Genomic DNA, 106,845 nt, shown 5'->3' with positions numbered 1-106,845 from the left:
ATCTTAGATCGTGTGCTATAGCTAAAGTCTTGTACATACCACGTATCATCTTTTAATCATTATAAGGTACAGCCAGACCAGCTAATAAGTGAACATGAGCTCTTCATATAGACAAATTAGACTTTTAGCGATTGTCAATTTGTAGCCTGACCAGGCAACAACCTGCAGGTGTACTTTAAACCAACCTGCAGGTGTACTTTAAACCAACCTGCAGATGTACTTTAAACCAACCTGCAGATGTACTTTAAACCAACCTGCAGATGTACTTTAAACCAACCTGCAGATGTACTTTAAACCAACCTGCAGATGTACTTTAAACCAACCTGCAGATGTACTTTAAACCAACCTGCAGGTGTACTTTAAACCAACCTGCAGATGTACTTTAAACCAACCTGCAGGTGTACTTTAAACCAACCTGCAGATGTACTTTAAACCAACCTGCAGATGTACTTTAAACCAACCTGCAGGTGTACTTTAAACCAACCTGCAGGTGTACTTTAAACCAACCTGCATATGTACTTTAAACCAACCTGCAGGTGTACTTTAAACCAACCTGCAGGTGTACTTTAAACCAACCTGCAGATGTACTTTAAACCAACCTGCAGATGTACTTTAAACCAACCTGCAGATGTACTTTAAACCAACCTGCAGGTGTACTTTAAACCAACCTGCAGATGTACTTTAAACCAACCTGCATATGTACTTTAAACCAACCTGCAGATGTACTTTAAACCAACCTGCATATGTACTTTAAACCAACCTGCAGATGTACTTTAAACCAACCTGCAGGTGTACTTTAAACCAACCTGCAGGTGTACTTTAAACCAACCTGCAGGTGTACTTTAAACCAACCTGCAGATGTACTTTAAACCAACCTGCAGATGTACTTTAAACCAACCTGCAGATGTACTTTAAACCAACCTGCAGGTGTACTTTAAACCAACCTGCAGGTGTACTTTAAACCAACCTGCAGGTGTACTTTAAACCAACCTGCAGATGTACTTTAAACCAACCTGCAGATGTACTTTAAACCAACCTGCAGATGTACTTTAAACCAACCTGCAGGTGTACTTTAAACCAACCTGCATATGTACTTTAAACCAACCTGCAGGTGTACTTTAAACCAACCTGCAGATGTACTTTAAACCAACCTGCAGATGTACTTTAAACCAACCTGCAGATGTACTTTAAACCAACCTGCAGGTGTACTTTAAACCAACCTGCAGATGTACTTTAAACCAACCTGCAGGTGTACTTTAAACCAACCTGCAGGTGTACTTCAAACCAACCTGCAGGTGTACTTTAAACCAACCTGCAGATGTACTTTAAACCAACCTGCAGATGTACTTTAAACCAACCTGCAGATGTACTTTAAACCAACCTGCAGATGTACTTTAAACCAACCTGCAGATGTACTTTAAACCAACCTGCAGATGTACTTTAAACCAACCTGCAGATGTGCTTTAAACCAACCTGCAGATGTACTTTAAACCAACCTGCAGATGTACTTTAAACCAACCTGCATATGTACTTTAAACCAACCTGCAGATGTACTTTAAACCAACCTGCAGATGTACTGTAAACCAACCTGCAGATGTGCTTTAAACCAACCTGCAGATGTACTTTAAACCAACCTGCATATGTACTTTAAACCAACCTGCAGATGTACTTTAAACCAACCTGCAGATGTACTTTAAACCAACCTGCAGATGTACTTTAAACCAACCTGCAGATGTACTTTAAACCAACCTGCAGATGTGCTTTAAACCAACCTGCAGGTGTACTTTAAACCAACCTGCAGGTGTACTTTAAACCAACCTGCAGGTGTACTTTAAACCAACCTGCAGGTGTACTTTAAACCAACCTGCAGGTGTACTTTAAACCAACCTGCAGGTGTACTTTAAACCAACCTGCAGGTGTACTTTAAACCAACCTGCAGGTGTACTTTAAACCAACCTGCAGATGTACTTTAAACCAACCTGCAGGTGTACTTTAAACCAACCTGCAGGTGTACTTTAAACCAACCTGCAGATATACTTTAAACCAACCTGCAGATGTACTTTAAACCAACCTGCAGATGTACTTTAAACCAACCTGCAGATATACTTTAAACCAACCTGCAGATGTACTTTAAACCAACCTGCAGATGTATTTTAAACCAACCTGCAGATGTATTTTAAACCAACCTGCAGGTGTACTTTAAACCAACCTGCAGGTGTACTTTAAACCAACCTGCAGGTGTACTTTAAACCAACCTGCAGGTGTACTTTAAACCAACCTGCAGGTGTACTTTAAACCAACCTGCAGGTGTACTTTAAACCAACCTGCAGATGTACTTTAAACCAACCTGCAGGTGTACTTTAAACCAACCTGCAGGTGTACTTTAAACCAACCTGCAGATATACTTTAAACCAACCTGCAGATGTACTTTAAACCAACCTGCAGATGTACTTTAAACCAACCTGCAGATATACTTTAAACCAACCTGCAGATGTACTTTAAACCAACCTGCAGATGTATTTTAAACCAACCTGCAGATGTATTTTAAACCAACCTGCAGATGTACTTTAAATCAACCTGCAGATGTACTTTAAACCAACCTGCAGGTGTACTTTAAACCAACCTGCAGATATACTTTAAACCAACCTGCAGGTGTACTTTAAACCAACCTGCAGGTGTACTTCAAACCAACCTGCAGGTGTACTTTAAACCAGCCTGTAGATGTACTTTAAACCAACCTGCAGATGTACTTTAAACCAACCTGCAGATGTACTTTAAACCAACCTGCAGATGTACTGTAAACCAACCTGCAGATGTGCTTTAAACCAACCTGCAGATGTACTTTAAACCAACCTGCATATGTACTTTAAACCAACCTGCAGATGTACTTTAAACCAACCTGCAGATGTACTGTAAACCAACCTGCAGATGTACTTTAAACCAACCTGCAGGTGTACTTTAAACCAACCTGCAGGTGTACTTTAAACCAACCTGCAGGTGTACTTTAAACCAACCTGCAGGTGTACTTTAAACCAACCTGCAGATGTACTTTAAACCAACCTGCAGGTGTACTTTAAACCAACCTTCAGATGTACTTTAAACCAACCTGCAGGTGTACTTTAAACCAGCCTGTAGATGTACTTTAAACCAACCTGCAGATGTACTTTAAACCAACCTGCAGATGTACTTTAAACCAACCTGCAGATGTACTTTAAACCAACCTGCAGGTGTACTTTAAACCAACCTGCAGGTGTACTTTAAACCAGCCTGTAGATGTACTTTAAACCAACCTGCATATGTACTTTAAACCAACCTGCAGGTGTACTTTAAACCAACCTGCAGGTGTACTTTAAACCAACCTGCAGATATACTTTAAACCAACCTGCAGGTGTACTTTAAACCAACCTGCAGGTGTACTTCAAACCAACCTGCAGGTGTACTTTAAACCAGCCTGTAGATGTACTTTAAACCAACCTGCAGATGTACTTTAAACCAACCTGCAGATGTACTTTAAACCAACCTGCAGATGTACTTTAAACCAACCTGCATATGTACTTTAAACCAACCTGCAGGTGTACTTTAAACCAACCTGCAGGTGTACTTTAAACCAACCTGCAGATATACTTTAAACCAACCTGCAGGTGTACTTTAAACCAACCTGCAGGTGTACTTCAAACCAACCTGCAGGTGTACTTTACACCAACCTGCAGATGTACTTTAAACCAACCTGCAGATGTACTTTAAACCAACCTGCAGGTGTACTTTAAACCAACCTGCAGATGTACTTTAAACCAACCTGCAGGTGTACTTTAAACCAACCTGCAGGTGTACTTTAAACCAACCTGCAGATGTACTTTAAACCAACCTGCAGATGTACTTTAAACCAACCTGCAGATGTACTTTAAACCAACCTGCAGGTGTACTTTAAACCAGCCTGTAGATGTACTTTAAACCAACCTGCAGATGTACTTTAAACCAACCTGCAGATGTACTTTAAACCAACCTGCAGATGTACTTTAAACCAACCTGCAGGTGTACTTTAAACCAACCTGCAGATGTACTTTAAACCAACCTGCAGATATACTTTAAACCAACCTGCAGATGTACTTTAAACCAACCTGCAGATGTACTTTAAACCAACCTGCAGATGTACTTTAAACCAACCTGCAGATGTACTTTAAACCAACCTGCAGATGTACTTTAAACCAACCTGCAGATGTACTTTAAACCAACCTGCAGATGTACTTTAAACCAACCTGCAGATATACTTTAAACCAACCTGCAGATGTACTTTAAACCAACCTGCAGATGTACTTTAAACCAACCTGCAGATGTACTTTAAACCAACCTGCAGGTGTACTTTAAACCAACCTGCAGGTGTACTTTAAACCAACCTGCAGATGTACTTTAAACCAACCTGCAGATATACTTTAAACCAACCTGCAGATGTACTTTAAACCAACCTGCAGATGTACTTTAAACCAACCTGCAGATATACTTTAAACCAACCTGCAGATGTACTTTAAACCAACCTGCAGATGTACTTTAAACCAACCTGCAGATGTACTTTAAACCAACCTGCAGATGTACTTTAAACCAACCTGCAGATGTACTTTAAACCAACCTGCAGATGTACTTTAAACCAACCTGCAGATATACTTTAAACCAACCTGCAGATGTACTTTAAACCAACCTGCAGATGTACTTTAAACCAACCTGCAGATGTACTTTAAACCAACCTGCAGATGTACTTTAAACCAACCTGCAGATGTACTTTAAACCAACCTGCAGATATACTTTAAACCAACCTGCAGATGTACTTTAAACCAACCTGCAGATGTACTTTAAACCAACCTGCAGATGTACTTTAAACCAACCTGCAGATGTACTTTAAACCAACCTGCAGATGTACTTTAAACCAACCTGCAGATGTACTTTAAACCAACCTGCAGATGTACTTTAAACCAACCTGCAGATGTACTTTAAACCAACCTGCAGATGTACTTTAAACCAACCTGCAGATGTACTTTAAACCAACCTGCAGATGTACTTTAAACCAACCTGCAGATGTACTTTAAACCAACCTGCAGATGTACTTTAAACCAACCTGCAGATGTACTTTAAACCAACCTGCAGATGTACTTTAAACCAACCTGCAGATATACTTTAAACCAACCTGCAGATGTACTTTAAACCAACCTGCAGATGTACTTTAAACCAACCTGCAGATGTACTTTAAACCAACCTGCAGATGTACTTTAAACCAACCTGCAGATATACTTTAAACCAACCTGCAGATGTACTTTAAACCAACCTGCAGGTTTACTTTAAACCAACCTGCAGATGTACTTTAAACCAACCTGCATATGTACTTTAAATAATAAAGTTTTACATTAGGCCCCTTCCCACCTTCCAAAAGTTTTTTCTTGATTTCAAAAAACTCGTTAAATCCCATAGAGACTGTTTAAGTATTTTGAAGAGGGCTCAGAATGATCACTGGAGATGTATGAGATATGTGCCCTTCGATCTGATGCTGTAACTTAACCTCTGCTATGTAGCTCTAGCATGCATACATATTGTCATACGTACATCCCTAGTCTTTCCTATGTATCTTTAGCTAGCCTATACATCGCCTTAGATACAAGATAGTCTTTACTATGTATATCTAGCAGGTATATACATTGTCACAGATATAAGATAGCCCTTGTTATGTATATCTAGTAGGTATATACATTGTCACAGATATAAGATAGCCCTTGTTATGTATATCTAGTAGGTATATACATTGTCACAGATATAATATAGCCCTTATTATGTATATCTAGTAGGTATATACATTGTCACAGATATAATATAGCCCTTATTATGTATATCTAGTAGGTATATACATTGTCACAGATATAAGATAGTCCTTGTTATGTATATCTAGTAGGTATATACATTGTCACAGATATAATATAGCCCTTATTATGTATATCTAGTAGGTATATACATTGTCACAGATATAAGATAGTCCTTGTTATGTATATCTAGTAGGTATATACATTGTCACAGATATAATATAGCCCTTATTATGTATATCTAGTAGGTATATACATTGTCACAGATATAATATAGCCCTTGTTATGTATATCTAGCAGGTATATACATTGTCACAGATATAATATAGCCCTTATTATGTATATCTAGTAGGCATATACATTGTCACAGATATAATATAGCCCTTATTATGTATATCTAGTAGGCATATACATTGTCACAGATATAAGATAGTCCTTATTATGTATATCTAGTAGGTATATACATTGTCACAGATATAAGATAGTCCTTATTATGTATATCTAGTAGGTATATACATTGTCACATATATAAGATAGTCCTTGTTATGTATATCTAGTAGGTATATACATTGTCACAGATATAATATAGCCCTTATTATGTATATCTAGTAGGTATATACATTGTCACAGATATAAGATAGTCCTTATTATGTATATCTAGTAGGTATATACATTGTCACAGATATAAGATAGTCCTTGTTATGTATATCTAGCAGGTATGTCTATGTATATGTATCTCTATGGTTTTCAAACACTCATCACTCTATTGTAGTTGGTGAAACTGCAGAAGGAGGATGAAATTATAGAAGAGTTAGAAAGCCTCAGTTTCGGCTGATAATATCATGTTTCCTAGCTCATAATCTTCACCTTGCCTTGAATCGTCCGTCTGCTCACCGAGCGTGGAGCACTTCATTAGGAGTAACATTTGCGCAACATTATGGCGGAGGTGTAGACACCTCTAAGTCTAACATTCATAATCGATTTGTGACTCTGTGACATACACAGGAATATTTATGTATCTTAGTCGCGCATCCTTCAAGTATTGTAGTCATAGTTCCTACAAGCTTCATCAGCTGGTCTCCCCTGTGAGCTTGACCTTTGTTTTTCATGAATTTTCGGAACAAAGGCTCTCTCGATGTATAAACTCAGATGGGTGATATCTGCACGCTTGTACCTGCTGCAAGCACTCTGCACCCTTAAGGGTATGGTATGCAATAAAAAAGGTGATTTTTATAATTTTGTCTGTTTACATTAAGGTGCCTGTTTAGATCGAAGAGAAGTTTATGCCTTGATTTCAACCAACTGGATAAGCAAGTCATGCTGTCCCAGAACCATTTAACCCAGTTGTACAAGTTGCACAAGCTGTTTGATTCATGGTGTACTTTCTGTGATACTGAGGTATTGGCTGTTTATTGGATGGAGATGTACTGTAGAGAGGTTGGTTTTTCGGGGTAATGGTTCATCGTCACCGCAATTGCTCGAATCTTGTCTGTCTTGACAACTTCCTTTTACCGCAGAGGATGTCCATCTTAATATTCTGGTAATGCTGCCATAACTGTGGTTATACTGGTGTGCTTCATTTAATTCCTTAGCAGGCTGCTTTTCAGGACTGTCTTTTCAACTTTGAACAAATAGAGAGGAGAGTTGGCGAAATGTATGAAGATATCATTCGAAGGCATCTGACTAAATCACACCGAAGTCAGAAATTCAGACTAACAGATTACTCTCCCCTTTCTTCATATTTGTAGCACAGCTAGAGCCATGCTTATTCTGTTAGCTACCATTAATTAGATTCTAAAATCGTTCATTCTAGAAAAAAAAATGACTTGGAAGAATGAAAACTTGTTAGTAAAGGGAATTTGTTTAAATTCAGCGAAATTGCCCCAACCTTCACAGAAATTAGCCAACAAGCGTAGACAGTGTCTTGTATAGAAGCGATAATGTTTGTATTATAAGTCAAAATTGTAGTAACGATAATAATAATATTATATGCGTATAACCGTAGTGATGCAGTAATAATATGATTCGTAGTTGATAATCCAGTGTAAGCTCGTGATCAAAATCTAAAGTTACTCAAGAAAAAGCGCTTTTTTCTTATATCCGGTCTTGAGCTCTTCAGTCTGGGTGGATAAAATGTAGATTAAATACGAGAGGATATCATGCGTTAAATACGAGAGTAATGCGTAAAGAAATTGCCATCGCTAGATTAAAACAATTATAAAAGGTACTTACGGCTATACTATTACAATAAAAATAAAATAATAACATATTAATTGATAGTCTAGGTCAAACAGTACGGAACAGTATATGACAGTCTAGGTCGAACGGTCTTCATCTATATAATTTCACTTCATTAGTAAAGAAGTCTTTCATTTTCCTTGTTCAGCAGATATAACAGAGTTATGCTACCATGTTATCTCTTCAGCGTCTGATCACAAATCCTGTTAGTCATAAAACGTCATAAAATTTCATTACTTCGTCTTGAACGTTCTGTAATCACAGCGTCATGTGACTGGTTTATGGGACTCATTCTGATTGCTTGTGGTCTTTTTCACAGTACTCAATATTAAACTCAGAAATTGCTTGCTACGCCATATGCATCAGAATGTCGTAAAGATTACACAAGAGCAATGATATCTGGTTATCCATATTAACAAGTCTAGACATGTTGAGCGGAAGATTATGTAAGATGTTGGATGCTCCAAAATATTGCCAACACTATCGTTGAATGATGGCTGAAAAACGATGGATTGGATGAGATATCTGACAAAGGAAAAACTAACCTTTACTAAATGCAAAGATCACACCATGGAATGGCTCCTTCAAAAACTGTCACCTGTCAATACCATTTCAAATGGATTTTTGGATGGTTCAGGGGAAGATAATGCCCTTTTGTCATTGTGCAAAATTAGTATAAAGATGGATGGAGCATCGTACTACCAAGCGCATGCTTGCCCTCTGGCACTGTCCATGAAATGTTATATGGTACAACAATTCTCCTAATGCCGATGGTGTTGTGCCACTTAGGAGATTGTTTAATTACAATCCTCGGAAATGACTAGAATATCTGCTAAACTGGACATTAGTTTAAACCCTTACAAGGTGGGCGACCAGGTATATGTAAAACCAGGTAACACCAAGTGCATATCAGTGTGAAAAACTGGCAAGGTAACTTCCTTGGTCTCCAGCACAGCAGTTAAAGTGGATGACATGACTCGCCATATAAGAGACAAGGTTTTTGGAAGAGTTGATAAACAGCCAGCTACTGCAGACTGAGTTAGACATAGCTAATACTAACACATACGAATCAACTGAGGGTTTAGTGAACGTTGAAACTCTACCTGTAACTAAAGACAGTCACGACAACTATTCAACCGCAGCTAACAATGCCACTAGACCAGGTAGGGCTAGGAAACCCCAGATTTTTATGTAGCTGGTTTTAATTGATCTTTGTGATCAGGGGGAGTTGTAGTCTATGTATATATAGTAACCTATGTGTGAATGTATTATTTTACAAGCCTATATCATTTACTCTTGTGTACTGCATGTAATACTATTACTCATTTCTGTGTACAAGTGGATTGTGGACAAGTGTGGATTGCTGTCTTTGTGTTTACTACCTAGCGGTTAGGTCATTCATTACGTCATCTGTTACGTCATTCATTATGTCATACCTATTATTGTGTCTTTCGAATACAAGCGGTCTTGGTATAAAATTAGCTGGTGGACTATACGAGGATAAAAGTACTTATTACAGCTCTGTACTGCCACCGTACCTCTACAGACTACACTGAGTCTATACTCTGTAGGTAGAATGAACGGTGAACTATAAGATGGTCAGCACAATCCTGTGACCTTGACCTACAAAACAGTTATGTCAGAAGGTAAGCTCTGCCATAACAAGAGAAGCGCTCACCAGCAAAATATGACTACTAGAGAATATAATTAGGGTATGGCACCACCTTGTAGCCATAGGAAAATTGTAACATTTGGTAAGCAAACAAAGACTGGCATTTTAAAATTTGTTCGCAATTCAATTGACCTGGCGACCCTCAAATGACATGTTTCAAGGCCACAAAATATTTCTAAGAGTTCTTCAAATCATATCGCAGAACTATCACAAAATTGAAAATTAGAAATCTTCATAGACATGGAGACAGAACTTGAGTTCCTAATCAATATTAATAGCATAGACATTGAAAGCTTTCTCTATAGATTTTTCACTAAAGTATTCTGCATCTAATGCCATGCAGTTTCTGGCAAGTCCAAAGAAGCAAATCATGGCTACCAGCAATTCTCTCAAAATAAGAGGTGGTGTTGTATTTTTTTAGAGCGCTGTAGCCGATTATAAAACTGAATGCGGTAGCACAACTCCTCACAGGTCGCCTCTCGGTCATATTGACTTAGTTCATAGGTGAAAAGAATACGCTGCTCTATTTAACCGACATATGAAAAAGTGCTAATATGTGCCTTTGCAGAGGTAACAATGTGTTTCTTTGTTGCTGCTTAATTTAAGTGGTATTAACTTGTTAACAAAGTTTTGGAAATAGGCAGCTGAAAGAAACTGTTTCATACAGAAACCAGCTCCCTTTAATCTATTGTTTAGCATTGTTTGCTCTGTTATTGAAGAATTCTCCATAGTATGTATGTAGGTGTAGAACATAGCCACAAGCACATTAGTGAGAGAAATGCAGTAGCGTTTCGTACCGCTGTCCAATTGCTCGGATTATGAGGCTAGATTTACAAGTGTATGCAAGAGATTAAGAAGTTGACATAACGATTTCATATTGTGAGCTGCCATTGAGTATTGCTGCGGTGAACAAAGTCACGTTATCTTCGTGTTTACAATCTGAATGGATAAGGAATGTCCGATGCTTGATATGCCAATAATAAACATTTAATTGAAGCCATTAGATGGACTACAAGACGATCTGCTGTTGGTCTTATTTCATGGTGAACTCCTGGATCTATTAACACAGATTGGGTATGTAGCCTTCAGTAGTTAGCCTTATGTCTATATAAAACAGTTTTTGTGACAAATGTTAGCCTTAGTTTAAGTTTTGACTCTGCTCATACTCAAAGCTTATGCGGAACTCTTGTTTTGACAAATCCTAAATGCAGGTTCCGCTGCCTGTACGTTTCACTAGCAACAAATGATTTGAGCTCTAGCAGTACATTGTGAATCTATGTTTAAGGCTTGAAAACCTGGAAGTAAGTTCTTGTCGAGCAACTGTGCCCTCGCAGTAAGTCATCACCAGGTTTTGACTTACATCACATTACTTGAGGTAGGCTGGTTTACTACTAGCGAGCTTTTCAAGGTAATTGTTTATTTACCTAACTTATGGCTAGTATTTGCATAGCAGTAAGCTATACCGTATGTGCCTGTAACATTTAAAGTATGCTACACATAAGCCATACCGGAACGCACAGTTGGCCCAAGTGGAAGTTTGTGAGTGGTTCATGTTGTCCATGAAGCCTGGTTGATGTTGCATTTAATAACTTCGTAGAGTTTCCTCTGAGTATGTAAGCTGTGTTTTCAACTTGAATAACCCATGGTTTTAGTAAAGGCCTAGCTGGACATCATCTGCTGTTACCAAATGGTCATTGTTAACATTTTAACGTCTAACAGAACATTGGTCTCTGTTTCTTGACACGGAGCTACTGTATGTCATTATGTATATACCCATCTACAAGCTGTGTACTTATGAGCACCTAGCGAGTGTTGTCATACAGCTGCTAGGATCCTCAAGGATTTGGATTTTGTAACATACTTCGGGACGCTGCAATGCAAGAGCGTGTGTAGAACAGTATAGATTATACTGTAGTAGTCTAACAAGGCAAAGATAGCTTGAATATCTAACGTAGTGTCATTTTGTTTACATGGCTCTAAATACCTTGTGCACAGTCGGATTCCTTCAATCAGATCTATTCTATGAAATGAGACACTTTCTGTGCAGTTTATGTTATTTCACATGACTGATTGAATGAACAGCATATAAAGCAATGTTAACCAGGTACATGACAGCAGCAAAGGGTCTATGACTACCTTTTACAAGTCAACCATAATGTATATGACCTGAGGGAAAAAAATTTCTTTGTGAATATGGCTGTACCGCACTTTGTTTGTCTATAAGCAATGTTGGTAGTCACTCCTTCCACTGGAGGATTCTTGTTACAAAATATACTTAGTCAAACAAGTTCATGATGCATTAACATGCATTAATAAACATACCAGTAATCATAGGTAGAGATCATATTATAGCTCAGATGATATACATACCAGTAATCATAAATAGAGTATCATGCTATAGCTCAGATGATATACATACCAGTAATCATAGGTAGAGTATCATGCTATAGCTCAGATGATATACATACCAGTAATCATGGGTAGAGTATCATGTTATAGCTCAGATGATATACATACTAGTAATCATGGGTAGAGTATCATGTTACAGCTCAGATGATATACATACCAGTAATCATAGGTAGAGTATCATGCTATAGCTCAGATGATATACATACTAGTAATCATGGGTAGAGTATCATGTTATAGTTTATATGATATACATACTAGTAATCAAGGGTAGAGTATCATGTTATAGCTCAGATGATATACATACTAGTAATCATGGGTAGAGTATCATGTTATAGCTCAGATGATATACATACTAGTAATCATGGGTAGAGTATCATACTATAGCTCAGATAATATACATACCAGTAATCATAGGTAGAGTATCATATTATAGCTTAGATGATATACATACTAGTAATCATAGGTAGAGTATCATGTTATACATGTAGCTTAGATGATATACATACTAGTAATCATAGGGAGAGTATCATGTTATACATGTAGCTTAGATGATATACATACTAGTAATCATAGGTAGAGTATCATATTATAGCTCAGATGATATACATACTAGTAATCATGGGTAGAGTATCATGTTATAACTTAACTTCAATTATCTGTATACTGTACAAGTAAATAATTATACTTAAAAAGGTTCATGCAGTACTTAGAGTTGTACACATAGTAGTTGTCATAGGTACCCGAAAACTATATTTTTGCAAATTTGAATATCTTACACATTCTATTAAGTGAAATTAAAGTTATAGTACATATTGTCGCTATTGTTGCTGTAGGTAAGGAGCCACTCTCAGTTCCTATTATGGATTCCAGCACAAATGCTGATAAAGATTATTTAGTTAGTTTAGACATTCTCCGCGGTAAGTTAGACGACATACAGTCGGAGGTGGCAGACTGCGAGAGGAAGTACCCAGCATATGCCTCTGAGGAAGGTTGGCTTGAGGCAGAGTACAAATTCAATTCCTGCCTCGAGGTTTGTATCTGTTTGAGTGTGTACCAATAATGCCCAAGGTAATTTCACATAAGGGGAGACAATTACAATTTCTGTAGGATGGCTTTACAGGAATATTTTAATATCAAATTAAAACCATCTATCAAATCTATTTAATGAAGTTAAGAATATAATAAATAACTAATATAAGTTAACAAATAGCTAATATAAGTTAACAATTTAACAAATACTTAATAGAAGTTAACAAATTTGCCAATAGTTAATTGAAGGAAACAAATAAACAGATTTTTTAAACTCATTTCATAAACTAGACTCAGAAAACTATCATTGGAAATGCTAAAGATGCCTGAACGGGGTCCAAGTAAAAAGTCTATCCAAGTTGTTGTCCTGTTTCTGATTGAATGTTGAGGCAACATTTCTCCAACAAATGTGTATTTTACGGAAAATGTTATAATGTTACCATTAATTATTGTATGTGATAGTAATGTTATAGTTATCAGAAATCTTAGAATCATATGTTATATAGATTGTGTGCTATAGCTAGAATAATGTACATACCATTTATCTTAGATTGTGTGCTATAGTTAGAATCATGTACATACCATTTATCTTAGATTGTGTGCTATAGCTAGAGTCATGTACATACCATTTATCTTAGATTGTGTGCTATAGTTAGAGTCATGTACATACCATTTATCTTAGATTGTGTGCTATAGATAGAGTCATGTACATACCATTTATCTTAGATTGTATGCTATAGCTAGAGCCATGTACATACCATTTATCTTAGATTGTGTCCTATAGCTAGAGTCATGTACATACCATTTATCTTAGATTGTATGCTATAGCTAGAGTCATGTACATACCATTTATCTTAGATCGTGTGCTATAGCTAAAGTCTTGTACATACCACGTATCATCTTTTAATCATTATAAGGTACAGCCAGACCAGCTAATAAGTGAACATGAGCTCTTCATATAGACAAATTAGACTTTTAGCGATTGTCAATTTGTAGCCTGACCAGGCAAATGCTCCGGGTGATATGGGCCTTTTTAACTTTTTGGTAAAGCTAAAACTTTTATCAACGTAAGATCAAGGATCAGGATCAAGGATCAGGGCTATAAAGCTACATTAGACTCTTTTATATTAAACATGGTATTTTTTATTGTTACAAGCTTTTTGATTTTAAATTTTATTTCTAGTTTCTTGGAAGCAAAAACCTCAAGATTTTGCAGCTTAATAGTGAGGCAGGCATGCTAGCCATGATTAACGACTTGAGAGCTACTGGTGCTGACGCTGCTCTTATCAACTTCGCTACAGAGTACTGGGAGAACTTCGACTCTGTCATGGATCTAGTCACACAAGTGAAGGACAAATACAACTTTCAGGTTTTCAAACTTTTGTTTCTGAATAATGTACCTCATATAAAAATATGGTTGTCCTGTCTTCATCAGAGTAAAATATGATGAAGTTATGACTCGACCTGCGAACAACAGGTCAGGGTTTGATTCCCAATAACGGCCACCGGTGATGGCAAGAAGGGCACTCAACCTTAAATTGCTCTCTGCAACTGGGTATGTCTCCAGTCGTTCGGGTTCCCTTTGCAACTAGACTTACCCGTCTGCAGTCAAGATCACAGAGCCATTGTCTGTACTACACTACTCTTAATAACACGCACAGCCTCTGGTTGCAGTAAGATAAGCAGATGTCATACTCCATCTTCGAGAGATCGCTCACACAAATTCAAAAGATTAGCTATAAAACTTTTTGAAGCTCAGTGATTTTTGTAATGTTTGAAAATACAAAATAATTCTTTTATTGTTGTGGACGTTAGGTAGCTTTTTAATCTGGTTACATCAACTTGTTTCCATCAACTGATGTACTTTCCTTCAGAAATCAATATTACCAACTAAACTTTTCTTGGTAACTAACATGCTGGTAGCGCTTTATATTGCGCATGAACGACTTGAGGTACACTTATCCTAGCCAGATCAGACTTAAAGTACAACCTAGAAAGACTTAAACAAGTTTACTTGATTGTAATTTACAGGTTCTTAACAAGCTGCTGCTAATGTTTAACAACCAGATGCTCTGCCCTACGAAAACCAACATGCCACTGACAGTCGAATACTGTAACCAAGTTATGCAAACAATGACAACCATAGACAGGCTCTACAGCAGGCTTAGGACTCTCTGCCAGTCATACAGAACCAAAGTAGACAAGTGAGTTGAAACCATGAACTCTTGAATACTATCTTGTAAGTTGAGAACTTCATGTTCAAAGGTATCTAAATGTATGGTTATTGGTGCTATTGATGAATAAATATTTACTGTTTGATTCATCTGATATTTAAAAGTTTAACGATTCTGGCATCTTGGCGTTTTGAAGGCTATTACAATCCCACATTCTGGGGTCTTTGAAAACTGTGTGAAATCCACATTGCATGGTCTCTGACGGCTGTGTTGGTCTCACACCGTGTGGTCTTTGAATGCCTAGTATGTGTTACATCGCCCGTTTTTATTCAAATCTTCCTATTGCTCATGCGCTGGCTCTTTCAAATTTATAGATAAAAGTTGACTCATTTTAGAGATCTCTTTGAGAAACTGTCACAAGAAACTTTGCTGATAGTAAGACTTCCACGAGACATCGTTGTCAAGTTGAAGATACTTATATCCCTTTCCAATGATCTCCTCAACAGGTTAGTTTTTTGGTCAATAGCAATACTTGGGATAGCAAAGAGTTGGCTACTCTTTCATGCAAAGCATCAGCATGTGTGTAAGTATGCTACAAGAACATCTTGAAAAAGTGTGGGCTTAGCGCTGCTGTTATCATGCTCCCTCAAAATGTGCTGTCTGTTTAATAAGAGGGCAACTCCAGTGTAATGCTGCTATAAATGTTTTAATTTAAAATAAAACTTCAGTTCTTTTTCAGCTAACTATTTGTGGTCATTACAGATGTGTTCAGGTGTGGCTTGCTGATTCGCTAGTATAATATGCAATGCCAATACTTAGAAATTACTATCTTCTAATATCTGATAATTTTAATTCTTCTGAAAGACTGTGAATGCACACACAGCTGATCAGTGAAAATAATAAAATATTTCGTCATATTTCAATTTGCTCCTTAGTCATTTACTAATATAGGAGGCTTTCTTATTCGAATTAAATCTCCATGAGTCATTTTAGAGAAACAAAGTTTGTGACAGCGATGACGGCAGCCCTGTTAGAATGCAGGAGGGTTAAACTAGAGCATGAGAAAAGACTAGCTGAGAAACGAGATGAACAGCTGGATAAGATCAACTCTGTTTACTTGGCCACTTTACTGCTCGACAAGAATAAGGTACAGGAATAAGGTATTTCTCTGGCAGTTTACTCCTCTCCTTAAAATAATTTACTTTTGAGCGAAGAGCTTAAACTCTGTTAATTGTCTTCTCTCATCTAATATCTCTTGCTTCAGTTGGCTGTGAATAACAGCCATAGAAGGCAGTACAATCCACCATATAAAGCATTTGATTTAAAGTCTAGTAATTGACACGTTTACTGCCACCTTTTAAACTATTCCATAATTTAGTGTCAAAATGTTCACCAGCTTTTATCGTATGTAAAGTAAGATATTGTTTATATTGCTAGGAATATGTTAGAACCTGCATGATAAAAAGTGGGATTAGCTGTCCATGCAGAATAAAAAGTTTACAAAGATGCCTTGATAACTTGGAGTTATCCCTCTTTGCTCTTTTCAACGATACATGTTTTATTTAGTCATAGCGGTCTTTCTTATTGTTGTCATCATTCTTATTACTGCAAGTTTTTTCTTCTTATTTTTCATTATTGTTATCATTCTTGTTATTGATATGGTTTAATGCTCAAAAAGATGGCGGTGTCCATTTATGGGAGTTCATAAAATATATTTAGCTAATTTAGCAGTGGTCACTCTAGCAGCGCTGTTAATTTGGGATAAAAATTAGATCAAAACGCTATATAAATGTTCAACCTCAGAAGGAAAATACACACAGAATGTTTATTTACAGCCTGTACATGCATACACACTTGTTTACTTCTCTCACCGCCATTTATATTTTTTTATATTTTATTTTATATTTTTTTATTGAAACATTACACTTTGCACATCTTTTTATTATTTATTGCATTATTATTTAATTATTGCGCTTAAATTATCGCTAGATTACAGAATATTATAGTAATCTATGTTTTAGCGTGGCTTATTATTTTATTTTTTGTTCCCACGTTATAATACGTATTATAATATTCATTACGAAAAGAAATAAATAAAATCGTCGTGTTATGCGGATGTAGGAGCAAGTACAGCAATTAGACAGAGAGTTGGATGAGCTACAAGCGCACCTGAGCAACAAAGAGAATGCTCTGCACTCTACCAAGGTGGAGATGCAGCGTGATCAGAATGCTATAGAGTTCCTCAATCACACCATTTCACAGACGAAGCGGAACCAGAGGTTAATGGCTAAACGACAGCACTTGCTCAAAACGCAACAGTCTCTCGAAAAGGTACTCGCTAGAGTGTCTGATTTACGAGAGACTAATAAAAGTGCATGACTTGAATAGCTATATTATGTGAAATGAAGTATGTGGTTCAGGTGATAAATGCTGTTGCTGTTACAAATGCTGTTACAAACATCACGCTGGTACCAAGGCTACAAACGTCATGCTGGTACTAAGCAAACCTCTGTAGCCTGACGTCTATGCCAAACGCTTTTAGCCACCATGACCTAAAAATTCACTTATTGTTCAAAAATTGCTGCGTAAAACATAGGCTCTCCTTTTTTATGACATTTGAGTGTGAAGTCTTTGTTTATGCTTTTTGTTAAAACTTTGCTATGGATAAAGAACTGACTCATAGCCTGTGGTCCCTCTTTTTATCATGAACATGTTAGCTAATCCATCGCAATTTCTCATTGCAGATGTTGCAAGTTTGAGCGACTTTTAAAAAGTTGTCAAAGCATAGATAAAGAGAATTGTTTGAGATGTGTTCTAAATATTATCACAGTAAATGTCATAATATGTCTATGGTGTATTTTTCAGCATATTGTATCTCTCATAGACATCAACTTCCCATCTAGGTTTACATTTTTATAGTCACATGGCACGCATTCATGCGTGCCATGAATGTGTTGATTGATTATTATTTTTGTTATGATCATCATTTGTTATTTTAGTTATTGTTCTTATTACCACTATCATTCTTATTATCGTTATCATTCTTATTATGGTTAGCATTCTTATAGCCATTATTGTTCTTATTTGTATTTCATCATCATTTGTTATTATCGTATTTTTTCTGATGTCATGATTTTTCTTGTTATCGTTATTTTTCTTGTTATCATTATCGCTATCGTTTTTCATATCTACCTCTTTCCATATTCTGAGAATGTTTATTATTCTCCATAGAAACTTGAGCAAATCAGTGGAGAACTGAAGACAGTCAATGAGGTCTTACAACAGAAAACGTTAGAGAAGGATGAGATGAATGTGACGCTCAAGCAGAATACCCTGAGCTATACTACTGTCACTGAAGACCTTAATGCCTTCAGTGATACTCTCGATGAGATTGAAAAGGAGACCAAATGGGCTCACACCCATTTGATAGACATAGAAATAATTCATTGCATTAAGACGTCTCCAGAGAACATTGAAGAGATAAGAGACAGGCCACAGAGTGTTAAAATAGCCAGGTCATTACGTGACAAGATAACCCGAAAACGACTAAAAAATCCATAGTTTACCAAGTGAATATATCCACATCAGTTTTAGCAGCCCCATGACACTAACTCGTTATTATTTATATATTTTATTTTTTTACTTTTGGCCCAAATTTGTAAATTCTCAGTATTTGTACCAAGTCTAAGATAATGCTTTCAGGCTGATTTATCAACCATGATTTTTATGGTGCCATCATCATCATTATTATCATCATTATTGCAGAACTTGCCCATGAGATATGCATGTTTTCTGGCATGCATACACAGGTGCTCTGTACCCGACAGGTTTGCCCAGGTGCCCTTTAGTAATTTATTTGGCTTTTCTAAAAGACTTTTTATTGTGCTACAAAATAGTTAAGAAAATGACTCCTGTATTAAACTTTGACCTTCATTTAAGGATTAGTCTTTAGATACACTTTTGTTGTTGTCTGCAGTTAGTGCTCTCTCTTTCTCTCACGGCCAGTTACTTGGAAGAAGCTGTCTCACGGCGTCAACTTTATTGCTGACTTCTCTACATTTATCTGTGTTTATTTCTTTTGACTTCAAGGTAGTGATTAGTGTTGCAGGTTCGTATGCATATATTTGTCTGTGAGGCTTGACTGACTAACAATAATTGATTGAGTACCAAGATACAAGAATTTATCATGCAGAAATAGACGTTGTACAAACATTATTATCTGCCGCAAATGGTCCATTGTAAGCAGGTATATAAACATTGCAGCAATGTGGATGCAATAATAGCCCACAAAAATGACACTAATAAAAACACATTCAAAGCTATACAATAGGGATAATGGGATTCCAATAAGGCATAATACAGGTGTCTGCAAAAACCCTTATATTATTACAAAACCTGTGACACCTCCTTTCCCATAAATTCAAGCAGTGAAGCAATGGTTATAATATGCGTGATTACTAATACACATATAGCAAGCTATTTAGAGGTTCATACGACAAGCAGGCAGCCCATTTTAATACAAAATATAGTCTTTAAATTTTCCAGGTTTCCGTAGAGTACGACCTGACCTAGATTGTGGCACTGTCACCACCCCAGAAGGCTCCAAAGTGCAGGGGGCTGCTGGCAAAGCATGAGTTTGAATGTTAACATTCTGATTTGGCGCAGAACTAGGAGTTGTGTGTGCATGTACCTTAGTTCCAGCTGCTGGCACAGCACTGGGCAGCGACTTGCTAAATATTTTAGTTGGATGTTCAACACTACCTAACCTGATATCCTTCCTGTTCCTACGAAATATCTGTCCACCCTCTACCTCAATTGCGTATGATCTCTCACCTACCACCTTTACAACTACCCCTGGGATCCATTTGCCTTGAGCAGTTTTGAAGTAAACCTGCTGGCCTAGTTTGATGGTTGTTTTGCTTGGTCCACTGTGCCTATCATGGTGGTATTTTGACTGACACTGCCGAGCTGCCAACTTTTTGCGCACATCAACCAAGTCATAGCCTATAACCTTGTAACTATCAACAGATTCTGGCATTCTTTCGCGCAGCTTACGGCCTTGCAACAACACAGCTGGAGAGGGCAACTCCTCACTGATAGGAGTATTTCTAAGTGCAGTTAAGCCTGGATACCAACTCTTGCCCTCAGCCTGACATTTAGTCATCATAGCTTTCACTGTGCCTACTACTCTCTCCACTTGCCCATTTCCTGAAGGATGGAGAGGTGAACTGGATTTGTGCTCAATGCTATTTCCCTTGCAGAATTCTGAAAATGCCCTAGAACTGAACTGTGGCCCATTGTCTGAAACAATTTGTGCAGGTGTGCCAAAATCACTAAATATTTGTTGCAGTGCCAAGATAACAGTTTTGCTTGACATGTTTCTAGCTAATTGCTTTATTATTGGCCACTTACTCAGATAGTCAACAGCTAGCAGATAGTCTGCTCCATTCAAGTGGAATATGTCAATACCTATTGCCTCGAATGGATAGTCTGGCACTGAGAATGGTATCAAAGGCTCTTTTCTCTCATTCCTCTCAGCCTGGCGACATGGTTCGCATGACATGCATTTCTCTTCTATCCTACGTCTCAAACCAGGCCAAAACACTGATTGTGAAGCCCGCTGCACTGTTTTTGTTGTACCCTGGTGAGCTGTGTGCAATGACTCCACAACCTCGTCGCGCAATGCAACAGGTATGATCAACCTTGAACCATAGAAAACCACACCATCAAGAGTAGACAAGTTGTGTCTCAAGTTCCAGTAAGGCATTGCCATTGCAGCGCAACTTTTCTTGCATGTAGGCCATCCATTTTCTACGTAGCGCTTAACCACTGCTAATTCCTTGTCACTACTTGTAGCGCGTTGATACTTGCTCATCACATCAGCTGATCTAATTACTACTTCACAAACAGACAATAATGGATCAACCTGTAGGTCATCATGGAGGTCAGTGCCCTCGCGGCAAGCTCTAGACAGAGTATCTGCCAACACCATTTCTGCCCCTGGCTTGTACTTTAACTCGACAGTAAGCGGATACGATAACAACTGTAGGCGCATAGCAGCAAGTCTGGGAGACAAGCCATTGATATCTTTCTTCAGCAATCCAATGAGTGGAAGATGGTCAGTCTCTACCACTACTTTTTCACGTCCCCAACAATAATATTTGAACCTGCTGCAAGCAAAAACAATAGCCAAAAGCTCTTTTTCAATTTGGCTGTAACGCTGCTGACAATCAGTCAAAGACTTAGCTGCAAACTCTATTGGCCTCCCGTCCTGCATTAGAACGGCACCTAGGCTATGAGAAGAACTGTCTGCTGACAACACTATGGGCTTAGACTCATCATAAAATGCCAGTGTTGGTGCTGCACTTATGAGCTCTTTGATTTGGTTGAATGATTTCAATTGTGGGGATTCCCAAATGAATTGTGCATGTTTCTTGCTGATCTCTCTCAAGGGGTGTGTGTGTGTTCGGACAAGTTTGGAATGAATTTTGACAAGTAGCCAACAAATCCCAAAAACCTTTGCACTGCTTTCTTATCTTCTGGCACAGTCATGTTTTTTACTGCTTCGACTTTTGACTTACATGCTCGCACCCCCTCAGCAGTTAGATTGTGGCCCAAATATTGAATAGACTGTTTCAACAAGACACATTTTTCTGCATTCAATGTAATGCCTAGCCGCATACATCTCTCTAGCACTTTCCTAAGCCTTACGTTGTGCTCATCTACTGTTGCAGCATGTACAAGAATGTCATCAATGTAAATTTCCACCCCTTCAAGACCCGACAATGCATCTGCCATGCGCTGATGGAATAACTCAGGTGCATTGCTTACACCCATGGGTAGCCTTACATATCTATACTTGCCAAATGGAGTGACAAAGCTAGTCAATTTTGAGGAATCATGATCTAGTTGTATCTGATGGAACCCCTGCTTAGCGTCTAAAGTGCTAAAGTACTTGGACCCTGAGATCCTGGCAAATATTTCCGTGTTGGTGGGAATTGAACATTGAGTTCTAATTAACTGGCTATTCAAATACTGTGGGTCTAAGCATATTCTGATGTTACCATTCGGTTTATTCACTATTACCAATGGTGTCAGCCACTGTGAGGGCTCGTGATCACGAACTATGACACCAGAATTCTCAAGTTTTGTTAGCTCTGTTTTTAATTTCTGTCGCATGTGGTGAGGCACTTGTCGAGGGGGCACTGCTTTTGGTTCTGCCGTTTGTTTCAACTCTAATTTTGCTGGTTTCTCAAAACATCCCAAACCTTCAAAAACTGCAGGAAACTCTGATACCATGTCAGAAATAGCAATGGCATCAGGCTTGGAAGCTTGCGCAATTTTTGCTATGCTAGGTATTAGTCCAAGTGCTCTGACAGCAGGTAACCCTAGCAGAGTTGTGTCCCTAGTCTCAGTGATATAGAATGTTGTTTCTGTGCTTAAACCATTTTCAGGAATTTCAACACTCAACTCAGCCTTGCCAACAACTGGTATAGCCCGCCCCGAGAAACCCACTAATGTAGCTCCAGTTCTAACAACCCGTGTCAAGCCTAACTCTAAAAACATTTGTTTGGGCATCACACTAACTTGGGCACCTGTGTCAACCTGAACATCAATAGGCTTGCCATGAACCTTCACATTAATTAGCCACTTATTGTCTGACTGATTAGTACTTACTGGTCTAGCATGGTTAGTAGGACTATCTACAGCATGCACGTAGAAAGTTTCACTTACGTCTCCGTCGCACAGGCTTTCTTTGGAAGCTACCGAAAGTTCGTTTACACGTTTCTTGTGAGATGATGCGATGGAGCCCTGCTGTTTAGATTTGCATACCTTGGCAAAATGTCCCCGGCGTTTACAGTTCATGCATTCTTTGCCATATGCAGGGCATCTTCCTCGGTCGTGAGATGATCCGCAGTATTTACATCCATGAATATATTGAGGATTGTTACTGTGTCTGTTTATAGTCGTCGAGTTTCTTCCTGATGTCGTTGGGTGAGATTGCGTTTTGGCATGTGAATGATGTGATGTTCTTTTGTGAAAGCGAACGTGGGTAGTTAGTACAGTAGCTTTGTCGCCATCTATTTCCGCTTTTTGGTTCTCCAGAATTATTTCCTTAGTGCGAAGTTGTTGCTTGATTTCCTCGAGTGTAACGTCGGGATTGATCTGTAAATCTCGGGCTAGTGCTTTGTCTCTCATTCCGGCAAGTAAGCGAGTGCGCAGCATGTCATTTCTCTGGTCGTCATTCCAGCTGCACTTAGAGGCTAGCTCATGTAAGTTTCTAATAAACTGTTCGTTGGTTTCTCCGGCAAGTTGAAGACGTGACCCAAAGAGAACAGCGTAGTGCAAGTGGTTGCTTCTAGGATTGAAGTAATTATCGAACCCTTCTAAAGTTCTGAGGTATAATGTTTCTTCTGCATTTTCGGCTTCAATTCCTGCTGCTTCGTCTGCTTCTCTAGGTGGTCTAATCTGGATTTGATCTGCTATAGCTTCAGCCTCTTCTCCCATGGCAAATATCAGCGTGTCAACTTGTCTCTGTGCTGATCTCTCGCATAGCCCTGAAGCGCTTCTGTATCTTTCGAAACGCTTCCTCCAGTCCGGCCAAGCCTTTTGAGAGCTGCTGAAATCTAGCTCCGCTGGTGGTTTCAATGAACTCATTTTGTTTGTGAAGTTTCTGTGAAGTCTATTTTCTTTGTTAAATCCTGCCTACGACGCCATGTTGCAGGTTCGTATGCATATATTTGTCTGTGAGGCTTGACTGACTAACAATAATTGATTGAGTACCAAGATACAAGAATTTATCATGCAGAAATAGACGTTGTACAAACATTATTATCTGCCGCAAATGGTCCATTGTAAGCAGGTATATAAACATTGCAGCAATGTGGATGCAATAATAGCCCACAAAAATGACACTAATAAAAACACATTCAAAGCTATACAATAGGGATAATGGGATTCCAATAAGGCATAATACAGGTGTCTGCAAAAACCCTTATATTATTACAAAACCTGTGACAATTAGTATACATACCATAAGTTGGAACCAATATTGGAAACTTTACAATTGGCTAATCTCAGCCATCCTTATTGTGTACTAATCCACTCTCAAAACGATGACTACCGTAATTATTTGACTCGCTACATGTCAGTTAGACTAGTCTGTCAAACACCCAATGAAAATGCAAACATAGCATCAATAAGAGTGCAAACATAAACATGACTGCGATTGTTAGCCCTAATCTTTGAACCATTAATGCCTTCCCAGTTTGAACTTTTCATGGCACAAATCTTGGACTAATCTTTTGACACTTTAAACAGTTTCCCTAATTAGATTTATCTTTTGACACTTTGAACAGGCTCCCTATTCTGCGTACTATATTTAGATAGTCAAATTCAGCTTGTTCAGAGCAGCACTTTATGGTCAGCTGCTGACTCAAGTGCCATATGACAACATCAATCAAGTTACTTGTAAATAGAATACTTTTTGTATAATATGCAGTTTTTTGGATACTTTGAAGCTTCTTTGAAAATAACTGAATCAGCTGCTTCAACAATTTCTCATGTCTCCTAAGAGACTAAGATTATATGAATATTTATGTAGATACTAATATCTACATAAAGACTTAGATCTGCATCTTATCTAAAATCTGAATGAATGTAGAATATTAAAATTGTTTACCAACAACTGCATTATTTTGATTATAAAAGCAATGAAAATGTTGACATTTGTAACAAACACAATAATACTTGAATCAAATCTCCTTCACTATAGTGAAAGCCATGTCCATCTGACTGAAACCACAATTAGAGGTTAGGAAAAAAGATTGCATCATACAGGATTTGACCCTGTGTTATATAATACATGCTACGCCATAAAGTCAACATTTAAACGTGTAAAAGAAGATATAAATAGCCACAACTGATAGCAAGGAAAGCCCTAAATGTTTTCCTACATCTGCATTAATCTTACAAATTTAATGTGGAATAATATAATTAAATTTGTGATTACATCATAGAGTAATTAGCTTAAATACAAATCAACCTTATATTGATGAAGTTAAAGTTGTCCCTCTATTAAAAGTTAATGAAACAACCATGAGTACACAACTTCGAATTGTTGAGAGTTGATTTAATCTAAATATAGAAAAGTTAATAAAATTAGCTATAAGATGGCAGCAAAACAACGTAGATACTAGTAAAAACTGGCACTTGTTTGGCAGCTAAGAATAAAAAACCAATACAAGCTCACAAACAACTTGAAGCGAATCAATTAGCAATAATAAGAAGAGAGAAAAGAACAATGTAAAACAATATTCTGGACAGTCAGGCAGGTAAGTAGAAACAGTAATACGGAGATCAACTGCATGATAAGAAGTGACTCGACACATCTGCAGTTCAGTACTTAAAATCCACTCATAAAATCCAACATGATTACCATATAAAATGCTCTGACTAAATCATTCAATTCGTTACCAGCCCGACTGCCACTCAGGCCTCTTTTTGATACCCATAATTCCTGGGCGTCTAGTTGTAGCACTAACGGGACGAGTCATAGCACTGGCAGGGTGTGTCGTAGCACTGGTAGGGCGTGTCGTAGCACTGGCAGGGCGTGTCGTAGCACTAACAGGGCGTGTTGCGGCACTGGTTGGTCTGGAAGATCTCGACATGCTTCCGTAGGCACTGGATGGTCTGTTATAATTTGCACTAGTAGGTCTCTGTTTTCGAGAGCCTATAAATGTTTTGGGAAAGTAACTTTCATGCTTACTTAATATGTTGACAAAATGACAGCATTACCTTGTTTTTAGCCTATGGTGATATTTTTTAGCAGAAAAAGCGCAAGCTAAAACAGTCATTCCCTTAAAATTGTTGGTATGTTTTAATATAACTTTGGATCACAAGCTATTAAGCATGTAAAAAAACAGGCGATAATTTAACCTTGGTTGAGCACGTGCCTCACGCACCTGACTTGTACATTCCTCCTATGTATTTACCAAGCATATAGAATAACAAGCATTAAAAAATGCTTGACAGACATAAAAATCATTTTAAGTTGTATCATAAGCAAGCATGAATTGAAAAAGTTGACAATGCCTTTCCAATCTATGCCAGAAAGGATTATGCGTGAAACATTGAAAGTACCACAACTACTGTCTGTTGCTGCTATGAGAATAAAATAGTTCCTACCAGCCCCTTGATAACTCCTACTCTTTGAGTCGCGCTCGAGTCTCATGTCAGGGCAATGGTAGGCCACCTGCCTCTCGTAGTCTCCGAGGCACTTGTTACGACTGATCTCCGCTGATGGTTTAATTTGGTTCAGTCGATGTAACAGAGCCTGCAACACAAGTATATTACTTCCATAGAGTTACTTGTACATATGAGATTGTTTCTATAAAGCTAGATGCACATTATTGTTTCCATACGACTACTTATATGAGATCATTTCCATAAAGTTACTTCTATATGATTGTTTCAATAGATCTACTTGCCAACAATTGTTTCTATAAAGTTGCTTGAATGTTACTGTATCCATAGAGATACTTGTATAAATTGCTTTTATAGAGCTACTTCTAAATAATTGTATCCATATAACTACTTGGGTCAAATTTAGACTCTTGTCTTGAAACTGCTACATTTATTTGCTCTTTCATAGAACTACCCTCATAGAACTACCTATTAGGTCTGACAGGAATCTGGTCATAAAGCTAGTACGCTGTCACAAGCAACCCTATGGAACTATTAATCAGTGTGTCTCGTGAAGCTGTTGTCAGCCATGCGTATTTTCATCAACTCATAGCATAATCATTACTCAGCAACATTTAATAGCCACTCAATCGTCTCTACAGAAAGCATCATACAGTTACTCCTATATGAACCTCACAAATCTAGTTTGTTTAATCATTGATTGTAGAGTACTCATTTACATAGCTCTATTGATTGTAGAGCTCTCTATTTACATAGCTCTATTGATTGTAGAGCTCTCTGTTTACATAGCTCTATTTTGGCAATAAACTTCAACTTTAAAATTATTAACAAAAGCCACTAAACAAACAGAATTGAAAAGGTTAAAATTTGATTGACAGAAATTTAAGCTGTAAGGAGACATGTGCAAGCAAACAGTGCCCAGACCCAGTTGAATAGACAGTTACAGGAGGAATGAGCCAATGTTATTACTTCAGTACAAATTTTGTTGGAGTTGTGACCCCTGGAATGGGTAAAATAATATTTACTATAATAAGAGCCGCGTAGGTAATAGCATGTTACCCTCTGTTTTACAGACCGGCGCACTAACCACTACACTCCTAGACAGCCTTACTACTCCATGAGATATTTATGCATATACTGATTACTCATGACGATCTCTCACGGTACACGGGACTGCCAGGGGTACTGAATAAAAGCAATGATTGCTCAAATAAAGCCAAGTATACTGTGGATATAATAGAATACTGCTGCCTATTAACCAGGTTATAATTCATCGTCAGCTTTAGTCTCTCCGCGCAATCTGCTGACAGACTCATTCGCTGACTGTCTTTTTACATAAACAAAAATATGGTAAACCTTTATTATTATTATCATCATCATTATTCTATCAGTACATGAAGTTTACTACCCCGACTCCTCCGCAATACCATTAGATTACTAACTTTCAAAACACATTTGTTCAACTCACTTAATAATGGCTGTCTTTTTTGTTTGTAATTTAAAACATCATTTTGTTGGTGATTACTAACATAAATGCAAAGTTAGAAATATATATGAGAGATCTGTGGTGTTTTAGGTTTAATACTGACAAGACCTATAGAGAGTGGCAAGTCAACAATACAACTGATTTTACTAAGGATGTGTCACTTGCTACAGAATGACAACGCATGACACTTGCTACAGAATGCCAACGCATGACACTTGTTACAGAATGCCAACACATGATAGGTAACACCCGGAATGAACATAAGGAACACGACTATTATGTCTCGGCTCACCAAGTTCTCTCTCTCAATCCTCTGCTGTTCTCTGCTTCTGTTCACCGTAGAGTTTGTGACTCTGCGTGGTGGACTCACCCTTCTCCTACTCTTAGGCTTCGCTCCTGTCTGCATGCTTTCGGCGGAATTAACAGGGCCCGTTCTCTGTTGACTTACACCAGATCTTTGAGCAAGAATGCTCTAAAACAATTGCTATTAAATTACACTAGAAACAAAGAGTGATCGGCACACACTAATAGCATGATAGCTAGCATATAAGAGCAAAGCTTTGGGCAATCAGCGTGTCTGTGTAATCAGTCACGAGTCCAGCAGCAAATCTTCTTTACTATAATAAGAGACGGGCCGATCCGTCTGCAGCGGTTAGAGGTGGGGATAAAAAATTGCTTCATATGGGATTTGAACCCACGACAATCAGTTTGGTAGACTGACATTCCAACACCTTTGCCAATATTTCTGCAGAATTTATATCTGTGTTTTATTGGCACACGTGACAAACTCTCAGAGCACACTAGATTGCTAAGGGTGCCATGAGAGATGAAATATGATTAGGTACAGCTATATACTGTACTATACCATCGCCGATCTGTCTGCAGCGGTTAGAGGTTGGGATAAAAAATTGTTTCATATGGGATTTGAACCCGCGACAATCAGTTTGGTAGACTGACATTCCAACACCTTTGCCAATATTTCTGCAGAATTTATATCTGTGTTTTATTGGCACACGTGACAAACTCTCAGAGCACACTAGATTGCTAAGGGTGCCATGAGAGATGAAATATGATTAGGCACAGCTATATACTGTACAGGGTCGCTACAATGGCAGTCGTGACACCATATTTATTAAATTGATAAATTAAGACAAACTGAACAACATGAACCCTTTTGCTTCAACTTCATATAATAGTTCTGACTTTGGGTTAAACTGAAGTAATCCTTATAGCTTTAGATCGCCATAACAACTGATAACAAAACTGTTCACTTTTTAATCACAAGTTACATAGACTCACTGGCGATATATCTGTAAATGTATGAAGCTTATAGCTTCTCTCTACGGATTGTATTTACTTCTAGTAAACTCTCAGATACTTTTTCAAGTAATTATCGAAATGTTTCACCAGCGTGCATGAGTCATACCTCAGAGCCGCATGCGCTTTGGGACTGAGCTCTCTAATCAATTTACTCCCATCTCAAGGTGCTATTTTCAATGTAAAATCACTAAGTACAAATTAATCTTTTCCCATACTATGAAAACACCATCTACACAGGATATTACGATAGAAAAACGTGTTTTTAATTGTTGTAATTCAATACTAACAATATTTAGTAATAACCTATTTAGTTGTTATAATCTGCAATAAAATGCAACATCACTATGCACATTACTTTATGGAGTTTTTACCTTCGAGACAAACGCTGTGGATAACGGCTGTCTGAGAGAGACTTGAGAGCAACCCGTTCAGTATACTGAACCTTTGTGACCCTACGTAATAGAAACTTCAAATTTAACTTGAATAAATTTATCTTACTAAATACATACTTGAAACAAGGTTTTAATGTTTTACTAAAGTTACTTTAATTTTATAGTCGTATTTATTTAGTATCTGTTTACGGTTAAGCCGTTTTTGCCTCACATTCACTATAACTTTTAGCCAACTTTTTTCAAATTGATTCGAGGAGACAGATCGAGCGATGATGTTCTCGAAAGCGACCTCTCACCTTCTTGACCATATGATGTAGTGGCCATCGAAAAATGGCTTGATCTCAAAGATTACTTGTATCTCAAGGAAGAAATTTGCTAGAAAGTCAGCTCGCACCTCGAGTATCTCGTATGTTGTGGTATGAGTACTTCGAAAATGAAAACTAACGGATTGAAGAGGACGCAAATAGAAGCAAAACCATGAGAAAAAGAAATACTGTATTCTACCTTCGAGTAGCAAACACCAATTTCACTCAATTTCGAAAATAGACAAGGAAATCTTTACTCGTCCAGCGACTGATTGGGATGACAGTAATTCCTTCTCTCATCTGGACGGACGAAAACCATAGAAATATTGAGCATAGATCTTTCCTATGCTCACTGACTTACATTTAGGAGACGCTGATTCTCCATGTCTATTAGCCTTGACCTGTCAGTTGTGAAAGTGTAGTTGGCCTTCTGACTACTGGCTCGGTGACTCGGTTGCTCGGGAACCTTTATCCTAACATTTTTTCTCTGAGTCGACTCGGATGCATTCTGATCAGCTTCAAGAAGAGCTGACAGCAATACCTCTAAGCTCATTCTGTCGCTGTCCGCTGACTTAGATGCCTTCATCCGAGACGGTGAGGTTATACCTTCATCAAGAAACAAACAGAATGAACAAATAATGTTTCTTATTATCAGTCATGTAGCCGAAGTCCTTACATTGCTACTGTACCTGCTCATAAAACAGTTAGTACTAACAGAGATGCATGGGTTGTGGAATAACCGCGGGAACAAAGGCTCCACCTCAGGTCATATTTTTAAGGTTTCTTTTATTATGTCAGTTATCACTCCACTGACCGCTGTACCTTTTACTACACCCAGAAAACCGCACTAAGGCTTTGCCCACATGTTTGTTCCCTGAATCTATGAGTTGAGTTGTCAGACAAACAGATCTCTGTTCTCATAAAACTGTCGTGTAAATTTGGTAGATAAGCTCATAGGGAATACGCCAAAATTGGCAAAATGTGAAAATAAAAATGCTTCCTTTTTTGCCAAAACCCATTTGATAACTGATAAACTGCATGTGACAGCAAATAGAATGCTTCTTAAGTGATATAGAAAGCATTGGCTTTGAAATTTCTCCGCATTGCACAACAAATGATATGTGGTACTTTAAATAGAAGAAAGACGGCATAAAATCTAAAACCTCCACTATAAGACTACCTACGGCTCAGTTTTAAAGCTGCCAATTACATGCAGCTGCTGCGTGTTCTCATGACAGACTCTGCCACACAACCTAACCTATTCTTGCCACACATAGAAATAACACTTGAGGACATATAAGGAAACTTGTTTCTCAGTCAAGAGTCTTGTTTGCTCAGCTCAAAGGGTCTTGATGATATAAAGCCACTGAGTGCAAATTGTCTCACTCTTCAAGAAACACTCAAGTCAGTTGTTAAGCAAGCGCGTGAAAAGCCTTTCATAATAACAAAGCATAACATGGCAAACGCTATGTTGTCTTATATTATAACACGTGCATGCTTAAACATTAAAACCCTCAGCGCACATCTACTTTTAAACAGCAAATTGCGGTTGAGTTTGCCATTAGCAACTTGTAATTATCAATAAACAACTAGCAACAAACAACTAGCAATAAACAACTAGCAATAAACAACTAAAAATAAATGATTACTAACAGGATACTAGCACGAATGATTTATTAAATAAACTTTCAGCAATGTGATAGAATTAGTAATATGAACGGAGGGCCTCAGCCAGAATTTGTTATCTTCAAGTCATTAGGTAACAACAATGGAGTTGGTTGGAAAGTCTATAGCTACAAGTATAACATACTTTGTGATTTCCTATCGGGTAGCTCTGAATCAGATAGTGATGACACGGTGATACTACTATCAGAGCTGCGTGATCGACGATGTCGTTTCTTGGAGTCACCAGAATGTCGGCCTCTTGATGGTGTCTGCAAAAATTCACTTTCCGAGCTGCTGCTCCGTCGCTTACTTAACCTCCCATGAGGTCTATGGCTTTCTCTGTCACTCGGCTCCGAGCCTACAGTTAAGTATAAACCAGTGGATATTAAACAACATCCCCAAAGTTTAATCACTTAATCACAATGCATTTGGGGAGGACCTAAAGTTCTGCTTTTATGTTTCCTAAGTTTCTCTTAAATTCTGACTATTTAGACTCAGTCTAAAGATATTCACAATGAAAGAGTACTAATGGTAGCTATGTTAAGGCTATCAATGCTTCTCATTAGAAACAGTCAGTCAAGTCTTTCTCAGATTATTGTTAAATATTTATAGCTTTTGAAAAATGCTAATAAAACCTTTTAGTCAAGGAGTGTTTAGTTGTTGATACTCTAGCAGGCTTTAATTTTGCATCCTGAAGTGCAAAATATTTTACCAGAAGAACTACTAATAATTAAAGAAAAAAGCGCAGTGCGCTTTTTTTTACTGTCATCAACAAAGATGGTTGTAAAAAAAGCGTGAAAGATATGGACGAGTTCAAAAGTTTGTTGCAATAATGATCGCTATATGAGCTCAGATGTGCTATGCTCATGCTAAAAAGCGACAGTTGTTCCTACCTGTTGACCACTCAGAAGAATTTCTTCGTGAACTGTTGGTTGAAGAACTACTTCTCGGAGAATCTAGGTCTCCAAGACCTAATCTCAAATTTGGGTCACCTTTAATTTGCGGTTTTAAACGAACATGTTGCAGCTCTTCTTCATCAGAAGAACTAAAATGGACACTACTAGTTTCCTTGCTTCCATTTTTAGACTGAGTCTTTTTCTTTGCCAGTCTATCCTTTGTGCGCGACTTATTCAATGAATCTTCTTTTTCTACCAATTGTTTGCTACTAAACTTAGAATAACTTTCACCAGTAGAGGGTAATGGAGGTTTATTTTTGATGTGTTTACTTTCAACATTTTTAAAATGCCTAGTATCAACACTTGGGGATTTTCCGTGTACATTAACGCTAATATGTACAGTCTCATGCTCTTCATCTGTAGAAGAAGAGTCAGAATACCTTTGGCGCCTTCTTTTTGATTTCGATAAGCCTGATGACTGTGTTGATTTTTTTGATGATGCTTGTGAGGTCCTACTATTGTAGCTGTTGCTGGATGAGAAAGATTTTTTTGAAGTGCTAGGATGCTGTGTGTCATTAACGTATAACTCTGAGTTGCTACTACTCTCACTGCTTTCAACCATTCCGTGCTTGTGATGATTGGGAGCAACGACATTTATTCTGTCTACAAAATACTATGAACGCTTTAAAAGGAATGAAACATATAAACAAAAGAGTCAATCAGAAAATAGAACTATTAAATTGCTATTTAAAATAATTTTTCTGAAACACTAAAAGTTACATAAGCTCGTGGTTTGATCTAAAAGTATCGCAATAAATATAATTAATAAAATTATCCTCTGCACCAATTTAATTCGTGGCCTACTTGCTGCTGATAAAGCCAAAACAACCAACTGGTATGCTAAACAAAAAGAAATTGTGTATAGTTTATAAAAACAGAAAAAATACGTTTAAACTTGAAATAAACACCGCAAATGACAAACCTTCATTTACAGATATCCAAGAAATTAGGCATCATTCATTGAGAACACCGATCAAAGTTTTATATAATGACCATAAAAACTAAATACATGTATATTTAATTTTTTTTGCAAATAATGCGTTTGATGCATAAAATACTGTTTACAAATAAATCTTTCATGACGTAAAAATAACGTTTTTGTGTACTACTACAGTGGTTTCAATTAGTTGGGTTTTCAGATGAAGCTGTGGCAGATTTGTTACTCATCATATTATACAGCTCATTTCAAGTGCATGCTTACTTACATTATTAGTCAACCCCGCGTCGTTAACCCATATATGGTCATTATTACCATATATAGTCATTATGCCCTTATATGGGCGAGCTGCAACCTATATAAAGGAAGGCAGCCCGCAGTGGGGGCAGTTGTTTTGTAGTCTAGTCAATACAATTATACACACACACACACACACTCTCTCTTCATTTCTCGCTTGAGCGGTCAGCAAGAATTAATGCAGGATAGTTGACCAGTATAGGCATCATCGGTCAGCTGGTTGACTACGGGGGTCAGCAGCTAAAGGTGCCCTGAGTGGGTCGACCTAATTAGTAGCAGAGAGGTCGACCTAAGCTAATCAGACGACGGACCTTAGGGTTGACGTGGTCTTCTATAATCACATACAGTTATAGGCACGGCAAGCTAATGTAAGCCGACCTGTCGGGTCGCCATTAGGTACACTGGTAGACCAAGACAAAAACCAGTACACTGGTGGCAGCGGTGGGATCGTCTGACCATGCCTGGAAGGCGGTCAACTAGGAGAGAGGCAGCTGAGGCTGACCTCCATCAAGCTGATCAGTATGGGCGGATGGCTGACGCCATAACTGAGGCTTTACGGCAATCTCGACCAGAGAGGGACTTCAAGCCCCCTAAGTTTGATGGCAGTGATGATGTTGAACTGTTCATCAGTCAGTTTCAGGAAGTAGCTGAAGCTAATCAATGGTCTGCAGGGTCAGCACGTCTGCACCTCAGAGAGGTGCTGAAGGATGGTGCTAAAAGCTGTGGCAGGGGAGAAACTACAGATGCCATCTTTGCAGCCTTGAGAACTAAATTTGGTCTGACAGTTAGAGAGGCCAGGAGTCGATTAAACCTCAAGAAGGAAGTCAAGGTTAGCTTGCAAGATCATGCTGCGGAAGTAGAAAGACTAGCCAATATAGCTTATGCTGATCTGCCTGAGCACCATCGTGCAAATATGGCATTAGATGCTTTCTCCATGACATTGGGCAACACCTATCTACAGAGGCATCTGTTAGCGGTGGGAGCACAGACTTTGGGAGAGGCAGTGCAGGCTGGAAATGACTTTCTGCAAATTCAGCCATTTAATCCTCGGTTGACCCAAAGGTCAACCATCATGGCTATAGAAGGGGAGGAAGAGGATGACCCCAAGGCAGCCCAGGTCGACCTCCCACAAGCTACAAAATCGGCTACGTTGGAAGATGTCCTTGTAGCCCTAAAGGAGCTGACCACCTTGACGACAAAACTGGCGGTCAATGGTAGCCGACCCAGAAGCCAAGGTCGGACTACTCCAGAGCCGCAGCAAATCAGAAGGGCGACCAGCTGTTGGGAATGTGGAATAGTCGGACATGTCAGACGACAGTGTCCTCAGATGGCAGCTACCCAGCCAGCAAGAAACCAGCAGCAGGGAAACGAACATCGTCCACAGCAGTAGGGGGACATACTGACTGTGGACCTTCAAACCAGAAAAAGCCACCTTGGCAAACCCCACGTCGGACAGGTCGACCTCAGACCCCCCATGGGTCGACCTCAGTCCTACTAGAAAACTCCTTTGACTCACTAACTGAGCAGCAAACAGAGGAAATCCAAACCCCAAACCCAGTGGTTACAGAAAAGCTCCAGACAAGGAGACGGCGTAAGAGGTGGCAGCACACCGGTCGGACGACTCAGCAGGTCGGTCCTGAGAGAGTGGCTGCGGACACCCTTTGGAAACCGTATAGTAGTAGCTATTTCTTACCTGGGAAGATTATGGGCCGACCTGCTCATTTCCTGATAGACAGTGGATGCACCTCCAACCTACTCAGCCGTCATGTCTTTGACCGGCTTCCCGCTGGGATGAAGGCTCAGTTGGTAGAGAGAACAGACTATGGCACGATGGCTGACGGGTCTCGCCTAAACTTTTATGGCATGTTGACCGTACCCATCCGAGTCAGAAGTGTACAAGTGACTGTATCACTTCTTGTATGCCCCCTAAAAGAAGATGCCATCATCGGGATGCCATTCTTGACAGACCAATGCTGTGAGATGAATTTCCAAGAATCCACATTGGTAGTGAATGGTCAGAAGCTGATCTGCACAGATCGGGACGGACGACCCTTGGTGAGCAAGGTGCAGGTTGTCCGTACCATGACACTTCAACCTCGGTCGGAGATGGTGGTTACATGCCGCCTCACGACCCACACCTACCAACCCTTAGGAATGGTGGAGGGATCAGGAGATCGGTACATGGTGGCTGCCAGCCTCCACCTACCTGATGAGAAGGGAAGAGTGGCCCTGCGTTGTTTGAACCCGACAGATTCCCCTGTACAGGTAGCGTCGGGAACTGTGATTGGCAGCTACACAGGAGTCGATGAAACTGAAATCGGCCAGCCCTGGACAGAAGGGGGGCCAAAGGGAGCGAAACCAAGCCAGGATACCCGGCCTGACCCAAAGGTGGCTCCTCACGTGAAAGAGCTGTATAGCCAAGCTATAGTGCACTGTAGGAGTGACTACGACAGACAACAGGTAGTTAGGCTCCTTGACCAGTATGCCGATGTTTTCAGTAAAGGGGATGGAGATGTGGGTCGGACTACCCTGGTCCAACATGAGATACCCACGATAACGGATGCTCAACCCATTCGGCAGACCCCATACAGGGTTGGCCCTGAGAAGGAAGCGGAAATAGATCGGCAGGTCTCTGAGCTGGCCAAACAGGGAATGATAGAGCAGGCATATGGAGCTTGGAGCTCTCCTGTGGTCCTGGTCAGGAAAAAGGATGGAACCTGGAGACTGTGCATTGACTATCGGAAGTTGAATGCGGTCACTAAACAGGACGCATATCCACTTCCTCGAATCGATGACAGTCTGGATGCTCTGTCAGGCAGCAAGTTGTTCAGCACTCTCGATTTGATGAGCGGCTATTGGCAGGTACCCCTGTCGCCGGGAGCGCAGGAGAAATCAGCCTTCATCACGAGAAGTGGGCTTTGGAGATGGAAAGTGCTGCCTTTCGGGCTGACGTCAGCCCCTGCCACGTTCCAGAGGCTTATGGAGCGAGTGCTGCAAGGGCTCCACTGGAAGACGCTCTTGCTGTATCTGGACGACATCATAGTCATGTCAGCCGACCTCCAGAGTCACCTGTCTAGGCTGTCAGAAGTACTAGACAGGCTTCGACAAGCCGGCTTGAAACTAAAACCATCTAAATGTACCCTCATGCAGACAAAAGTAAAGTACCTCGGACATGTGGTGAGTTCGACGGGGGTAGCCACGGATCCGGAAAAAGTGGAAGCGATCCACAGGTGGTCAGAGCCAACCGATGTGACTCAGCTGAGGGCTTTTCTCGGCACTACCGGTTACTACCACCGATACGTGCCCAACTACGCTTCGGTTGCCAAGCCCTTGACACTACTCACGGCAGAAGGGTCCACCTGGAAGTGGGGTCAACCTGAACAAGAAGCTTTCAGTCACCTCAAGTGGCTCTTGACGCATGCCCCTGTACTAGGCTACCCAGATCCGACCTTAGAGTACACCCTTGACACAGATGCCAGCAACGTCGGAACTGGGGCGGTATTGTCCCAGGTCCAACAAGGACAGGAGCGAGTTATCGCCTATCACAGCAAGACGCTCTCCCCTGCGGAGAGGAACTACTGTGTCACGAGGCGAGAACTCCTGGCGGTGGTGTTAGCCGTGAAACATTTCCGGCCCTATTTGTACGGTCGAGAGTTTGTCATCAGGACCGACCATGCTTCCCTAGTCTGGCTGCATCGGAGGAAGGAACCTTCCTGTCAGATAGCCAGGTGGTTGGAAAGCTTGTCGGAACACAGATACAAAATTGTGCACCGAAAGGGAGAGAAGCATGGAAATGCTGATGGCCTGAGTAGGCAACAGTGTGAAGACTGCAAGCAATGTGCCTCAATAGATAGACGAGATGGTGGGCCTCCCCGCTCGGAGATCTGTAAGGAATTACAGGAGGGGACGATTCCATCAAGTCGAGTTCCCACGGGAAATCTGGATGAGATTGAGTGGCCACTTCTGCCCGAACAACCCCAGAGATGGAGGAACCAAGCAGTGGGCATCCCGGCAGATGTGGAGATCGACCAGGTCGGACCCAACAGCGGACCTCGGAGGGACAAGGAGGCCGGCTCCAGGCCAATCCAAGAGGGCGACCCTAGTGTAAACAAGAAGGTCGACCAAGGCTTAGGTCAGCCCCTCCCTATTATAGAAAAACGGCCCTCCGCACAGACGAAAGCTGGCGAAATTGTCGCGCTACAAAAGAGAGCAGAGACGGCAATCGGGAAAATTTACCAGGCAGTGCTGACTGGTAGACCCATAGATGCCCAAGTTTTACAACTAGGCGACCCAGAGTTGAAGAGGCTAGCCAACATGTTTTCACAGCTGCGGATCGATCCCGACGGGGTCTTGACAGCGACAATCCCAGGAAATGGTAGAAGCAAAGCAGTCACCGTCTGCCCTTTGCCTGTGCGGCAAAACCTAATCTGGGAGACACATAGACAGGCCCACAGTGGCATAGATCGGACACTAAAAAGGGTCCAGTTGAACTGGTATTGGCCAGGAATGACCAGTGACGTACGTCGGACGGTAATGTCCTGTGAAGTATGCCAACAGGCCAAACATGGCACTGGTGCAACAACCTCCAATAGACAGAGGCTCTACGCTGGTCGACCGTGGCAGAGATTGGCTGTAGACCTGGTCGGCCCCCTACCCTTAACCACCCGAGGAAACATCTGGGCTCTTGTGATGACCGACCACTTCACTAGGTGGTCGGACGCTATCGCAATCCCAGATGCCACCGCGCCTACCGTGGCCAGTACGCTGGAGGAAAGGGTTTTCAGTTATTTCGGATTGCCAGAAATAATCCATACTGATCAGGGGGCCCAGTTCGAATCCGACCTATTCCAGGAGCTGTGTCGACTTTGGGGAGTCGAGAAGTCAAGGACGACTCCATACCGGCCTGAAGGTAACGGTATAGTCGAACGAAATAACAGGATACTCGGAGACTCCCTGCGAGCCCTCCTTACTGGAAGAGGACAGGAAGAGTGGGATCTCGTGTTACCACATTTAATGAGAACACTGAGGGGGATTCCCCATTCAGCCACCAAAGAAACTCCAAATTACATGATGCTCGGTCGGGAGTTGCGCCTCCCTGACCAACTCCAACATGGGAGTTCGGTGGAATCTTTTCAGAGTACGAATGAGTACGCTATTGAAATCCAAGATCGGCTCTTACGAGCCCATGAGATTCTCAGGCACAGGCAGTTAGAAATCGTGGCTGAAGACACCACTGAACCACCACTGTTCAAGGCTGGCGACCTGGTCTGGATGACCCGCAGACGTCGACGGAAGGGGGAGAACTCGAAGTTGTCGGCCAAGAGAGTTGGGCCTTACCGGGTAATCCAAAGCTTTCCAAATCACACGTACACAATCGAACGCCGGGGACAGCGTTCTGTACAGTCTGAACACCGGTTGAGAGCTTACAAACCCTGCAGCAATTATCATGGAAAAGCCCCAGTCTTGCTTGAGCCTAGTAGAAGGCCTAACATGCGTGGAGTAAGGAAAAACAATGGAAAAACTCAGACAGAGCCTGTCTTAGAAGCTGAAAATGCAGAAAAGGCAAATAGGAAGGACAACCCTGAAGGTGGCGATGGGACAACTCCTAAGGAAGCTTTTGACAACCCAGAGAGCCAGCCTTCCAGTGGACAATGCCGAGATACAGAAAACTGCACTCCAGCAAGTGCGGAGGCAGGAGAGTCAGCTGTCCACCGACAGCCAGACAATGTTAGCAGGCCTCAGAGGAGTAGGAATCTGCCTCCGCACCTGCGGGAGTATGAGTTGAACAGTATCCAATTAAACAATTCGGGAGCGATTACTTCATCGGCAGCGGCTAGTTTAAAATGTGCTGCCATGCCCCAATCATTCAGTCAACGCCAGCCTCAGATTTCCGTTCGGACTGTGAGTGTACGTCCAGAGAAGTTGGAAATCTCGATGCCAAGGAAGTCAATGTCAGCCGCTGACCGGTTGAGGTTAGAGGCTCAGCAATTGCGTAGGACGGCCGCATATTTAGAAAAGCTGGCCGACCAGCAAGAGGCCAGACCGTAGCTACGACGGTAACAAGTAGTTGGAACTCATTTCCTTCGCTATTTTATCACCATTACTATCCTTTTTTTATTACTATTTTATATATATGTATATATAGACGGATAGCCGTCTATAGGGGCGGCGTATGTGGCAGATTTGTTACTCATCATATTATACAGCTCATTTCAAGTGCATGCTTACTTACATTATTAGTCAACCCCGCGTCGTTAACCCATATATGGTCATTATTACCATATATAGTCATTATGCCCTTATATGGGCGAGCTGCAACCTATATAAAGGAAGGCAGCCCGCAGTGGGGGCAGTTGTTTTGTAGTCTAGTCAATACAATTATACACACACACACACACACTCTCTCTTCATTTCTCGCTTGAGCGGTCAGCAAGAATTAATGCAGGATAGTTGACCAGTATAGGCATCATCGGTCAGCTGGTTGACTACGGGGGTCAGCAGCTAAAGGTGCCCTGAGTGGGTCGACCTAATTAGTAGCAGAGAGGTCGACCTAAGCTAATCAGACGACGGACCTTAGGGTTGACGTGGTCTTCTATAATCACATACAGTTATAGGCACGGCAAGCTAATGTAAGCCGACCTGTCGGGTCGCCATTAGGTACACTGGTAGACCAAGACAAAAACCAGTACAAAGCTCCCAGTTTTTTGCCGTGATTCAGAACACAGTTTTTGCATCACTACTTTCATTAATTTAATAAGCAACAATACCTTGTTCCATTGGATCATCAAAAAAGTCAAAATCAATGTTGTCAGTCATGTTTATCAAGTAATATATAAATATGCCTTACTGCAACAACACTTAAAGAAAAAACGCTACCAATGGCAGTTCGTGTTTACAGTAACTACCGACGTCACATCCTTTATAAAACAGCCATGCTATTGGCTCAAACATAAAAATTTCTATTGGCGCGTTCAACCAATTAGTCTTACTTCAATTAACTATCTCTGATACCGTATCGTAAATCATCACACCATGTCGGATTAAGATAGGGACCAACAAGTAAAGTAGTCCGAAAGACATTTCGCACAAAACCGCTCCGACAAAATTTAGATTCATGCACGTGGGACTGAGATTAAATCGAACCGGTTTCTAAAATCTTCTGCTACAACAGTACAATTTGAGTAGCCTTAGCTCGTACAAAAATGGCTTTTTACACGATTTTTAATAAATAGAATAACCTTTTTGTTCGTCTGCAGTTGTTAACAACTTTACACCGTAGATTCAATTAAAGAATAACTAAAAAGCTTTCGTTGAAACAGAAAATTTGCCTAACGAAGCCTGTCTGCTGAAATTTTCTCAATAACCTCTGCAACATCTATAAACAGCCTGTGATTGTCTCTATTACTCTTACTCTTCTTCTTTAGTACGTACATGTACTAGAGCTTGTGGCATGTACGCGTCAAAGTTCTAAGTTCTTAGCTAGCACTGTTTACAATGTTGTTGCTATATTGCCACTAGTTTGTTGTATGAAGCTTGGATTTTAATTCACGTACTGTTGGTAAAAACTATTATAAAAGATTGAAGTCTTAGCCTATACTGTAGGTCGGTCACCTCTAGATGTAGCTCTATCTAGTATCGAAAGTGCCTTCAGTTCTACTGTTCTTCAATTCATCATATGAGCTGAAAAAAAGTGAATGATTTTCGTCTTTTGCTAGAAGTCTATGCAGAAGGTTGTGTCTAGTGTTGTAGCGACTTGATGCTAGAGTTTCTAGATTTACCGCTTCACAAACGTTAATCATGTTTGCTCTTCTACTTACATTAGAAATGAATCACACAGCTGTATTTTGCACCATTTCTATGTTGTAAACTTAAAACTATTGGTGTGGGTCCCACACTGCTGCACTATACTCTAAATGCGGTCTACACAGACTTGTGTAGGCCAGTAGTTTAGCCTGCTTCGGAGCATTGTACAAAGAGCATTGTACATTGTACAAACTTGATCATACCAAGTTGGCGCTTTGCCTTTGATTTTATATTGCTGATGTGAATTGTAAATTTTAAGTTGGATTGTAAGATAACACCAAGGTATTTGGTCTCCTGCACAAGTGTGGTATGCGATAATGTGTAAATCGCTTGAGGTGATGTATGCTTTGGATTGAAGACAAGGACAAAACATTTGTCTATATTGATATACATTGTACATGCACTAGGTTAAAGCCCTGGACTCTAAAACAATGCCAGGACTCTAAGCCCAGGACTCAAGTCTCTTTTCTTGAACGACCTGTTTGTCAATGTGATTATTTACCATTTGATAGATGAGAGTATCATGTGCAAGACAGACTGATGCCACAGTTAACACGAGTAGGTAAATCATTAATTTTGAAAAATATAGTGCTACAGCATGGGTAGTATAATTGCCCTTCTCTGTGTTCCTAGAAAGTTCATGAAAGGTACCACATAGTTCTGTTTGACAAGATAATTGTTTTCTGAATCTATGTTGGTGATTATACAGTATTCCATCGAGAACATCATTGAGCTCATGTAGAATTATATGTTCTACGAGCTTACATGGGATTCTTGTCAGAGAGAATGGTCGGAATTTGTTGGGTTGGTCTGATGCACCTCTTCTGTGCAGCGGTCTAACACGGGCTAACTTCTATTCAGTTAGTAGTTTTGAAGAAGAGACTGACTGCTTATATATGATTGTAAGGCACTCACCAGTTAATATGGTATCAACCATTAGGTCCTCTTTACGGATCTCGTCAACTCCTGATGACTCGCCATCTTTTAGCTCTTTAATAAGTTTAGCAGCTCCCTCAAAGGAAATTTCAAAATTCTCTGGGCATCTGTTATCATCAACATTTTCATTGGAGTTTAATTAGTGTACTGCACAGAATTGTGCACTGAAAAAGTTAGTCAACAAGTTGGCACATTTTTTGGGGTCTTCACTATGGACTCCATTGCTACGGACTAGTCTCATAAGGTGGTTTAGTTGTGCTCTGCATTCATTTGAGATGTTAATAGAAAGGCTTGCTGTTGCTTCTTTTACGAGGTTCGTATATTTAAATAGTCTTGCTCTATTTGATGCAATTGTATTCTGTGTTTTTGCCTCTCTTCCTTGTATCTAGTTAAGTAGAAGGGGTTATATCGTGTTTCAAGTATATCAGCGCTTTAAGATTATAGAACATATCTCAAGTGTAGCATTCATTGGTATCGCTGCTTCTCTTCTCCAAAATCTTTCAACTTAGATAGATCAATGAAGTGGTAGATCTGCAACGCTGGTAACCCTTTATTCAAGACTGACGCATTTAGTATATATATATATACAGTCAAACATGGATAACTCGCCCGCGGATAACTCGAACACATGGCTAATTCGAACGGTTTCTTTGGTCCGTTCCCACGTAATGATAAATTGCTATAGATAACTCGAACTCAACACTGTTAACTCGAACTGTTTTTTGCCCAACAGCTACCGAAACGGTTGTTATCGCTTTAGAAAATCACTTTATTCCAATCCATAGAGGTAAACCTCAACTTTTCGTAATTCATAAGCGTCGTTATTACCATCGTCGGCAAAATATTTTTGTCAATGACTTTTCTAAAGGTTTGGTAAAATTTGATTTATACCAAACATCCGCTTAGCGATCGCCCTTCGGTAGCAAAGTAAAGTGAGGTAATCTTTGCATAAACTTCAAGAAAAATCGGCAAAATTGATCGTGGGTAAAACGCTCAAAAGAAAAAGATGTCTTTTCTTTTGAGCATTTCAACAACGATCAAGTTTTGCCAATGTCAATCTAAAAAACTTCCTGGCAATAACATCACCTCAAACAACAAACCAATCTCAAGTGATAGAAAAATCTCTATACTTTTTCATAAAAACGTTTTAAACTTTACATTAGAAGCATTTAATTTGAAACAAGCCATTTGTGCTTTTGATTTATATTATAGTTTGTATCTGTACATGTATCTACTAATAAATAAGTAAATATATGGACTTGTGACAGTGCTCTGATAACTTGAACGCTCTGATAATTCGAACACTTTTGCTCGGTCCCGTGAAGTTTGAGTTATCCATGTTTGACTGTATATATATATATCTATTAAAAGTTTTGGTTCTTTTAAAGTATCCAGGCCGTACTGAAATTAGATATCTGTCTGAAATGATTTCTGCAAACTCCAGATGCTATCACCAAAGCTTTCTACCGAGGACTATACATCAGAAGAGCTAAACATGATCTGCGGTCATGCTGAACCTTCAGGCCAAATATAATATAGTACACTGTTAAACATATGAGGCACTCTTACTACACCAACAGTGATAAAAAGTGTTCAACCACATCAATTGATCAAAGATCAATAAAATCAGAATCTAATTGCTTATAGATGCTGTTTTTGTATTAAGCTACTGCATGCAGAGCTTAATACAAGAACTTCTGACATCAGCTATACTTAGCAAGATTGTGACGGACAAAGTTTAGTTCAATTTGGATTTGTTTCCACTATCATCTGTATAGCACACTTGTAGCATACTGCTGAGCTAAACTTTTGTCCATTGGTAAAAGTTAGTGCTAACAGAATTATTACCCCATGCGATCTAATCGGATAGGATTGTACACTGGTTGAGTAGCATTTGTCAACTGAGTAATAATTGCAGAATTGTATCTTTTACAGGATTTCTCACACCTTTTAACCTGGAGAAATGACTGTATTACTGTAAATTGAAAATTACTGTATTGAGGCAAGATGGGTAAGTAGAATTAGCTTGAAATAACAATGTTGAGAGTTTTAGTCCATTATATATCTTTGTGTCGTATTTTCGCTTCCTACTCTGGGTTAGTATAAAATCTACCTGGTTAATGCGTTATTTTAAACAACCAAGGGTAAGTGTGTTTCTAGGTGCATTTGTAGTAGCCTGTGTTGTTTTAAGCTTCTTACATAATGTACAAACCAGTCACTGATTCTCTGTCACCGCTATTGAATGATGTAGAAGGCTGTGTAAACTCTCTAATATAGCAGAGCATTAAAAATAATACGAATAGTTTACTTATTTTAAAAGTCTTTAATTGTACAGGATGCTTGAGTGCAGATTGTAGTGAAAGTCAATAACAAAATCAGATAGCCAATAACAAAATCAGATAGCCAATAACAAAATCAGATAGCCAATAACAAAATCAGATAGCCAATAACAAAATCAGATTATTCTTATTCTTGCTACTCAAGCTGACAACTGGTTGCAGACATTTTTTTATCGGCGCTTTACTAGTAGGTCTACTTTGAATTTTTTTGTATATGCTAAGTTTTTGCAGCACTGGTTCAAAACAGAGCCACAAAGCAGACTAGCTATCAATAGCTAATCGAAGGACAATCAGTTTTTTCAAACCTACCATAATAGTCTTTTTATGCAATGGTAAAGAGTTTTAGTCTGTAGTATAACTCTTAATATTAATATTATATAATATTACATTTTGAATATTTGTAAAGTCTATTACTACTCAATTTTTATTTAGTTTATACTAAGCTTACTACTTCAATATCAAAATAAACATATAGGTAAAATGTACCAGTTTTAGCTACACTAGAAGAATAAAATGTTATGATTTTGCAGTTTTTATTCTATTCACTCATATGAATAGTTTTGTAGGCAGCAATAAAAATGTACAGTCAGCAATGTTTGGAAGTACCATTTTAAGACTCCTGTAAAGCATTGTTTACCTGGTGAGCAATGCAATGCTTACCTGGTAAACAGTAACTCAGATTTTATTTTATGGATTTAGATTTTATTTTTTTGATTTTGATTTTATTTTTATAATTAGTTCACCAGTATAGGCTAGCTAGCCAACCTATTGCAGAGTCTTTCTCAACTTAAATTGTTGCAACATTGAAAAACTGAAGCCTGCGTTTCTTTTCTTAGTCCTTTCTCTTTGTATTCTGTATTCTGTAATCTCATATCAATTGTTATTTATTCGTATCCTACTTTTGCATGTGATCGCCATAAAGATTGAGCTTTCTTCTGCCTTTAGTCTATCTGTATAACGCATGACTTTTAGCGGATCATAAATAAATGTTATGGGTTGCTCTGGTGCTCAATTCCCTGGTCTGATTGGATGCCAATGAAATTTGTATTTTAGAGGATGATACAGCAGGTGCATGCAGTTCTAAGGCTAACCTTGCATCAACAAGCAGACTTCGCTTCACAGCCTCAACACCTTTGCTATGTTCTAACCCAGATCTCTTCAACTCTAAAAAGTTGATAGATGACAATTCTTTGCATAAATATTTATCACCAAGGTTAGTGTGGAACTGTAAGCATGTTGGATGCAACTTTATCATATAAATTAGCTGTTTGTTTGTGTTTATCCATGTAACAATAAAATATTCTCTAGCGATGACTTGCACTCGCAGAGTGTAGCTTATGCTCCTGATCCTAACATTCCCCATCTGCCACTTGACGATATGGACAACCAGTCGCTTGTTGTGTTGAACCGGCTGATGATGTCTTGCAAGTCTCCGCTCTTATTGAAGGTAGATATTAGCACAATCGCATGCAATATATGTTACTACTTTAACCCTTTACCTGCTACATTATTCGTTACACCAAGTGCTTCAGCACTACATTTATCTCACTCAACAACGCTGCATTTTGCTTTGGCTTCCGCTCTGTAGGTACTTGGTCTATTTAGCCCAAATTAACAATATATCATTAGAATTATTTTAATTATAGAGTATGACCAATAGCACCTGTCTTGGTTGACCTTATAGCAAACCAGATGATGTCGAATACAAAAAGGCTTGTTTTTTGAAATAAAAATACTGTTGTTTGAGCTCTAGTTCATATTGCATATTTAATAGCCATTTTATTTTGCTTTTAGAAGTGTTACGATAACGTAAAAACAGCTTGGAAAAGCTAAAATAAATTAATGTGTAAATATATAAAGCAATATGATACGCAAATTTTATGCAACATTGATGACCACTGATAAAATTCATATGCCCTAAGTTTGTGCTTCGGCTGAGATGGTATGTAAAGCCTGGTTTCCATATGACAGCGCAATGATCGCGCGCGGCCCAGTGATCGTGCGCAATGCATTTCTTGGGCCGCGAGGCAGTGTTTCCATATCGCGCGTAAGCTCCATGCTTGCTTTGGACAGGATGGATATTTTCCTTACTTTTTCGTAGGAGAGACATATTTCTTCGGAAAAACAGACCTCCGTTGCGAAATTACGCTGTCATATAAAAATCAGGCTTACTCTTTCGTACGGGAGACCGATTTCTTCGGAAAAAAGCCCTTCGCTGGAATTGTGGAATAGGTTGAAAAGGTCTAGCGGTGTATTGTGGGACACATAATTGCACGCACCCATCGCAAGGATCCATTCTGTTGGATACTTGCGATCATCGTATGCACGTCGCGCGACCGTCGTGCGTTGACGTTTTCATATCACAACTGGCCTACGCACGACGTCGTGCGCCTTGTTGCGCGCCTTGCGCTGTCATATGGAAACCAGGCTTAATTCTCATGTTTCCGACATTTAATACTAGAAGTTACCGAACATTGCTTTATTGAGTAACAAACTGAACTATATTTGGAATTGGGTGTCATGTTTGATTCAGTAAGATTAAAAGCTTCATATGTTCTAGCAGCAAGTGGAGTCAGATAATTCAGAGCAGATAAGCAGCTTGGAAGGTAAATTGTTCCCTTTGTTATACATGTAGTTACCAGATGAACTTGGCATGGTAAATGCTACTTGTTTGTAAACAATTTGCTCATTTATGTGTTTATTTGTCGTCCGTATGTCCAGTTTTTGCATAAAATTTTAGGAGCAAAAAACTGCTTCGCACTGGGATTGAACTCGGAAACCCCGGTTCTGATATAGGCGTGCTATCTACTACTCCACGTGGCCTACTTGCCATACAATAATAATAATGTGGGCTGTACATACATATTACTCCAATCTTTAATCGCTATTGGTTAATATACGCACGCTTCACCTAGCACGCTGAACTACTAGAAGGAAACTATGGTCCCGACTTCTTCAAAATGCTATAAATATATGTATACTAGCTGTGCTACCCGGCATTGTCCGGGTATTGAAAATCAGCTTATAAACAATGAGAGGTAATGAGAGTTGTCTGCCACTTGCTATTAGCCTGGCAAATTGCCAATGGATAATCTGGATAAACTTACTAATAAGAGCTACCCTTATAACGTTAAGCCATCGCTTTGCGTCGAAGGCAATAGCCTATTTGCGCCAATATAGTTGGCATTAGTAAAGTATCCGACTGGCGAAGGGGAGGTACCGAGATCAAATCTGCTGCTTTACGGATTCTTTATTTCAATATTTTAATAGCTATAGCTGGAACGACATACATATGACCAACTTTGGGAAATACATATGTATAATCTATATATTGCGTAAACCTAATTAAATGTATAGCACACACATGAATAAACAAACACCTTAATTTAAAAGAGAAAATGGTAAATGTATATTTTGACTAAAAATAGTTTTTCTGTTCAAAAACTTTTTATTACTTGTGTAATCCTGGGTATTCGGCTAGTCTTGTATATTGCTATTTTTCACTTATAAATTGAATTGTTGAAATGCATGTATTTGAAGTGATGGATCTTATCAGAATATGTTTTATACTCATATCTTCAATGCCCTGGCTCACAACGATGCACCAAAATCATCTGATGTGTTAGTGTTTAGTTGACTAGACTTTTTCACTGTACCCATTAACTTTGCATGTGGGTAGTTTAATTATTATCAACAAGTGGAAGCAGCAAGCTTCCACTCAAAACTAGTGGGTGTCCAGCTGTAACTTCAAGTGACCTAAATGTTGCACATTGTGCAAATAATTAATTTTTTTTCTTCAATTATGACAGAAAATGAAAGCAAATCTACTCACTATTATTTAAACTGCAGAGTAACTTTTTTCTTGTTTTCGATCCGACTTTACTTTTCACTTATCCTGTGCTCTTATCAGGGATGCACAGTCAGACTGTTGCTTACAAACATGAGAAGATTTTTACTTTAAAATTTTTTTCAATTTTTTCACGGGAAAGACGAGTGATGATGCTCCCGTAAGCAGCCTCTCGCATATTCGGCCACCCAAAGGCTGCAACGAGAACTGTCTTGTATGCTCATATCTCAAATTTCTTTCTTACATTTTTACCCATACATGTCGAGGTGTGACTGTAATGATGAACAAATCTTGTTCACAGATTATTTTCCCATCAATTTAATTTTTAAATTAAATTGATATTATAAATATAAATAATAAATGAAATATAGATTTAGGTTTTGCTTTGGTTTGACATTTGACTATGCTTGCATTTCTAAATACTTGCATCCTACTTTAGCGTACAAGGAACCTTGCACACCAGCTCAGGTTGTTCCAAAATTGAGTGAAAGTGAATCTTCATCTCCTACTGCTACCCCTAGCACCAGTCAAGGTTTGTGAATCTTAACGTTCATCGATTTTAACAGGCTGCTTTCTAGGTTGCATTTTCTATGTACAATAAAACTAGGTGCATAAATGCTAAAATATCAACAGTTTTTAACGCGTTGTTACCTAGATAGAAATATAAATACATGTATATCTATAGTTTGGTGCGACTGTTGGAGAAATGAGACCATAGAGTGTGGAACGGTTAGACCACAGTCTAGAGGTTGGATTATTGATTACAAACAAACCTCAAATTGTGATCTTTTATGTGTAAAATAAAATTTGAACAAATATCTAAATGCTATAGATGATTTGCAACACGACATCTAAAGTTTCTCAAAACACACGTATCGGTAAATCAGTAAATATGTACAATGTTCTCTTTTACGTAGCTTGGCTCAACATTGTTGGAATGATGTTTAGCATTGCCTCATTCTTCTGTTTTTAATTATAAAATTGTGGATTTCTCGCAAACTAGTGCAAGCGATAATAGTGGTAAAAAAATGAAGGCAATTCCTTTTGAAATAAATTAAATACAAGGTTATAAAAATTTCAAGCACACATGTTTAGATCAATTCTGTAACTATTCTACAAAACTGCCTAGTAGTAATTTGAGTTGGAAGCTAAAAGTGACTCGAAAGGAAGCAGGCATAAAACTGAAGGTGGACATGTTAACAAATTATAGAATATAGAAAATATCAAACATTTCAGCAAAAAATATAAATGATGTCTATATGAGTTTATGTATTCTACGTTAGACTTGCTCTATATATCACCACCTCTAACTAGGCACTCCCTGTCTTCCGAATTATCTTGGCTGAAGTTTAATTAGGATGCCTTTAATATAAAGGTACCCTTTAATATAAAGGTACCCTTTAATATAAAGGTTCCCTTTAATATAAAGGTACTCTTTAATATAAAGGTAACGTGTCAAAAAAACTTTGTTATTCATTATTATTTACTTTGTTTAGATTTTTTACATATCGTTTGCTACGCAACATTGTAAAATTCGTTTGTTTTGATGCTATATGTTTGTATAATGCAGCTGTTTTAAAGCTATATGCAATTCCCCGAACTATAGAGTAATTAGATTATGGCCATTAGAGTAGTCAGACTGTATAGTCTAAAGCAGTGGTACATAACTTCTTTGGATATAATAAATGCTGCAAGTGTCATATGTCCACTGGTCAAACTTTTCATTGTTGAAAATATATATAATCGATAGGTAAATGAAATAAAATGTACTACCTTTGCCAAGCCCTTTAGACTGCCTAAAGCCTGGTTCCCATATCCATTGCGAGACTCCGGCGGTAACTTGCGCAGCGAAAAGCTTGCGACGCTAGGCTCCGCGGCATATGTTCACATAAAAGCTGCATCGCTAAACATAATCGCGTAATCAAATAAAATGTTCGCTCGCCATGCCATTTCTATAATGGTGACCTTCACCCATACAGTGCATTTCGGGAAGATTTTTCCTGCGGCCTTTTGCGAAATTTGAACAGCGCTAAACTGTTGCGTTGCCGCCGGCAACTACCGGTGGTCCTCGGCGGTACCCGGCGCTTAGGTTCACATTTTATTGCTAATGGCCTGCGGTGCTGTCACCAGTGCTTTGCGACGTATATGGAACCAGGCTTTACCAAACTTCTTGGAGTTAGATCAGACATGGGTTAAGTACTACTGGTCTAAAATAATGTCACCATGAAATTTAAAATTGGAATCTCGTTTTACTTCAGGTGAAGAATCAATACTATCTGGAATTCATACAATCGTGGATACAACCCAAGGAAACAATTATCTCAGCTCTATGACCAGTTACACTGATCGAACTGATTATACCAGAGAGACTGATATGCATAACAATTCAAAGCTGGGTGAAAGTACTAATAGCTACAGTAGAGCGACTCCGTTTACTGACTCAATATGTGACGCAGAAAGTTATACGGAGGGGACAACTGGCATTACAACTCTGCACACAGACAACACCAGTGTGCAGAGTGCTCCATCAACTACACAATGTGAAACACAGGAAGAAGGTAGTTTTATATGTTGTTAGACATAAATATTTTGTTAGACAGCTTGCTGAACCTAAGCAAAAGATAAAATTTGTTTACATCAAATCGAAAACTTAGGATGATATTTACCTCCCCTATCGATAATAATAGATATTGCTTATTATCCTCAGCAAATGCCAACTCGAATCTTTGAACACTTGCTATGAATTCCATACTGACGAAAAGTCAATTTTGCTGTCCATCAGTAATCATTAGTTGATGTGCTATCTTTTAGATATCCAAAGGTTATTAGTTGTTCATGTTTAAAGAATACTAGTTGCTTGCTTTGAGTAGTATTTTGTCGCGAATCACATCTGGGAGGTCTACAGATTTACTGTAAAGCTGTGGCTAGACAAGCTGGAGATCTTAAGATATTAATATTTGGTACGAGGTGTTGCATCAATGCTCAACTTGCTATTCAGATGTTCTCTAAGATGGCTTATAATATTGTGCTAGCATGCTTGCACCATATTGTTCTATGATCAGTAAATAGTTTTGATTTTTAGTAGCGAAAAGGTTTGTTTAATAGTAGCTTTAAGGAAACATGGTAAGATGCTAACCAGATGTGAGCAATGCGAGAGTGATCCAAGCAAACACTCTAGCATGTGCTAGGCAAGACCAATACAATTTATAATATGCTGAACAAGTACACCTATACATGCCCACATCGTTGTGAAATGTCGACCTCTTGTGGTCACAGCTTTAATTTCGAGACAGTATGTATGCTGTACGCGCTGTATATTTAATGTTTTTGCAGAGTATGACACGGCACAAGACAGCGACAATTGTTCAGCCTCTGATTACTATTCTTCTGAGGAGAGCTTTGGTGATGAATCGGAAAAGGCACTTTCTCATCAATCAGGTTTGTGCTTTGCTAGGTTTTTAACATTTTTATGTGTTTGTTGGTTAACGAACATTGAATAAAACACCTGTTGCATTTTTTCAAGTGCTGCTGAACATTTGTGATTTATATGCTTTGTATTTGGCATTTGTCTTTTTGTGGCTCATAGATTCAAGGCCTGAGTCATTGCTTACTGGAACCCCGCTAAAAAGTGAGTCAACGGTGTATGATAGGACTCAGCAAAGTCATCAGTCAAGAATGTACAGTAGAGCAAAGCTAAGTTATGAGTCAATAGATTATGCTGGAACACAATTGAGTCCTCAGTCAACCGTATACAATGGAACACAGGTTAGTCCTCAGTCAACAGAATACAATGGAACACAATTGAGTCCCCAGTCCACCGTATACAGTGGAAATCAGTTGAGTATGCAGTCAGCAGTTTACAATGGAACTCTGGGTAGTCTTCGGTCAACAGACTACAATGAAACACAGCTGAGTTCTCAGTCATCAGAATACAATGGAACGCAGATGAGTCCTCAGTCAACAGTATACAATGGAACACAGTTGAGTCATCCGTCAACAGTATCCAACGGAACACAGTTGAGTCATCAGTCGACAGTATACGATGGAACACAGTTGAGTCATCAATCAACAGTATACAATGGAACACAACTGAGTCCTCAGTCAACAGTATACAATGGAACACAACTGAGTCCTCAGTCAATAGTATACAGTAGAACAAAATTGAGTCATCAGTCAACAGTATACAATGGTACACAACGGAGTCCTCAGTCAACAGACTACAATGTTGAGCAACCAAGTCCTGCATCGACGGAATATAATGAACTGCAAAAAGATGTTGAATGTGCAGCAGACAATGGCACACAATTAAATACACAGTTGACAGCTTGCAGCGAGATGCATTTGGAAGAAAAAACTAAGTCACGTGAAGATATTGTGCTATCCCGTTCTCCAGAATATATCGCTGACTTACCTCCAACAAAACATAGACTTGATAGTCAAAGGATGATGAGTCAGAATTCCGCAATAGTTGGCAGGACAAAAGGTGACACGAGAGAGCAAGTGTCTACAGCTTTACCAAAAAGACAGATGATGAGTTGCAGAAGCCCTTTTTTGTTGTCTGCATTCGAGACTGTTAATGAGCCAAAACATGTTGACACGAAGATATGGTATGTACGATAGCATCAGTTACATGTATGTATTGCTCCTTTTGAGATAACCTCACTTTACGTGCTTGTTTCATTTCTTGTTTTTATGGGAGTTTATGGTGGTTTAGCAAAATGAAATTCCACCACCAGCACCATTTTGATGCCTTGTGATTTTTCGAAGGAACTGTGCTTATGGTTAGTCTCTATGCTTTATTGGCGCATATGTTGATCACTCATGACGCACTAGACAGCCGGGATACTAGTGTGTGTGTGTTAGTTCGCCATCTGTCACACTCTCAGTAATTAGATAGGAATAAATTTTGGTATCACAGATTCAAAGACTATATAGTTTCACCCAAATTTTATTAATTTTCGAATAGAAAATACAAAAGAAATATACAAGATAATATAATAAAGTTATAATAAATAATAAAAAAATTGTTTAGCGAATTTTTAGCAAATAAACAACACATTGTCAGTGTATATTCTCACTTATTTACCCTCAACACAATGAATGAATGAAGAAGGCCATGAAAAGAGGCAGCCAAAAATGACAAAGAAGGAGATGGAAACAGCTCCAAACAGATGAAAGACAAGTCCAATGTATCATAGACCGGGAACAAGAATGAGGACTCAAATGAGCGAAGAGAATGGAGTTGCACATAATGATTGTGGTAGAGAACTAAGGCAGGCAAAAACAAATCAGATGAATGAAGCAAAAGAGAACTTCATGACATCCAAGCTAGAGAATGAGCTCGAGCAAGAAGAGAGGCCATGAATGAAGAAGAAAGACAATCACAACAAAGCATCAGCAGATTACAGATGAGAGTTAGAAAAAAGGTCATGACCAAAGAAGAGCGAGTAGGCAATTTGATGCTATTGCTCTCAATTCAAACATCTATAGGTTAGGGACAGGATGGTCTGTATTCAACTTATCCTATTATGCAATTTACAAGTGTAAAAATGAGGAAAAGTAAAGGTAGCATGGAAAAAGTAAACAGCGAAAAAGTAAGCATGGGGAAAATTAAAACTAGAGAAGAGCAAACATTGTGGTGAAGTAAACATAGCGACAATTAAAAATGGGAGAAAAGTCAATCTGAGTTTTTCTCAGCTTTGTTAAAGGTCAACTGACGATTAATATGAGCTGTCAATTACTTGCGTGGGAAGGTGGTAACTAAACAAAGAATACACGATTGTGACATTTTCGTGGGCCTACTAAAATAGACAAAGCGAAAACCTCGGGGAGTGTGAGGAGGGGAGTCAAAAAGGAGTAGTAGTTGTATTGTTACCTCAATTTTGTTTTGCTCAGAATAAATTTTTTAAGTATAAAGATTTATTTACATGTACATCGTCACGAACTGAAAAACTGATCATACAGAAAACAAAGAATTTAAATAACGGTGATAAACAATAGAGGTGAAAAAGTAATGAGCGAATATAGTATACTATAACACTGAAGAGTCTTTACAAATTTTTGATTTAAAATAAAAAACACGCTGTTAGTATATATCCTTAATGATGTAATAATGTGTGTGTCACACTCTTCAGTGAACAGCAAAAGAGACAGAATTAGTTCAAAGCGGAATATTTGTATTCTTTCTAAGTGTTTGTCACGCTTTAGGAAATTAGGGTATTTGCTGCAAGTTTAATGAACTGTGTGAGAGTTGAAAATTGACCTGAAAATGATTTTACTCATAGTCAGAGAGAAGGAACTACCTTCCTTAAAACTTGTTTTATAATGCTATTGTTCATACTTTAAATCAAATATTGCAAATCAAACCTTATTGCTCTCAATTCAATTTAGAAACAAGATGGTTTGTCTTGAAAATATCATTTGATGCAATTTAGAAATGTAAAAACATGAGGTAACCTGAGCATGAGATAAAGTGAACACTAAGCAAGTAATATTGTGGAGAGAAAAACATTGGGAAAAGAAAAACTGGGAAAAAGTAACCATGTGGAAAAGTAAACATGACAGTGAAGTAAATATGGGCGAAAATTAAAAATGAGGAAAAGTCAGGATGAGTTTATCTCGGTTGTATTAATGGTCAACCGAAAACTAACAAGATCTGTCGATGGCCTGTGTCAAAGAGCTGTACTTAAACAAAGAACGCACAACCTTGAAATTTTCACATTATCTTGTTAGTTATTGTGTTTGGAATATTCTTACCGAGGTAAAGTATCAGATAAAAAAATGAATCATCCGAGTTTGACTCTTCTAACAAGGATAGCAAAGTTTTCCCCATTAAAATACCTAAGCCACTTTTCGACTAAATTCTCTCTGTCAAAATTGGCAACATGCCATTTTTTTAAATTTCAAAAGCCAAATTTAACTATACATGTACTTTATTAGTGAAAGGAAAATTCTTGAAACGCAAATTCATACAAAATGCTTCATTTTTCGTATTTGAAATGCTTCGTTTGCAAGAAAGCCTGTTTGTCAATCCAAGAGGTAGGCCATAAACATTAGTCTCCAGAGTCTTAAGGAGAAACATATAAATCTAATGGTGCGGTGGGCATTCTTAGACCAACAATGTCAAGTTCTCATTTCCATTGCTACTGCACAGATGGGTGTAGCATAAAAATACTTTATTGCCTCTACCCTTCTGTTATAAAAGATTTCGGTTGAAGTGGTTCAACAATGAAATTATGTGACAGTCAACATATAGCTGTGGTTAAAATATTCTAGATTGAAATATACCACATGCTATTTTATCTCTTGTGAGGTCTAACTAGATTTGATGAGATGGAAAGATAACATCAGGAAGCAACCTATTAGCTTTTTTCACTTTTCTCTTTTAGCTTGGAAAAAGGTCGTCAAAGATTCAGCACTACTGAGGTGCTTATGATAGGACAAGATATCTACAATGTTCTTGATAATATTGCCAATATAACTCCTATTACTGAGCAAAAAGTTGAAGAGATGTCCTCAGAAGTTGCACTGACATCTAGTAGTGCTCATTTATCTGGACATCTTGGCAGAGCAGAGCCAGGTACATGTACGAAATTGAGATATAATTAATTGATCTAACAGGATTTTTGCTTTTAAAAATAAGGAATTCATTCAGTTCTTGTAGTGTCACTAACAAGTATCACAATTTCATTACGTGATATTCGCTGAAAAACTTTCGGTAAATAAGCTCGCCTTATAGTACCAACAATCAACTTTTTATTTTCATGATACGTTTAGTGTAGAAAATTTTTGAAATCCTTAGAACCAAAAGGACATGCCACCCCACTACTATTACCAAATGGGGTCACAATCTAGTGTTAAAATATGTATAATAAGTAGATTATGGTTAATCTATAATATATATAAATCTCAATGCTAGTCTGCCGTTCGTCTGTCCAGTTATAGAGAAAGTTTTTGCAATGAAAAATCAAAATCGCACTGGATTTGAACTGAAGACATTCAAATTGCAAGTCTACTAACAAACACGCATAACCACAAAGCTAAGCAGTTCTCATCACACCTATTGCTCTTCCCATATACTGTATATTCTTTTCGCGATTGCATACAATAATTTATTAATTAATACAGTGTGCCTTCAGGTTACGATGCTCCTGTTATAAGATTTTTTTGCCTTAATAAATGGAACACCATGGTTTTTGTCTTCGCGATAAAAGGACATTTTTTGATTTTGTTCAGCCATATTATATCAACAATAATTTCCCTTAAAATTCAAAATTTGTCAGTCGGTGTACCGATTATGATGAAATAACAAAAATGCCGATTTTCTATGCACCGAAATCCTTCTCCAATGCCTGAAAGAGATGCTACAATTATTGCAATTATTTTTACTATATACATGTAGTAGTTGTAGCATGACTAGGTGCCTCATCGAAAAAGTGCATTGAACCATGAATGTTATAAATTAAACTTGGTATCCTTTGGTAAAAGGTGTGTTCATAAAGTTCTGTGGCAGGTCCTGCCACAGAGAAAACATTGACCTTTGGAATCCATACAACGTCCTAGCAGTTGTGCCACATGTACAAACACATCAAGAATTCTCTGAAAATCTCTGCTCATTTATGTTAAATATAGCAATTGTTGTAAAATTTTATCCTTTTCAAATATAAATTCATATTTGCGAAAAAGAAATAAGTCAATGATATAGATTTCAGTGAGAGACCTCTGTCCTACCAACTTCGGCATAAAATTCATGAATAAACAGTGTTTTTTGTACAAGTGCAGCATTGACATAGCAAAACAAGACCTCCATCCTCATCTGATTTGTTTCTGAACTTATTATTTCTATTAATTCTGTAATTCCTTGTTATAACTGAGAGACCTCTCTTGATATGTTCTTTAGAAGAAAATGACCAGTCAGTGGGAAGCACTCATTCTACCGAGTATAAGCAGGAGATGCTCTGCTCTAAGGTTACTGAAGATTCTACCTGCTGTGTTGAAAACCAACACATAAATCAGTTAAACTCTCAGCATGTCCAACCTTTGCCTAATGATGAACCTGCATTGGCAACAGAACTACCACATGGTCAGCAGCTGGTTGTCCGGGCTGAAGAAAAAGATTCTTCAGCACAAAGTTTAATAGAGAGACATATTCTGACCTGCCAAAGCCCCTTTTTTCTACCCGATTTCAACTCACAGACAGAGCCAACTCTGACGAGGATGTGGTAGGAATTTTCTATTCACATTTGAATGTTTTGGTTTCATAGAGTTATTTTATGAGTTCATCTGGCGACATCTGCATATAATATAAAATCCCAACTGGTGCAGTTGCTCACCATTCCAAGTTGTTATGTCTCTCTATAGTTCTGGAATGCTAAGGACTGCACATTATCCACCTGTTGAGTGAGAATGTGTGTTACTAGCATGAGCTACTTATTTGCTATTTGCAAACATTTACACTATGTTTTTATTCAGCAGCTTCTTTCACACTCACGCTCTACGTTCTACATAATATTTATCTAACTCAGATAAAGACAAGATATGAGTGTTCATAAATTTCATCAACACAAGCTTACAAAGCTGTTAGCTATGAATCAATTAATAAATTTGAAAAATATTTTTTCCAGACCGCTGTTAAAAGTATTAAAGCTGTTTATATCTGTTCAGTTCTCTCTGTGACATTGGAGATATTCATCAACATTTTTGTTACTTAATAATTTTCTAACTATTGTAGTGTGTAGGCTTCCAACCTGAGTTATCTGTGCTTGAATAGTCGGAGTTGTGTTATCAGTGTCAGGTGCTATCAATTTATTTGCTATATTAATAGCGTGGATGACTCCCCAAAATTCTGCTCAAAGGAGATGGTGAAAGTAGATCATGATCTCTTCGAAATATTAGAGAATATTATTGATGCTGGCCAGCGTAATATGGATCAGAGCCATGTTGATCAAATCGATACGGAAAAGATAAATGAGCAAGTGGTTGCAGGTGGAATGGTTTCTACTACTACTAAGATTTCTCTTGAGCTAGATGGAAAAGGCTCGGGTATTTATTTACAAGCACTTGTCTATGCTATTTTCCAAAAGTGCTTAATTTCTTTAGCTGTTTAAATGATCTTAAAAACTATTATATTGCAAGTGTGTTCACCAAAAGCTGCTTAGAAAAAGTTTTCTGTTGTAATATGTGAAAAGCAGTTTTTTTTACAAATTCAATATGATCTTGAAAGCTACTAGGCCATTATAGTTGTAGTATTTGTGTTCTTGCTGAAAAGACAAGTTTATGCAGCCAGTTAACCCGATTCCTGTTTTTTGGGAACCAACACCAGACGATTCATTGCTAAATTTTACTATTGTTTTAGGTTTATTTTCATACATTAGAGTGACAATTTAAGATGGGCTAACTCCACAACTATCATAATACTTTGGTTGATAACAGATTTGTCGGTATATCGTTGCACATTTTTAATGGGCAGTTTGTATTCAGAATTATTTGTTTGAGTTTCTCTGGAAATTTTAATTGCAGATGGTTTCTGCAAACAGAGGATTAATGAAATGTCCTAAAAGCCTATTCTACCCCATGAAAAATGCACTTGCAATCAGTTACTAGGCTGTGTATTTTTTCACTGTCGATACACCTTACATGAAACTTGTTTAGTAGGTTTTGCGAATGATGCAGTCGGGTTGCTTAACAACAGTTTCTCATAGTCACTAGTTAGGTAAGTTTATTATACTGGTTGATGTATTGTTGTAGTGAAAACTTTTGTCTGATGGCTTTGAAGTTGTGAAATCCTTCTGGTTTTGATAATGTATAACTGTCTTAAAAGTAACATGTAAATAAGAATATCAGACATTAATAGGCGTTCAAACAGTATTAATCGAGGCTGTGTATGTGAGGTGAGATGCAAGCAACTCGTCCCAAGAACTAAATAAAACTCCTTCCATGTTGTTTAATTAATGCAAGCACCTCATCATTCAGATACACTTTATTTTCTATATGAAATCTGTGAAAAAAATGTAATAAACAATTACTTGTTTTAATAGTTCCTTGGTTTATTAGATAGATTATATTCAAATCACAAATTTTCCAATATTTGATTTAGAATTTCAGCAAATATTGTATGCTACACCCGAAGCATCCAGCATACAATGTTCAAAGCTTTTCAAGCATCAGAGTCTCGTGATTGCGAGTGATGAGTTGAATAAAAATTAACGAAAATATAACAATAATGAAAAATGCGTAAGCTGAATAAATTTAAACTCCACCTATTATGTTAGAGTTAAGTTACAAGATACATTTTTATCCTTGCTTCTATCTATAAATCTATGCATCGCCAAGCCCATTAGCATGTCTACAAGATTACATAACAACAAAATACTTCTCTTATTAATTATAATCATACTAATCTGACTTTTTATGCATATTTTCGTTTTTTGTAAAGTTTTATAGTGTACATTTATTCAATGCTATTTGTAACTTCCTTCTTGCAGTATTTATTAAGAAGCTATGGTAGGAATAGAGCTGTTGTACAAATTAAACTCTGACCTTGACATATAAAGTTAATCCATCCTAATACCTGCTTACAAGGGGAACTGCGCAAATCTACACTGCTGTGTGATGAGAAACTGACTCATTTTTTTGAAAATTATTAAGGGGTACTATTGAAAATTTGCTCAGATTTTACATTTTGGAGTTGAAAAATTTGTAAGTTTAGGTTACTGTAGGCTAAGTGTAACTCTACGGGATATTTACTCCAGAATACAATATTTTTTAACTTTGTATGTCGAGGTTTTATTATATGCCAACCAATTTGTATGTTGAAGCGATTGTATGTCAAGGTTTGACTGTGTATGCTGACAATTATGTTTGGATGTTAGTCATGCCATTTTCCACCCTATGCTACATGTATATAGTTCTTGAATATCAATACGGGAAGTAGTATTTGATATTATTACTCTTGCTACTTCAAATCTTACCTAAATGGTGTCATCAGAATGAAGATATTGTCTTACGATCATCACCTACATGAATCTTTAATTTAACCAACTCTCAAATGTAGACGAGTCATTAAAATCTCCATCCCTTGGAGAGGAATTGATGAGACAAGCAAGTCCCTATATTGAAGAATATATGCAGGCGCAAGAGAAAGAGCGGGGACTACCTGACTCCTCGCAACAACAGACAAACGAAAAGGTTGGTATTTTGCTGTTTCACTACTAATTCCAATATGAATGTTTACTTATTTTTGTGTATGCACTTTGATGTTTCTGGTCTGGCCTTATTATGGCAAGACCAACTTGTCAGCAAATTTTAGCTGTCTAGCTCAATAGATATTCATGCCAGGGTTGGCCTGTTGTCCCGAGTGCTAGCTATGTTAACTTTGCTCCTTGTGTTTCTGACAAGCACAAGGAATATTAATTGTTCTTTGCATTATTCGCTTTTGATTCTGTTTGCAACGTGCTGACTCTCAGACAAACAATAAATCTGTACGGTTGATTTTTTTAAGGCGCAATCAACATACCTTATAAAGTACAAAGATTTGTGGGGAAATTACCAAATTACAACTAATTTCATATGAAACCAAATCTTTCTAGGCCTATAGTAGATTTTAGAACCATCCAAAGTGGTCTACGGAACATTACAGCAGCTGTTAACAGTGTATTCTTCCTGTAAATACAGTCAAACATGGATAACTCGAAGTTCAAGGGACCGAGCAAAACTGTTCGAATTATCAGAGCGTTCAAGTTATCAGAGCACTGTCACAAGTCCATATATTTACTTATTTATTAGTAGATACATGTACATATACAAACTATAATATAAATCAAAAGCACAAATGGCTTGTTTCAAATTAAATGCTTCTAATGTAAAGTTTAAAACGTTTTTATGAAAAAGTATAGAGATTTTTCTATCACTTGAGATTGGTTTGCTGTTTGAGGTGATGTTATTACCAGGACGTTTTTCAGATTGACATTGGCAAAACTTGATCGTTGTTGAAATGCTCAAAAGAAAAGACATTTTTTTTCTTTTGGGGTTTTACCCATGATCAATTTTGCCGTTTTTTCTTGAAGTTTATGCAAAGATTATCTTACTTTACCTGGGATTTGTTAAGAGCAACACTCCGAGGCAGTTCAATTAGAAGTTTTACGAGGTTTTACGTACATTCTATATCACTCACGTTTTTTTAATAGATACTTATTGAATGTACACACGTATTCTGTGTTTAGGTCAAACGATGAATAGTTTTTTGTAGCTCAGACAACGTTAAAGTTTAATTACAACAATTTTTAAGACGTTTTAAACATTCAACATTCCGACGTTGATTCAACACGGAATCAACGTCGGAAAACTATTCATCACGGGCTAGCTGGGTTACGCCGCGCACTCAAGGATTTTTGCCACGCACATACAAAACAAAAACAATATGCGATTTTTGTTTTGTATGTGCGTGGCGAAAATCCTTACGCGCGTGACCCGGCTAGCCCGTGCTACTCATCGTATAGCAGTATAAATCAAATTTCACCAAACCTTTAGAAAAGTCGTTGACAAAAATATTTTGCCGATGGTGGTAATAACGACGCTTATGAATTACGAAAAGATGAAGTTTACCTCTATGGCTTTGAATAAAGTGATTTTCTAAAGCGATAACAACCGTTTCGGTAGCCGTTGGGCAAAAAAACAGTTCGAATTAACAGTGTTGAGTTCGAGTTATCTATAGCAATTTATCATTACGTGGGAACGGACCAAAGGAAATGTTCGAATTAACCATATGTTCGAGCTATCCGTGGACGAGTTATCCATGTTTGACTGTATCATGTAGGACTGTCTAAAGATTCTAGTGAGTCATATTAGCTAATTGCCTTATGTAGACACCAACTAAAAGTACAGGAGATGACAGTACGGCTGGTGAAGCGATCCTAGCGGATATACAGGATATGCATAGAATGCTTGATGTGGTAGAAGGTCAGTTTTCATACAAGATGTTCTTAATTGTAGATGCTCTTTGTGTAGTGTTCTTTCAACCAATCATTTTTATTGTTAAGCATTGTGAAGCACGTAAGACTTTTTTGTTAGGATGAAATTGTTATTTTTTGTGTGCTTGCTTGACATTAACATTTTACTATGTAGCACTAGTTACGACTTTACAAAATTCTATTTTTTGCTGACAACTGGCAAATAACAAGATAAAATATTATTACTGTCTGCATACATACTGCGGACTGTAACAACGCTCCTGGCATACATCCTGCGGACAGTAATAATACTTCTGGCATGCATCCTGGAGACGGTAAACATAGAGATAACTCTAAGAGCTTTCTTGTTAACTTTCTAAAGTAGCATTTTCCTTTTCCTAGGTCTGTTTGTACTTGTTTCTTAGTATCAAACAAAGGATGTAAAAATTAGAAAATATCTGTGCATGTTTGGATTTTTGTAGCTGAGGAGGCTGCTAATGTTTCGCGCTTGACGGACCAAGCACCTGCCGAGAATGCCACATCTTTCAGGGAGGATCAAAATAGTAAGATTATATGATTGTATAGAGTTGAGCTCAGTACCAATTAACTTGATGGGAAACTTTACTGTAGAACACTATACATGTATATACACTTTATGTTTCAAAGATTCATGTTTATCACCCTCTGAAGTGTGCTTTTCCTGTAAGATTTATTCCTCGTAGAATCGATGATCCCACTAATGATCTTTCAATCAATGAAAACGGTACTATTCAAAGATTCCAAGTTGCTGCGATCAACAAACATTTTGTGTTAACTTTGAGTTTTGTAATTTTTATTGTAGTTATTCATGTTAGTTTACAGTGATGAAAATGGAATTTGGCATGGAAATTTGAAAAAAAGCTGTAAAATTTCGTTACTATTTACAACATTGGAGCGTTGTTGTCATTATAAACTGTTAAGGATAAACAATTGGAATAGGCTAACAGTATAAACGCACTGCAAGTCTTTGCTTGCGCTTTTGCATAGAGAGAGTGCTCTAGCCATGACGATAAAATGCTCATTTAAAGACTTGAGGCGAGATGTGGGTGCGCACCGGCTGACTTATTTTATATGGTAGCCAATCATGCAATAACTGATCTGTCTCAGCATGCCTGCCTCGTAGAAAAATAAATAAACCATTATTTGGTTCATTTACTTGCGCTACGCTTTAAAAAAGGGCACTGAAAGTATTAAATACAAAATTAAATAGAAGATTACAGATATTACAAATCAGTATGAAGAATGAAATAAATTATTTGTTATTTATGTTTGATTTCATCATTTCTTGGTACTGCAGCAGAACAAAACATAGCCAACTTACCATTGTTTAACTTGAGTGTTTCAGCAAGCACTGTTCAGTTGTTAAATTTCTCAGAAGTATTTTTTCTACTCAGCATGGGTTAGATGGTACAAAACCGGTCATCCATTTTAATAAGCCTTTCAATTTTACGTTGATAGAGAATCACAGTTGACCACGTTTCTTCATCGACTAAATAAGTAGCGAGGTAGAAGGCAATGTTTGTTTGCTGAAAATGAAGCGAGTTTGACAGACTCGCTCATACTTATCGCTATTAGAAACGTGTAAAATGCTCTTGGCAGTCTGTTAGTTTGTGAGACTTTTTGATTTCAATACATCAGTTAGCTAGAATTTAAACAATTTGATTGCTTGTAGTTTTCATAGCAGCGTGGAAACTTGTCTGCAATTATTTTTCAAAGGAATAATAAGTCTTACAAAGGATATCTTCGAAGCATCATAATAAAGTGAATAAGCATAGCAACAAACAACTACAGCATGACAAAAGGGATTGGTGCTCTGTCTTTAACAGATTTGATCTAACAACTCCTATCCTATTGTAGATTTTCACTTTCGGTGACCAGTAGTATTCCCTCAGCAGTTTCTTGGTGCGAAAAAACCATTATTTGTTGGGGCAAAGATTCTCATTAACAGATACTTGATTCTGTTTAATGCATCCCTGAATCTGAAAGCCTACCGAAGACTTCAGATACTTACATACAGTGAAACATGGATAACTTGCCCTCGGATATAGCGAACACATGGTTAACTCGAATGGATTCGCTTGGTCCGTTCCCACGCAATGATAAATGGCTCTATATAACTCGAACTCAACACTGTTAATTCGAACTGTTTTTTGCCCAATGACTACTGAAACGGTTGCTATCGCTTTAGAAAATCACTTTATTCCAAGCCATAGAGGTAAACCTCAACTTTTCGTAATTTATAAGCGTCGTTATTACAACCATCGGCAAAATTTTTTGTCAACGACCTTTCTAAAGGTTTGGTGAAATTTGATTTATACCAAACATCCGCGTAGCGATCGCCCTTCGGAAGCGAGGTAAAGTGAGGTAATCTTTGCATAAACTTCAAGAAAAATCGGCAAAATTGATCGTGGGTAAAACGCTCAAAAGAAAAAGATGTCTTTTCTTTTGAGCATTTCAACAACGATCAAGTTTTGCCAATGTCAATCTAAAAAACGTCCTGGCAATAACATCACCTCAAACAACAAACCAATCTCAAGTGATAGAAAAATCTCTATACTTTTTGATAAAAACGTTTTAAACTTTACATTAGAAGCATTTAATTTGAAACAAGCCATTTGTGCTTTTGATTTATATTATAGATTGTATATGTACATGTATCTACTAATAAATAAGTAAATATATGGACTTGTGACAGTGCTCTGATAACTTGAATGCTCTGATAATTCGAACACTTTTGCTCGGTCCCTTGAAGTTTGAGTTATCCGAGTTTCACTGTATATCATTAAAGCAAATACATTATACAAAACTTTCAACTAAATAAAATATTAGGAACTAATTTATGTGTACGAAGCTAAGCGAATAAAGTATCAAAAAGAAGTTTTTCTTATAGGTTTATGATAAAGGTGGGCATGGTTGTAGCCTTGGTGATATTGGGGACTGACAGCGTATAGGAAGTGGTGATATTAGAGACTGACAGCGTATAGGAAATGGTGATATTGGGGACTGACAGCGTATAGGAAGTGGTGATATTAGAGACTAACAGTAGGAAGTGGTGATATTAGAGACTGACAGTGTGTAGGAAGTGGTGGTATTAGAGACTGACAGTGCGTAGGAAGTGGTGATATTGGAGACTGACAGTGAGTAGGAAGTGGTGATATTAGAGACTGACAGTGTGTAGGAAGTGGTGATATTAAAGACTGACAGTGAGTAGGAAGTGGTGATATTGAAGACTGACAGTGCGTAGGAAGTGGTGATATTGGAGACTGACAGTGAGTAGGAAGTGGTGATATTAGAGACTGACAGTGAGTAGGAAGTGGTGATATTAGAGACTGACAGTGAGTAGGAAGTGGTGATATTAGAGACTGACAGTGCGTAGGAAGTGGTGATATTAGAGACTGACAGTGCGTAGGAAGTGGTGATATTGGAGACTGACAGTGTATAGAAAGTGGTGATATTAGAGACTGACAGTGTGTAGGAAGTGGTGATATTGGAAACTGACAGTGAGTAGGAAGTGGTGATATTAGAGACTGACAGTGTGTAGGCGATACTGATACCTGCAGAGCTAGTCTAAACTGGCCTACTTGAATTTTAAATTGTTGTAGCTTGTTCGTGTTATGTTGTTTTAATGAGTAATATAAATTTAAATTTTACTTTCAACTGTCACCTCCAGCCTCTCTACTTTTGCTTTCTTTAGGCTTTCTTTCACATCACGTTCCTTTACAGTTTCTCATGATAGCTACTAGACAACTCTGTGAAACTCGGTGCTTTATTTCAAGATGTACTTCAATGACTTCTGTTTAAATTTAAAGAGAGACCGAACACAATTTTCTGATGAAGGCCAACTTTTACCCTATTTGTTTTGTGCAATTTACTACGTTTAACAAGATATAAATTATTTCTCACAACAGATAAATACTCAGAATAGTATTTTAAAAACAAAAAATGCCCAAGCATTCACATATAACTGAGTACGGAAGCTTTTTTCAACTGCATATTTGGCAAAAATCGTATAGATAACGTCATTGCATAAATCAGTGTGAAACGGACTCGCCACTGGGAACACTGATTCTCAATCAATCGTCCAATCACGAGACACGTAGCGTTTGGCTTGATTCGTCATTATCTAATGTGATGGAGACCGCACGTACCCCGCAATTGTGACAACCCGGAAACAAGTGCACATATAGAACACGTTCTATGATCATCATTACTAATATGTATGGCTCAAAAATTTCAACTATAATTTATTTCTATCGTTCTTTTATTACGTTCACAATACAAAGGCTAAATGACTCACTGCTAAAACAACTACTCCTTGCTCGTCTACGGGTACCTTGAAAAAAAATTGAAAAGTTATTCTTTCTTGCGTTGCTTCCTACATAATGTTGCCTGATCCAAATGGGAGTAGAATCAGAAGATGATGATCAGAATGACACAGATGAAGTGGAGCTTTTTATTATGAATGAAGGAGGTTAATGTAAGTTCAGTTGTGAGTTGAGAAAAATATAGTTTTTAGAAGTATTTTAACTGAATCTGACAGCATATTTACTTAGCTGATGTGAATGTCTTGTACAGTTAATAATTGATTTTAACAAAATAATACAATCATAATGTATGGTTTGATGAATAATTATATTTCAATCATTTGACTTGCGCCATGACATAAAAACACCACATTTAACAGTTTACGTTACATAAATCTAAATCAGTTATACAAAGAACAACATATTTATAATTTGAATAGCTTGTTATATTAATTTTATCAAAACGATACCTCATATAAAACCAAGGATTGGGTATAACTTTTATGTGAATCTTGACTTGTGCATTTCTATTGCTGTTCTACCATCTGGTTTTGTAAGATGTTTTGAAAGTGGAGCTGCTCTGTCCTGCAATCCATATATTTCTATTTATTCACAATATAACTATTATCTACATGTAGAGCAATTAAAAGTATAACAAATTGGTTGAAATTTTTGTGTGTGTTATACCATCATCATACTAATTTCAGAATGTCGCACAGTACAGTGTTAGGGTAATTTAAGACTGCATGGTGACTGTATGTTCATGCATTATTCTGCAGACTGTTTGACAGTGACTAATTGAACCAACATCTTGGCGCAAAATGTTCTTTTAATACATTGCAGTTTAGGTATGACTTACTGCAGGTACTTTTGGAGTTGATCCCATAGATTTCTTACAGAAAATCTTTAAAAGCTCTCTTCGAAATTCAAACGTCTTTCCAGCCTGTTCATTTCTTGTGCGAAAGCCTTTAGCTTCTTTATAGTAATATACTGTCATCTTCAGTTCCCCAGCGCTATCTTTAATAAATAATTTAAAATAATTAAAATTTAACGCCAGTTATTAGTTGTGTTAATACAATTTCTGCATAAATTTATCTTTAATGTTGTTCAAGCTGTAAAAGTAGTATCCCTGCTGAAGAGTAGTATAATCCATATAAAATTTTATTGTAGATATAGCTTACCAGTCAGAACTTCTCTTCCCACATTTGTGTTGTGATCTGTCTCTGCTAGTTTGATTCTCGTAAAATATTCTGAGGGATCAAAGTCTATTCGCTTTGGTGCATAACTTAATATGAGGCTGTGGAGGTTTTCTGAAGCACCAGTGTGTTGACCATGGTTCAACAAACGCAATGTGTTTAGCAGTCTCGCTTACCCTAACGCATCACAAAGGACTTTGTGCCCTGCACTTCTTGGAATTAACCATTTCACCTTTCTTTCCATTTCGCTGTAAACATATCAAATTATTCGTTGTTATTTTTCAATATATTATAAATCCGCAAAGCTTTTGTTTATTCAAATGTCAATCAGCTGCAGAATATTTACCATTTGTACAATCTCTGTTTAGTATTATGCAATAAATGACTACATCTTCTTATATCACAAACCAAAGGCATTGTAAGTGATATATAAAATATTATATTACACATTTGCCTGTGCTTTGTTATTTCTGAATATATTATTAGATTCAACATACAGCTTTCATGCCAACATTGGGTGCAAATAATATATTTTTTCTTCACTCACGAACCAATTGGTTCATGAGAGCAGTGGATGAACTTGTCGTGTCCTGGAAAGCTCCTATGAATATTAGTGATATGGTATTTTATGCTAAGTACCATCTCAACCAATAGCTCAGCATCGCCTTTACATTGAACCGCCGAATACCACGCATGGTTCTTTATTTCTTTTATCCAAGGAGCAACTCTTTTTGATCTCTGCGCACACATGCTCTAGTCAGATTTTTGGCCAGATTCTTGGTCCAATGCCATACATCCTATCAAAAAATTACATATAAATACCACTAAAGTTAATACGTTTGAATTGCTTCTAAACGATTACCTACAGTGTCATCACCACCACTACCACAAACACTATCACCATAACCACTATCTACCACCATCACCAACACACACTAACACTACACATAGTTAAATAGTTATACCTGATTGTAAGTATAGGCTAATCACTTCAAGCGATCTGTAAAGCTTATATTAGTAATGGTAGCATGAATATAAAAATAGTAATGCAATCCAAATTTTATGATTATATTAGCCATGTATTTTATGAACAATTAGGGCATTTCTGACAATCCAGACCGAACAGAAAATTTAAATTCCCTGACCAACTTTTACTCAGTTAGCCAAGTTAATTCAAGTTAGTCAGGTTAAAATCAAACATATGAAACTCAGCCTGAGTCTCATTGTCACTCAGTCATATTAAATCATTGCTTTGTACTCATGTACAGTACTAAATATTTTTAATTATTATATTTATTAATTTTTATTATAAAACTACTATATTGGTTACAAATTTTTATTTAAAATTATTTATAAATTAATTACAGTTGAAGTTTTCCTGTTCGATGATGCCCTCTTGCTGTATGGTACAACACCATTAGGGAATGGACCTTCTCTCTTTCTCTCCCTTAATCTTGTGGTTGTCCCAAATTTTTCAGAATAAAGCTGGCTCTCATGGACGTGCCTAATGCACACGACCGCACTAGCAGGTAGTCTGCGAAAAATTAAATCGGCACGCTTTGCCTTAGACAGCCATAATTTTGCAAATTCTGGCGACTGGGATACAGGCACTCTAAAAATGTTATGCCACGATTTCTATAGTGTCAGATTCGCAATTGGCAAAGAGGCATCTACCCATTGTAACTAACTGATTGTGGCTAAACAAAAAATTAAATGCGTTGAACTTTATCTCGTTAAGAAATAAGTAAAGAAATTGTTACCGGAAACGGGCGCATTGAGAATCAGTGATGTCCCGAGGTAAATGCACCAAAATATATTTTCAACTTCAACTTGCTAAACTAGTAAAAATAACTGCTAAAATTTTGTTTCGCATTCAATTAACATAGTATTATGCATTACCAACCACATAAAACATTCTTAAAGTTATGTGTTTGCTTTCATTTTAAGTTTTCTTCTTATTCTACTGCTTTTACTAATCCTCTGTAATCCATCGTAGTAAGCTTAACAAAGACAGGTGTTGAGGGCTGTATAATATTGTTCAAATGCAGCTTAAGCGAACAGTCTGAAGAACTGCATGCATATTTTCTTATTTACAAAACTGCATTGTTTTTGAAAATAAGAAAACTTCAGAGGTCATGTATTAATCACTTCGGCAGATATTTGTTTACATTTTACATCAGGTAATGAGAATTTGTATGTTTAAGAAATCATGAGTTTTATAATACTATTATAGTCGCTCACTAATTTCAATTTGTAACTTGATGAACTTGTCACCCTTGGACAAGTTGTTTGATTAAATGTGGACAATTTGCTTGATTAAATCTGTCCCATAAATAAAGCTTTATTTTTTATTCTTAACAGCATCAGCTAGCAGTGGTTCATCCATTAGAAGAACAAGAAAGAAAGGCAAGGAAACTAGGAGATTTCGTGGAAGGCTCTACAGTGATGATTGTAAGTATTGTATGAGATAAGTGCCCTTGTCAAGTAGTCAATAGTTGGGATCTACTTGAGAATTCGGTTTCCTTGCACTTGTGGCACTATAAATTGTCGTGGTTTTAGTTGCATATTTAGCAACAGGTTGTTTTTTATATTTTTTTTCATCTGTGTGCAGCTGATTATTCTGTAAATGTGTCACTGTTTGTTTTAGCTGGGGAAGAAGAGGAAACAAGCCTTCAGCAAAATTCAGGTAAGCTTGCATATTTTGCACTGTAGGTGAAGTTGTATACCAGTTACTGAGTGCTGGTCCCTAAACTAGCGCAGCTGGCCTGAAGTGTCTGCCATTTTTAGCATACAAGCGGGACTAGTTGTTCCACTAAACACTATATTCAAGGAGTGGCTCAACACTAGAAAACACCTCGCTTGTATGTTTATATCTTTATTATATCCCGTATCAGTTGGAAATTAGGCAGCCTGCTAGGTATATCTTCAACACAAGGTCCTATAGCTACCATTTTCTATTACAGTCTTATTGAGTCTTAGTCTACAGCGAATTGGCCTAAATCGACTTCACATTTCCTGCATGCGTGTAAGAGTATACAATAATGAGTTTATATATAATGCTCATGGAAATATTTAAAATTTATTCTTAATTCTTTCCTTGCCATAGATGTTTGTTTTTTGTTGAAACTTTATGCGCAGAAAATCAAGAAGGAGTTATTCTAGAACATTTCCTGTCCCTCTAGTTGCAGCAGCCACTAATGTTTCAACCACGTCCAGCGAAAAAGGGTCTGAGAATTCCACAGGTGTCAAAGCAGATTGGAATAGCAAGTCCATAACGAGTGTGTAGCTAATATCCGTATATTGTTAATCATGATAATAGTTTGAATTTACTTCTGAGAATTCTAAGCAATGACTAGAGGAATCTGTATTCAACTGTATTTCTATTACTGACAGTAGCCAATCACAATCAATTGCTTTTTGATACAAGTGGTTATTATTATCTGATTTAAATGTGCAGTGCGGATCAGCTGTGCTTGTCAAAGCAAAATTTTGAGGTTGAGAATTGCTTCAAATTTTAATGTTATGCAGAATCCTTATGTGTGGATAATTTGCGGATCAACATATGCTTGATACAAGAAAGGCATATGAGTTTGCCTGTTGGTGACGCATTTTATTGGTTTAGTATAACATACTCTATGCATAGGTTTGTCTTCTTTCCCTCACATCTACAGGTGATGATAGCTCGGTTGTCAGAATCGCAAGAAGTAAACGCCCGAAAGCCCTAAGGTTTCATCAGATAATACGTAGTGATGGGTGTAAGTGATATTTGACCAAATACTCGTCTCACTTTATCCATGTCAGAGTTTTTGCTTGATTTAATCTCTATAATTATGATCCGATTAAGGCCTGCTTTCTTTCTTATTGTCTTCCTTTTTGGTCGTAGTGAAATGATTTTACGTCGAAATTTAATTTTGCTTTTTCAGCTGGTGAAGAAGATAAGAGACGTGGTAAGAAAGTTTCATGTAAGTTTATTCTTCTATTTACATACATTTTTGATGCAATTGTGTTACATGTCCACAACACTTTGATGCAATTGTGTTACATGTCCATATCACTTTGATGCAATTGTGTTACATGTCCATATCACTTTGATGCAATTGTGTTACTTTGTAGTTTCGCTTTGTTTTTTTTGTAGATTCGCTTAATGTATGATTACTAAATTTTTATCAATTTTTGTGGTGCATGTTTTCAATATACACCACAATATACACAATATAGACAATATGTACAATGTATTTACAATATGTTTACAGTATACACAATATATTGCTGAAGTTTGTGGTGCATGTTTTCAATATACATGTAGTTCTGAAGTCTCAAGCTGATTGGACAATTAGCTCTTAGAATATTGTCAAAATCCTGAGGACATTTCTAACCAATCGAGAAATAAAAAATGGCTGCCGACGGAACATTAGTTCTTTCTGTACTTCTATCCTACCGATAATCTAACTTTAGTGGCTTTATGCGATATACATTTGCAGTGCAATTCCAACGTTTCAAGTCGATTTGAATATTACTTTTTGAGATATTGCTGGAGTACCGAGAACATCGCTGATCACCCGAGAACTGAAAAATGGCTGACGCCAGAACATTAGTTTTTAATGAAATACTTGTTGAAATTCATAGTAGCCTAATGGAGATGAAAAATAGACAAAACTAGAAAGCTTCTTTTCCTCAGCAGCTTTGCACTAAAACTTCGTTTTTTGTTCATAAAAAAGTTGCACACTACAGTATATCAGGCTAGGTGTACATAAACCATTATGTTTCTTCAGTTATACCTACTTCTAAAGCATAGCATCTTTGAAATAGTGTAAACAAATTTAAATAACATGATTTTTGTTTTTTTTTATTGAGTTTTACAAACTTAAAGGTTTAAAATGATATTAAGTGCAAAAGGAATTGTGCTACCCTGAGTGCTTTCAAAGTCAATGGAAAGTTCTTAATACAGCTTAGGATCAGGGGACTTGCTTGTGCATGTATATAAGGTTAGGTTTCAAAGTGTCAAACCTGACATCAACATCTAGGTACTCCTGACATCAACATCTAGGTACTCCTTGCATTGAGACCTTTTATTTTGCAGCTCATGTACGTGTTAATTAGCTGATTGGTTACTATCGTCACCACCATACTTTCACTAAAATACAAACGTATCTCTGTCTATGTTCCTGTGTGATTGTGCAGCATCGATACCAATAGACCAGAATTTGTCAATTCAAAATCACAACAGATAGTTTATAAGTGATACAGTTTATAATTCTGTTCTTTAGCAGTTACAGGTTGTGCGAGCTCTACTGTATGATTTTTTGGCATGGACTCACAAACAATCAAAAGCTTTTAACATTTCATTCAGTTCATATTTATCTGATTTGAACAGCAAAAGTAGTACAATATTTTAAAAGTCAGAATCTAGTTAATGGCAAAAATGTCTCAAAATAATGTTACTAGTTTTACACCAAAATAATTAATATAACACAGGTTTAAATCATTCATTTGTTTGTTATACATATTGTCTTTGTCTCCTCAGCTTTTTGCCTGTTAATAGAAGAAAGTTAAAAAAAGGTTGCTATATCATTTTCCTCCATTAGATGGATATATTCCCAAGGATCTGGCTAATGCTGGTGGTTTACACTAGCATGTTTGCATGTGTAACCGATCATATGCCACCCTCGCTCTACGCGTAGAGAATCTACATATTAAATTAGTTTTTTACAGAACACTTGTTTGATAAAAGTCATGAAATACTTCCTAGATGGAAGAATGCAGAACATTAAACTTTGGAAAAATCTTACATGGCGATTTTTATGACATTTTTATTGGGCTCACCTCTCTCCCCGGTGTCTTGTCTGATGCCAATTGTGCAGAAGAGTAAAAGCGTTCTTATTTTTCTTACTGTAGTAGTTGCCAATATTTTAGCTGTCTCAGACCAGGCTCATGCTGAGAACTCTACAAGTCTTGAAGAAGATGCAAATAGTAAGTCTATTATACATAATTATATGGTCTAAAATCATATCTACCAAACAGACATTCACATTCATTTTAACCATGAAGAGCCATATTCTTCTTTTTTGTGTAGCTGTTAATTAACTGCAGTGTGATACAAGAGGCTGATATTGTTTCATCCAAACTTGTCAATTCACAACTCTAATACAGCTCGTCAACTGATCTTTTGTAGATTTTCAAATGTTGTAGTTTTGTTGTTATTAAAACTTTAATAACACATAAGTTTTTCTTTTGTCACGAGGTAACTATTATAATAAATGTTTTTTCGCTCCAATATATCTCATGGATTTTGTCTTTTTTCTTTAGCTACAGCTGATGACAGTTCCGTTATCAGAATCACAAGAAAGAAAATCGCAAAAGCCCAAAAGTGCCGCGGGAGACTGTATAGTGATAGTTGTAAGTGATATATGACAAATCATCTTAATGTGTGATTTTTTGTCAGAGCTATATTTGGTTTAATACTCATGTTTTTCTTTTATCTAAACTGGAAGAGTTCACAGCTAATGGTTTCTTTGTTTTTTTTCTATGTTTTTGTCTTACAAGTTAATCATGTCCATTGTAGCTGATGAGGAAGAAAGAACCTTTGCTAAGCAATACTCAAGTAAGTTTGCACTCTACATATCTAACCATTCTGTCAGTTATACCAGTTGTAGCAGTAGTTGTAGCTTATAGTTTTACCATGGTTATCTCTTTCATTGTACCAGGCTGTGGCATTAACACCAGTTTATGTTTGAACTATCAATTTTACAATGTATTTAAACATCAGAGTCTCATCATGATTAAAATCTCGTGATCAACCACATGTGGACTAAGCTTTAAATTATTACTAAACATTTGTTTGAGTTGTAAAAAGCTTTGTTCTTTGTTTAACTTGTTCGTGATATTTTTATAGCATTAAATATTCTTCTATGTCTAAATTTTTAAAATCAGAAGTATTACTTCACCCTGCTAAGCTGATTAAAAAATAGGTGAGAACTAGAATTTTTAGAATTGCGAGTTTTAGTTGTTTCTTGTTTTAAATGAACATGGATATTTTTATAGAAATGTTTTGATCCAAAGCCCTTATTTAAATTATATCGGTCTATTTTTCAGTTTTTTCACTCATTCTGACCCAACTACATGTATATGGTCTTGAAACTAGTTATATGGTCACTATTTGGAGCCTTTCCAGCATTTTATTTTGTTTCAAAAGAGCTCTAAAACATAGTTTTAAAAGATTTTATCACAATGAAGGGAACATCATTTTTAATGAATGATAACAGATGACTGCTATGGTTGCCAAACAAGCTTTTAAGAACTTACAATGCTAAATCATTTGTTATGTATTTTAATTAGATAGCTTTTTGAGCTATTTGAAGCCAACAGTGTCCACTTGCAGAAGTCAAAGTATGATTCTCCATCTGCAACTAAATGATTACGAGTATGATTATGAGTATCAATTTATGAGTATCAATTTATGAGTATCAATTTATTTGTTACAGCATTGATTGTAAGTGTCATAGCTATCATTCGCTGGCATAACTAACCAGCTATGCTTACATTCCAAAGGTGAAAAATAGTGACAGCTTGCTTCATTCATCAGTTTTTTGGTAATATAAATACAACGCTTTAAGCTTCATGCTATACCAAGATGTTTTTCATCTTTTTTTCAAAAGAAACTGCCTATTGACATTCGCAACATACAGAAACGTATTTTTTGTTGTAATTTCAATTCGTTGAAACTTCGTGGCCGACATGGGTCACTCAAATATTACACAAAATTGTATTAATAATTTTGTGATTATTAATTATATTAATAATATTATATTTTTTATTAAATGCCTCTTCAACCGTGTAGAGCTGTTGTAATGGATGTATTAACTGTTTTCATTTGACTGTAAATAGTTTATTGTAAAGTAGTTTAGTTACAAGTTCTGATCATGAATCGGAATAATTGTAACATAAGTAAAATAATAATAATAAATAATTGTCAATTACATATTACAGGCTCAGAAAGTGGTTTCAAGAGCATTAGGCCTAGAAGTAAAACACCTACCATAATGATCAGGGAAGAACTCTCCCCAGAATATTCTATACGTAAGCTCTCACATACTACGTTTCTATTTGTTTATCAATATTTATTATACAAAATTAATATAAAGGTAGTTTTTATTTTACTGCATTTTGTATTCTCATTATGCTTACTCAACTCATGGCTGTATTAGTTTTCAACTGCTCTGTTTTAGCTGTTCAGAGTGAACACAACACCCCACCTAACCAAAAAACTGACAACCAGCATGGCTCTTCAGCTCCTACACCTCGTCATTCTCTGAAAGATCTTCTCATGCAAGAATCCCATCATACTCAGCTGTCAGAAGTCCACTTTACTCAGCAGTCAGCAGGCTGTTGTGCACAAAATCCGGAAGCCCGTAATAAAGACCACAATGACTTACCAGCTAGCAGATGTCTTGTAAGAATGGTGCCAACCCAGGAGTTGGATGAAGCTTCTGGCCACTCTTTCATATCACCTGAAAAATTTTTTGCACTGGACTCAACTAAAGATCTGGCGTCTTCTGCTGGAAAGTCGGAACAAGCACCAATTGTTAAAAAAGCTTCCAGTGCTCGAAAGGAGCAGCTTGCTCTGCATCATAGAACTAGATCAGTAGCCAGTAAAGTTAAACGAAGGAAATTTTCCAAGACGAGAAAGTCAAAGCGGCGCAGTGTAAAACTAACAAGCTCCAGTTCTGAGGATGAGGAATGGAAAGATTGTGAAGAAGCTAGCAGTCTATCAAGATCAGCTATGAAGACTGTATTTAAATGTACAGTATCTTCCAAAAATAGGTCTCCTAGTCTAATAGATCAACAAGTGATCGCTAATTGTAATGGCCAGACCGGTTTAAAAGAAACCCACGGTAAAGCTATATTGAAAACTTCAACATTCGAAAGCACCGACCAGAGGTCGCCTGTAGTAGTTTTATCCAAAATCTCGCCATTACCTACTTCCACATCTTCTGCAGTGACTAAATTGTTCTGTGCTATGCCTCAGTTACATGCAGATGATGCCTCATCAGACGCTGTACCAGTAGATTCAAAATTCAGCACACTACAAAAGAAGCCTAATACACCAAGATATTCGATGATTCACTCCACTCCTCTTCCCAAAAGATATGATTCATTTTTTCACTCGTCGAATGTTGAGCAGAATGCTCCTTCTCCAGCTGTCACCCCTATATTTAAAAATGGAAAAGGTAATCTATTTATGTCCATTGACGAAATTTCTAGTGTTGTAGCCCAGGCTCAGGATTTTTCTGGAGATACTCCACTAGCCTCTTTGAACACTGCCAAAATCCGATCAAGCGGATTGATTTCAAGTAACTCCAATTCACCTGTTCTTCCAGGTCAGCATAAAAATACATCCATTGAAACACATTCTCGTCATCACTGCAGAATCTCCAAAAGAAAGAATGTTTCTGTCAATTTAAACTTACAACATTCTAATGGAGCTGAGCATTCTATTATTGAGAAAGAAACCATTTCTAAAATGTTGCAATGTCAATTGCCAAATGTAATACATAATGCACGAATTATCAACCGCAGAGTTTTGACTAAGAGCTGGCAAGTTCAAGCTGTAGTTTCTGGTGTTGATATATCAGTACTCACAAACAAAGCAGCCATTTTAGAAGAGAATTGTGGAGAATCGGTTTGTAATTTGCCAGGTGTAATTGAGAATGATGAAGCAATCAATAAAACATACGTCATTGAGCGTTCTCAGAACAAATCTTTTGGCAAAAACGAAGTTAAACCAGAACCCGCTAGAAGTGGTAAAATGCAGGAGCCGAACACACAATTATCTTCATCAGCATCAAAGCTTTCAACTGTGAGAAGGACTTCTAAGAGGATTGCAGCCAAAGAAGCGGTGCAAAAGATTGCACGACAATTCAAAGTTGGAAAGTTTCAAGCTGAGTTGCTCAATCATTCTCATAATGTTCTGAAAAATAATGACCTGCCTGCAGACCCACTAGCTAACTTGAACTCCGTTTCAGCTGGTGGTAAGATCAAGGATGCAGAAGGGAATATATTGATTATTAAACGAAAGCAAATAGATATATTTAACTCATCTACCATCAAGGACTGTGCTCAATCAATACCGTGCATTCAGCCAACAGAACTTGATGCTTCGAAACAGCTTTCTGCTTCGGAACACCCTGACTACTCAATCATAGTTGGCAAGAGTTTGCAAGTAGACCAGTCTGTACATGACAGTAAAAGTTCTCATGCTATGACTAATTCCAACAGTAAGCAACATGGATCTGACTGCACTCAGCTAGTAAATAAAGTTCATGATGTCGCAGTCATCAACCACAGTTATCAAGCTCTGGCTAAGGGCTGTAAAGCTGACAAGGGATTACGTGGTGCTTCACTAAGGACTTCGAAAGTGAATGAATCATCTGTATGCAGTAAGTTATTAGAGACTAGCCTCTCTCAGTGTATTGAAGATTCTCCTTCAGACGATGCCAAGATTAAAACTCTGGAAGTAAGTGGCGTTTGTCCCTCGACTCGGGTAGGAGCTGCAAAACCTGGATCTGCACTAGGTTTTTCTGTAGATGTACAGAAAACAACCGCAAGCAGTCGATTAAGAAAAAATGCTGACACAAAAAACTCTAAAGACGCTCTGATTGAAGCAGCTAGTATGAACAGTGATCAAAGCATTAACAGTGAAATCTTTAGAAAGAAGTTGAAATCATTACCGATTAATTTTGGTTCAAAGTCCTATTCAAAGCCTGATTGCGGTGTTATGTCTACTGATCAGACACCTGATAATAAATTAGCAAAGTATGCTATTGACCATAAAGTGTCACCCGGGGACAAGCTTGAAAAGCAAAAAACTGATTATTTGAAGACAAGTGATCATTCATCAAGTTTTACTGAAAGCCCAAGTGTGTCATTTATTAGCCAAAAACGACTTCCCATTGGTCATGGAAGTAAATTGTTAAGCTCTTTTTCCTTTTTAGATAAATCCCGCAGTTCTTTGAGCAGCTTTTCTAAAAACAATGATTGTGATGTCAACATAGGAATGGATGTTGCCAAGGTAACCAAATCACCTATCATGAAAGACGTCTCAAACCTTCAAAGGTCAGCTACTTTTTCGCATTCAAGTGTATCTAGTTTGCTCAGCCAAGCTCAGAGTGAAGGCATTCGAGATGATGCTAATGATATTCCCGTAAAAGGGAACCTAACTCCCGATGAACACCCGAACAGTTTATCTGCGGTTTCGGGCTCTCCATCCTCCTGTTCTCCTCACAACGTTGCTAGGAGTTCTACCTGTCTTATTCAATGCTCTCCTATCACTGGCAAAGGCAGCTTCAAAAAGCTTTCGAATTCAATAAGTAGGAACTGTGCCATATCGGAGGATGAATACAAGACAGTAGATTCAACATCGCATGATGACACCCTGGATAATTCTTCTGAATATGTAGCAACGCCTATAACCAAATTGTCGGAGAAACATTTATCTGTGTTGACTTCTGAAGACGCGACAGCAAGTGTAACAAGAACTATATTGAATCAACAACAAGACCTCAAAAAGCTACCAACTCCTAATGAATCAAACATACACACAGATGGCCTTCCAAAAATGCCTTCTTGCACTCGAGTATCTTTTGCTAGTCGTGTATCGCAAGCTGCTCATGTCACTCCTATGACACCTCGTACTAGAGGTCGTGAACTTGTTGCTTTGTTTGACACTCCTGGCAACAATTTCCCAAATTTTCCAAAGTCAATTCTTAAATCCACAAATTCTAGTATAGATGATAAAATACCAAAATCAGGGCCGTCTTCTAAGCCCATTGTTGATTCTACCTTGGTGGAAAACTCTATCCCAGGCTGTCTGCAATCTGTAGAAGATAGTAAAAATTGCATAATACCATCGAAAATGCTATCTGTACAGGATTCTCCTCCAATTTTCTTCAGACACCCGTCACCAGAGGTAAGAATTGTTATTTATGCTGACATGTTTTCAAATGATTGCTAGAGTTTTTAAATTTTGAAGTTTTTAGCGGACTTCCTGATTAATTGTGTATGCCAATGAGATGCTATTAAATCATTTTTGCTAATAATTTAGGCAAAGTCTATATTCGTTATTTGCTTCAAGGTTTTGACAGTAAACTATTATACATAGTTTTGCCATTGTGTGGCCTCCGTTGAGTGCATTATAATTCTCAGCATGTCTATCCTGTATTTATAAACTGAAGTCATTAAGAACTTGAAATTAATTTCGACTGATTTTTTAGACAGATTATACCAAAGTGATTGCTTTAAACAAACGTCGTTAATTTTGTTTAATGGTTATGAAGTATTAACTCACTCTTTTTTTTTAATCAAGAGCTTTAGAGCTTAGATATATTGATAGATCTGGTTTTAATGTGTCCATAACACTTGACCTTATGTAGAACCATATTGAGTTGTTTGTGTACAGGTGATTCAGATTCACATTTACATGTAGTAGATTACAAAATGCTGGTGGGGTAAGGTTTGTAGCTCGCATTGAACTGATAGGAAGTTGATTTACCAGCTACTTTGTAAAGCTTTAGATAATCAGAAACTATTAACTCTTTGACTGCCGCTTTAGTCATTGCTCCAAGAGCTACGGTGCCACATTTCTTTCATTCAAAAGCATGGCATTTTGTTTTGGCTTTTGCTATATTATTGGTCTGTTTAGCCCAATTTTACAATATATCATTAGAACCCTTTCAACAACAGAATAAAACCAATAGTACCTGTTTTGTACCTTATAGCAAACCAGATGATGCCGAATTCAAAAGAGCCTGTTTTTTTAAAAAGAAAAAGGCACTTTGTCTTGGCTCTAGTTCGTATTTCATAAATGCTAGTCATTTTATTTTGCTGCTAGAAGTGTTAAGATAACAAACCAAAATAAATTAATGCAGGATGATATAATGTAATATGAATATGAATTAAACCGGAAATTCAGCTCTGAAAAACTGTAAGATTAAGTAACAAATAAATTTGTACCATTCAAAATATGATTATCGACAGCAAGAACTTCCTAAAATTAAAGACAAAGACTGCTTTCACAACGAAAGGTTTCGACTTTACACTAAAAGACACTGTAACAATGTTAGACATAAAACACCATACAAAAACATATCTTGTTTATAGAGACAAATGTTTCAGATCTATGACTTTTGCAAAGCATACTTTTTATTGGTAGAAAAGCATTTACCAAGCAATATAGTGTTTCCTTTTAATATTTAATAAAGGTTTATACCATGTTGGAACTCAGGTTGAGGGGACTGCCATGAAGTTTTGAAAGTATTGATAAATATATTAAAAAGTTTGCAGCATCACGATTAAATGGGTGCTATTTTGCCATTATCCATTTCTTTTGCCACTATTAATTAAACACTCGTCTTAACTGTTTAAAAGTAATTTAGTGGCAATCTAAATATACTTTTACTATGAATATATCAGGTTTGTAGACATTTTGTCAACATATACTTATTCACCGGTCGATAAGTTTCATTAATTCTGAGCCATTGCATATTCACAGAAATGCGAAATTGGCACTCGGGTCACGTAATCGCTTGTGCAGAAATGTGAAAATGGCACCCAAAGGGTTAATAACACATACAGTGGTTTTATTATGATAATTTAATTTTTTTGTATAATTTATCGATGTGTTTGCTCTTCTATGTTCTATTATTTTAAGTATTCTTGAGCTTTACTAAGAATGAGACAAAAAATATCTCAACGACCAAAAATATACTATCCAGTCCATTCTATAAAACATGCTTTTAAATCAGATAGTAATTGCAGTCATATTGAACTGCTATACTTTTTATTAAATTCTTCAGTTTTTTAAGACATTAGGTTTCCTATTTGTATCACAATTTATAAGTTGTGGTAAAATTGTATGTACCCTATTCCTATTTTCCCACGGAAAGCTTTATTCGCAATATGAGCTTATAAAAAGATAATTCGCTAAGGTATAGAACTATAGACTAATAATAGTGCACATGACATGCAAGTTTTTCTTATTATTGCAGTTGAATTTTTGACATTCTTGATAGCAATTTAAGCTCATTGTTATTTAGACAGACCATTTCAGACACAGAGTAAGTCAGCTGTCAGTGCTAGTTGAATACATAGTTGCTAGTCTAATACATGCTAGTTGACCACTGTTGATCTAATAATTTTTATTGCTTTCTGTTTTAAAAAGTTTTAATAGTCTCATAGAGCTTTTATAGTTTCAAGGAGATTTATGTAGTTTTATAGTTTCTGCTGAGTTGGCTGTAGTGATTATAGACAAGTTTAATCAGGTCTTTAGAATAAAATTCACCTGTTAAGAATGTTTGTGTTATAGATTGTGAAAAGACCAATCAAAAAGCGAAAGACTAGTGATACTGGCTTCTTTGACAGCGGCTTTGTAGATGAGTTTGAAGATAAACTGCGATCATTTCTGCTTGAGGAATCCATTTCAGAAACAAGGAAGCGTAGTTCTCAAGCCACACCCTCTGCTCCCGCAGGTTCACTAATACTTTTTTTAAATTGTTCCAACCCGACAATCCACTGCTATCATTTGCTGATGTCATTCTATAATTTCAGTGATCTTATAGTAAAACTAACAGTAATCCAACATATTGCCTTCATGCAGAACCATCAGGGAAAAGTTCGAAAAAGTTTTTTCACACCATGAAAGAAGGACGCTTCGCTAGATTCGCTCGCTATAATCCTTGCTGGAATGCAGGTAGACAGTCTAAAGGACAGCTGCAAAGGTCTCAAGGTAAGCTGTTGCTTCTCATTGCCAGCCTCTGGTTCACAGTTTATGGTTGATGATCTAATCACTTATTAGATTTTTTTTTACTGATGAACGCTATAGGATATTTTTTCATGTCATTCACTGCCTAGTCAAGCTAACATACATGTACAAGTGCAAGCTATTATCCTTTTCATGTTCCTGCAGTTGATATCCATTTTTCATTGCAGTGGCGATAGGTATTTCTAGAGAAGTTTTATTTAGCATTTTCATTGGTGAGCATAATTGGTGAGAAAAAATTATGACTATAATCTTTAATAAGTTTGGCATTGCAATTTGGCAAGAAATTGCTGAGACTTGAGTCAATGCTTTGTATTTCATTAAAAGGTAATAACTCCGAGTGTTTTTCGCAAACACTTTGCTACCATTATTTGTGAATTAAGCTGATTTTTGTGGTGAAGCAACTCTTTTTTACATTGTTTTATACTTGACAAAATCTATGAAGTATTTAGGCCCTAACCTCTAGCTCATCGAAACAAAATCGTAGCTTTGTAAGTGTAATGTTACAAGAATGTGTAATGTACAAAAGTTGTTAATTATTTAAGAAAGTGCATCTAAAAATAGCCAGATTGCATCAGCCGCTCTAATTTGATTTACAGTTTCACTGTCAATGTCTAGCAGCAGCCTCGCTAAATGGACTAACAGGAGAGAGTATAGGCAGTCTGCACCTGCTGCTCTGACAAGGTTGGTGCTCACTATTTCATATCAAAAAGACATTCGTAAATTGTAGTGATTTGTAGTCTTTGTTTAAAATTGTTTGATAAATTATAAAGACATGCTTAAACAACAAATTATTGCATCAGATAGCAAAAACATTTAACAGCATCCAGACTTATCTAACAGTTTCGAAACTAATGCAAGAAGCTGCTGAGGCAATCTACACTGTGAGGGAGATTTTAACACGTACTATGGACAGATAATTCTCGATTATCCGGTCTCTTGACTATATATAGATTGTGAAGGCTGACTACAGAAGTTGGTCAGTCGTGTAGTTGATGCTGAATACCGGAAGACTGTCCTGAGTGTCATGTGTACTAAGGCAGCAGACTGCTAAACAATGATGAAACAATATTGGCTTACCTCAGTTTTTTCTACTATTGCATAGTTTGGTATACCTTCTGTATCTTTTTTTGATATGTTCCAGCACAAGAGCTAAACGATTGGGGAAACACCACGACCCTTATGAATTCTCAGACGGCTCATTTTCCCTTGACATGTCAGGTCTCAGGAGCACCTACCTTGCTAAAACAGACAGAGTTGCTGCTCAGCATGGCCTTCTCAACTCTACACTTTCTTCTCTGGTGAACTCATCTGTTGACTCTGTAGATTCTGTGCCTTCGTCTCCACCTGTGAAGAGATCTAAGCTAGCGGTAAGCTCTAGCTATATAAACACACTTTTCTTCTTATTTTAGCTTTTCTGTTAAAGGTCACACCCACAAATGCTCTTCTTTTTGGTACAGGATTTATTATGACTCGTATATGTCTGTGAATACAGTTGCGCTTGCTTTATAGAAGTCTATTTTAATTTAAGTTTTTAAGACCTTTCTGTTCTTTCTCTTTATGCAGCGTACTAAGAGAAAGAAGCCTTTACTGAGTACACTATCAAGGACTCACGTTAAGTCATCAAAACAAAAAACAGGTAATGGTGAGCAATGTCATTCTTAGTCAATTTGTAATTTGAACTCACAAATTTAAATCAACTTGCATAAATATGATTTTGTTACTTTGTTTTAGTCACCTATAAATCCAGTGAAAATAATTGCTGTCTCAAAAAAAATCAAGCGCAAGTAATATATTGACTCTCTTGCTGCCAGATGTTTGGTCGCACTTTTTTACACCAAAATTTGGGTCTATCAGTTTTCGGAGGCATTGGTTTGTTTAACTGAGTAGCGAGCAAGTTACTGCTTGGAACTACTTGAAATTTGTTGTAACTTTCAAAATACTCATAAACCCTACAAATTTCTAATTCACCATCACTGATGTCGATAGCATATCAATGATCTGATTGAAAAACGTATTTTACTTTGATAGTCTTTTCCTACCAACAGTTTTCGTGCAGAAAAGCTTCTAAACTTTTCATAACCTTTCAAATGCAATTAAATTCAAATATAAGTAAGTTATCAATTTTTTGAGCACGACTTTACAGTGATTTCTACGATGAAGTTTGATGTTCAGAGAAAATAGCTTTTGGTACTGCCATTTTTCTTATCGTCTTAATAATTAAAGAAAATAAAAGGAAATTGACTTGAAAACATCTTCGTTATCTTCACACGTGAAGTGATTCTTAACCTTATGGAAACGATTTGATCCTACACCAAATGATTGACATAGGAATCAAAGCTTCATTCTTCAAAGTTATTAAAAACGATAAAAAAGGATTATCTAGTCCAAAAATCTTCCTTTAGATAAAAGACAACGTGCATCTCAACCCTGGTAAAACTTGCATACAAGGTCTTTGGGGCGTTCTCAAGATAATGACTGACTTCTCAAATTTTGCATTGCCTGATGGTAGCTAAGAAATTATGGAAAGTATTCGACTACTAGTAGACTGATAAGCTAACAGGGTGCGTCTGTTTTGAAATACAGCGGAACCTCGGTTCTCGAACGCTTCGGTTCTTGACCAATTCGGTTTTCGACCAAAAAATTGATATTTGTTCGTCTCAGATCTCGAACATATGTTTGGTTCCCGACCAAACCGGAGCACGCGCATTAGCATTAAAGGTTCGGAACAGCTCCTGAAACAGCATGGAAACATTCATTAACAAAGGGAGAAGCAAGTTACGCTTAATAAATTCTTTACAAAAAGGAAGGAACATCTAAGACAACATCCCTCTACCGAAGAGATTTGCTAGAGAAACAACTTCTCCAGTTGAGTTAACCTAAATTGTTTTGGAGGAGGATTCTCATTTAAAAATGTGAACTAAACGTGCCATTGCTGTTGATATTTTTTTTCACACAATTGTTGATGTAACTGATCTGTTGTATTTTTCGCTGTTTCGCTATCAATTTCTGCAATTTTTGGTATTGTATCTTAAGGTAGAACGTTTTCGATGTTTTAAAAGCAAAACATACGGAATGTTTACTTTTTGTTTTCTGCTTTTATCATCATAGATGTAAAATCTTTTATTAAAAATAAACACGATCTATATCTATCAGTTTTTATAGTATGCAGTATACAGTACAGTTTATAGTGTAAATTGTTAAAAAACACTTTACCGAAGTTTTTATCTCGGCTTGGAACGGATTTAAATTTACATACATTAATTCTAATGGGAATAATTGTTTCGGATCTCGAACAACTCGATTTTCGAACAACCTTCTGGAATGGATTATGTTTGAGAACTGAGGTTCCACTGTAGACATGTACTGCTGATGTGTACTTATCTAGTATATCAAAGTTGTTCAATGATTAACTTTAAATATATAAAGTTCCTTTGTTGACAGTAGATAGTTAACAATAATATACTGTGCATGCTACCATTAGCTGTACTGTACATTACATGTAATACATTGAAAACAATGATGCTTTCTAGATAATATATTGCATAAAAAGCATTGGTCTTGCAAATAAATAATTATGATTTATTCAAGTTTTGGTTTCACCCAGCAACAATACTTACAGTAATATGATGATTGTAGAACGCATAAGTATATAAGAAAATATTTAACTTAACAATAATTATCGCACCTTTTCATGATTATATTGCATTTTAGTTCAGATACAGTCATATTACTGTAAACTTCTTACTAAAACTTTAAGTTTTAGTAAGACGTAACTCATCTGCTATCTACATGTACATGTAGCAGACTTAGTGAGAGAATTGTTAGTTAAACCATCATCAATACAATAGCTCTGTTATGCTGAGATAAATGCCGTTGTTCATAAAATAATTCTATTCCTTAGGGAAGTCACAGCTTGAACCAGCTATATCATCTCAAAGTCCACCTCAACAGACCTGCTTTTCTACCATTGAAGTCACATGGAAACATCGTAAGACAATTTGAGTTGGCCTAGAAACCTAACTGCCTTCTTTGGTCATCATGTCTTTTCAGCTAATCCTGAATAGACGTTAAATTTCTTTGTGTTAGTGTGTCACTACAAGCTACTGGAATTTCAGTGTGTTCTTGCATTGTGAAGAATCATTTAGTAAACCCTTTGAACTCTGACCGTCTTTGTCAATATGTGTAATGTGTGTAGTGTTGGATAAATCCCTGGGCAATTTATCCAACACTAGGAAGTTTTAAAACTTTTATCAAATATTATTATATATGCATTCATTTAATATTAATATCATATTTAGATATTATTATATTTAAATATGCTCATAATCCAACAATATTGGTAAAACACTAGGAAAAAAGTCAACAACACAAAGCAAGCTTCGCCAAATTTATAAAAAATTGTTTCAGTTTTTCAGGCTAAAACCATAAAATTTGTATAGTTTTAAAAACTTTAAAATCTTTGAAGTCGCATCATATCCATCGAGCACACATTCATCATTGTTTTATGACTCAAAATAATCTGCAAGATTGTAAGTAGTATCATACAATTCTTGATCTGCATCATAATCATCTATCACATACTAACAAACATTCGCATCAATATTTTCACGATATCGTCCCAGTAAAATTGTTATTATAATGAAGGAAGTAGATAAAGATATTTAAAATGGTTAAAGATAGAAGTAAGATTTCGAGTCAACACTCAGTGCAAAAACTAATTTGCTTGATTTACGCTATTACTTAGAAAAAGCATTTGTAAACAGAGCCATGTGCTTGTCGTTATACCGGCCAAGAAGGCTTCAAAGGGTTAAAATGAATTGCATATAAATTACGGCTTTAAATTGTTTAAGATTTATGTTGTAGTATCTTAGCGCATTGATAGATTCTAAGGAAGGTAAATTTATACCACCGGTATGATTGAAAAGCATTTCGACCTTTAAAAAATGGAGATGTACCAGAATTAGATCAAGTTCTGCCAATTGTCTAAGGCTGCTGTTTGTATTTAATGCATAGCAGTAGATGTAGAATAAAGTACATATTTTCCATCACAGTTTTAACACCCGTTTTGGTGCTAAAGGTGATGGAGTTCGTCATCAATATGCTTAATTTGATCAAGTTGCTGTCATTTCATTTTAGAAAATGATTCATGCATTCAGCAGACACCTCCAAATGTTAAAAAAACACCAAAAGCCCAGAACTCAAGAAGCAAGAAGAATGGTAATCAAGGGTCTGGTTAGTATAGTTGTAGCTTACTAGCCATTGAGTAACACATTATTAACTCTTACCATAAACTTCTATTTGAATGCCACCTTTATTTGAAAGCCCCCTCTAATAGAACGCCACTATAGGAGAAAGGTTGAAAATTAGAGCGTCTCCCTTTAATTGAATGCTACCTCTATTTAACCCCCGCTTTGGCATTCCTTACGAATCCATGATAGGAAGTGATCAGTAGAATAGTGTTCACAAAATGGTACTCATAATGACTCGGTTACATCGGTAATAATTCTGTCGTTGTCGCTTTAGTGATTGCCATAGCTTTGTGACGGTGTATCTGAGAATTGATCGTCACAATCATCAGAACTACACTCTGATTCGAAGTCACCAAGGTCTAAATCTGATCCATTGTCCTCAGATTCCTCCATACAATCTAACAAGCTTCGCAATCTGATCTGAAAACTGATCAATCGATCTTTAAAGCCTTTTGATGAGCAATGGGAATACTCTTCAAAAATATCGTGCGACGTAGTAGCAGCCATTGCAATGGCGTATTGAAGTCCGCTTTTAACTTCAAAGCTCTGCTTTATTTTTTTAAACTTTGAAAGCGACACTATCGAAATAATTAGTAACTGTATCTGATTAATATTTTTGCTTTAAGTAGTTTTTGTTTGACTTGGTTTGATATTTCGACGTATGGACAAAGGTTTAGCCAAAATGCTGACTCCAACGGCGTTAATGTCACAACAACAGAAGGAGAGTGCAAAATATAGGCGATGTCAGCATCCCTTTACCCGTAAAAGGATTAAATTCATCCCACAAAATTTTGATGAGGTAGTCGAAAAACAGACTCAAACTCAGTTTGAATGTCGCCTCTTATAAAATGCCACAAAAGGGAAAGGTTGAAAAATACAGTGCCATGGCTTTCAAATGAAGGTTTTACGGTATAAACAACTTGCAATGTCTATCCAAATCACAGAAGAAAATCATATTACCTAGCGACTTTACAAGCTTGAGTTTTAGCAAGTCAATTAAACCTTATCATAAGATTCAATTAGAAGGAAATTGTTTTTAAGATATGTGCTTCTATGTCGTTTACCCCTTGACTTTCTGTAGATTTTTGATGTTTTTCTAGGGTTTGTTTTTATTTGCTCTATTTTTATTATAAAGCCTGCAATGTTTCTTGCAAAAATCACTTAGTAAACTGAAAAACATGGAATTAATCTATATCTATCTGTTTATCTATCAGTAATCACCAGAAGTTAAATGGGGCACTTGAAGGCTTATATTCCGGTAGTTTAGGACTTTTCAAACGATTTTACATACCGGTACAATGCATCCCTGGATTACAACGAGAGATACAATGCTCGGCTGGCTCTTGCTCTTTCAGTTCAGCATTCTTTCTGTTTCGTAAATGCTTGATATTGCGTGAGTGAAACGAAAATTTGTGAAAAGTAAGCGAAAGCGAAAGTTTATTATACATTTTAGCGTTTAATATAATATGTACTATATGTACTATAAACTTTAGTTATACATATATATAACTATATATAACTATATATAACAAAGAGATGTTTGCATTAATTATGATAATGATAATTACTATGGATTTCTATACCCCTCAATATGACATTTTTGCCTTTCGATGCCAACACTGGAACAAATTAATGTCTTATGGCGGGTTCACTGTATTTTAAAGATAAATTTTACTGGAATGTACAGTTAGGATGGTATTTAGTTTTAGTGGTTTAGTACTGTATAATATTGTTTTAGTGATCTAGTACTGTATAATATTGTTGTAGCTAATATAAGAAAATATCAGCTGATATAATTTTTGAATATTATTTTAAGACTGGATGCCTATCTCAGTCAGCAAGAATTCAGGGAAGAAAAAGCTGTATAATGCTAATACTGACTACAGGCTGGGTAGTGACGATGAGCTATGTCTATCTTCACAGTCGCAACAGTTTCCTACACAGTTGCGACTACCTTCAAAGATCCGCAGGTAGTTCTCCCACTCAATCACTAAATCTTTACCAGTCACCAGTAATCCCATCACTGTTTTCAGCAGCTGCTGCTGCCAATTAGCCTGACTTCCTGTGATTAGGTATGCTTTTGTTGAATAAGATGAACTGCGTACACAGGGTTATAAAATGTTTAAATTATGTTTGGTCAAACAGTTCAAGGCCCTGTTAGACCATATTAAAATGAAGCTTTCTACTGTTGAGGAAAGTCTTTATGTAGAATCACCAAAATTCAATTCATTTAAAGCATCATTTTGTTTGAAACCGGCTAAAAGCTGCATGGATGTTTGAAAAGCCTTGAAAAACAACTATAGTCTCAATCAGTAGTTAATTGTCGTCTGAGAAAATTTATGTTATTGTTTACAATATGTTAGTCTGAGTTCCTAAATGCTTCAATCAAGCATGATCTATTTCGGAAGTAAGATTTTTTGCTAGTAGTGTGTGCATAGTATTAAGTGGTACTTGTGCCTAAACCCCGCTAACATGTAGCGGAATTAGTGTGAGATTTGACCTTGAATGACAAACCCCGCCCAAACATCACTAGAAAATTTTACTTTTTGGAAGTCTACGATCTCATTAAAAAGTGATATCATTAAAAATGAAAAAGAAACATCGAATATTGTTAGATATGTGTTAATATGCGTTCACATTTTATACAGTTTGGAGAAAACTGGTGCTTCAAATAATCTAAATTTTGGTAATTCTATGAACAAGACTGCTCAACAACATGGCTAATAGATTAACATGTTAACAGATTAACATGTTAACAGATTAACATGTTAACAGATTAACATGTTAACAGATCATATATCATATTCCAAGTCATCTGATGCCATTAAAAGGCCACAAATGTGTTGCAGAATCAGTTCGGACACTTTTCTGTCCTCTTCATACTATCATGGTTGACAAGTTAGCATGTTCCCAGTCAGAAGAATTACCTCAATTACTGTAGCTTACGGCGCTATTATTACTGTTAGAAATAAATAGTGTCGCTACTACTATTGCCCAATAAATATTGTAAATGCCTGCATATACATGTAAATCAACAATTTGACACCAAATTTCAAGCTTGAAAATTCATACTTGACCTATATTGCAGTCACATTATTCCTAACACAAATTCTACTAAAATTTAAATTCAAGAAACCATTGCGAATTAGAATTATATGATATATAATATATTATCCCTATATGATATGACATATAGGGATTTATTTATAAAATAGTAAAATACTAGTAATCCTACTCAACATGAGATGGACCAAACACAAAGTCCCATTTTTCACTATTCAAAAATGAATTGTCATCGCTAGGGCACTGTTCTGGAATAGCATGTTTTTTTTATTTAATGCTTGTTTCGTAGTATCCGCCTACAAGCCCACACTTTGCTAGTCTATTTGACACATCCACCATCGCCAATTTATACTTTTTTGCACATGAATCATGATTCCTGACAGAAATCTATCTGTCTTGCGGCATTGTTTTTTGTTAAAAGCGCACATATTATTAAAGGTGACAGTTTCGCTCTATTGGCAAGGCGAGCCAATATGATGGGAAGTATCAACTGACCTATTAGCTATGGCTAGTGGTACATGCTTTATAAGTCGACCCCTTTTTCTGGCTCAAATGGCTCCAACCGTTTGAGCCAGAGAAGGGGGTCGACTTATACAGCATGTACAGGTCAAAACCAGGATTTTCAAACCAAACTTTAGGCCTCGACTTAAATGCCGGGTCAACTTATACACTGGAATTTACAGTAGTGATTGTAAGTCCATTGATCTAATATTTGTGAAACCTACGTAGCTGTAATGCTTCTGATATCGGGAAGAACAAATAGCTATAAAAATGTGTTTTGAAAAGCGAAACTAGGGTCAGTGGGAGATGCAAACAGATGATTGTTTCTTTCCGATTAAGTGGAGACACGATACCCTAGTTATAAAACTACTTACTAAACATAAACGTTTTGTGCTAAGCTCACAAAAGCCATTCCATTTTCGCAACCTTGCTCTGATATATACGCTTGGTGTGTTACAATTTATAGGATTGGTTTATATGTGTGTTTTTATGAATTACCTGATTTCAGGACTGGTTCTAAGGTCGGCTTACATGAGCGTTAGGCTTACATGTAGGGATATATGGTAGTTGCATTTTTTGCATGTATAGTGTTGATTGATACATAAATAAACATGCTGCACCCAGATGTAGGAAATAATTGTTGGCGCTATCTATGGCTATTGAGGCTGATAGTGAGAAAGAGAGGTGACAACTCTTAAATGATGCTTATACCTTTTTAGGGAAGATTTGCTAAAGGCTAGAGTACATTTATTAGAGTAGGTTTATTAGAGTAGGTCTATCAGAGTAAGTTTATTAGCATAGGTTTATTAGAGTAGGTCTATTAGAGTACGTTTACTAGTGTAGGTTTTTAGAGTAGGTCAATCGGAGTAGGTTTATTAGCATAGGTTTGTTAGAGTAGGTTTATTAGAGTAGGTTTTTTAGAGTAGATCAATCAGAGTAGGTCAATCAGAGTAGGTTTATTAGAGTAGGCTTGTTAGAGTAGGTCAATCAGAGTAGGTCTATTAGAGTAGGTTTATTAGAATAGGTTTATTAGAGTAGGTTTATTAGAGTAGGTCAATCAGAGTAGGTCTATTAGAATAGGTTTACTAGGGTAGGTTTATTGTCATTGATTCATTCGTTTTTGAGCTTATAAGAGCTTGTAATCAAATTTTCACATATTTAGCACCTACAACACAACAGAGTAAGACTTGGTGAATCTTTTGATACCAAATAACTGTAATGTGAATTTGGTTGCAAGTCAACCTTTAATAAAGTTGACCATTTGACCCCAGTCCGGTTTTTTACCAGTTTCAAGGAGAACTACTGTTTTGTAAAGTAAATGTTGATTATTTTTAGCAATAAGTATTATAATAAATTCATGCACTGGTTTTTTATAATCAAACGCAGATGGAATAGATCTCTAAAGGTTTATACTGTAAAACCTCTAATTGAACGCCATGGCCTTCTATTAATCAATCCTTCCCCTTTAGTAGCAGTCAATTGGAAGGGGCATTCAAATAGAGGCTGGGTGTTGTATTTTTCAAATGACTCATCAGAATTATGGGAAGATCAATTTAGCCCTTTTATGGTCAAAGCGAATGTGTATGTTTTGCCCTCTTTGTCTGGTGGAGCGATGATATTAAATCTTTTGGATGCAATAAATCTGCTAACTTACCTCCAACTTCTCAAAGATCTCTTAATAAATATGCATTGAGAAACTGAGAAATATCTCTACCAGTTGATATTTATTGCTTGCATTTAACCTGCGGTGATATTATAGCCTGTGTCTTGTTTTGCAATTCGCTGGAGCTTCCCATTTTCATTTCACTCTAAACTTAAAGACATATTGTTATTTTATATCTATATTTAACTATGTTGCATAAAATCCCATTGATATGTTTGCTACATTTTGCAGACAAAACAAGCTTTTTATTTGCAATAGAAGAAGAGTTACGAGCGTTGATAATATCTGCTATCAAATAATATGCTATAAATTTGCAAATTAATAAGTTATATAATGATAACCTATCAAATGCTACAAATATATTTTTAAGAACAAGTGTCATGACTGAACCATACTTCTATTACATGCAGAAACAAAAATTAATGTTTTTAAAACAAAGGTATTTGCATCGGTTTCTCTGATAGCTGCGTTCTAATTGTTGCTTTTGATAGAACGAACATCTTTTGGATGTCCAATACCCACTACAATGTCTTTGTACCACTACTCTTCTATTGCACTACTGAACTAATCGATATTAGCGTGCAAACAATTTATTGGCAGAGTAAAACTTACGGGTTGCATTTAGCACAAATGCAATGCGAAAACAAGCAACTACTATTAGCCTGAGACAGTTATTAGTTATTTCTATGGTGTTCTTTCAAAGATTTAACGAAAAAAAATGCAGAAAGCTCTGGAGCTGGACAACGAAATAATTTATTGTTATAAATGTAAACGATTCATTATTAATACTATTTTGTGGACACCTTTTTACTGATCACTTGATATTATGGGTTCGTAAAAATTAAAAATTGTCCAAGTGGTGGTCAAATGGAGGTTGCGTTCAAATTTAGGGTGATGCTCTATTTTTCAACCCTTCTCTCATAGTAGAGGTGGAACGAGACAGGTTTTTTAAGTTCGAGACGAGACTCGAGACACTGTCTTGTGAAAATTCGAGACTCGAGACACGAGACAGTAAAATAATGAGCATTTGGTGATGATTTCACTACACAAGTACTGGCTACTTGGTATATATAAATTAATAAATCTATTTTTAAATTGAATCTTCACCTGGTGTAAACGATTTAAATACGACATTTTAATTATTATAGTGATATGCATGTAGTTTTTGTAAACAAAAGTGACACAAACAGCTCTAAAATACCGAAGTTATATATTCTAAGAATTTTGAGCTTGATTGATCATAGTTATTATAAACATATTGCTTTGTACATGTATATTTTTACCATCTATTGAATAGTTCTTACTTTTTAATGTAATGTGTAATGAAACTGATAGCCGTCACTCTACAATGAAATACCGCAACTAAAAGAACACACGATAACACTTTCATTCTTATCGTTTCATTAATGTTAAGTTTTGTTTATGTATTAACTGTAGTATGTGAATTATATTTAAATTGTACTCATGAAATTATATTAATTACTGTATACATGAACATGTATATTCTTATATTGAGTTAACAAAACGTCATTGTTAACCGAACACGGACTATGGTCGACACGGCCTTTCGTTCGTTTCTCCGTGTCCAGGCAAGTCTTACCCGCGATTGGTAGTATATACGTCAAAGAGGCCCGAATTTTATGAAGGTCAGTTGGTGTTTAGACACGATACAATAAAATACAGACATTTTACCCGCAAAAGTTATCCAATTTATTAAATTGGATTATCCGAAGAGTAATTAGATACGACCCGGTATCTGTTTTAAGAACACAACCGAACTAAAATATAACAGGGCCGTTGTCCGGACTACATGATTAGACTCAGTGGCCAACATAATCAATAGCAACAGGTAGTAACGGACCGGGTATAACTTTAAAGGCAGCTGCCCGCAATCCGTTACAATATATGGAGTTGTTGCTACCGCAAGAAGCCATGTTTTAACGACCGTGCGCAGGCGCTTTAGTTCTATTTCCTGTCTCGAGTTTGGCAATAGTTAACTCGAGACGAGACCGATACGAGACGAGACAGGTCGATACTCGAGACGTCTCGTGTCTCGTTCCACCTCTATCTCATAGTGGCGGTCAAATAGAGGTAGCGTTCAATTAGAGGTTTTACTGTATTTTTTAAGGGATTCTATTGTTTATTATCGCTATATTATAATAAGTTAAAGCACACAAAGCATTTTTTCCTTTCATAGTCACTCTGAGTGTCCAGCAGCAAAGCCATTGATTTATAATAGTAAACAGAGTAATCGATTGAGGTTCTTACCTGGCCACAGGCCAATCGGTCCTTTTTCAAAATGCCATTCAACTCGGAGTTGTTTCTTAGATATAGTTTCATATTTGTTGACAGGAAGTTGCCCTCTCCTTCCAAGATTAAGGAGTTAATGAGTGCTCTGAGCTAACCTATCAGGAGTCTGGTAGTTATATAACGAAGCTGTATTCTCCCACTGTTATTACTCCAGCATGTTTATAACTTACCAGTTACGGTAACTAACTTAAAGTACGTAGTTGACTTGTTAGCAACTGGTTAGTTTGAGACCAATTGACTCGCTGACTCCATTAACTCTCTTACTAGAGCTTTATTTATTTATCATATATGTCATGCCAAGTTTTTGTTCTGCTTTTTTATTCTTGTATTGTTTTTCCTTATTCCATTACATTTTCCTTTTTAATCTTATATTATTACAGTTAAACTGTCTTAGTTCTTATTGGCAAATAATGTTCTGTGTAAATACATGTCATTCCATAAACACTTGTATGCATTTGAGCTTTCTCCATAATCAGCTGCTTTATTTACCGTGTTTAAATCCAATTATTTTTTTAATAATTCACAAGAATATTACTAATATCTATAGTGCAATGAACTAAGTTAGTGCTGTCTTCAGCTTTTATAGATGGTATGACGATAATTGCTTTGCTTCACACTTTCAAGCCTAATCTTGTCCCCTACACCTCGACCATATTGACAACTTTTCATCGACTTTGAAGGCTTTTAAAATAGCACCATTCTTTTTAATTGATTATTATTCTGAAGCTCCAAGCTTGTAGAACACAATAAAAAACATAAATCTAATAGATTGATAGTTTTTTGTGTGAAATATCAACAAAGTGATGTTTTAGAGGTAAGTAAAAAAGCGTAATGATTGCAGTACTCCGAGTCAGTTACAGAGGGTATATTTATTATGAATAGAAAAACAAATAATTTTAGTGAAAAGCTATTGTTGCTGAGGAGAAGAAGCTTTCTAGCTTTGTCTATTTAACAATTTTTATTACCAAGAATATCAATTAGTGTGTCATTAGCAACTAATGCTCGGTCAAGAGCCACTTATCATTTCTCAACTTATTTAAAGAGCCCACAGTATTTTGCCGTTATCTTAAGAACTAACAGTCCAATTGATTTGAAACTTCGCATTTAAGCTGAAAATGTAATAAGCACAAAGTGACCAGAATTTCGTAATATTACATAGACCAAAAAAGAAAAGCAAAACTACAACGCCGAGTTCCCACGAGCGTAAGATCGGAGGGGAAAATATTTCCCCGAATATCTCAGGCCCAGGCTTGAAAGTGTTATAATAACAAAATGAGCATTATTCATTGAGGCTCCACAGTAAATTCTCTGGTGGTAGGGCTGATCCAACACCTGTGCCTTAATCAGTTCTGTCCTGTCTTTGTCTTAGTAGCAACTAGGCTTACCTCAAGCGATTCTGACCCTGCCAATTTCAAGGCAGGTGTCTGGTGTCACTACAGCTCTGTTTCGGGCTTCTGCACAAAGCACACTCTATATATATATACATATATATACACATATATATATATTATATATATATACATATATATACATATATAAATATGGTATGTATATATCTGTATATATATGGTATCTATATATATATATATATAATATATTTTGTATATATAATGTATATATAGTATATAAATTATATATATATCTAGTATATATATATATATATATCTAGATATATATAATGTATACATATAGTATATACATTATATATCTTAGACTAGATGTATATATGTACTAGGTGAATGCCCGACATTGCCCTGATATTAAAAAAGCTTTGGCGCAGAAAACAGATTTTTATTAAACACATACAACATTTCCCGTCATAACCTTTAAACTCCATATCATTAGTAAAGCATTTTGTGCAGTTCAAATGAATTGAGAGAAAATCAACTGTGAAGGTGAAGTGAAATCATTAGCAAGTAAAGGCTAGATAAAGTATGATTAGTTGCAATGGTTATAATAAAAAGTGAATTAATACTGATACAAATAAAACGGACAAAAAGATCATGAATATGTTGACTCGATAACAATAAAGAGCACATAGAAGTGTGTCATAGAACATAGCATAGCATGATAACAATAAAGAGCACATAGAAGTGTGTCCATAAAAAAGGTTACTGTTGCTGCAGAAGCTATCCATCAAAGTTTTGGCTATGACCTCTTGATAGTTGATACTGGCACAAACCTAAAAATGAGTTATTGAAATTAAATACATGTGTGAAGCATACGAGGATACATTGTCTGACCAAACCGAGAGAGGCAATTTCTACTCGAGAATGTCCATGCGAACATTTTTTTGTTTTACAATTTCTAACGATTGGCCTTTGCATTAACCGGAAATTGAAGAATGAAATTGTACCATTACAGATATTTATCTATATAGAGTATATTTATACGGATATTGTTCTACATAATGTAGATATATGTATATATAGATATATATATATATATACAGTGCAACCCCGGACAATGATGTCCCTGTTATACGGCGTTTTCATCTCACGATGTTGCACATGTTTTTTGCGCCCACCATACGACATTTTTTTCACCAAATGATATCGAAAAAACTTTTCTCAAATTTCAAATTTGGCATTTTAGCTTCTAAAACAATATCTAACATGAACTTTAATTTATTTTGTATATATATATAACTACATGGATGACTTTAATTCGTTAGCCTTGGCTCACGAAGTTTCATAAAGACGAAGTAAGAAAATGATTACCTTTTCAACAAAGCTAGATTTACTAGGTTAACTCTAGTTAACTCTAAGTTAACTACAGTTACTAAAGTTAATATACTGTTTTGTTACACATTTTTAATAAGTACGGTACATATATAAAATTTTAATGGTTTTACCAACAGGTGTTTGCATTAGATAATCACTATGGGTTTCTATTATACCTCTCTATATGACATTTTCGTCTTATGATACTAACAACCGGAACAAATTAGTGTCAGACGGCGGGGTACACTGTTTATATATATATATATATATATATATATACCTAGAAGATATTTAAGACCAAAATTTCTTGTAGCAGCTTCAACACTGTTTCTCGTTGATGCTTGCCAAGCATGAAACAGCGTCGAGTGCCGAGTAGCTGCGAATTTTACGTGACAGCTACGATGCGACGTTGTAGCTGTCACAGAAAAGGTGAGTCCCAAAAACCTAATTTTAATATAGTCAACTCATAGAGTTTAAAGTTCTCTTTTATTTAATTTAATTACTTTGAAATTACATATATATACAGTTATTTTCTTTTGGCAGCTCTAACATTAATGCAAGATTAGAGTCTATAATATTAGCCACATAAGCACAAACAGCTCGCACATTACCTTTGCAGAAGGTCTGTAGAAGGCGACGATTTTATCTCTGGTTGTTTTAAGGTTTGATTCAATAGATGGCAGCTTTTTTAGAAATCCAGCTACATGTGACTTTCTAATTTCAAGGTGCTGAGAGCAGCAATCGGTTAATAGCACAATAATTCTCCCAACTAAGTTTCTGCTCTCCGTTTCATTTCCATACATTTCTCTTGCCCCGACTAGCATACATTTCAGACATGTCTTTGGATGACTGACTTGGGATGCCTGTCACTCACACCAACTAAACAGACCTACTAAATAGGTATTTTTAAATTCGGTCCTTTATGCAAAACACCCATTTCTAAGCTTACATATAATATGTATATATACATACATATATATTGCATGAATTATGCAATAGTTCTACATTAATCATGGAACTGGTTTCTTTTGAAGATGAGCTTTGCTATATATTCACACATACATGTATTTGTAGAACAAGTTAACCACAGTTATTCAAGCCTTGCGCATTCTTTCTTTTCTCAGCAAAACTTGTGTGATTTCTTTTTTATCTGCATCTAATCCTTACATCACCATAAACACTTCGTAACCGCTGAACAATGTGGTTTTTTTTTCGCAATCGTTGTGTTGCTATGCTATATTGTGTGGTCTCACATAATATTGAAACCTTATTCTAACCTTTGCTATATCACTTATTCTAACCTTTGCTATATCGCATATCAAAGGTTAGAATAAGTGCACGTGAGTTGCTTTGTTAAGTTTTGACACTTGTGTCTATTGTGTTAGCTTTTGATAGACATTTGTTTGACTTTTGATTGAGATTTGGGGTCACAGTCATTCATTTGCTCAACTTTAGCATTTTAGAAGCCATTTCTACTCCAAGTCCAGCCCTTTAAACTCAAATATGGTAGTATGTTATTTAATCCTAAATAGTGAGTTAATAATAATAATATTAATAGGTTGTGCTAAAATCTAGAGGAAGGTTTTTGATTTCACAGGCTAGTTGGAGAACATCTGGAGAACATACCCTACAGGATGAAAATATTCGATGGATATAAAAATTCGCGAATTCGCGAACAGTCAATTCCACGAATTATTAAATTCCGCGTATCATTAGCTTTATTTCTAATCACAAGGGAGAATAACTACTGCCTCAAATTAAAAACTAGCCGCTACGCATAAATACTAAATGTAGCTGAGTTCCAAAACGTTTTTAAAATCATTGCCAGGGCGTCAAGTTAACCCCATTGCCAATGCATCACATTTCTTTACAAAATTATTCAAGGTTTTCACAAGTTATTCGGTATGGCTTCGTCATCACAAAAAACTCTCCTAGTCTTTTAACATTGAAATCAAATCCATCAATCTCTAATACCGAAGTTGAGGACGATCATGATTCTGATCTGGACATTATGGTACGTATTTGATTTGCAGTGCAGATATGTTTTTCCATGATTAACTGCGTTAGTTAATTCTTTTGTTTAAAAACTGATCGCTTTCATTAAATACTTCAGCTATTGTTTTTGTACTTCCTGTACACTTATTAATATTTTATATTTTTTGTGTTTACTGCAGATTGAGAATGAAACAGAACCTATTCTGATTACGAAAACTAAAGACAAGTAGTAATATTCACCAAAGCAGGAATATTGGCAGAGAAGCAACCAGTCAACCTAGACCTCTTCATCAACAACAACTCCTTGATATCGCTGCAGCAAACATGATTATACTCGGATTATATATTTTATTTCATGTATAGATATATTATAATTTATTACAAACTTGAGTTTACAAATAAAATTTTTGAAATACAAATAAAGTTTTACAAATGATGAATGGAGTAAATAAAAACAGTTTAGCCCATATGGCGGTTGTCTGGCTACTATTAAATTAAACTGATACTATTGATGCAGTAAGTAAATACTAGCGTGTAATAGTGCTCTCTGACTAACTATTTTGGTAATAGCAGCTCTATATCGCTGTCACTGTCTTGGATAGATGTTAAAGGCAATTCTCTCACTACTACATGGCTGGTAAGGGAGTTAATATCAGAACTCTCCTCGTGGCTTACTATTGCAAAGTTCTGCCGGTTGACCAAAAATTTGTGCTCGTAAAGGCGTTTTTGTTTCTTTTTTAAAACAGATATATTCTCCTCGTTAGCAACTGCGGTCATTTCTACTTCAATTTCAAGACCTCCCTGAGTGATCTTTTAGGAATGACTTCCACCACCCTTGCAGTCATTGTGCCTCCGTGTATGATGAAAAATTTCTCTCTCTCACACTAAAACAAATAACGAAGCGGTAGGGGTGGAAAAAATAAATATTGCGTTTTACCGAAGAATCAAAGTAAAATTCAGTTATTAATTTAGTAAATGGTTTTAAAAAAACTCATTACTAACCACAAGTTGTTGGTTCATCAAAGGGCTTCAAAGCGATGAATATTCGTGAAAACCTCTGAATGCAGCATGAAATTTATAGCTTAGCATGATCGACTCTTAGTTGTAAGCTAAGTAGAAACCGAAACACGCGGTGTGTGCATGCGAAGGGTTAACTCTATTGCTAGCCGCAATAGAGTTAACTCTTCATAGAAAGTGATTGTGTTCACCCGCGAATAAATTAGTCTGCGGATATGCATGAAAAAGGCAGTTCGCCCGAAACTTTACTCCGCAAATAAATTCATCCTGTAGGGTAGTTGTGTGCTACTGGTCCAATGAGTTTATGCTGAGTTTATGCTGAGCAGTGAGTGTTTGCTTGGAGCCCTTTGCCCATACACACAACATATGTCTCTAAAAATTCTCTGTTTTAATTATTATGACTTATTAGCTAGTTGCTTCAAGATTTGAGCCTATATTTGTGATTTGTCAACTAAACCAGAGGTAACTGAGTTGCAGTTTATACTTTTAGCCTATTATTTAGCCTTATTATACATGAGAATGCAACTACAAATTAAGATAAGTCCTACATTAAACCATTCATCCAGAATACAAGGAATCTACACATTACTGAGAAGTTACCAAGTCACTCAGTGAAGGTTCTCAACATTATCGACAGCGACCCCACTTGCCTTTCCAAGTTGCAGAGTTATTCGTGTTTTCTATGAAATATAATTATTCATAAAGACAATCCAGCAATTTTTCTGGTAGCATTATCAAAAGTCTGTTGAACATCACCTGCTGACCTACCTGTGGGTACATGACATGAATTGTGTCCTGCAAATAGACTGTAAAGCACACAACTGCTAATGCTAAGCAAAGGGCTCTGTATTAGACAGTTGCCAAAATAGGGCAGACCTACTGACTAATCAGGGAGATAACTAAATGACACGCTGTGTCATTTTTCAAATCACTTCTTTTAAATTGGATGTCAAACTAATGCCTATCAGAATAAAGTAATACATACAAGTGTCGGCACTTAGACAAGCATGTCACATTTGCTACATGTTACATTTTCAGGTATTCGCTATGATATACACATGTGGCTAGCTATTTTGAATGAGGATGTGTAGTTGTTGAATCTTATTTGTATTTGTTATTTATCTTAATGGAAACTAAAAAGAATTATTAAATTGAAAAAAATTGAAAGAGTGTATATATATTCTAACACCTCAAAAATATATCCATTGCATACTTCGTCATAATTTGCCAGTGGGAGTTATGTTCTCTTAACAAAAAGAAGCGAAGTAACATCTCGGTGTAGACATTCTCACAGTTATCTTCTCAGTCATGGCTAATAATACTGTCTAATTACGCGTGCACATGAAATCAAGGCGCTATTAAAATTTAGTCTTTTTTTGTGCCTGTTAATTCCAATAATGCCATAGACACGTGATTTATATGCATAATATTCGTTACAACATAAAAAAATTTAAAACAAACAGTTTTATAACTATTGAGCCTTTATATCACAGTTGAACAAGATTTATGAGTGTCCAATGCTGATGAGGCACAACGTAACTCTAGTTTGTAGTATATAGGGTTATGGTCGAGTCAGCTCAGCTTGCCCGCTCGGCCAAAATTGTGTCAGTTCCCGAGACAAGCTAACAAAGGACCAACCGGGCATTCAAGTGAAAGGGACGGCCGCCATTTCCCCAGCAACATATAAGTAAGGGACCAGCACAGAAAAGAAGTCAGAATCACTTTTGCGCATTCTTTGTGAATATTTAGTTGTAATTTCCATACCTGCAAGTACATACTTTTCAACTTCAATTGGGAGTTGTTCTGAGATTAGTGTAGTAAAGGAGTCAGCCGACTTCTTTTAAAGTGTTTCCAATTGCAGAGTTACTGTTCTGTTATTCCTCTCCTGAAAAAAGGTTATTAGATCCACCAGCCTTTGAGCTGGTCAAAGTCCCATCACCTTAGCACCTTCCCACACCTGGAATGATCATCTTGTACTTTTTTGCTCTACCGTAGAGAGCAAAAAATGTCACCTATAGTTTATCAAGGCATCTTTTGTTTAGGTCAATTACAGGTGAATTACTGTTACAGCATTAATGTACCTATAAACCTCAAGTCAATGTAATTCACTAACCTGGAAAACAAAAAAAATTGTACAACGGCTTTCAACATCGTGGGAACATTCTTAGTAAACCAGATGGAAACAGTCACAATTGCAGGTGCTATGACTAAGGGTAAAAAAGTTGTAAAGTTAATCACTAAAAGGAGACTGAGAATACTAGCTGACGATAATGGTCAGATTACTCAATACAATATCATTAGATGTACTATGTGTTAAAGTAGTGTAGTCAAACCATAGCTTACTTGTGACAGCATTATAAAACAGAAACCTTTAAAATTGTTGGCGGTGTCTTTACCAGCTTCAAAGATCAGACTTATCAAATATAAATCCTGACTCCTCCTACTGATATTATAATGATAAATATAAGTTTGTAATTTTCTTCTTCTAAACACCTCTGCGTTATGAGTTTAAACTGTATAGCTGAGTTACTATACTTATATATACAAATCTCAGTTTGCCTTCTGTTCTCTGTCTGTCCGCGGACCCAGTTATAACAATTGAAATTAAGTTATATAAACTGTTATGCTTGGCAGTCCCGCGCACCCGCACCATGAGAGATCGTAATGAGCAACCACTATACGCGTAATTAATTCTTGAAGCTTCAAGGTGGCCGAGTAGTTTCGTCGTTAGAGGGCTGGACTGTAAAAAAGGGTATGAGTTAATTTTCCATGCGAGGCAATTTTTTGTTACGGTCTTAGTATGCGTTCAAACAGATGGGTGGGCGGACTCTGCTCCTAATATAGCAAATTGAACAAAAAATTGATTTGTATTTAACATATAACAACATTTGCCATTCTATCTTTCAAACTACATATGATGAGAAAAGTGTAGTTGAAATAAATTAAGAGAGAAAAGAATACCACTAAAGGTTTTCAAACTTTGTCAAACAACTGTAATTTTTAAACTTCATATCCTGAGGAAATGATTTTGTGCAGGACAGATTCTCTTTTTTGGAGGCAACAAAGAATGGGTAACTTCTGAGAATACATGTATTTAACAGAGTAATAAAAAAGAAACGACAGAATATGGTAGTATTTTGTAGTTGAAATTTTATTAGAACGATGTCGGCCAAAATTGGTTAAAGGTTGACTTGCAACAAAATTCCCACTACAGTTAATTGGTATCAACAGATTCACCATGTTTTACTCTGCTGTGTTATAAGTGCAAAATATGTGGAAATGTGAATACAATCTTTTAAAAGCTCAAAAACAAACAGTTAATCGCAGCCATGACGGAAACGGTGTAGATTGGAATCCATTTCCGAAATGGCTCAAATGGGACGTAGCTGAACACGATGGCTTCTGTTTACACTTTCACGCAACCTCATTCGTCAAAATATTTTCACAAATGTACTTCACGTACTCAATAAAACCGTATCTATTGTCTTTACGCATCTATACTGTCATCATCGTAATGCTATCACTTTGAGCACTGATATCTCAAATCCTACCGTAAAAATTTGTTTAATTTTTAACCTTAGCTCGAAGAAGTGCATAGGGCCTACCATTCTCTAATAAACATGAGAAGCCTGTTGGTCAACTGCGATAGTCGAAAAATGCTGCAAAAACTGTTCGCACGATTTAGCAGAAAGTATGGGTCACATGATCAGATTATGATTAGATGATTAGACCAAACTGAAACGAAACTGTAAAGCAGTGAGCACATCTATAATACCTATTTGATGCGAGCTTTTCGGTAGCACCCAAAGTATTTGTCATAAACTAGTGCTACAAAACGTTTTATATCGAGCTTTTTATTGGCCTTTAGTTTCATGTGATAACATCACATAGGCCTATATATGAAGAAAAAAAAATATAAAAATATATAAAAATATATATATATATACAAATTTACATATATATATATATATATATATATATATAGATATATATTTAAATTATTTAAATATATTATTTAAATATATACATAGATAAATATATATATATAGATAAATATATGTATAGATAAATATATGTATTATAGATAAATGTATATAGATAAATATATAGGCCTATATATAAATATATATATAAATATATATATATATATATATCTATATATATCTATATATACTGTACATATATATATCTATATATATATCTATATATATATCTATATATATATCTATATACATATATTTCTATATATATATCTATATATATATATAAGATTATAAAAAGTTAGTGATACACTATCAAGTATTTTATTAAAGCATCTTTTTTTTTCTGAGTCACTGAGTGACTTAAGCAATAGAGTGTCAAATGATCAATATAGACTGTTCAATTTAAAATACTACTTTTTCTGACTTCCACTTGACTTGGAGTTGTGAGCTAGATACAGTTTTATATTTGTTGACAGGAAGTTGCCCTCTCCTTCCAAGATTAAGGAGTTAATGAGTGCTCTGAGCTAATCTATCAGGAGTCTGGTAGTTATATAACAAAACAGTATTCTCCTATTGTTATTACTCCAGCATGTTTATGACTCACCAGTAACTAACTTAAAGTACGTAGTTGACTTGTTAGCAACTGGTTAGTTTGAGACCAATTGACTTGCTGACTCCATTAACTCTCTTACTAGAGCTTTATTTATTTATCATAATTATATGTCATGCCAAGTTTTTGTTCTGCTTTTTTTATTCTCGTGTTGTTTTTCCTTGCTCTATTACATTTTAAACAGCTATAGTACATGTAGCCTACAACTGTAATTATATTATGCAATCACAGTTAAACTGTATTTTTTAGCAATTAATCTTCCGAGTTAATACATTTATTCTCATAAACAATCTCTTGTAAGTTTTTGCTCTTCATAGTGAGCCATCAGTAGAACTCATAATATTTGTTTTAGTAACTACAGACCAGTAACTACAGACTAGTACCTACAGACCAGTAACTACAGACCAGTAACTACAGACCAGTAACTACAGACTAGTACCTACAGACCAGTAACTACAGACCAGTAACTACAGACCAGTAACTACAGACCACTAACTAAAGACCAGTAACTATAGACCAGTAACTACAGACCAGTAACTACAGACCAGTAACTATAGACCAGTAACTGCAGACTAGTAACT

At 36.8% G+C, this 106,845-nt stretch overlaps 3 protein-coding genes across 3 annotated transcripts; 2 read left to right on the top strand and 1 right to left on the bottom strand.

Annotated features, from left to right (window-relative positions):
• Positions 1–13,018: 13,018 nt before the first annotated feature.
• LOC137402000 (chromosome partition protein Smc-like) lies at positions 13,019–19,268 on the top strand. Its single transcript, XM_068088470.1, has 7 exons — positions 13,019–13,189; positions 14,372–14,557; positions 15,220–15,392; positions 15,758–15,868; positions 16,356–16,509; positions 17,484–17,693; positions 18,594–19,268. Exons 1-7 carry the CDS (start codon positions 13,019–13,021, stop codon positions 18,921–18,923), a joined length of 1,335 nt encoding a protein of 444 aa, XP_067944571.1. The 3' UTR covers positions 18,924–19,268.
• A 6,060-nt stretch (positions 19,269–25,328) lies between these two features.
• LOC137401780 (cilia- and flagella-associated protein 97-like) lies at positions 25,329–40,814 on the bottom strand. The gene is made up of 7 exons (XM_068088265.1): positions 40,693–40,814; positions 32,629–33,294; positions 31,881–32,093; positions 30,432–30,676; positions 28,346–28,525; positions 26,550–26,697; positions 25,329–26,094 (listed from the first exon to the last, which is right to left on the bottom strand). The coding sequence occupies exons 1-7, from the start codon at positions 40,739–40,741 to the stop codon at positions 25,835–25,837; spliced, it is 1,761 nt and encodes a 586-aa protein (XP_067944366.1). The 5' UTR covers positions 40,742–40,814; the 3' UTR covers positions 25,329–25,834.
• A 3,857-nt stretch (positions 40,815–44,671) lies between these two features.
• On the top strand, positions 44,672–91,123 carry LOC137402830 (streptococcal hemagglutinin-like). Its single transcript, XM_068089339.1, has 26 exons — positions 44,672–44,675; positions 46,057–46,216; positions 46,312–46,450; positions 47,564–47,609; positions 49,290–49,382; positions 52,184–52,288; positions 52,437–53,457; positions 56,239–56,429; positions 57,750–58,071; positions 58,674–58,891; positions 60,903–61,036; positions 62,713–62,806; positions 63,279–63,359; positions 70,697–70,786; positions 70,983–71,021; positions 74,249–74,305; positions 74,898–74,936; positions 76,561–80,300; positions 82,695–82,857; positions 82,986–83,114; positions 83,747–83,831; positions 84,292–84,517; positions 88,014–88,044; positions 88,287–88,382; positions 90,216–90,369; positions 91,048–91,123. Exons 1-26 carry the CDS (start codon positions 44,672–44,674, stop codon positions 91,121–91,123), a joined length of 7,533 nt encoding a protein of 2,510 aa, XP_067945440.1.
• The last annotated feature ends 15,722 nt before the right edge of the window (positions 91,124–106,845 follow it).

This window comes from Watersipora subatra, chromosome 8 (genome assembly GCF_963576615.1).
Source record: "Watersipora subatra chromosome 8, tzWatSuba1.1, whole genome shotgun sequence".
NCBI lineage: Eukaryota > Metazoa > Bryozoa > Gymnolaemata > Cheilostomatida > Watersiporidae > Watersipora > Watersipora subatra.
This window is presented reverse-complemented; position numbering and strand designations above follow the sequence as displayed.

Excerpts from the sequence above, each read along its gene's own strand:
- LOC137402830 (XM_068089339.1), top strand. Across the intron at positions 62,807-63,278 it reads AATGCTTGATGTGGTAGAAG|CTGAGGAGGCTGCTAATGTT; the intron begins GTCAGTTTTCAT and ends GGATTTTTGTAG. Across the intron at positions 88,383-90,215 it reads GAATGGTAATCAAGGGTCTG|ACTGGATGCCTATCTCAGTC; the intron begins GTTAGTATAGTT and ends TATTATTTTAAG.
- LOC137401780 (XM_068088265.1), bottom strand. The coding sequence starts at position 40,741 with ATGACTGACAACATTGATTTTGACTTTTTTGATGATCCAATGGAACAA. Across the intron at positions 33,295-40,692 it reads TGATGATCCAATGGAACAAG|ACAGAATAAATGTCGTTGCT; the intron begins GTATTGTTGCTT and ends AGTATTTTGTAG. Across the intron at positions 26,698-28,345 it reads GGATTGAGAGAGAGAACTTG|GCTCTGTTACATCGACTGAA; the intron begins GTGAGCCGAGAC and ends CTTGTGTTGCAG.
- LOC137402000 (XM_068088470.1), top strand. The coding sequence starts at position 13,019 with ATGGATTCCAGCACAAATGCTGATAAAGATTATTTAGTTAGTTTAGAC. Across the intron at positions 14,558-15,219 it reads AGGACAAATACAACTTTCAG|GTTCTTAACAAGCTGCTGCT; the intron begins GTTTTCAAACTT and ends TGTAATTTACAG. Across the intron at positions 15,393-15,757 it reads TACAGAACCAAAGTAGACAA|AGATCTCTTTGAGAAACTGT; the intron begins GTGAGTTGAAAC and ends GACTCATTTTAG.